The following is a 131,234-nucleotide window of genomic DNA, read 5'->3' on the forward strand; positions in this document are numbered from 1 at the left end:
CATCCTTCCATCTCCCCCTTCATCCTTCCATCTGCCCCTCAATCCTTCCATCTCTCCATCTCCCCCTCAATCCTTCCATCTCTCCATCTCCCCTTCCATCCTTCCATCTCTCTCCCATTTTCAATTAAATTCAAATCAGCTCCATTAGTATGACTAGACACCGTCTCCAACGCTGCCAAAACAGACGTGTAGGATGCTGGTGTTTCCATGCTGACGAGGTTCATGATAATACCCAATGACTGATCGTGACTCATAGAACAGAGGATAACGATTAGCAGATATTAGTGTCTGTCACTCCCTGGCGCTCTCTTTCTCTCTCTCTCACCCTCTGCTTAAGTATGCCTTGAATTATAAAATAAATCACAGACGGTGTCACCAGCAAGCACCCCCACAACATAACACCTCCTCCGCCATGCTTCACGGTGGGAACCACACATCCGTTCACCTCCTCCGCCATGCTTCACGGTGGGAACCACACATCCGTTCACCTCCTCCGCCATGCTTCACGGTGGGAACCACACATCCGTTCACCTCCTCCGCCATGCTTCACGGTGGGAACCACACATCCATTCACCTCCTCCGCCATGTTTCACGGTGGGAACCACACATCCGTTCACCTCCTAGGCCATGCTTCACGGTGGGAACCACACATCCGTTCACCTCCTCCGCCATGCTTCACGGTGGGAACCACACATCTGTTCACCTCCTCCGCCATGCTTCACGGTGGGAACCACACATCCGTTCACCTCCTCCGCCATGCTTCACGGTGGGAACCACACATCCGTTCACCTCCTCCGCCATGCTTCACGGTGGGAACCACACATCCGTTCACCTCCTCCGCCATGCTTCACGGTGGGAACCACACATCCGTTCACCTCCTCCGCCATGCTTCACGGTGGGAACCACACATCCGTTCACCTCCTAGGCCATGCTTCACGGTGGGAACCACACATCCGTTCACCTCCTCCGCCATGCTTCACGGTGGGAACCACACATCCCTTCACCTCCTCCGCCATGCTTCACGGTGGGAACCACACATCCGTTCACCTCCTCCGCCATGCTTCACGGTGGGAACCACACATCCCTTCACCTCCTCCGCCATGCTTCACGGTGGGAACCACACATCCGTTCACCTCCTCTGCGTCTCACGAAGACATGACGGTTGGAACCAAAAATCTCAAATTTGGACTCATCAGACCAAAGGACAGATTTCCACCGGTCTAATGTCCATTGCTTGTGTTTCTTGGCCCAAGTAAGTCTCTTCTTATTGATGTCCTTTAGTAGTGGTTTCTTTGCATCAATTCGACCATGAAGGCCTGATTCACGCAGTCTCCTCTGAACAGTTGATATTGAGATGTGTCTGTTACTTGAACTCTGTGAAGCATTTATTTGGGCTGCGATTTCTGAGGCTGGTGACTCTAATGAACTTATCCTCTGCAGCAGAGGTAACTCTGGGTCTTCCTTTCCTGTGGCAGTCCTCATGAGAGACAGTTTCATCATATCGCTGGATGGTCTTTGCGACTGCACTTTTCGAACATGGTAGCGACTGCTACCATGTTGTTGTCATGTTGTGTTGTCATGTTGTGTTGCTACCATGTTGTTGTCATGTTGTGTTGTCATGTTGTGTTGCTACCATGTTGTTGTCATGTTGTGTTGCTACCATGTTGTGTTGTCATGTTGTGTTGCTACCATGTTGTTGTCATGTTGTGTTGCTACCATGTTGTTGTCATGTTGTGTTGCTACCATGTTGTCATGTTGTTATGCTACCATGTTGTTGTCATGTTGTGTTGTCATGTTGTGTTGCTACCATGTTGTGTTGTCATGTTGTGTTGCTACCATGTTGTTGTCATGTTGTGTTGCTACCATGTTGTCATGTTGTGTTGCTACCATGTTGTTGTCATGTTGTGTTGCTACCATGTTGTGTTGTCATGTTGTGTTGCTACCATGTTGTTGTCATGTTGTGTTGCTACCATGTTGTCATGTTGTTATGCTACCATGTTGTTGTCATGTTGTGTTGTCATGTTGTGTTGCTACCATGTTGTGTTGTCATGTTGTGTTGCTACCATGCCGTGTTGTGTTGCTACCATGTTGTTGTCATGTTGTGTTGCTACCATGTTGTTGTCATGTTGTGTTGCTACCATGCTGTGTTGTCATGTTGTGTTGCTACCATGTTGTTGTCATGTTGTGTTGCTACCATGTTGTTGTCATGTTGTGTTGCTACCATGCTGTGTTGTCATGTGTTGCTACCATGCTGTTGTCATGTTGTGTTGCTGCCATGTTGTTGTCATGTTGTGTTGCTACCATGTTGTTGTCATGTTGTGTTGCTACCATGCTGTGTTGTCATGTTGTGTTGCTACCATGTTGTTGTCATGTTGTGTTGCTACCATGCTGTGTTGTCATGTGTTGCTACCATGCTGTTGTCATGTTGTGTTGCTGCCATGTTGTTGTCATGTTGTGTTGCTACCATGCTGTGTTGTCATGTGTTCCTGCCATATATTGTTGTCTCAGGTCTCTTTATGTAGTGTTGTGTCTCTCTTGTCGTGATGTGTGTTTTGTAACCTATATTTTTAAACCCAGCCCCCGTCCCTGCAGGAGGCCTTCTGATAGGCCGTTATTGTAAATAAGAATTTGTTCTTAACGGACCTGCCTAGTTAAATAAAAGGTTATATATATATATATATATAGTACATAATAATCTATCTGTAGATATGCTTTGGGACGATCCAAATAAAGTGAAACTGAAGTTGAGCTTCGTTGACAGTCTACAGACTATCTACCTCACATTCAACTATGTATCAACTGATGAACACTTTAGTTTCCCCTCTGTAGATATGCTTTGGGACGATCCGTATAAAGACTGTTTAATTAAGTTAATATGCAGTAATCACTCAACACATCCAACATGTGTAACTGTTGTTGGGATGAATGAAATGGCCTTTTTTAGGACACAGGAGCAGATGGATAAATAAGTCAAGAGGGAAACAAAATTTAAACTTGTCTTTCCTGTTGGTGATGAAGAAACACAGCAGAGGCATAGTTTTAAAGTCAATATTTTAATGAACCTCTTAGAGTCGATTGATACCATACCAACGAGTTATGGTAGTAGGTGCCAGGCGCACCGGTTTGAGTGTGTCAAGAACTGCAACGTTGCCGGGTTTTCCCACATTCAACAGTTTCCCCGTGTGTATCAAGAATGGTCCACCACCCAAAGGACATCCAGCCAACTTGACACAACTGTGGGAAGCATTGGAGTCAAAATGGGCCAACATCCCTGTGGAATCTAGACACAAATTACATTTAGAGTTGTGAATATTACTCATCAGTTCATCTAACAGATCAGTCAGGAAGAGCCACGCTCAGACTTGGGACGGTCCAACCTCTACTGTGAGGGGTCAGAGACATCTCAGACTTGGGACGGTCCAACCTCTACTGTGGGGGGTCAGAGACATCTCAGACTTGGGACGGTCCAACCTCTACTGTGAGGGGTCAGAGACATCTCAGACTTGGGACGGTCCAACCTCTACTGTAAGGGGTCAGAGACATCTCAGACTTGGGACGGTCCAACCTCTACTGTGGGGGGTCAGAGACATCTCAGACTTGGGACGGTCCAACCTCTACTGTGAGGGGTCAGAGACATCTCAGACTTGGGACGGTCCAACCTCTACTGTGGGGGGTCAGAGACATCTCAGACTTGGGACGGTCCAACCTCTACTGTGAGGGGTCAGAGACATCTCAGACTTGGGACGGTCCAACCTCTACTGTGAGGGGTCAGAGACATCTCAGACTTGGGACGGTCCAACCTCTACTGTGGGGGGTCAGAGACATCTCAGACTTGGGACGGTCCAACCTCTACTGTGAGGGGTCAGAGACATCTCAGACTTGGGACGGTCCAACCTCTACTGTGAGGGGTCAGAGACACGTTCAGACTTGGGACGGTCCAACCTCTACTGTAAGGGGTCAGAGACATCTCAGACTTGGGACGGTCCAACCTCTACTGTGAGGGGTCAGAGACATCTCAGACTTGGGACGGTCCAACCTCTACTGTGGGGGGTCAGAGACATCTCAGACTTGGGACGGTCCAACCTCTACTGTGAAGGGTCAGAGACATCTCAGACTGCCATGCATATTGAATGGTTTCAAAAGTCTCATAATAATTGTTTACACGATATAATGACCATTATAAAGAAACACCTGGGTCTCTAAGTACATATATTAAATATATACGATATGTAATCAATTATTTATAACACCTATTATTATCTAACATAAAGTTACTTATTTGTCCTTTTCTTTACAATTATTTACAAGTCATTTCGCATTAGTCAGTGATAACCCAGTACTCATCTTAACATTTACCTGTCATTTCCCATTGTCAGTGATAAGGCAGAACTCTATACAGAATGGTCCAGGGACTATAGAGACAGTTCTGTTAGAAGAGACAGAATGGTCCAGGGACTATAGAGACAGAATGGTCCAGGGGCTATAGAGACAGAATGGTCCAGGGGCTGTAGAGACAGAATGGTCCAGGGACTATAGAGACAGAATGGTCCAGGGACTATAGAGACAGAATGGTCCAGGGACTATAGAGACAGAATGGTCCAGGGACTATAGAGACAGAATGGTCCAGGGACTATAGAGACAGAATGGTCCAGGGACTATAGAGACAGAATGGTCCAGGGGCTATAGAGACAGAATGGTCCAGGGACTATAGAGACAGAATGGTCCAGGGACTATAGAGACAGAATGGTCCACTATAGAGACAGAATGGTCCAGGGGCTATAGAGACAGAATGGTCCAGGGACTATAGAGACAGAATGGTCCAGGGGATATAGAGACAGAATGGTCCAGGGACTATAGAGACAGAATGGTCCGGGGACTATAGAGACAGAATGGTCCGGGGGCTATAGAGACAGAATGGTCCGGGGGCTATAGAGACAGAATGGTCCAGGGGCTATAGAGACAGAATGGTCCAGGGACTATAGAGACAGAATGGTCCAGGGACTATAGAGACAGAATGGTCCAGGGACTATAGAGACAGAATGGTCCAGGGACTATAGAGACAGAATGGTCCAGGGACTATAGAGACAGAATGGTCCAGGGACTATAGAGACAGAATGGTCCAGGGACTATAGAGACAGAATGGTCCAGGGGCTATAGAGACAGAATGGTACAGGGACTATAAAGACAGAATGGTCCAGGGACTATAGAGACAGAATGGTCCAGGGACTATAGAGACAGAATGGTCCAGGGACTATAGAGACAGAATGGTCCAGGGGCTATAGAGACAGAATGGTCCAGGGGCTATAGAGACAGAATGGTCCAGGGACTATAGAGACAGAATGGTCCAGGGACTATAGAGACAGAATGGTCCAGGGACTATAGAGACAGAATGGTCCAGGGGCTATAGAGACAGAATGGTCCAGGGACTATAGAGACAGAATGGTCCAGGGACTATAGAGACAGAATGGTCCAGGGACTATAGAGACAGAATGGTCCAGGGACTATAGAGGCAGAATGGTCCAGGGGCTATAGAGACAGAATGGTCCAGGGACTATAGAGACAGAATGGTCCAGGGACTATAGAGACAGAATGGTCCAGGGACTATAGAGGCAGAATGGACCAGGGGCTATAGAGACAGAATGGTCCAGGGACTATAGAGACAGAATGGTCCAGGGACTATAGAGACAGAATGGTCCAGGGACTATAGAGACAGAATGGTCCAGGGACTATAGAGACAGAATGGTCCAGGGACTATAGAGACAGAATGGTTCAGGGACTATAGAGACAGAATGGTCCGGGGGCTATAGAGACAGAATGGTCCAGGGGCTATAGAGACAGAATGGTCCAGGGACTATAGAGACAGAATGGTCCAGGGACTATAGAGACAGAATGGTCCAGGGGCTATAGAGACAGAATGGTCCAGGGGCTCTAGAGACAGAATGGTCCAGGGACTATAGAGACAGAATGGTCCAGGGACTATAGAGACAGAATGGTCCAGGGACTATAGAGACAGAATGGTCCAGGGGCTCTAGAGACAGAATGGACCAGGGACTATAGAGACAGAATGGTCCAGGGACTATAGAGACAGAATGGTCCACTATACAGACAGAATGGTCCAGGGACTATAGAGACAGAATGGTTCGGGGACTATAGAGACAGAATGGTCCGGGGGCTATAGAGACAGAATGGTCCAGGGACTATAGAGACAGAATGGTCCAGGGACTATAGAGACAGAATGGTTCAGGGACTATAGAGACAGAATGGTCCGGGGGCTATAGAGACAGAATGGTCCAGGGGCTATAGAGACAGAATGGTCCAGGGACTATAGAGACAGAATGGTCCAGGGACTATAGAGACAGAATGGTCCAGGGGCTCTAGAGACAGAATGGTCCAGGGGCTCTAGAGACAGAATGGTCCAGGGACTATAGAGACAGAATGGTCCAGGGACTATAGAGACAGAATGGTCCAGGGACTATAGAGACAGAATGGTCCAGGGACTATAGAGACAGAATGGTCCACTATACAGACAGAATGGTCCAGGGACTATAGAGACAGAATGGTTCAGGGACTATAGAGACAGAATGGTACGGGGGCTATAGAGACAGAATGGTCCAGGGGCTATAGAGACAGAATGGTCCAGGGACTATAGAGACAGAATGGTCCAGGGACTATAGAGACAGAATGGTCCAGGGGCTCTAGAGACAGAATGGTCCAGGGGCTCTAGAGACAGAATGGTCCAGGGACTATAGAGACAGAATGGTCCAGGGACTATAGAGACAGAATGGTCCAGGGGCTCTAGAGACAGAATGGTCCAGGGACTATAGAGACAGAATGGTCCAGGGGCTATAGAGACAGAATGGTCCAGGGGCTATAGAGACAGAATGGTCCAGCGGCTATAGAGACAGAATGGTCCAGGGACTATAGAGACAGAATGGTCCAGGGACTATAGAGACAGAATGGTCCAGGGACAATAGAGACAGAATGGTCCAGGGACAATAGAGACAGAATGGTTCAGGGAGTCCAGGGACTATAGAGACAGAATGGTCCAGGGACAATAGAGACAGAATGGTCCAGGGACTATAGAGACAGAATGGTCCAGGGACTATAGAGACAGAATGGTCCAGGGACTATAGAGACAGAATGGTCCAGGGACTATAGAGACAGAATGGTCCAGGGGCTCTAGAGACAGAATGGTCCAGGGGCTGTAGAGACAGAATGGTCCAGGGACTATAGAGACAGAATGGTCCAGGGACTATAGAGACAGAATGGTCCAGGGACTATAGAGACAGAATGGTCCAGGGACTATAGAGACAGAATGGTCCAGGGACTATAGAGACAGAATGGTCCAGGGACTATAGAGACAGAATGGTCCAGGGGCTATAGAGACGGTTCTTCTGTTTTTTGTGAATATTACCAGAGATGGTTTTCCTATTTTTAGGTTTAACACCGGAGTCTAAACCCTATGTATTATACACACACACACACACGTCCCAACCCTCCCTCGTTCTCAGCAGCTCTGTCCAGGGAATCCCGGTCTGCTGATTGCTGCATTTAAAGAGATTGAATAAGAGGGGAGAGAGAGAGAGACAAAGAGCGAGGAAGAGAGAGAGAAAGAGAGAAAGAGAGAGCGAGGAAGAGAGAGAGAGAGCAGAGAGAGAGAGCAGAGCGAGAGAGCAGAGAGAAGAGCGAGGGCAGAGAGAGCGAGCAGAGAGCAGGCTGAGAGAGCAGAGAGAGAGAGAGCAGAAAGCAGGCTGAGAATGCAAAGAGAGAGTGAGAGAGAGAGCAGAGAGGGCAGAGAAGAGAGAGCAGAGGGAGAGAGATCAGAGAACAGAGAGAGAGCAGAGAGCAGGCTGAGAGAGCAGAGCGAGGGAGCAGAGAGAAGAGCGAGGGCTGAGAAAGCAGAGAGAGAGAGCAGAGAGAGAGAGCGAGCAGAAAGCAAAGAGAGAGTGAGAGAGCAGAGAGAGCAGAGAGAGAGAAAGCAGAGAGCAGAGGTCAGAGAGCGAGCAGAGAAAAGAGAGCAGAGAGAATAGAGGGAGAGATAGATCAGAGAACAGAGAGAGAGCAGAGAGAAAGCAGAGCAAGAAGAGTAGAGAAAGAGAGAGAGCAGAGAACATAGAGAGAGCAGAGTGAGAGAGAAGAGAGGGAGAGAGAGAGAGCAGAGAGAGACAGCAGAGAGAGCTGAGCGAGCAGAGCACAGAGAGAGCATAGAGAGAGAGAGCAGAGAGAGAGCAGAGAGTAGGCTGAGAGAGCAAAGAGAGCGAGAGGGCAGAGACCAGAGAAAGAGCAGAGAGCAGGCTGAGAAAGCAAAGAGAGTGAGAAAGCAGAGAGAGAGAGAGCAGAGAAGGCAGAGAGAGCAGAGAGAGAGAAAGCAGAGAGCAGAGGTCAGAGAGCGAGCAGAGAAAAGAGAGCAGAGAGAGAGATAGATCAGAGAACAGAGAGAGCAGAGAGAGAAAGCAGAGCAAGAAGAGTAGAGAAAGAGAGAGAGCAGAGAACATAGAGAGCAGAGTGAGAGAGAAGAGAGGGAGAGAGAGCAGGGTGAGAGAGAGAGCAGAGAGAGACAGCAGAGAGAGCTGAGAGCAGAGCACAGAGAGAGCATAGAGAGAGAGAGCAGAGAGTAGGCTGAGAGAGCAAAGAGAGAGAGAGGGCAGAGTGAGAGAGAGAGCAGAGACCAGAGATAGAGCAGAGAGCAGGCTGAGAAAGCAAAGAGAGTGAGAGAGCATAGAGTGAGAGCAGAGAGAGAGCAGAGAAAAGAGAGAGCAGAAGAGCAGAGGGAGAGAGAGAGCAGAGAGAGAGAGCAGGTTGAGAGAGCAGAGAGGGAGAGAGCAGGCGGAGAGAGAGAGCATAGAGAGAGAGCAGGCTGAGAAAGCAAAGATAGAGCAGAGAGAAGAGAGGGCAGAGAGAACAGAGCAGAAAGAGCAGAGGGAGAGAGAGCAGAGAACAGAGAGAAGAGAGAGCAGAGAGAGAGAAAAGAGAGGGCAGAGAGAGCAGAGCGAGAGCAGAGAGAGCAGAGAGAGACAGCAGAGAGAGAGAGCAGAGAGAGAGCAGAGAGAGAGAGAACAGAGAAGGCAGAGAGAGAGAGAGCAGAGAGAGAACAGAGAGTGCTGAGAGAGAAGAGAGAGCAGAGAGAGCGAGAGCAGAGAGAGCAGAGACTGAGATAGCAGAGAGAGATAGCAGGGAGAGCAGAGCAGAGAGAACAGAGACAGAGAGCAGAGAGAAAGAGCAGAGAGAGAGCAGAAGCCAGAGAGAGCTGAGCACAGAGAGAGCATAGAGAGAGAGCAGAGAGAGAGAGAGGGGAGAGAGCAGAGACAGAGAGAGGGGAGAGGGCAGAGAGAGAGAGAGCAGAGAAGGCAGAGAGAGAGCAGAGAGAGAGCAGAGAAGGCAGAGAACAGAGAGCAGAGGGAGAGAGAGAGCAGAGAACAGAGAGCAGAGCGAGAGAGCAGGCTGAGAAAGCAAAGAGAGAGTGAGAGAGCATAGAGTGAGAGCAGAGAAAAGAGAGAGCAGAGAGAGCAGGCTGAGAGCAGGCTGAGAGAGCAGAGGGAGAGGGAGCAGGCTGAGAGAGCAGGCTGAGAAAGCAAAGAGAGAGCAGAGAGAAGAGAGGGCAGAGAGAACAGAGCAGAAAGAGCAGAGGGAGAGAGAGCAGAGAAGAGAGAGAAAAGAGAGAGAGAGAAAAGAGAGGGCAGAGAGAGAAGAGCGAGAGCAGAGAGAGCAGAGGATAGAGAGAGCAGAGAGACAGAAGAGAGAGAGAGCAGAGTGAGAGAGAACAGAGAAGGCAGAGAGAGAGCAGAGAGAGAGAGCAGAGAGAGATAGCAGGGAGAGCAGAGCAGAGAGAGCAGAGAACAGAGACAGAGAGCAGAGAGAAAGAGCACAGAGAGAGCAGAAGGCAGAGAGAGCTGAGCGAGCTAAGCACAGAGAGAGCATAGAGAGAGAGCAGAGAGAGAGAGAGAGAGGGGAGAGGGCAGAGTGAGAGAGCAGAGAAGGCAGAGAGAGAGCAGAGAGAGAACAGAGAAGGCAGAGAAGAGGGCAGAGAGAGCAGAGGGAGAGAGAGAGCAGAGAACAGAGAGCAGAGAGAAGAGAGAGGGCAGAGAGAGCAGAGAAAAGAGAGAGCAGAGAGAACAGAGCAGAAAGAACAGAGGGAGAGAGAGCAGAGAACAGAGAGAAGAGAAAGCAGAGAGAGAGAAAGGAGAGAGCAGAGAGAAAGAGCAGAGGACAGAGAGAGCAGAGATAGACAGCAGAGAGGGCAGAGAGACAGCAGAGAGTGAGAGAGAATAGAGAGGGCAGAGAGAGAGAGAGCAGAGAGAGAACAAAGAGTGCTGAGAGAGAAGAGAGAGTAGAGTGAGAGAGAACAGAGAGTGCTGAGAGAGAAGAGAGCAGAGAGAGAGCGAGAGCAAGTAGAGAGAGCAGAGCATAGAGAGCATAGAGAAAAGTGAGAGCAGAGAGAGAGAGCAGAGAGAGATAGCAGGGAGAGAGAGACAGAGAGCAGATAGAAAAAGCAGAGAGAGAGCAGAGGGCAGAGGGAGAGTAGAGAGAGCAGAGAGAGAACAGAGAGGGCAGAGAGAGAGAGCAGAGAGAGTGCTGAGAGAGCAATAGAGAGCAGAGAGCGCAGACTGAGAAAGCAAAGAGAGAGTGAGAGAGCAGAGAAAAGAGAGAACAGCAGAGCAGACAGAGAGCAGGCTGAGAGAGAAGAGAGAGCGAGAGAGAGCAGGGAGGGAGAGAGCAGAGAGTGAGAGATAGAGCAGAGAGAGGGCAGAGAGAAGAGAGATCAATAGAGAGCAGAGAGCAGGCTGAGAAATAAAAGAGAGTGAGAGAGCAGAGAGAAGAGAGAGAGAGCAGAGGGAGAGAACTCTGTTGCTATAGTAACCCTGCATCACAACACTCTGTTGTACAATTTGTTTAATTCAATTCCACATATTTAATTGTTTTGTATTTCATTTCATATTAGTTTCATGTTTCAACCAGTCGCAGGTTAACGTCAACCTGACAGAGGAAACGTAACATCAATAACCAAACTGTTTTCACAATTAACATGCTTTTCTTGTTTCAAGTCTGTTTTATTATGAAAAGTACAATATATCCTTGTATACTTGTACAACTATGGAGCGTATGTCCATATATAATTATACAATTTGTTATTCAACATAAAAGACAACAAATGATCACATTGGTATTTTAACAGTGTTATTGTCACAATTATTGGAAGACACGCATGTGTGTGTGTGTGTGTGTGTGTGTGTGTCCAGTGTGTGTGTGTATCTGTCCAGTGTGTGTGTGTGTGTCCAGTAAGTGTGTGTGTGTGTGTGTCCAGTGTGTGTGTATCTGTCCAGTGTGTGTCCAGTGTGTCTGTGTGTGTGTCCAGTGTGAGTGTGTGTGTCCAGTGTGTGTGTGTGTCCAGTGTGTGTGTGTGTGTGTCCAGTGTGTGTGTATCTGTCCAGTGTGAGTGTGTGTGTGTGTGTGTCCAGTGTGTGTCCAGTGTGTCTGTCCAGTGTGAGTGTGTGTGTGTGTCCAGTGTGTCTGTCCAGTGTGTGTGTCCAGTGTGAGTGTGTGTGTGTGTCCAGTGTGAGTGTGTGTGTGTGTCCAGTGTGTCTGTCCAGTGTGTGTGTCCAGTGTGTGTCCAGTGTGAGTGTGTGTGTGTGTCCAGTGTGTCTGTCCAGTGTGTGTGTCCAGTGTGTGTCCAGTGTGAGCGTGTGTGTCCAGTGAGTGTGAGTGTGTGTCCAGTGTGTGTGTGTGTGTCCCCAGTGTGTGTGTGTGTGTGTCCAGTGTGTGTGTGTGTGTGTGTATGTGTGTGTTTCCAGTGTGTGTGTGTGTGTCCAGTGAGTGTGTGTGTGTCCAGTGTTTCCAGTGTGTGTGTGTGTCCAGTGTGTGTGTGTGTGTGTCCAGTGTGTGTGTATCTGTCCAGTGTGTGTGTTCAGTGTGAGTGTGTGTGTGTGCCCAGTGTGTGTGTGTGCCCAGTGTGTGTGTGTGTGTGTGTGTGTGTCCAGTGTGAGTGTGTGTCCAGTGTGAGTGTGTGTCCAGTGTGTGTGTATCTGTCCAATGAGTGTGTGTGTGTGTCCAGTGTTTGTGTGTGTGTGTGTCCAGTGTGTGTGTGTATGTGTCCAGTGTGTGTGTGTATGTGTCCAGTGTGTGTGTGTATGTGTCCAGTGTGTGTGTGTATGTGTCCAGTGAGTGTGTGTGTGTGTCCAGGGGAGTGTGTGTGTGTGTCCAGTGTGAGTGTGTGTGTGTGTCCAGTGAGTGTGAGTGTGTTTCCAGTGTGTGTGTGTGTGTCCAGTGTGTGTGTGTCCAGTGTGTGTGTGTGTGTGTGTGTCCAGTGTGTGTGTGTCCAGTGTGTGTGTGTGTGTGTGTGTCCAGTGTGTGTGTGTGTATGTGTGTGTTTCCAGTGTGTGTGTGTGTGTGTCCAGTGTTTCCAGTGTGTGTGTGTGTGTGTGTCCAGTGTGTGTGTGTGTGTGTGTGTGTGTGTCCAGTGTGTGTGTGTGTGTCCAGTGTGTGTGTGTGTGTGTATCTGTCCAGTGTGTGTGTGTGTGTGTGTGTGTGTGTGTGTGTGTCCAGTGTGTGTGTGTGTGTGTCCAGTGTGTGTGTATCTGTCCAGTGTGTGTGTATCTGTCCAGTGAGTGTGTGTGTGTGTCCAGTGTGTGTGTGTCCAGTGTGTGTGTGTGTCCAGTGTGTGTGTCTGTCCAGTGAGTGTGTGTCTGTCCAGTGAGTGTGTGTCTGTCCAGTGAGTGTGTGTGTCTGTCCAGTGAGTGTGTGTGTGTGTCCAGTGAGTGTGTGTGTGTGTGTGTCCAGTGTGTGTGTGTGTGTGTCCAGTGTGTGTGTGTCCAGTGTGTGTGTGTCTGTGTGTGTGTGTGTCTGTCCAGTGAGTGTGTGTGTGTGTCCAGTGATTGTGTGTGTGTGTGTCCAGTGTGTGTGTGTCTGTCCAGTGAGTGTGTGTGTGTCCAGTGAGTGTGTGTGTGTGTCCAGTGAGTGTGTGTGTGTGTCCAGTGTGTGTGTGTGTCCAGTGTGTGTGTGTGTGTGTGTGTGTGTGTGTGTGTGTGTCCAGTGTGTGTCCAGTGTGTGTACGTGTGTCCAGTGTGTGTGTGTATCTGTCCAGTGTGTGTGTGTGTGTGTGTGTGTGTTCAGTGTGAGTGTGTGTGTCCAGTGTGTGTGTGTGTGTCCAGTGTGTGTGTGTGTGCCCAGTGTGTGTGTGTGTGTCCAGTGTGTGTACGTGTGTGTGTGTCCAGTGTGTGTGTATCTGTCCAGTGAGTGTGTGTGTGTGTCCAGTGAGTGTGTGTGTGTGTCCAGTGTGTGTGTCTGTCCAGTGTGAGTGTGTGTGTGTCCAGTGTGTGTGAGTGTGTGTGTGTGTGTGTGTGTGTGTGTGTGTCCAGTGTGTGTACGTGTGTCCAGTGTGTGTGTGTATCTGTCCAGTGTGTGTGTGTGTGTGTGTGTGTGTGTGTGTTCAGTGTGAGTGTGTGTGTCCAGTGTGTGTGTGTGTGCCCAGTGTGTGTGTGTGTGTGTGTGTGTGTGTGTGTGTGTGTGTGTGTGTGTGTCCAGTGTGTGTACGTGTGTGTGTGTCCAGTGTGTGTGTATCTGTCCAGTGAGTGTGTGTGTGTGTCCAGTGTTTGTGTGTGTGTGTGTGTCCAGTGTGTGTGTGTGTGTGTGTGTGTGTGTGTGTGTGTGTGTGTGTGTGTGTGTGTCCAGTGTGAGTGTGTGTGTGTGTGTGTGTGTGTGTCCAGTGTGTGTGTGTGCCCAGTGTGTGTGTGTCCAGTGTGTGTGTGTGTGTCCAGTGTGAGTGTGTGTGTCCAGTGTGTGTGTGTGTGTGTGTGTGTGTGTGTCCAGTGTGTGTGTGTGTGTCCAGCGTGAGTGTGTGTGTGTCCAGCATGAGTGTGTGTGTGTGTGTGTCCAGTGTGTGTGTGTGTGTGTCCAGTGTGAGTGTGTGTGTGTGTGTGTGTGTGTGTGTGTCCAGCGTGAGTGTGTGTCCAGTGTGAGTGTGTGTGTGTGTCCAGTGTGTGTGTGTGTCCAGTGTGTGTGTGTGTGTGTCTGTCCAGTGTGAGTGTGTGTGTCCAGTGTGTGTGTGTGTCCAGTGTGTGTGTCTGTCCAGTGAGTGTGTGTGTGTGTCCAGTGATTGTGTGTGTGTGTGTGTCCAGTGTGTGTGTGTCTGTCCAGTGAGTGTGTGTGTGTCCAGTGAGTGTGTGTGTGTGTCCAGTGAGTGTGTGTGTGTGTCCAGTGAGTGTGTGTGTGTGTCCAGTGATTGTGTGTGTGTGTGTGTCCAGTGAGTGTGTGTGTGTCCAGTGAGTGTGTGTGTGTGTCCAGTGTGTGTGTGTGTGTGTGTCCAGTGTGTGTGTGTGTGTGTCCAGTGTGTGTGTGTGTGTGTGTGTGTGTGTGTGTGTCCAGTGTGTGTCCAGTGTGTGTGTGTCAGGTTATTATTTCAGGGACACTGAGTCACCATCATCCCAAACCCAAAACCCTGGATAGAGGGGCTCAGTGAATGTGGAGGTGAATGTGATCAGGTGGGTCAGTGTGTCAGAGGAGGCTCTATAGAAGGACAGAGTGCCGGCTGGCCAGTCCAGATACACTCCTACTCTGTGGGAGCCGGAGGAGGGAACGTCTATGGTAGTGGAATTCTTATTGTGACAGGCAGAGTAACTGTTGTCAGAGCAGAACAGACTCCAGGACTTGTCATTGTATCCAAGACAACAGTCATCACCCCTTCCTCTCCTGTTGATTCCTTTATATGTCACTCCTATATCAGCCCTTCTCCCACTCCACTCTGCCTCCCAGTAACAGCGCCCAGTCAGACCCTCTCTACACAGCACCTGTCTACGTTCCTCAAATCTCTCTGGGTGATCAGGATACGGCTGCTTCTCTGTCCTACATGTCACCTTTCTGTTCTCCTCAGACAGAGAGAGGTGTCTGTTTACTGTGTTTAGGTCCAGTGTGAGATCACAGACATCTGATGGATGAAACCAGACACAATATTAGAAATCATCATCATTCACATTAGAATGTTAACTCACTTTTCACTAATTCATTTAATGTAGATGTTTCTAGGTATCAAAAGGAGAAGTTAAGGTAACTTGAGACTTGTTGAATGATCATATGTTATACTGTATGGTAATATAAAACACACTTATTCCCATTAATTACACACACACACACACACACACACACACACACACACACACATTGTCAAAGCAACTCTTTGTAAACGTTGTTGTCCCTGATTTCTGCTTCTGTAGAACTACAGCTGATATGTAATATGACCAAGTAAGTAATGATGGTGGTCTTTGACTTTAACTTAACTTGAATTAAGACTTATTCTTAGTCATATTCTTCCCAGCAGTCAACACTCACATTTTCTAAGTCCAGGTTTCATTCTGTTCTCTCCACCATGTTCCACACTGTAGCGGTAAGCAGAAGAACAGACAGTCATTGAGGGATACACCTGAACTCACACACACACACACACACACACACACACACACACACACACACACACACACACACACACACACAGTCAGCATATAACTTTGTCCAGGTGGTGATCAGAATGTTTGTCTTAACCAGCCTGATAAGTCAAACATGTCTGATATGAACATTGACATAAACCCTCTACATACTTGAGTTTCTCCAGTCTGCAGTGTGGATCCTCCAGTCCAGCAGAGAGCAGTCTGACTCCTGAGTCTCCTGGGTGATTGTAGCTCAGGTCCAGCTCTCTCAGGTGTGAGGGGTTTGACCTCAGAGCTGAGACCAGAGAAGCACAGCCTTCCTCTGTGACTAGACAGCCTGACAGCCTGCAAAGAGTCAAATCATATTAAAACCACACTGATATTCTTTGGTGGTGAAAATAGTGGCAGTATATTTTTTCAACATATTCAGATACATCAGTGTCCTGAAACCTGCCATATCTATTCATATATTAATGTTTCATTATTAGAAATGACAAATTATCAAAGTGTTGCTTGAAGAGAGAAAAATGTACAAATATTATAGTAGACTGACCAGACCAGTTTAAAAAGCAGAATCAGTCAAAAGACAGACAGTGAGGTATCAGATTTAGATTGTATTGAGTATACAGTCCACACCATATCTATAATGACAGTGAGGTATCAGATTTAGATTGTATTGAGTAAACAGTCCACACCATATCTATAATGACAGTGAGGTATCAGATTTAGATTGTATTGAGTAAACAGTCCACACCATATCTATAATGACAGTGAGGTATCAGATTTAGATTGTATTGAGTAAACAGTCCACACCATATCTATTTTGACAGTGAAGCTAACATTTTAAACGTGGCTCTATACTCCAATAGTTTGGATTTCAGATCAAATGTTTCATATGAGGTGACAGTATATGATGTCACCTTTTATTTGAGGGTATTTTAATACATATCTGTTTCACCATTTAGAAATAAAAGCACTTTATGTATCTAGTCCCCCTATTTGAAGAAGTCATTAGTATTCTGACAAATTAACTTATAATGTATCAAAATAATCAAAGGTTTAGTAGAGGCTACAACAAAACATGCTAACCTCTCACCATTACCAATAACAGAGGATACAACAAAACATACTAACCTCTCACCATTACCAATAACAGAGGCTACAACAAAACATGGTAACCTCTCACCATTACCAATAACAGAGGCTACAACAAAACATGCTAACCTCTCACCATTACCAATAACAGAGGCTACAACAAAACATACTAACCTCTCACCATTACCAATAACAGAGGCTACAACAAAACATGCTAACCTCTCACCATTACCAATAACAGAGGCTACAACAAAACATACTAACCTCTCACCATTACCAATAACAGAGGCTACAACAAAACATGCTAACCTCTCACCATTACCAACAACAGAGGCTAAAACAAAACATGCTAACCTCTCACCGTTACCAATAACAGAGGCTACAACAAAACATGCTAACCTCTCACCATTACCAATAACAGAGGCTACAACAAAACATGCTAACCTCTCACCATTACCAATAACAGAGACTACAACAAAACATGCTAACCTCTCACCATTACCAATAACAGACGATACAACAAAACATGCTAACCTCTCACCATTACCAATAACAGAGGCTACAACAAAACATGCTAACCTCTCACCATTACCAATAACAGAGGCTACAACAAAACATGCTAACCTCTCAACATTACCAATAACAGAGGCTACAACAAAACATGCTAACCTCTCACCATTACCAACAACAGAGGCTACAACAAAACATGCTAACCTCTCACCATTACCAATAACAGAGGCTAAAACAAAACATGCTAACCTCTCACCATTACCAATAACAGAGGCTACAACAAAACATGCTAACCTCTCACCATTACCAATAACAGAGACTACAACAAAACATGCTAACCTCTCACCATTACCAATAACAGAGGCTACAACAAAACATGCTAACCTATCACCATTACCAATAACAGAGGCTACAACAAAACATGCTAACCTCTCACCATTACCAATAACAGAGGCTACAACAAAACATGCTAACCTCTCACCATTACCAACAACAACAGAGGCTAAAACAAAACATGCTAACCTCTCACCATTACCAATAACAGAGGCTACAACAAAACATGCTAACCTCTCACCATTACCAATAACAGAGGCTACAACAAAACATGCTAACCTCTCACCATTACCAATAACAGAGACTACAACAAAACATACTAACCTCTCACCATTACCAACAACAGAGGCTACAACAAAACATGCTAACCTCTCACCATTACCAACAACAACAGAGGCTAAAACAAAACATGCTAACCTCTCACCATTACCAATAACAGAGGCTACAACAAAACATGCTAACCTCTCACCATTACCAATAACATAGGCTGCAACAAAACATGCTAACCTCTCACCATTACCAATAACAGAGGCTACAACAAAACATGCTAACCTCTCACCATTACCAATAACAGAGGCTACAACAAAACATGCTAACCTCTCACCATTACCAATAACAGAGGCTACAACAAAACATGCTAACCTCTCACCATTACCAATAACAGAGACTACAACAAAACATGCTAACCTCTCACCGTTACCAATAACAGAGGCTACAACAAAACATGCTAACCTCTCACCATTACCAATAACAGAGGCTACAACAAAACATGCTAACCTCTCACCATTACCAATAACAGAGGCTAAAACAAAACATGCTAACCTCTCACCATTACCAATAACAGAGGCTACAACAAAACATGCTAACCTCTCACCATTACCAATAACAGAGGCTAAAACAAAACATGCTAACCTCTCACCATTACCAATAACAGAGGCTACAACAAAACATGCTAACCTCTCACCATTACCAATAACAGAGGCTACAACAAAACATGCTAACCTCTCACCATTACCAATAACAGAGGCTACAACAAAACATACTAACCTCTCACCATTACCAATAACAGAGGCTACAACAAAACATGCTAACCTCTCACCATTACCAATAACAGGGGATACAGAGATTAGCATTTATACTGATATTTGTGCCTCTATAACTTTGTTATTCATCATTATTCACTATTCATATCTAAACTGTAAAATATATGTATGAATCCTCTCAAATAAAAGGTGACATTCTGTACTGTCACCTAATATGAAACATTATATCTCAAATCCAAAATGCTGGAGCATAACACCAAATTTAAAACTGTAAGCTTCACTGTCTTTGTGTGTCTGGTAAACACATGTGGATCTGGTGAACAGTTATCACTTGTTGACCAACTACAGGAATACTGACCTCAGTGTCTCCAGTTTACAGTGGGGATTCCCCAGTCCAGCAGAGAGCAGCTTCACTCCTGAATCCTTCAGGTCATTGTTACTCAGGTCCAGCTCTCTCAGGTGTGAGGGGTTTGACCTCAGAGCTGAGAGCAGAGAAGCACAGCCTTCCTCTCTGACTCCACAGCCTGACAGCCTGACAAAGAGATCATCATGACTTCACAAACACACTGTTAATTTAACACCAGTAGTGTAAAAGGACAATGGCAGATGCATTTGGTTTATTCTCTCAAACAACATATAGATTCGTCTTCCGTCTCCTCGAACTGTATGGTCATAATGTTATACTAATGTGAACATCAATACATTTATTCAATACGTTTTTCAACATAAAATTATATACGGATTATGTACATCATTGTCTCTAAACTGGATAATGCTTCCTGGTGATTAGTTCTTATATGTCATTTTATTTACTCACAGAGCAGCTCTGGAGGCTTTGACCACTGGCAGCAGCCTCAGAAGACCTTCCTCTGATCTGGAGTATTTCTTCAGGTCAAACACATCCAGCTCCTTTTCTGAAGTCAGCAACACAAAGACCAGAGCTGACCACTGTGTAGGTGACAGGTTGGGTTCTGAGAGACTTCCTGATCTCAGGTATCTTTGGATCTCCTCCACTAGAGAATGGTCATTCAGTTCATTCAGACAGTGGAACAGATTGATGATCCTCTCTGGAGAGGGATTCTCCCTGATCTTCTCCTTGATGTACTTGACTGTTTCTTCATGGGTCTTTGAGCTGCTTCTTGTCTTTGTCATTAGACCTCGTAAGTGCTTCTGATTGGACTCCAGTGAGAGGCCCAGAAGGAAGCGGAGGAAAAGGTCCAGGTTTCCCATCTCACTTTGTAAGGCTTTATCCACAGCACTCTTGTAGAACGTAACTTTAGGCTTGTCTCTGAACAGCGCAGATAAGTTCCTGAATGTTGATTGCGGTTCGGCCATTAGATTCTTATTGTTGTTGATGAATGAGAGGAACACATATACAGCAGCCAGAAACTCCTGAATGCTCAGATGAACAAAGCAGTACACCTTGTCCTGGTACAGCCCACATTCCTCTTTAAAGAGCTGTGTGCACAATCCTGAGTACACTGAGGCTTCACTGACATCAATGCCAGCCTCTTTCAGGTCTTCTTCATAGAAAATCAGATTGCCCTTCACAAGCTGTTGAAAAGCCAGTTTTCCCAGTGACAGAATGCTCTCTTTATTCCAGTGTGGACCTGTCTCTTCTTTCCCAAGATACTTTTCATTCTTCTGTTTGGTATGAAACACCACAAGGTGTGTGTACATCTCAGTCAGAGTCTTGGGCATCTCTTCTCTCTTATGTTTCAACATGTGTTCAAGGACTGTTGCAGAAATCCAACAGAAGACTGGAATGTGGCACATGATGTGGAGGCTCCTTGATGTCTTTATGTGTGAGATGATTCTGCTGGCCAGGTCCTCATCACTGAATCTCTTCCTGAAGTACTCCTCCTTCTGTGGGTCATTGAACCCTCGTACTTCTGTCACCTGGTCAACACATCCTGAAGGGATCTTATTGGCTGCTGCAGGTCGGGTAGTTATCCAGAGGAGTGCAGAGGGAAGCAGATTTCCCTTGATGAGATTTGTCAGCAGAACATCCACTGAGGTTGACTCTGTGACGTCACAACAGATCTTGTTATTCCGGAAGTCTAGGGGCAGTCGGCACTCATCCAGACCATCAAAGATGAACAGAACTTTGTACTTGTCGTAGTTGGAGATTCTTGATTGTTTGGTTTCCATTGAGAAGTGATTGAGGAGTTCAATGAAAGTGTGTTTGTCCTCTTTCATCAAATTCAGCTCCCGAAAAGGGAATGAAAATACAAATTGGACATCCTGATTTGCTTTTCCTTCAGCCCAGTCCAGAATGAACTTCTGCACAGAGACTGTTTTTCCAATGCCAGCGACTCCCTTTGTCAGCACAGTTCTGATACGTTTGTCTTGTCCAGTTAAGGGTTTGAATATGTCGTTACATTTGACTGCAGTCTCTGGTCTTGCTTGTTTCCTGGATGTTGTCTCAATCTGTCTCAGCTCATGTTCATTATTGACCTCTCCTGTTCCACCCTCTGTGATGTAGAGCTCTGTGTAGATCTTATTGAGAAGTGTTGGGTTTCCTTGTTTAGCGATCCCCTCAAATACACATTGAAACTTCTTCTTTAGATTAGATTTGAGTTCACGTTGGCAAATCACAGCAAGCTCATCTGAATGAAGAAATAACACAGATGATATTAATATTACATCTGTTTTAATGCCTACAGTATTGTAGGACTGTTATAAAGTTTTAAATTATAATAATACATTCTCTTAACTGACAGAATAAATGTTTTCATAATACATTACAGACTGGTGTGACTGATTATATTATTATTGGTATTATTGATGGTATTATTAATGTTGTCTCTCTCTCTAAATTAATCACCACAACACATCCCTGCTGCTACTTGATGAGGTCACTAGGTGTTGTGTTAAGGCTGCTACAATATCATTGAGTTACACAGCTACTTTAGCTGTACTTTAGCTACAGCTTTTAAATTTTATAAAACAGCATTCAACATGAGGCAGACAGCTCTTACATTTCTCCAGTGTGTCTATGTTTATAGGACGATCCATAGACTGGTCACTCTTCATGGACACACAGCTGGGTACAGGGGAGGCTGGTCTCTCCTGCTTGATTGGACTTCAACACAACAGAGACAAACATTACATCTCTCATCTACTCTGAGCTCAGATGGGGAAACATCAGAAGAGTTTCATTCCAAAAAGCTATATATCCATTTTCAGAAATGTTGGTAAATTATCTCATGTTGTTTAAAGAAGGTATGTTTATGTTAATTTATGTTTATGTTTTTGCTAAATGAGGAGATGGCACGTGGGTACCTGCTTCTATAAACCAATGAGGAGATGGCACGTGGGTACCTGCTTCTATAAACCAATGAGGAGATGGCACGTGGGTACCTGCTTCTATAAACCAATGAGGAGATGGCACGTGGGTACCTGCTTCTATAAACCAATGAGGAGATGGCACGTGGGTACCTGCTTCTATAAACCAATGAGGAGATGGCACGTGGGTACCCGCTTCTATAAACCAATGAGGAGATGCAGCGCGAATCGCGTCACAAATAGAACTGACTTCTAGACGCTCGTGAGCAGTATGTCATTTTTAATAACGAAATTCATTCATTTACGCGAGCGTTGTAGTCAGCCTGTCAGCCCCGCTAAAAGGCTGGTGTCGTTACTCTGCCTTCTCCGGGGGCATGTTGAGGTAAATTTACTAACCGGGAGGGTTGAATGATGTAATTTATTGGTGGGCTGGAAGACGCACTCTTGTCTTTTCTATTCCGAGGTTGTTTACTCGCAATATCAGATATTAAGATGTTTTTTATAATGAATGTATACTGAGGTTGAGGCTCTGACTAGTGATTATTTACCCGGTGTTCAATACCTGCTATTGAGGCGCCCTGAAAATAATATTCAAAAGATCGGTCCTTGGACACAGAGGGGTTAAACACTAAAGTTACCGTTCATCTATGAAGAGAGGAGAACCGGACAGAGGTAGCCAGAATCCGTCAACGAGAGAATAATGTATTGTTAGCTAAGTTAACTAGGATGCTGCTGGTATAGTAGCTAGCTAGCTTACCGAGCTGTACCGACTAGCTTGGCTAGCTAGCTGGTCGTTCTGTACCTCGTCTCGATGAAAATGACGAATCCGGTGAACCACAAAATGAAACAAGAATAGAGAGTGAAAAGGATCTGGCTACACTCATACTGTCCCTGACCGTAAAGAAAAAAGCAAATTGAACACTGAACTTCGGTGTCTCAACACTGTAGTGAACTCTGTCGTTATTCCCCAAGATCACCTCAGACAACTCTCAGAGTAACCGGACAATATGCCTTGCGCCACACCGAACGGGGACGTGGACAGTTCTGTACGGGGACGCGGACAGTTCTGTACGGGGACGCGGACAGTTCTGTACGGGGACGCGGACAGTTCTGTACGTGGACGCGGACAGTTCTGTACGGGGACGAGGACAGTTCCAGAACGCGGACATGAGCAGTGCAACACAATCAACTAAACCCAGTCTTTACAGCGGGTTACATTAGTAATATTCATTTTTTATTATTATGTTAAACAAACATTCTATGTTTTTTTATAACAATGTTTTGAGATCTGGGCCCATATCGCCAAAGTGTCTCAGAGTAGAAAATTGTTCGTATAAGTGCTGAGAATAAAGACATTTTACACTTATGGGTATACATTAAAGCTATGCATGAAGTCTCTAGTCCCACCTAGTCGGCAGATATTTAGGACACCTCGTGAGCTGTCCTAAGTAGTTAAGAGTTAACAGCAGGTGTCTTGATAATACTATAGAATAATGCAGTGAGTCAGTGGTTCCTGCGCCACATGTAATTGCTTTGTAGTAGTTAAAAATAATGTTTTATATTTATATATGATCAATCCATAAATAACATTGACCTACATGCAACAGTATGTCTAGTGCTTTTGGCAGTGATTTATGTATAATAATTATGTATAACAAGTGATACCATGTATAACTGCATAGCATTTTGTCTTCATTTTGGCAGATTAACTCATGTTTATTTCTGAAGAGAAACTCAAGTTGGAGTTGGAGCTGTGTCCGAAAGGTGGCTGGTTCGAATCCCTGGCCGGCGCTGGAAAAAACAGGTGGACTTGATCTGACCACTGGAGGGCTGCTGGGTTCACATCATCTAAACATTAACCTTTTGTTGATCAGAACTCTCGAGGTTCTTCTTCACTGAACCAAAACATATATTTAACTTTTAGTGATTCCATATTTTAAGGAAGTGATAGAAGCCTTTTTGGTTCTATAAGGAACCTTATTTTCTAAGAGTGTTTAATAAACACGTTTTTCTTTTGATTATTTAATTATCTACATCATGTTATTTCAAGTTCTCCCTTTGGAGCGCAACATCACATTGTTAAAAAACAATCCTAAATTGGGCGTGGCTATAAATTGGGCAATTGAAGGCATCTAGGGTGTAATATGTGTCTGATGAATATGAACATTGTTGCAACGTTGTAGGCAACATTATTGGCGAGGGACTTGATGCTACTATGCCAAAGCTATTTAGAGTTGTTAAACGGGTGTGAAGAGTGTGTTGATGTAACGGTAATATTGTCAAAATTCTGCTGGTAACAACGATCAGAATTGGTTAAAAAAATATGCATTCCATTATATTAGTTAATAATTAAGAGTAGGCAAAGTGGTCGTGTCGTGTGAAAATTCTATCAAATGTCTTCCATTGCAACGAGTACAGTCAGGGTGCCGTGGAACCCTGCAGTACCTCCACAGACCCCGGATTGAGAACCCCTGCAGTACCTCCACAGACCCCGGATTGAGAACCCCTGCAGTACCTCCACAGACCCCGGATTGAGAACCCCTGCAGTACCTCCACAGACCCCGGATTGAGAACCCCTGCAGTACCTCCACAGACCCCGGATTGAGAACCCCTGCAGTACCTCCACAGACCCCGGATTGAGAACCCCTGATTTAACAGATGCTCTTACCCAGAGTGATTTACAGTAAGTGCATTCATCTTAAGATAGCTATTTATTTTGGAAATAAACTTAATCAAATCTTCATAAAATTGTCATCTTACCTCTTAGCTTTGGTGTCATGTTCCCCAGAGAGACTCATTTTAGAGGCAGGGCCCCCCTCCTCTCTCTCCCCAGAGAGACTCATTTTAGAGGCAGGGCCCCCCTCCTCTCTCTCCCCAGAGAGACTCATTTTAGAGCACTGTCCCCTAAACAGAGATCCAGCATGTTGGTTGTGGTTAACACAGTGACAACTAATTATTGATTTCCAATTGTTCTCATTTATTCATTATCTCTTTGAGAAATAAAACATTTACTAACAGACATAGAAACAGTCAGGTGATTTAATGCATCACATGAACATGTAGTTGTGACATTTCATCTCCATGGTAACTGTCAATAATAATAATAAGTCACTGTTTGTTAAGGTAGTTATAGACAGTACAACAACAACAATAATAATAATAAGTCACTGTTTGTTAAGGTAGTTCTAGACAGTACAACAACAACAACAATAATAATAATAATAATAATAATAATAAGTCACTGTTTGTTAAGGTAGTTATAGACAGTACAGCAACAATAATAATAATAATAATAAGTCACTGTTTGTTAAGGTAGTTATAGACAGTACAGCAACAATAATAATAATAATAATAAGTCACTGTTTGTTAAGGTAGTTATAGACAGTACAACAACAATAATAATAATAATAAGTCCCTGTTTGTTAAGGTAGTTATAGACAGTACAGCAACAATAATAATAATAATAATAATAAGTCACTGTTTGTTAAGGTAGTTATAGACAGTACAACAACAATAATAATAATAATGAGTCACTGTTTGTTAAGGTAGTTATAGACAGTACAGCAACAATAATAATAATAATAATAATAAGTCACTGTTTGTTAAGGTAGTTATAGACAGTACAGCAACAATAATAATAATAATAATAATAATAATAATAATAAGTCACTGTTTGTTAAGGTAGTTCTAGACAGCACAGCAACAACAATAATAATAATAAGTCACTGTTTGTTAAGGTAGTTATAGACAGTACAGCAACAATAATAATAATAATAATAAGTCACTGTTTGTTAAGGTAGTTATAGACAGTACAGCAACAATAATAATAATAATAATAAGTCACTGTTTGTTAAGGTAGTTATAGACAGTACAGCAACAACAATAATAATAATAAGTCACTGTTAAGGTAGTTATAGACAGTACAGCAACAATAATAATAATAATAATAAGTCACTGTTTGTTAAGGTAGTTATAGACAGTACAGCAACAACAATAATAATAATAAGTCACTGTTAAGGTAGTTATAGACAGTACAGCAACACAAGGCCATGTCTCATACTTATGTGTATAAATTCGAGCATATATACATATCATAAATGACCAATTTATATTATGTAAAGTAGCCTAGGTTATAATGTATAGTAGTGGGTTGTTAGTGATATGTAGATGTTATATTATGTAAAGTAGACTAGGTTATAATGTATAACAGCAGTTTGTTAGTGATATGCAGATCAAGGTCTCTACCTCGGCTATAGCCTACATATCATAGATGACCAGCCTAAACCTGTTCAGGTCAGTTCACATAATGTTATAGTCCTACCAGTAGCAGGACAGAGAATGTACTGTATATAACCTACATATCATAGATGACCAGTCTAAACCTGTTCAGGTCAGTTCACATAACGTTATAGTCCTACCAGTAGCAGGACAGAGAATGTACTGTATATAACCTACATATCATCGATGACCAGTCTAAACCTGTTCAGATCAGTTCACATAATGTTATAGTCCTACCAGTAGCAGGACAGAGAATGTAGCCAAGGCCATCAGGTCGGTCAGCATGTATCATTACAGGGCTCTCCAACCCTGTTCCTGGAGCTCTACCCTCCGGTAGGGTTTCACTCCAACCCTGTTCCTGGAGCTCTACCCTCCGGTAGGGTTTCACTCCAACCCTGTTCCTGGAGCTCTACCCTCCGGTAGGGTTTCACTCCAACCCTGTTCCTGGGGCGCTACCCTCCGGTAGGGTTTCACTCCAACCCTGTTCCTGGAGCTCTACCCTCCGGTAGGGTTTCACTCCAACCCTGTTCCTGGGGCGCTACCCTCCGGTAGGGTTTCACTCCAACCCTGTTCCTGGAGCTCTACCCACCGGTAGGGTTTCACTCCAACCCTGTTCCTGGAGCGTTACCCTCCAGTAGGGTTTCACTCCAACCCTGTTCCTGGAGCTCTACCCTCCGGTAGGGTTTCACTCCAACCCTGTTCCTGGAGCGTTACCCTCCGGTAGGGTTTCACTCCAACCCTGTTCCTGGAGCTCTACCCTCCGGTAGGGTTTCACTCCAACCCTGTTCCTGGAGCGCTACCCTCCGGTAGGGTTTCACTCCAACCCTGTTCCTGGAGCTCTACCCTCCGGTAGGGTTTCACTCCAACCCTGTTCCTGGAGCTCTACCCTCCGGTAGGGTTTCACTCCAACCCCAGTTGTAACTAACCTGATTTATGTTATAAACCGACTAATTATTTTAATCAGGTGCGCAAGTTTTGAATAGTAAGGAAAACATACAGGGTTGTATCTCTCCAGGAAATGGATCAGAGAGCCCTGTTTTAGAAGATGAATCAAATCCACCCTACAACTTTTTCTTTTACTATTCAGCTTCAGCTAACCGTCCTAAAATGTTATTAGAAATTGGTATATTTTTTGTAACAGTAACGTTACCATTTACCTGGTCATTAAATATAATTTATTTAGAATTGATCAGAATTATTTCTTTGTGTATTCTCAAATTGAAAGTGCTCCCTCGCACTCCCCAGCACTACACACATGATGATCAGTGATCATAGATCAAACCTACTCTGGACTATTAAATGTCTGAAGACGAACTAACTTTATAATAGTTTGTATGTAGCCTCTAGACTTACCAGAGTCTGCTCGTCTTTCCTTCAAATCAATACTTTTACCCCACAGACTGCAGAGGAACAGATTGATGGTCCCCCACCAGCAGTCTCTTCCAGACTGCACTCCACAGACTGCAGTGTAACAGATTGAGGGTCCCCCACCAGCAGTCTCTTCCAGACTGCACTCCACAGACTGCAGAGGAACAGATTGATGGTCCCCCACCAGCAGTCTCTTCCAGACTGCACTCCACAGACTGCAGAGTAACAGATTGATGGTCCCCCACCAGCAGTCTCTTTCAGACTGCACTCCACAGACTGCAGAGTAACAGATTGATGGTCCTCCACCAGCAGTCTCTTCCAGACTGCACTCCACAGACTGCAGAGGAACAGATTGATGGTCCCCCACCAGCAGTCTCTTCCAGACTGCACTCCACAGACTGCAGAGGAACAGATTGATGGTCCCCCACCAGCAGTCTCATCCAGACTGTACTCCACAGACTGCAGAGGAACAGATTGATGGTCCCCCACCAGCAGTCTCTTCCAGACTGCACTCCACAGACTGCAGAGGAACAGATTGATGGTCCCCCACCAGCAGTCTCTTCCAGACTGCACTCCACAGACTGCAGAGTAACAGATTGATGGTCCCCCACCAGCAGTCTCTTCCAGACTGCACTCCACAGACTGCAGAGGAACAGATTGATGGTCCCCCACCAGCATTCTCTTCCAGACTGCACTCCACAGACTGCAGAGGAACAGATTGATGGTCCCCCACCAGCAGTCTCTTCCAGACTGTACTCCACAGACTGCAGAGGAACAGATTGATGGTCCCCCACCAGCAGTCTCTTCCAGACTGCACTCCACAGACTGCAGAGGAACAGATTGATGGTCCCCCACCAGCAGTCTCTTCCAGACTGTACTCCACAGACTGCAGAGTAACAGATTAAGGACCAATCTGGAGGGAACATTCAGTCTGCTGTTAGAACGGAGGTTCCTCTGTGGCCTGAAAATATGTGGCCTGAAAATATGCAGGTTATATACAGTTGAAGTCGGAAGTTTACATGCACCTAGGTTGGAGTCATTAAAACTAATTTTTCAACCACTCCACAAATTTCTTGTTAACAAACTATAGTTTTGGCATGTCGGTTAGGACATCTACTTTGTGCATGACACAAGTAATTTTTCCAACAATTGTTTAAAGACAGATTATTTCACTTATATCTCACTGTATCACGATACCAGTGCGTCAGAAGTGTACATACACTAAGTTGACTGTGCCTTTAAACAGCTTGGAAAATTCCAGAAAATGATGTCATGGCTTTAGAAGCTTCTGATAGGTTAATTGACATCATTTGAGTCAATTGGAGGTGTACCTGTGGATGTATTTCAAGGCCTACCTTCAAACTCAGTGTCTCTTTGCTTGACATCATCGAAAATCAAAAGAAATCAGCCAAGTATCTATATCCACAGTAAACCGAGTCCTATATCAAAATAACCTGAAAAGCTGCTCAGCAAGGAAGAAGCCACTGCTCCAAAACCGCCATAAAAAAGCCAGACTACGGTTTGTAACTGCACATGGAAACAAATATCGTACTTTTTGGAGAAATGTCCTCTGGTCTGATGAAACAAAAATAGAACTGTTTGGCCATAATGACCATTGTTAAGTTTGGAAAAAGGGGAGGCTTGCAAGCCGAAGAACACCATCCCAACCATGAAGCACGGGGGTGGCAGCTTGATGTTGTGGGGGTGTTTTACTGCAGGAGAGACTGGTGCACTTCACAAAACAGATGGCATCATGAGGATGGAAATTATGTGGATATATTGAAGCAACATCTCAAGACATCCGTCAGGAAGTTAAAGCTTGGTCGCAAATGGGTCTTCCAAATGGACAATGACCCCAAGCATACTTCCAAAGTTGTGGCAAAATGGCTTAAGGACAAACAAAGTCAAGGTATTGGAGTGGCCATCACAAAGCCCTGACCTCAATCCTATTGAACATTTGTGGGCAGAACTGAAAAAGCATGTACGAGCAAGGAGTGCTACAAACCTGACTCAGTTACACCAGCTCTGACAGGAGGAATGGGCCAAAATTCTCCCAACTTATTGTGGGAAGCTTGTGGAAGGCTACCCAAAACGTTTGACCCAATTTAAACAATTTATAGGCAATGCTAACAATACTAATTGAGTGTATGTAAACTTCTGACCCACTGGGAATGTGATGAAAGAAATAAAATCTTAAATAAATAAGAAGCCATGAATTACAGGCAACATTCGCACTGAGCTAAAGGGTAGAGCTGCCTCTTTCAAGCAGTGGGACTCTAACCCGGATCCTTATAAGAAATCCCTCTATGCCCTCCGACGAACCATCAAACGGGCAAAGCCTCAATACAGGACTAAAATTGAATCGTACTACACTGGATCTGACGATAGTCGGATGTGGCAGCGCTTGCAAACTATTACAGACTACAAAGGGAAGCACAGCCGAGAGCTGCCCAGTGACACGAACCTACCAGACAAGCTAAATTACTTCTATGCTCGCTTCGAGGCAAGTAACACTGAAACATGCATGAGAGCATCAGCTGTTCCGGACGACTGTGTGATCACGCTCTCCGCAGCCGATGTTAGTAAGACCTTTATTGGGATAAGTGTCCACAGAAACATGTCAAACTTTTTTATAATCAATCCTCAGGTTGTTTTTAAAATATATAATCGATAATATATCAACCGCAAATGTCTTTCACAGTGGAAGAGGGAAAAGCAATACCTATCCAAATTCTGTTGCGCGAGCAAAACTCATGTGACCACTTGACACGATGTTATCGTTCTGGCTAATTTTTCAAAATAAAAGCCTGAAACTATGTCTGAAGACTGTTGACACCTTGAGGAAGCGATAGGAAAAGGAATCTGGTTCATATCCCTTTAAATCCAGCAAAGGGAGGCTATGGAACATGGAGTTTTCAAAATAGAAGCCACTTCCTGTTTTCATTTTCCTCAGGGTTTCGCCTGCAATATCAGTTCTGTTATACTCACAGACAATATTTTGACAGTTTTGGAAACTTTAGAGTGTTTTCTATCCAATACTAATAATAATATGCATATATTAGCTACTGAGACTGAGGAGCTGGCCGTTTACAATGGGCACCTTTTCATTCAAGCTACTCAATACTGCCCCTGCAACCATAAAAAGTTAAACAGGTCAACATTCACAAGGCTGCAAGGCCAGACGGATTACCATGACGTGTACTCCGAGCATGCGCTGACCAACTGGCAAGTGTCTTCACTGACATTTTCAACCTGTCCTTGACTGAGTCTGTAATACCAACATGTTTCAAGCAGACCACCATAGTCCCTGTGCCCAAGAACACTAAGGTAACCTGCCTAAATGACTAACGACCCGTAGCACTCACGTCTGTAGCCATGAAGTGCTTTGAAAGGCTGGTCATGGGTCACATCAACACCATTATCCCAGAAACCCTAGACCCATAATTTGCATACCGCCCCAACAGATCCACAGATGATGCAATCTCTACTGCACTCAACAAAGCCCTATCCCACCTGGACAAAAGGAACACCTATGTGAGAATGCTATTCATTGACTACAGCTCAGCGTTCAAACCATAGTGCCCTCAAAGCTCATCACTAAGCTCAGGACCCTGTGCCTAAACACCTCCCTCTGCAACTGGATCCTGGACATCCTAACGGGCCGCCCCCAGGTGGTAAGGGTAGGCAACAACACATCCGCCATGCTGATTCTCAACACGGGGGCCCCTCAGGGGTGCGTGCTCAGTCCCGTCCTGTACTCCCTGTTCTGTATATATCTGGCCCTTCTTTGGACACTGTGCTAACTAACCTCCAAATGAGATTCAATGCCATACAACACTCCTTCCGTGGCCTCCAACTGCTAGTAAAATGAAATGCATTCTCTTCAACGGATCGCTGCTCGCACCCGCCCGCCCGACTAACATCACTACTCTGGACGGTTCTGACTTAGAATATGTGGACAACTACAAATATCTAGCTGTCTGGCTAGACTGTAAACTCTCCTTCCAGACACACATTAAGCATCTTCAATCCAAAGTTAAATCTAGAATTGGCTTCCCATTTCACAACAAAGCCTTCTTCACTCCTGCTTCCAAACATACCCTCGTAAAACTGACTATCCTACCGATCCTTGACGGCGATGTCATTTACAAAATAGCCTCCAACACTCTACTCAGCAAATTTGAGGCAGTCTATCACAGTGCCATCCGTTTTGTCACCAAAGACCCATATACTACCCACCACCGCGACCCGTGTGCTCTCATTCGCTGGTCCTCGCTACATATTCGTTGCCAAACCCACTGGCTCCAGGTCATCTATAAGTCTTTGCTAGGTAAAGCTTCGCCTTATCTCAGCTCACTGGTCACCATAGCAACTCCCACTCGTAGCACGTGCTCCAGCAGGTATATTTCACTGGTCATCCCCAAAGCCAATTCCTCCTTTGGTCGCCTTTGTAGGAGTTATTGTGACATATAAAAGACAGATATCACACTATTGAGCAAGGAGGAGAAGGAGAAGGGAACACGTGAGTGCATTTGCCATTCTGGTAAATACAGGAAACCAAAGATGAACAGATGGCCAAAGTCATACGTGCTTTAAAGTGCATGTATGGAAAGAGCAGGACACCATTATGAAGATAAAATAGAGAGGAAAGGCCATAAGTGCTTAGGGTAAAGGCCATAAGTGCTTAGGGTAAGATAGACATATATTATTTTAGGAGACAAGAGGGTCCTGCCCCCATTATAATCTAATCAAGAGCGGATACAGGCGTTATTGGGCGTAGACAAGCAGGAAGCCTGAAATGAAGGATAATGGTGGCAGATGACCTCGGAGAAGTAATTTAATTAATGTATGTAATGATCTCATGTGTGTGTATTTGTGTATAAAGAGAGAGCCAGTGCTCTGGGAAGGTGTGTGATCCGCGGATCGTACCGGCTTGTGATACATTGTATTAAAAGTCTATTTGAATTTACAAGTTCTTGTGTTATGTTTTGAACCGATTTTCCACGACACTTTTCCTTCCAATTCTCTGCTGCCAATGACTGGAACGAACTGCAAAAATCACTGAAGTTGGAGACTTATATCTCCCTTACTAACTTTAATCATCAGCTGTCAGAGCAGCTTACCAATCACTGCAGCTGTACACAGCCCATCTGTAAATAGCCCAATCAACCAACTACCTACCTCATCCCCAGATTTGTTTTTGTTTTTCTGCTCTTCTGCGTACCAATATTTTTTACTTGCACATCCTCATCTGCACATATATCACTACAGTGTAAATTGCTAAATTGTAATTACTTCACCACTATTGGCCTATGTATTGCCTTACCTTCTTACTTCATTTGCACACTGTATACAGATTTTTCTATTGTGTTATTGACTGTACGTTTGTTTATGTGTAACTCTGTGTTGTTGTTTTTGTTGCACTGCTTCGCTTTATCTTGGCCAGGTCGCAGTTGTAAATGAGAACTTGTTCTCAAATGGCCTACCTGGTTAAATAAAGGTGAAATATATATATATATATATTTTAATTCACTCATGACTGCATGGCCTGGTATGACTCCAACACCATCATCAAGTTTGCTGATGACACAACAGTGGTAGGCCTGATCACCGACAACAATGAGACAGCCTATAGGGAGGAGGTCAGAGACCTGGCCTTGTGGTGCCAGGAGATGTTTGTGGACTATAGGAAAAGGTGGACTGAGCACAACCTCATTCTCATCGACGGGGCTGTAGTGGAGCAGGTTGAGAGCTTCAAGTTCCTTGGTGTCCACATCACCAACAAACTAACATGGTCCAAGCACACCAAGACAGCTGTGAAGAGGGCACGACAAAACATATTCCCCCTCAGGAGACTGAAAAGATTTGGCATGGGTCCTCAGATCCTCACAAGGTTCTACAGCTGCACCATCGAGAGCATCCTGACTGGTTGCATTACTGCTCAGCCTCCAACCTCAAGGCACTACAGAGGGTATACTATATACTAGGCGATGTCAGAGGAAGGCCCTAAAAATTGTCAAAGAATCCAGCCACCATAGTCATAGACTGTTCTCTCTGGTACCGCACGGCAAGCGGTATCGGAGCGCCAAATCTAGGTCCAAAAGACTTCTTAACAGCTTCTACCCCAAAGCCATAAGACTCCTGAACAGGTAATCAAAGGGCTACCCAGACCCCTGTTTTACTCTGCTGCTACTCTCTGTTTATTATCTATGCATAGCCACTTTAACTCTACCTACATGTACATATTACCTCAATTACCTCGACTAACCAGTGCCCGAACCCATTGACTCTGTACCGGTACCCCCTGTATATAGTCTCCACATTGACTCTGTACCGGTACCCCCTGTATATAGCCTCCACATTGACTCTGTACCGGTACCCCCTGTATATAGTCTCCACATTGACTCTGTACCGGTACCCCCTGTATATAGTCTCCACATTGACTCTGTACCGGTACCCCCTGTATATAGCCTCCACATTGACTCTGTACCGGTACCCCCTGTATATAGTCTCCACATTGACTCTGTACCGGTACCCCCTGTATATAGTCTCCACATTGACTCTGTACCGGTACCCCCTGTATATAGTCTCCACATTGACTCTGTACCGGTACCCCCTGTATATAGTCTCCACATTGACTCTGTACCGGTACCCCCTGTATATAGTCTCCACATTGACTCTGTACCGGTACCCCCTGTATATAGTCTCCACATTGACTCTGTACCGGTACCCCCTGTATATAGTCTCCACATTGACTCTGTACCGGTACCCCCTGTATATAGTCTCCACATTGACTCTGTACCAGTACACCCTGTATATAGTCTCCACATTGACTCTGTACCAGTACACCCTGTATATAGTCTCCACATTGACTCTGTACCGGTACCCCCTGTATATAGTCTCCACATTGACTCTGTACCAGTACACCCTGTATATAGTCTCCACATTGACTCTGTACCGGTACCCCCTGTATATAGTCTCCACATTGACTCTGTACCAGTACACCCTGTATATAGTCTCCACATTGACTCTGTACCGGTACCCCCTGTATATAGTCTCCACATTGACTCTGTACCGGTACACCCTGTATATAGTCTCCACATTGACTCTTTACCGGTACCCCCTGTATATAGTCTCCACATTGACTCTGTACCGGTACCCCCTGTATATAGTCTCCACATTGACTCTGTACCGGTACCCCCTGTATATAGTCTCCACATTGACTCTGTACCGGTACCCCCTGTATATAGTCTCCACATTGACTCTGTACCGGTACCCCCTGTATATAGTCTCCACATTGACTCTGTACCGGTACCCCCTGTATATAGCCTCCACATTGACTCTGTACCGGTACCCCCTGTATATAGCCTCCACATTGACTCTGTACCGGTACCCCCTGTATATAGTCTCCACATTGACTCTGTACCGGTACCCCCTGTATATAGTCTCCACATTGACTCAGTACCGGTACCCCCTGTATATAGCCTCCACATTGACTCTGTAACAGTACCCCCTGTATATAGCCTCCACATTGACTCTGTACCGGTACCCGCCTGTATATAGTCTCCACATTGACTCTGTACCGGTACCCCCTGTATATAGCCTCCACATTGACTCTGTACCGGTACCCCCTGTATATAGTCTCCACATTGACTCTGTACCGGTACCCCCTGTATATAGTCTCCACATTGACTCTGTACCGGTACCCCCTGTATATAGTCTCCACATTGACTCTGTACCGGTACCCCCTGTATATAGTCTCCACATTGACTCTGTACCGGTACCCCCTGTATATAGTCTCCACATTGACTCTGTACCGGTACCCCCTGTATATAGTCTCCACATTGACTCTGTACCGGTACACCCTGTATATAGTCTCCACATTGACTCTGTACCGGTACCCCCTGTATATAGTCTCCACATTGACTCTGTACCGGTACACCCTGTATATAGTCTCCACATTGACTCTGTACCGGTACCCCCTGTATATAGTCTCCACATTGACTCTGTACCGGTACCCCCTGTATATAGTCTCCACATTGACTCTGTACCGGTACCCCCTGTATATAGTCTCCACATTGACTCTGTACCGGTACCCCCTGTATATAGTCTCCACATTGACTCTGTACCGGTACCCCCTGTATATAGTCTCCACATTGACTCTGTACCGGTACCCCCTGTATATAGTCTCCACATTGACTCTGTACCGGTACCCCCTGTATATAGCCTCCACATTGACTCTGTACCGGTACCCCCTGTATATAGCCTCCACATTGACTCTGTACCGGTACCCCCTGTATATAGTCTCCACATTGACTCTGTACCGGTACCCCCTGTATATAGTCTCCACATTGACTCAGTACCGGTACCCCCTGTATATAGCCTCCACATTGACTCTGTAACAGTACCCCCTGTATATAGCCTCCACATTGACTCTGTACCGGTACCCGCCTGTATATAGTCTCCACATTGACTCTGTACCGGTACCCCCTGTATATAGCCTCCACATTGACTCTGTAACAGTACCCCCTGTATATAGTCTCGCTATTGTTATTTTACTGCTGCTGTTGAATAATGTTACTTTTATTTTCTATTTTTTACTTATCTGTTTTTTACTCAAAACTTTTTTTTACTTCTTAGAGCATTGCTGGTTAAGGGCAATGTAAGTAAGGCTTTCCCTGTAAGGGTTTACACCTGTTGTATTTGGCGCATGTGACAAATAAAATTCGATTTGATTCGATTTTTTAACTGTACATGTGATATTTTGCCACGGACACGTTTGATTTCTCGATCGGAAGTGGTATTATTTCAAATGCAGAATAGATATTTATTTAGTATTTACAGATGCTCAAAAGGAGCCATTTGAAATGCATTCTGACTGTGCTTGTCCTTCAGCTTGATATGCCTGGTTTGAGGCTCACTACCGAGTTTGGAACTCAATAGTTACAACCGAGGACAGACGCTCTTCAGCCCTCAGCAGCCCCATTCTGTGAGCTTGTGTGGCCTACCACTCTGCGCCTGAGCCGTTGTTTCTCCTAGATGTTTCAACTTCACAATAACAGCATTTACAGTTGACTGGGGAATCTCTAGCAGGGCAGAAATGTGATGAACTGACTTTGTGGAAAGGTGGCATCCTATGACTGTGGCACGTTTAAAGTCACTGAGATTTTCAGTAAGGCCATTCTACTGCTAATGTTTTCTTATGGAGGGAGACTGCATGGCTGTGTGCTCGATTTTATACACCTGTCAGCAACAGGTGTGGCTGAAATAGCCAAATCCACACATTTAAAGGGGTGTCCACATACTTTAGTTTTTTAAATTTAGTTTACTTAAAAAAAAATTTTTTTAAGTAACCTTTATTTAACTAGGCAAGTCAGTTAATTAAGAACAAATTATTTATTACAATGACGGTCTACCGGGGAACAGTGGGTTAACTGCCTTGTTCAGGGGCAGAACGACAGATGTTTACCTTGTCAGATCCGGTTACTGGTCCAACGCTCTAACCACTAGGCTACCTGCCGCTCCAAAAGTGTAATATAGTGTTATGTGCACATACATTTTTACTAACTAGACCCATATCATGTCAACGTTGGTTTACTAAACTCATGCGCAGAAACACACCATCGGGTCTAACGGTCGTCTCACGCCGAACTGCGCATGTGCAGTCCGTTAAAGGCACTCCTTCGAAATCAAGTATTTTTGACTCAAATAATAACGTCTCAGTTTGTCACTTTCACGAAGTTGGAGTAATAAGATGTTCAAATACTTAAAACATTGGCTCGAATCTAGGTTTTGCCTTTATATTTCGAGAAAATGTACGACTAAGGAATCATTTTTCACTTATGACTTCTCAAACACCAAATCCCGACATCGTTCTACTTACTAGAGTCTGCTTCCCAGCGGTCCCGGTAGACTCGGGATGTTGCGTCTGGGTTTAGGAATTCTGGTTATGTAATTTCCTCATGAAGTTGAAAGTACTTTTGTAGGCGATTGCACTTACAAAATGGTTGTTGAAACTGTGGCGCACATTTCTCGGCAACATTAGAAGTCGGGTAAAAGTATTGGTTTGAAGGAAAGACGAGCAGACTCTGGTAAGTCTAGAGGCTACATACAAACTATTATAAAGTTAGTTCGTCATCAGACATTTAATAGTCCAGAGTAGGTTTGATCTATGATCACTGATCATCATGTGTGTAGTGCTGGGGAGCGCGAGGGAGCACTTTCAATTTGAGAATACACGAAGAAATAATTCTGATCAATTCTAAATAAATTATATTTAATGACCAGGTAAATGGTAACGTTACTGTTACAAAAAATATACCAATATAGTCCTACCAGTAGCAGGACAGGGTAGAGCTCCAGGAACAGGGTTGGAGTGAAACCCTACCGGAGGGTAGCGCTCCAGGAACAGGGTTGGAGTGAAACCCTACCGGAGGGTAACGCTCCAGGAACAGGGTTGGAGTGAAACCCTACCGGAGGGTAGAGCTCCAGGAACAGGGTTGGAGTGAAACCCTACCGGAGGGTAGAGCTCCAGGAACAGGGTTGGAGTGAAACCCTACCGGAGGGTAGAGCTCCAGGAACAGGGTTGGAGTGAAACCCTACCGGAGGGTAGAGCTCCAGGAACAGGGTTGGAGTGAAACCCTACCGGAGGGTAGAGCTCCAGGAACAGGGTTGGAGTGAAACCCTACCGGAGGGCAGAGCTCCAGGAACAGGGTTGGAGTGAAACCCTACCGGAGGGTAGCGCTCCAGGAACAGGGTTGGAGAGCCCTGTAATGATAGGCTATTCAATAGACTACATCTGTCAGTATGTATGTCCGTACAAACTTTGATTGAAGACATTTTGACGTCATTTACATATTGTTTTGTGCTCCCTCACCTAAAAAAAATACACCACTGCTTATCATGCTGACCGACCTGATGGCCTTGGCTACATTCTCTGTCCTGCTACTGGTAGGACTATAACATTATGTGAACTGACCTGAACAGGTTTAGACTGGTCATCTATGATATGTAGGTTATATACAGTACATTCTCTGTCCTGCTACTGGTAGGACTATAACATTATGTGAACTGACCTGAACAGGTTTAGGCTGGTCATCTATGATATGTAGGTTATAGCTGAGGTATAGACCTTGATCTGCATATCACTAACAAACTGCTATTATACATTATAACCTAGCCTACTTTACATAATATAACATCTACATATCACTAACAAACCACTATTATACATTATAACCTAGTCTAATTTACATAATATAACATCTACATATCACTAACAACCCACTATTATACATTATAACCGAGTCTACTTTACATAATATAACATCTACATATCACTAACAAACTGCTATTATACATTATAACCTAGTCTACTTTACATAATATAACATCTACATATCACTAACAACCCACTACTTTACATTATAAACTAGTCTACTTTACATAATATAACATCTACATATCACTAACATTCCACTACTATACATTATAACCTAGTCTACTTTACATAATATAACATCTACATATCACTAACAACCCACTACTATACATTATAACCTAGTCTACTTTACATAATATAACATATCACTAACAACCCACTACTATACATTATAACCTAGTCTACTTTACATAATATAACATCTACATATCACTAACAACCCACTACTATACATTATAACCTAGTCTACTTTACATAATATAACATCTACATATCACTAACAACCCACTACTATACATTATAACCTAGTCTACTTTACATAATATAACATCTACATATCACTAACAACCCTCTATTATACATTATAACCTAGTCTACATTACATAATATAACATATCTTACTTGATGCAAATAACCTTTCTGAATGGATCAATGATTTCCCCCTCAGATCAGTCATGTCCGTTTTAGCCCTTCTGTCTACATTCTCAGATACGTTTAGAAAATAACAGATTGAAAGACAATAAATATCCTACTTTTAATGAATACAAATAAGTGTGAGACATGGCCTTGTGTTGCTGTACTGTCTATAACTACCTTAACAAACAGTGACTTATTATTATTATTATTATTGTTGCTGTACTGTCTATAACTACCTTAACAAACAGTGACTTATTATTCTTATTGACAGTTACCATGGAGATGAAATGTCACAACTACATGTTCATGTGATGCATTAAATCACCTGACTGTTTCTATGTCTGTTAGTAAATGTTTTATTTCTCAAAGAGATAATGAATTCATGAGAACAATTGACAATCAATTATTAGTTGTCACTGTGTTAACCACAACCAACATGCTGGATCTCTGTTTAGGGGTCAGTGCTCTAAAATGAGTCTCTCTGGGGAGAGAGAGGAGGGGGGCCCTGCCTCTAAAATGCATCTCTCTGGGGGACATGACACCAAAGCTAAGAGGTAAGATGACAATTTTATGAAGAATTTATTAGGTTCATTTCCAAAATCAATAGCTATCTTAAGATGAATGCACTTACTGTAAATCTCTCTGGATAAGAGAATCTGCTAAATCAGGGGTTCTCAATCCGGGGTCTGTGGAGGTACTGCAGGGGTTCCCAATCCGGGGTCTGTGGAGGTACTGTAGGGGTTCTCAATCCGGGCTCTGCGGAGGTACTGCAGGGATTCTCAATCCGGGGTCTGTGGAGGTACTGCAGGGGTTCTCAATCAGGGGTCTGTGGAGGTACTGCAGGGGTTCTCAATCCGGGGTCTGTGGAGGTACTGCAGGGGTTCTCAATCAGGGGTCTGTGGAGGTACTGCAGGGGTTCCACGGCACCCTGACTGTACTCGTTGCAATGTAAGACATTTGATAGAATTTTCACGACACGACCACTTTGCCTACTCTTAATTACTGCCTAATATAATGGAATTTATATTGTTTTAACCAATTCTGATCGTTGTTACAAGCAGAATTTTGACAATATTACCGTTATATCAACACACTCTTCACACCCGTTTAACAACTCTAAATATCTTTGACATAGTAGACATCAAGTCCCTTCCCAATAATGTTGCCTGCAACGTTGCAACAATGTTCATTTTCATGGAACACATATTACTCCCTAGATGCCTTCAATTGCCCAATTTATAGCCATGCCCAATTTAGGATTATTATTTAACAATGTGATGTTGCTCTCCAAAGGGACAACTTGAAATAACATGATGTAGATAATTAAATAATCAAAAGAAAAACTTGTTTATTATACACTCTTAGAAAAGAAGATTCCTTATAGAACCAAAAAGGCTTCTATCACTTCCTTAATATATGGAACCACTAAAAGTTATATATATTTTTGGGTTCAGTGAAGAAGAACCTCTCGAGTTCTGATCAACGAAAGGTTCATGTTTTGAGGATGTGAACCCAGCAGCCCTCCAGTGGTCAGATCAAGTCCACCTGTTTGTTTTTTTTCCCATCGCCCGGCCCGGGATTCAAACCAGCCACCTTTCGGCCACAGGTCCAACTCCTTAGCCGCTGGATGAAAACCTGAGTTAATCTTCAGAAATAAACATGAGTTAATCTGCCTAAATGAAGACAAAGTGCTATGCAGACATACATGGTATCACTTGTTATACATAATTATTACACATAAATCATTGCCAAAAGCACAAGACATACTGTTGCATGTAGGTCTATATTAATAATAATAATGGATTGATCATATAGAAATATAAAACATTATTTTAACTACTACAAAGCAATTACATGTGGCTCAGGAACCACTGACTCACTGCATTATTCTATAGTATTATCAAGACACCTGCTGTTAACTCTTAACTACTTAGGACAGCTCACGAAGTGTCCTAAATATCTGCCGATTAGGTGGGACTAGAGACTTCATGCATAGCTTTAATTTATACCCATAAGTGTAAAATGTCTTTATTCTCAGCACTTATACGACCAATTTTCTACTCTGAGACACTTTGATATGGGCCCAGATCTCAAAACATTGTTATAAAAAAACTTTGAATGTTTGTTTAACATAATAATAAAAAATGAATATTACTAATGTAACCCACTGTAAAGACTGGGTTTAGTTGATTGTGTTGCACTGCTCATGTCCGCGTCCTGGAACTGTCCGCGTCCCCGTACAGAACTGTCCGCGTCCCCGTACGGTGTGGCGCCAAGGATATTGTCTGGTTACGCGCGGAGTGGGCTGAGGTGATCTTGGGGAATAACGACGGAGTTCACTACAGTGTTGAGACACCGAAGTTTATTGATCAATTAGCTTTTCTTCTTTACGGTCAGGGACAGTATGAGTGTAGCCAGATCCTTTTCACTCTCTATCCTTGTTTCAATTTGTGGTTCACCGGATTCATCACTTTCACCGAGACGAGGTACAGAACTACTTCCGGCGCCCGCTTATGCAGTATTTTGTTTTTTTATGTGTTATTCCTTACATTGGTACCCCAGGTAATCTTAGGTTTCATTACATACAGTCGGGAGGAACTACTGAATATAAGAGCAACGTCAACTCACTATCATTACGACCAGGAATATGACTCTCCCGAAGCGGATCCTGTGTTTTGCCTTCCACCCAGTACAATGGATCTGATCCCAGCCGGCGACCCTAAACAACGACTCCGTAAACGAGGCAAACGAAGCGGTCTCCTGGTCAGGCTTCGGAGACGGGCACATCGCGCTCCACTCCCTAGCTTACTACTCGCCAATGTCCAGTCTCTTGACAATAAGGTTGATGAAATCCGAGCAAGGGTAACATTCCAGAGAGACATCAGAGATTGTAACGTTCTTTGCTTCACGGAAACATGGCTCACTCGAGAGACGCTAACGGAGTCGGTGCAGCCAGCTGGTTTCTTCACGCATCGCGCCGACAGAAACAAACATCTTTCTGGTAAGAAGAGGGGCGGGGGTATGCCTTATGATTAACGAGACGTGGTGTGATCATAACAACATACAGGAACTCAAGTCATTCTGTTCACCTGATCTAGAATTCCTCACAATCAAATGTCGACCGCATTATCTACCAAGGGAATTCTCTTCGATTATAATCACAGCCGTATATATTCCCCCCCAAGCAGACACATCGACGGCCCTGAACGAACTTCATCTGACTCTTTGTAAACTGGAAACCACACACCCTGAGGCTGCATTCATCGTAGCTGGGGATTTTAACAAGGCTAATCTGAAAACAAAACTCCCTAAATTCTATCAGCATATCGATTGTGCTACCAGGGCTGGTAAAACCTTGGATCATTGTTATACTAACTTCCGCGACGCATATAAGGCCCTCCCCCGCCCTCCTTTCGGATAAGCTGACCACGACTCCATTTTGTTGCTTCCAGCCTACAAACAGAAACTAAAACAACAAGCTCCCTCGCTCAGGTCTGTTCAACGCTGGTCCGACCAATCTGATTCCACGCTTCAAGACTGCTTCGATCACGTGGATTGGGATATGTTCCGTCCAACAACAACATTGACGAATACGCTGATTCGGTGAGCGAGTTCATTAGAAAGTGCATTGACGATGTCGTACCCACAGCAACGATTAAAACATTCCCAAACCAGAAACCGTGGATTGATGGCAGCATTCGCGTGAAACTGAAAGCGCGAACCACTGCTTTTAACCAGGGCAAGGTGACCGGAAACATGACCGAATACAAACAGTGTAGCTATTCCCTCCGCAAGGCAATCAAACAAGCTAAGTCCCAGTATAGAGACAAAGTAGAGTCGCAATTCAACAGCTCAGACACAAGAGGTATGTGGCAGGGTCTACAGTCAATCACTGATTACAAAAAGAAAACCAGCCCCGTCGCGGACCAGGATGTCTTGCTTCCAGACAGACTAAATTACTTTTTTGCTCGCTTTGAGGACAATACAGTGCCACTGACACGGCCCGCTACCAAAACCTGCGGGCTCTCCTTCACTGCAGCTGAGGTGAGTAAAACATTTAAACGTGTTAACCCTCGCAAGCCTGCAGGCCCAGACGGCATTCCCAGCCGCGTCCTCAGAGCATGCGCAGACCAGCTGGCTGGTGTGTTTAAGGACATATTCAATCAATCCTTATCCCAGTCTGCTGTTCCCACATGCTTCAAGAGGGCCACCATTGTTCCTGTTCCCAAGAAAGCTAAGATAACTGAGCTAAACGACTACCGCCCCGTAGCATTCACTTCCGTCATCATGAAGTGCTTTGAGAGACTAGTCAAGGACCATATCACCTCCACCCTACCTGACACCCTAACCCACTCCAATTTGCTTACCGACCCAATAGGTCCACAGACGACGCAATCGCAACCACACTGCACACTGCCCTAACCCATCTGGACAAGAGGAATACCTATGTGAGAATGCTGTTCATCGACTACAGCTCAGCATTTAACACCATAGTACCCTCCAAACTCGTCATCAAGCTCGAGACCCTGGGTCTCGACCCCGCTCTGTGCAACTGGGTCCTGGACTTCCTGACGGGCCGCCCCCAGGTGGTGAGGGTAGGTAGCAACATCTCCACCCCGCTGATCCTCAACACTGGGGCCCCACAAGGGTGCGTTCTGAGCCCTCTCCTGTACTCCCTGTTCACCCACGACTGCGTGGCCATGCACGCCTCCAACTCAATCATCAAGTTTGCGGACGACACTACAGTGGTAGGCTTGATTACCAACAACGACGAGACGGCCTACAGGGAGGAGGTGAGGGCCCTCGGAGTGTGGTGTCAGGAAAATAACCTCACACTCAACGTCAACAAAACAAAGGAGATGATTGTGGACTTCAGGAAACAGCAGAGGGAGCACCCCCCTATCCACATCGACGGGACAGTAGTGGAGAAGGTGGAAAGTTTTAAGTTCCTCGGTGTACACATCACGGACAAACTGAATTGGTCCACCCACACAGACAGCGTTGTGAAGAAGGCGCAGCAGTGCCTCTTCAACCTCAGGAGGCTGAAGAAATTCGGCTTGTCACCAAAAGCACTCACAAACTTCTACAGATGCACAATCGAGAGCATCCTGTCGGGCTGCATCACCGCCTGGTACGGCAACTGCTCCGCCCACAACCGTAAGGCTCTCCAGAGGGTAGTGAGGTCTGCACAACGCATCACCGGGGGCAAACTACCTGCCCTCCAGGACACCTACACCACCCGATGTCACAGGAAGGCCATAAAGATCATCAAGGACAACAACCACCCGAGTCACTGCCTGTTCACCTCGCTATCATCCAGAAGGCGAGGTCAGTACAGGTGCATCAAAGCGGGGACCGAGAGACTGAAAAACAGCTTCTATCTCAAGGCCATCAGACTGTTAAACAGCCACCACTAACATTTAGTGGCCGCTGCCAACATACTGACTCAACTCCAGCCACTTTAATAATGGGAATTGATGGAAATTATGTAAAAATGTATCACTGGCCACTTTAAACAATGCCACTTAATATAATGTTTACATATCCTACATTACTCATCTCATATGTATATGTATATACTGTACTCTATATCATCTACTGCATCTTGCCATCTTTATGTAATACATGTATCACTAGCCACTTTAAACTATGCCACTTTATGTTTACATACCCTACATTACTCATCTCATATGTATATGTATAGACTGTACACTATACCATCTACTGCATCTTGCCTATGCCGTTCTGTACCATCACTCATTCATATATCTTTATGTACATATTCTTTATCCCTTTACATTTGTGTGTATAAGGTAGTAGTTGTGGAATTGTTAGGTTAGATAACTTTTTTTTTTTCTTTGGGGGTGGATCAGCTTAATATTGCGGAAAGAATGTTGCTTCCAATGTAATTGTCTGCATCATTTCCAATCCCCCATATTTTTTGGGGTAAATATATATATCCATTCACGTATGCATACATATACACATATATACATACACATACCTACATAGACATACATACTTTTTTTAAAGAGTATACCTTTATTATTATTCCCCGCAAACCCTACCACCGATCCCCCAATTGGAGTAAACTGATAAACATTTCTGTTTTTACCTTCAATTTATACATCTTATACACATTTTACAGACACAGTCTACTTTATAATAGTTCTCTCTTGTTTGTTCTTAGTCCTTCCTCTATTTCTGTTGTCCATCCAGTTTGATTTCCACTTGTAACTGTGCTATTTCACAATAGCTCCGCACCTATACACATTTCACAGATCCCGTATGCCCTACATTGTTTATCTTGTTATTAGTCCCACCCTTCAGCTCCACAGATTACTTGTTGGTTATTACTGCATTGTCGGAACTAGAAGCACAAGCATTTCGCTACACTCGCATTAACATCTGCTAACCATGTGTATGTGACAAATAAATTTGATTTGATTTGATTTTTGAACGATCAGCTAGCTAGCCAAGCTAGTCGGTACAGCTAGGTAAGCTAGCTAGCTACTATACCAGCAGCATCCTAGTTAACTTAGCTAACAATACATCATCCTCTCGTTGACGGATGCTGGCTACCTCTGTCCAGTTCTCCTCTCTTCACTAGATGGACGGTAACTTTAGTGTTTAACCCCTCTGTGTCCAAGGACCAAACTTTTGAATATTATTTTCGGGGTGCCTCAAATAGACTGGACACATTACGTTTTTAATAACGTATTTTTCTGATGAAAACTAGTTAACCTCTAATTCCTCCCAAACCCGGATTCGGGAGCACCCCCATCAGTAAAAAAGCTGACTAGCATAGCCTAGCATAGCGTCACAAGTAAATACTAGCATCTAAATATCATTAAATCACAAGTCCAAGACACCAGATGAAAGATACACATCTTGTGAATCCAGCCATCATTTCTGATTTTTAAAATGTTTTACAGGGAAGACACAATATGTAAATCTATTAGCTAACCACGTTAGCAAAAGACACCACTTTTTTTACTCCACCAGTTTTTTACTCCATCAGTAGCTATCACAAATTCGACCAAATAAAGATATAAATAGCCACTAACCAAGGAACAACTTCATCAGATGACAGTCTGATAACATATTTATTGTATAGCATATGTTTTGTTAGAAAAATGTGCATATTTCAGGTATAAATCATAGTTTACCATTGCAGCCACCATCACAACTCTCACCAAAGCGACTAGAATAACTACAGAGAGCAACGTGTATTACCTAATTACTCATCATAGAAAACTTTTCTTAAAAATACACAGCGTACAGCAATTGAAAGACACAGATCTTGTGAATCCAGACAATATTTCAGATTTTCTAAGTGTTTTACAGCGAAAACACAATATAGCGTTATATTAGCTTACCACAAAGCAAACATCACAACAGCATTGATTCAAGCCAAACATAGCGATAACGTATAAACCACCAAAAGATATACATTTTTTCACTAACCTTCTCAGAATTCTTCAGATGACAGTCCTATAACATCATATTACACAATGCATATAGAGTTTGTTCGAAAATGTGCATATTTAGCGGCACAAATCGTGGTTATACAATGTGATTAGTGGCCAAAACTTCAAGTAATCTGTCCGGCGCCATCTTGGAGAGGCACCTATTCTAATCGAAAACTATTCATAAACTTGACTAAAAAATACAGGTTGGACAGCAAATGAAAGATAAATTAGTTCTTAATGCAATCGCTGTGTTCGATTTTTAAAATTAACGTTACTGCGCAATACAGCGTGCGCTAAAGCGAGACCGCACCATAATTCATGGCGGAATTATTATTTGACATTTGTCAACATAAGTACGAATTAACAGCATAAAGACTGCTTACTATTAGCTGAGCTTCCATCAGAATCTTGGGCAAGGTGTCCTTTCTCCAGAACAATCATCTTTGGGTTGAAAGATGTCCTCTTGTCCTGTCGAAATAGCCGCTAACGTTAGCCACCCACTGGAGAGGTGTCCAACTCGTGAAAGCGCATCACAAAGAAATCCAGGAAAATCGCAATAAACTGCTATAAACTGCTATAAGTCGGTTTAAATTAACTACCTTATGATGTCTTTAACACCTATAACGAATAAAAACATGACCGGAGATATAGAACTACTAAAACGAAAGCGTTTGCAGGACGCCATTGTGATGTCTTCTTGCGCCAGGCGCACCGTTGAAAAGGACGGTACTTCCGTTCCACGGTCTTATATAGGGCCCCAGATTGCGCAATCCACTCCATTCAAATTCTCCCCGCTTACTGACATCTAGAGGAAGACGTATGCAGTGCATGTAGCCCGATGGCTTACATGGGGACTTATAAACTGGCCTCAGAACAGGGACCTCGATTTCTGAAATCTCACTCCCTGACAGGAAATGTGCTGCAGAATGAGTTCTGTTTCACTCAGAGAAATAATTCAAATGGTTTTAGAAACTAGAGAGTGTTTTCTATCCAATAGTAATAATAATATGCATATTGTACGAGCAAGAATTGAGTACGAGGCAGTTTAATTTGGGAACTCATTTTTACAAAGTCGAAATGGCGCCCCCATAGGCTCAAGAGGTTAATTGCATCTGCCATGGAGCCCAGTTTCATAATATTACCAGTGAATGTACTGAGAAAATACGTTTTTCTCGACCAGAGGTGACTGAATTAATGTTCAGGCTTATTGATAATCGTTATAGTAATGAGGTATAATTTCAAAACATGAGCATAAAAACAGGTGATTAAAAACATGAATCATAATTATATTACTTCACAATAATCTGTTAAATGCTTTTTCAGTCCTTCCTCTTGCGTTAGCAGTGTGGAAAGGGACAGAAAGAAGCACACAGGAGTTTTCCTGGGAGGGGAGTGGTGGTGTATCCAAGGAAATAAACTAAACCAATCTTCTGAAATGTCATTTGTGGTCTTATGCTGCCATCTATTGGAATTATGTAGCAACTGCAGTAGTACTGAATAATGTGTAATTCCTTACTAAAGTAGTAATTACTCAGAATTGCAAAATATAACAGTAGTACTGTCATTGAACAACAACATGCCCAACAACATGCCCTACCTGTCCCAGACCTGCTGTTTCCAACTCTTAATGATCGGCTATGAAAAGCCAACTGACATTTATTCCTGATTATTATTTGACCATGCTTGTCACTTATGAACATTTTGAACATCTTGGCCATGTTCTGTTATAATCTCCACCCGGCACAGCCAGAAGAGGACTGGCCACCCCTCATAGCCTGGTTCCTCTCTAGGTTTCTTCCTAGGTTTTGGCCTTTCTAGGGAGTTTTTCCTAGCCACCGTATTTCTACACCTGCATTGTTTGGGGTTTTAGGCTGGGTTTCTGTACAGCACTTCGAGATATTAGCTGATGTACGAAGGGCTATATAAAATAAACTTGATTTGATTTGATTTGATTTTGATGATTAGATAGTGAAAATACACACCGATTCCTGTAAACAAAGCTAATTTACGAACATTTCTGAAAAGTGATACATAGCATTTTGGAATGAAACTCTTCTTATGTTTCCCCATCTGAGCTCAGAGTAGATGAGAGATATAATGTTTGTCTCTGTTGTGTTGAAGCCCAATCAAGCAGGAGAGACCAGCCTCCCCTGTACCCAGCTGTGTGTCCATGAAGAGTGACAAGTCTATGGATCATTCTATAATGTTTAGAGAGGGAGACTTTTCTACTGAACAAAGGTAAGAAGAACTCATGGGTCATGGTCAGTGAGTTAAACAACACTGTCTCTAGTCATTTCTCCTCTCCCATTTTCCCATTTATTTTTGTTGTTTTCATAATCCATAGGCTAATCCTTTTGTACATTTTCATAGTCCTTAAACAATATTAAACAAACACAACATTCCCTCCGTGTGTTTGTTTGTGTGTGTGTGTGTGTGTGTGTGTGTGTGTGTGTGTGTGTGTGTGTGTGTGTGTGTGTGTGTGTGTGTGTGTGTGTGTGTGTGTGTGTGTGTGTGTGTGTGTGTGTGTGTGTGTGTGTACTCCCTGGATGAAGAGATGTAATCTCATGTTTTGTCCACAGAAACCAACAGGAGAGATCAGAGTCAGAGATTCTCAGTGGTCAGTCTTCCCAGAGTCATCAAACAGACCTGGCCTCCATATTCAGTGTATGTGGTCCTGTTATATTCATTTGTTTTTGTTTACCTCAAGTGAAGTTGATCTGTCAATCATTCATTCATGTGTTAATGAGAAAGCATTTTGTCTCTTGCTTAACTTATTTACTTTATTTATTTCAGTTGCTTGAAGAGAATATTATGACATTTGTGAAGAATGAGCTGAAGATGATCAAGAGGATTCTTAGTCCAGAACTCCCAGAAGGCTTTGAGAGTCAGAAGCAGGATAAGGAAGTGGTGGGTGCTGAAGATGAGAAGCAGGAGAGCAGTGCCAGAGAGGGGGCTCTGAAGATCACACTGCACGTCCTGAGGAAAATGAACCAGAAGGACCTTGCTGACACACTGGAGAAATGTAAGATCTGTCTGCCTCATGTTGAATGCTGTTTTATAACATTTAAAAGCTGTAGCTAAAGTACAGCTAAAGTAGTTGTGTAACTCAATGATATTGTAGCAGCCTTAACACAACACCTAGTGACCTCATCAAGTAGCAGCAGGGATGTGTTGTGGTGATTAATTTAGAGAGAGAGAGAGAACATTAATAATACCATCAATAATACCAATAATAATATAATCAGTCACACCAGTCTGTAATGCATTATGAAAACATTTACACATTTATACAGTCAGTTAAGAGAATAAATTATTATAATGTAAAATTTTATAACAGTCCTACAATACTGTAGTCATTAAAACAGACGTAATATTAATATCCTCTGTTATTTCTAGATTCAGATGAGCTTGCTGTGATTTGCCAACGTGAACTCAAATCTAATCTAAAGAAGAAGTTTCAATGTGTATTTGAGGGGATCGCTAAACAAGGAAACCCAACACTTCTCAATAAGATCTACACAGAGCTCTACATCACAGAGGGTGGAACAGGAGAGGTCAATAATGAACATGAGCTGAGACAGATTGAGACAACAACCAGGAAACAAGCAAGACCAGAGACTGCAATCAAATGTAACGACATCTTCAAACCCTTAACTGGACAAGACAAACCTATCAGAACTGTGCTGACAAAGGGAGTCGCTGGCATTGGAAAAACAGTCTCTGTCCAGAAGTTCATTCTGGACTGGGCTGAAGGAAAAGCAAATCAGGATGTCCAATTTGTATTTTCATTCCCTTTCCGGGAGCTGAATTTGATGAAAGGTGAAAATCTCCCCTTGATTGAACTTCTCAATCACTTCTCAATGGAAACCAAACAATCAGGAATCTCCAACTACGACAAGTACAAAGTTCTGTTCATCTTTGATGGTCTGGATGAGTGCCGACTGCCCCTAGACTTCCAGAAGAACAAGATCTGTTGGGACGTCACAGAATCAACCTCAGTGGATGTTCTGCTGACAAATCTCATCAAGGGAAATCTGCTTCCCTCTGCTCTCCTCTGGATAACTACCCGACCTGCAGCAGCCAATAAGATCCCTTCAGTGTGTGTTGACCAGGTGACAGAGGTACGAGGGTTCAATGACCCACAGAAGGAGGAGTACTTCAGGAAGAGATTCAGTGATGAGGACATGGCCAGCAGAATCATCTCACACATAAAGACATCAAGGAGCCTCCACATCATGTGCCACATTCCAGTCTTCTGTTGGATTTCTGCAACAGTCCTTGAACCCATGCTGAAACATAAGAGAGAAGAGATGCCCAAGACTCTGACTGAGATGTACACACACCTTGTGGAGTTTCATACCAAACAGAAGAATGAAAAGTATCTTGGGAAAGAAGAGACAGGTCCACACTGGAATAAGGAGATAATTTGGTCACTGGGAAAACTGGCTTTTCAACAGCTTGTGAAGGGCAATCTGATTTTCTATGAAGAAGACCTGAAAGAGGCTGGCATTGATGTCAATGAAGCCTCCGTGTACTCAGGATTGTGCACTCAGCTCTTTAAAGAGGAATGTGTGCTGTACCAGGACAAGGTGTACTGCTTTGTTCATCTGAGCATTCAGGAGTTTCTGGCTGCTGTATATGTGTTCCTCTCCTTCATCAACAACAATGAGAATCTAATGGACAAACTGCAAACAAAAGACAAGTCTGAAGTTGCTTTCTACAAGAGTGCTGTGGATAAAGCCTTACAAAGTGAGACGGGAAACCTGGACCTTTTCCTCCGCTTCCTTCTGGGCCTCTCAGTGAAGTCCAATCAGAAGCACTTACAAGGTCTACTGACAAAGACAAGAAGCAGCTCACAGAGCCATGAAGAAACAGTCAAGTACATCAAGGAGAAGATCAGGGAGAATACCTCTCCAGAGAGGTGCATCAATCTGTTCCACTGTCTGAATGAACTGAATGACCATTCTCTAGTGGAGGAGATCCAAAGCTTCCTGAGCTCAGGAAGTCTCTCTAGAGCCAACCTGTCACCTGCACAGTGGTCAGCTTTGGTCTTTGTGTTGCTGACTTCAGAAAAGGAGCTGGATGTGTTTGACCTGAAGAAATACTCCAGATCAGAGGAAGGACTTCTGAGGCTGCTGCCAGTGGTCAAAGCCTCCAGAGCTGCTCTGTGAGTAAATAAAATGACATATAAGAACTAATCATCAGGAAGAAATATTCAGTTTAGAGTTAAATATATATTATTGAAAAGATTATTGAATAAGTGTATTGGTGTTCACATTTGTATAACATTATAGCCATACAATTTTAGGAGATGGAATAAGAATCTATATGCTGTTTGAGAGAATAAACCAAATGCATCTGCCATTGTCCTTCTACACTACTGGTGTTAAATTAACAGTGTGTTTGTGAAGTCATGATGATCTCTTTGTCAGGCTGTCAGGCTGTGGAGTCACAGAGGAAGGCTGTGCTTCTCTGGTCTCAGCTCTGAGGTCAAACCCCTCACATCTGAGAGAGCTGGACCTGAGTAACAATGACCTGAAGGATTCAGGAGTGAAGCTGCTCTCTGCTGGACTGGGGAATCCCCACTGTAAACTGGAGACTCTGAGGTCAGTATTCCTGTAGTTGGTCAACAAGTGATAACTGTTCTAGCTACATAACTCAAAACACAACCAAATCAAGCTTGATATAGTCATTGTGTGCAAGGAATATCAGACCAAATACTAAACTTTTGACTACTTTAATTCCATATAAGTGAATTGGTCAGAATACTTATGACTTCTTCAACTGGGGGACTAGATACATAAAGTGCTTTCATTTCTAAACGGTGAATCCGATTGTGACTCATTTCAAGAAACTAGGCATATGGGTCACTACTTCACAGGAGAGCTGTTTGAAAGTAAACTTTTTTTAAATAAAAATGCATTTTTTGGATGAAATGTGAACTTTCACGTCCCTTAATAACAGAATTGTATGCCATCTATAAATACGAATACACATTTTAAATTACGAGCCTAGTTGGTTAAGCCACGGAAAAACACAGGAACCTTCCCGCTAGCCATGATTGGCTGAGATAATGCCTGGGCTGGACATGCCCAGAGATGAGTTCGGATTGGTCTGCAATTCTTCTGTCTATGACATGAGCTGGTCGGTAATCTTTTCTAACTAGCTTTAAAAAAAAGTTATCATGTACTAGAACTGCAAAAGTGTTGCTCTCTATTTTCTGGAGGACCGAGTTTTGAAATCAGTGGAATGCCCGGCGGAATTAGTATGATAGCTAAGGACATAGAGAAAATTCTACCATTTGATTGCAAATATGCAGAGGGGGTCGAAAAGAGAACACACAGAAGGCTTTTGTATAATACACCTGTCTCCGGATTACATCTTCAAACTAAGGGCAACCATAGCATCCGTGACAGAGAGGGAGAAGCGTCCATCCATGTAAACGGGTAAGATAGTCTAGCTAGCTGTCACACCCTTGACCTGTCTTTGTACTTGTCTCTACACCCCTTCCAGGTGTAGCCCATCTCTATTCTGTATTTATACCTGTGTTTTCTGTTTCTCTGTTGCCAGTTAATCTTGTCTCGTCATGTCTACCAGCATTTTTCCTGCTTTTCTCTAGTCCCTGTTTTCCCGGTTTTGACCATTATGCCTGCCCTGACCCTGAGCTTGCCTGCCATTCTGTACCTTGTGACACTGCCCTGGATTTCCTACCACTGCCTGCCCTGACCCTGAGCCTACCTGCCGTTCTGTATCTTGTGACACTGCCCTGGATTAAAGACCTCTGCCTTCTCTTGACCTGTCATTTGCCTGACGCCTGTTTTTGCAATAAACTTTTGCTACTTTGAACTATATGCATCTGGTTCTTCTCCTGAGCCGTGATACTAAATACATTTTCAGATATGACATGTTTCTAATTTTGTCTAATATCAAACAAGCTGCATCAACCATAACCTGAAAGTACAGCTGTCACGCTGCTTAACACATTATAGTGTTCAACAACCATATTAACTTCTTGTTAATATGGGGGCGCTGTTTTCACTTTGTAAAAATTCGTTCCCAAATTAAACTGCCTCATACTCAATTCTTGCTCGTACAATATGCATATTATTATTACTAGTGGATAGAAAACACTCTCTAGTTTCTAAAACCGTTTGAATTATATCTGTGAGTAAAACAGAACTCAAGTTGGAGCAAACTTCCTGTCAGGAAGTGAGAAATCTGAAATCGGGCACTCTGTTCCAGGGTCAGTTAATTAATTTGCATGTCTTCTATTGGTCGACATGCACTGCATACGATTTCCCTTAGATGTCAGTAAGCAGTGAGAATTGGAATGGTGTTGCTAGGTAGATCTGAGGCCATATAAAGGCTCTTGGAACGGGGGGTGCACTCTTTTCAACGTTCGCCATGACGCGAGACAGACCTCAGGATGGCATTCTGAAAAGCTCTCGTTATAGGCCTTAGATATATCCGGCTCTGATTTTATTCGATATAGGTGTTAAAAACATCATAATGTAGTTATTTTAAACCGAGTTATATCAGTTTATATGAGTATATTGCGATTTTCAGAATTTTCTTTGTGCTGCGTTATGAAAAGTTGGACACGTCTGCGCCACATAGCTAATGTTTGCTGCTAATTACACGGTTGAAGACGACATTCTACAGCCGAGCAACGATTATTATGGACAAAGGACAACTTGCCCAAGATTCTGAAGGAAGCTCATCAAATAGTAAGAACTATTTATGATGTTAATTCGTATTTCTGTTGAAAAATGTAAAATTATTATTCCGCCATTAATTTCGGCACGGTCTCGCTTTAACGCCCGCTGTATGTCGTAGTAACGTTAATTTTAAAAATCTAACACAGCGGTTGCATTAACCTGTTGAGGACAGAGGGCGCTGTTTTCACTTTGGGGGAAAATCGTGCCCAATTTAAACGGCCACATACTCGATTCTTGCTCGTACAATATGCATATTATTATTACTATTGGATAGAAAACACTCTCTAGTTTCTAAAACCGTTTGAATTATATCTGTGAGTAAAACAGAACTCATTTTGCAGCAAACTTCCTGACAGGAAGTGGAAAATCTGAAATCGATGCTCTGTTCTAGGGCCTGCCTATAAATGGCCTTCATATATATCAGTATACATGCACTTCATACGTCTTCCACTAGATGTCGACAGGCAGTGAGAGAAGAAATGGAGTGTATAACTTGATCTGAGGTCGAATAAAAGCTCTTGGCATGACGTGTCACCAGTTTCCTGTTTTCTGGAGCGCGCGAGAAGGGCCCTGGTATTGCCTTCTGAAAAGCTGTCGTTATAGACGACTAATATCTCCTGCTTTGATTTTATTTGATAAATGTGACAATATCATCGTAAAGTATGTTTTTTCAATATAGTTTTATTAGATTATTGAAATTTATTCGGGACGTTAGGCGTGTTGCGTTGTGTGCCTTTGTTCAGGAAGGAGAGCTTCGCGCTACTTTGCTAGCTTTCCGTGCTAATTGACTGGAGAAGAGGACATTCTAAAACCAAACAACGATTGTTCTGGACAAAGGACCCCTTGTACAACATTCTGATGGAAGATCATCAAAAGTAGGACCCATTTTATGATGCTATTTCATATATCTGTCGAACATGTGAAATAGTAGTTTGCGCCCAGATTTTGGGCACTCTCTCGCTATAACTAAGCTGGATGTCGTAATGAAGTTATTTTTAGAATTCTAACACGGCGATTGCATTAAGAACTAGTGTATCTATCATTTCCTATACAACATGTATTTTTTAGTCATGTTTATGAATAGTTATTTGGTCAGAATATGTGTGTCAGAAAAAGTGTCAGAAAAATATCCGGACGTTGTGGGAAAAAAAGATGCTACGTTAGCACAATGTATAACCACTGATTTCAGCTCTAAATATGCACATTTTCGAACAAAACATAAGTGTATGTATAACCTGATGTTATAGGACTGTCATCTGATGAAGGTCTATGAAGGTTAGTGAAAATTAATATCTTTTGCTGGTTTATTCGCTATCGCTAACGTGCCTATTGCTATCGCTAACGTGCCTTGATGAATGAATGCGGTAGTGTGGTAGGCTATTGTAGTAAGCTAATATAATGCTATATTGTGTTTTCGCTGTAAAACACTTAAAAAATTGGAAATATTGTCTGGATTCACAAGATGTTTGTCTTTAATTTGCTGTACACCATCGATTTTTCAGAAATGTTTTATGATGAGTATTTAGGTATTTGACGTTGGTGTCTGTAATTACTCTGGCTGCTTCGGTGCTATTTCTGACGGTAGCTGTGATGGTAGCTGCAATGTAAAACTGATTTATACCTCAAATATGCAAATTTTTTGAACAAAACATAGATTTATTGTATAACATGTTATAAGACTGTCATCTGATGAAGTTGTTTCTTGGTTAGTTTGGTTGGTTCTTGATTAGTTAGGTTGGCTTTGTGCATGCTACCTGTGCTGTGAAAAATGTCTGTCCTTTTTTGTATTTGGTGGTGAGCTAACATAAATATATGTGGTGTTTTCGCTGTAAAACATTTTATAAATCGGACATGTTGACTGGATTCACAAGATGTGTATCTTTCATTTGCTGTATTGGACTTGTTAATGTGTGAAAGTTAAATATTTCTCAAAAATATTTTTTGAATTTCGCGCTCTGCTTTTCAGTGGAATGTGGGAGGAGTTCCGCTAGCGGAACCCCGGTGCCAGACAGGTTAAGAACTAATGTATCTTTAATTTGCTGTCCAACCTGTATTTTTTAGTCAAGTTTATGATTAGTTATTGATTAGATTAGGTGCCTCTCCAAGATGGCGCCGGACAGATTGTTTGAAGTTTGGCTACTATTCACATTGTATAACCACGATTTATGCCGCTAAATATGCACATTTTCGAACAAACCCTATATGTATTGTGTAATATGATGTTACAGGACTGTCATCTGATGAAGTTTATGAAGGTTAGTCAAAAATTATATATCTTTTGCTGGTTTGTTACGATCGCTAACCTTTGCTGCTGGTAAATGGCTTGTGCTTCTAGCTATTGTGGTAAGCTAATATAATGCTATATTGTGTTTTCGCTGTAAAACACTTTAAAAATCGGAAATATTGGCTGGATTCACAAGATGTTTGTCTTTCATTTGCTGTACACCATATATTTTTCAGAAATATTTTATGATGAGTATTTAGGTATTTGACGTTGGTCTCTGTAATTATTCTGGCTGCTTCGGGGCTATTTCAGATTGCAGCTGCAATGTAAAACTGTGATTTATACCTGAAATATGTACATTTTTCTAACAAACATATGCTATACAATAAATCTGTTATAAGACTGTCATCTGATGAAGTTGTTTCTTGGTTAGTGACTATTTATATCTTTATTTGGTCGAATTTGTGATAGCTACCTATGCAGTAAAAAAATTGTGAGAAAAAAAAAGTTGGGTCTTTTGCTATCGTGGTTAGCTAATATTGTGTTTTCCCTGTAAAACATTTTAAAAATCGGAAATGATGGCTGGATTCACAAGATGTTTATCTTTCATTTGGTGGCTTGGACTTGTGATTTCATGAACATTTTATTATATGATATCCCTGTCGCTTTAGGCTATGCTAGTCAGCTTTTTTGATGGGGGGATCCTGGATCCGGGGTTGTGACTCGTTAGAGGTTAACAGACTATTTTTATAAATATTGTTTTGTTGTTGCATTTAGCTAATGACAATGCTGTTATGGAGGTAATTACTTTGGTTTGTGAGGTCAGAGTTCAGCATGTGGGAAAGTTGTTTTCATTTTAAGTTAAATCGTACTGGTAGGTAGGTAGCTAAATTTAGCTGGCTGGCTCGCTAGCTAACATTACGTATATGATCTGTGTATTAATATTATTCGTATATCAGAGCCATTTGCATTGCTAGTTATAGCCTAATGTTAGCTAGCCAACATTGAACCTGGTTGGCTAGCTATCTGCAGATTCATCAGGGTAGTAACGTTATGAGTTGGGATTATGGTTCATTGTTTAGCTAGCTAGCTACATGTCTAAACAAAAGACTCCACTATGCAAGTAACCATTTCAACTAAATGTTTATGATGTCACTGCGACAACTGTCGATAGACGTAGCTGGTAAATGTGTTTTGGCTATCTGCTCTGACTTCAGTGCTCACTCGTCTGAGTGTGCCAGAGCACAGAATAACTGACAAATTTACGAACGCTCAACACCCGTTGAAAATGGCCGGTGTCAGTAAACGTTGGCAAAAAAACATAATTAAATTGTTGCCAGCAGCACAGTTAGTCACCAAAGCTCTGGATAACATGAAAACAGCCCAATCAGCTTGGACCAACCCTACTCCTCGGCCAAAGCATCCAGTGTGTGCTCTGAACGTTCTGAGAGCGAAACACTCTGAATTTACGAACACAATCTGACAATTCTCTGAGTTTACGAACACAATCTGACAATTCTCTGAGTTTACGAACACAATCTGACAATTCTCTGAGTTTACGAACACAATCTGACAATTCTCTGAGTTTACAAACACAATCTGACAATTCTCTGAGTTTACGAACACAATCTGACAATTCTCTGAGTTTACGAACACAATCTGACAATTCTCTGAGTTTACGAACACAATCTGACAATTCTCTGAGTTTACGAACACAATCTGACAATTCTCTGAGTTTACGAACGCCCAAAGCACACTCTGAGAGCACTCTGGTACTCCAGATTAAATGTTTGAACACACCTGTAGTATAAACCAGCCTTTAGTCTTGACATCTTTGGTTGTTTTGTACATGGCCTCACATGTGAATCCTTAAAGAGATGGGTGGAAACGATGCTGAATGGGTGTAGACAGAGAAGAGCTCTCCAGTAGGTACCAAAACATTCAACGGCCATTTTCTCAAAAGTAAGGTTACATGTTTATCAACTTTCAAAGCAGAACATTTTCCCTTTGTTCCTCGACTGTAGTGTGATATGCCATTTTCTAGCTCTGAGTCTCTACTTTTATCCAATGTAAAAAAACATTGCTACATAAGACCCGAATTGAGGTGGTCGGTCACAAATATCCTCAAATAAAAGGTGACATTATGTACTGTCACCTCATATGAAACATTTGATCTGAAATCCAAAATGCTGGAGTATAGAGCCACATTTAAGATGTTAGCTTCACTGTCAAAATAGATATGATGTGGACTGTATACTCAATACAATCTAAATCTGATACCTCACTGTCTGTCTTTTGACTGATACTGCTTTTTAAACTGGTCTGGTCAGTCTACTCAAATATTTGTACTATACATTTTTTAATAATGATACATCCATTTATGAATTATTATGGCAGGTTTCAGGACACTGATATATTTGACAATTTTGAAAAAATATAATGCTAGTCCATTTTCACCACCAAAGAATAGCAGTGTGATTTTAATATGATTTGACACTTTGCAGTCTGTCAGGCTGTGGAGTCACAGAGGAAGGCTGTGCTTCTCTGGTCTCAGCTCTGAGGTCAAACCCTTCACACCTGAGAGAGCTGGACCTGAGCTACAATCACCCAGGAGACTCAGGAGTCAGACTGCTCTCTGCTGGACTGGAGGATCCACACTGCAGACTGGAGAAACTCAAGTATGTAGAGAGTTTATGTCAATGTTCATATCAGCCATGTTTGAGTTATCAGAATAGTTCAGACAAACATTATTACAGCCACTTGGACTAAGGTGTGTGTGTGTGTGTGTGTGTGTGTGTGTACAGTGTGTGTGTGTGTGTGTGTGTGTGTGTGTGTGTGTGTGTGTGTGTGTGTGTGTGTGTGTGTGTGTGTGAGAGTTCAGGTGTATCCCTCAATGACTGTCTGTTCTTTCTGCTTACCGCTACAGTGTGGAACATGGTGGAGAGTACACAATGAAACCTGGGCTTATAAAATGTGAGTGTTGACTGCTGTGAAGAATATGACTAAGAATAAGTCTTAATTAAGTCTTAATTAAGTAATTAAAGTTAAGTCAAAGTCAAAGACCACCATCATTACTTACTTGGTCATATTAAATATCAGCTGTAGTTTTACAGAAGCAGAAATCAGGGACACCAAAGTTTACAAAGAGTTGATTGGACAATGTGTGTGTCTGTGTATGTGTGTGTTGCGTTCGTGTTACGTTAGAAGTGTGTGTGTGTGTGTGTGTAATTGGAATAAGTGTGTTTTATATTACCATACAGTACAACATATGATCATTCAACAAATCTCAAGTTACCTTAACTTCTCCTTTTGATACCTAGAAACATCTACATTAAATTAATTAGTGAAAAGTGAGTTCATTCTAATGTGAATGATGATGATTTCTAATATTGTGTCTGGTTTCATCCATCAGATGTCTGTGATCTCACACTGGACCCAAACACAGTAAACAGATTCCTCTCTCTGTCTGAGGAGAACAGAAAGGTGACACGTAGGACAGAGGAGCAGCCGTATCCTGATCACCGAGAGAGATTTGAGGACAGGGAACAGGTGCTGTGTAGAGAGGGTCTGACTGGGCGTTGTTACTGGGAGGTAGAGTGGAATGGGAGTGGGGCTGATATAGCAGTGACATATAAAGGAATCAGCAGGAGAGGAGGGGGTAATGACTGTGTGATTGGATTAAATGACAAGTCCTGGAGTCTGTTCTCCTCTGACAACAGTTACAGAGCCAGGCACAATTATAATACCACTACCATAGACGTCCCCTCCTCCAGCTCCCACAGAGTAGGAGTGTATCTGGACTGGCCAGCCGGCACTCTGTCCTTCTATAGAGCCTCCTCTGACACACTGACCCACCTGTACACATTCCACACCACGTTCACTGAGCCCCTCTATCCAGGATTTTGGCTTTACTATGACTCCTCAGTGTCTCTGAGTCATGTGGTCCCTGTATCAAACACAACATGATGTTTCACTCTAATCAATGCTGTTTTCTATGTTTCTATATAATCAATGCTGTTTTCTATGTTTTTATATAATCAATGCTGTTTTCTATGTTTCTATATAATCAATGCTGTTTTCTATGTTTCTATATAATCAATGCTGTTTTCTATGTTTCTATATAATCAATGCTGTTTTCTATGTTTCTATATAATCAATGCTGTTTTCTATGTTTCTATATAATCAATGCTGTTTTCTATGTTTCTATATAATCAATGCTGTTTTCTATGTTTCTATATAATCAATGGTGTTTTCTATGCACCATGCTGTCATTATAATATCCACTATTCTGTCAGTTTAATATCCACTATTCTGTCAATATAATATCCACTATTCTGTCATTATAATATATACTATTCTGTCATTATAATATCCACTATTCTGTCATTATAATATCCACTATTCTGTCATTATAATATCCACTATTCTGTCATTATAATATATACTATTCTGTCATTATAATATCCACTATTCTGTCATTATAATATCCACTATTCTGTCATTATAATATCCACTATTCTGTCATTATAATATCCACTATTTTGTCATTATAATATTCACTATTCTTTCATTATAATATCCACTATTCTGTCATTATAATATCCACTACATTATAATATCCACTATTCTGTCATTATAATATCCCCTATTCTGTCATTATAATATCCACTATTCTGTCATTATAATATATACTATTCTGTCATTATAATATCCACTATTCTGTCATTATAATATCTACTATTCTGTCATTATAATATCCACTATTCTGTCATTATAATATATACTATTCTGTCATTATAATATCCACTATTCTGTCATTATAATATCTACTATTCTGTCATTATAATATCCACTATTCTATCATTATAATATCCCCTATTATGTCATTATAATATCCACTATTCTGTCATTATAATATCCACTATTCTGTCATTATAATATATACTATTCTGTCATTATAATATATACTATTCTGTCATTATAATATCCACTATTCTGTCATTATAATATATACTATTCTGTCATTATAATATCCACTATTCTGTCATTATAATATCCACTATTCTGTCATTATAATATATACTATTGTGTCATTATAATATCCACTATTCTGTCATTATAATATCCACTACATTATAATATCCACTATTCTGTCATTAAAATTTTCACTATTCTATCATTATAATATCCACTATTCTGTCATTATAATATCCACTATTCTGTCATTATAATATCCACTGCATTATAATATCCACTATCTGTCATTATAATATCCACTATTCTGTCATTATAATATCTACTATTCTGTCATTATAATATCCACTATTCTATCATTATAATATCCCCTATTCTGTCATTATAATATCTACTATTCTGTCATTATAATATCCACTATTCTGTCATTATAATATCTACTATTCTGTCATTATAATATCCACTATTCTGTCATTATAATATCCACTACATTATAATATCCACTATTCTGTCATTATAATTTTCACTATTCTATCATTATAATATCCACTATTCTGTCATTATAATATCCACTATTCTGTCATTATAATATCCACTACATTATAATATCCACTATTCTGTCATTATAATATCCACTACATCATAATATCCACTATTCTGTCATTATAATATCCACTATTTTGTCATTATAATATTCACTATTCTGTCATTATAATATCCACTATTCTGTCATTATAATATCCACTACATTATAATATCCACTATTCTGTCATTATAATATCCACTATTCTGTCATTATAATATTCACTATTCTATCATTATAATATCCACTATTCTGTCATTATAATATTCACTATTCTGTCATTATAATATCCACTATTCTGTCATTATAATATCCACTACATTATAATATCCACTATTCTGTCATTATAATATCCACTATTCTGTCATTATAATATTCACTATTCTGTCATTATAATATCCACTATTCTGTTATTATAATATCCACTACATTATAATATCCACTATTCTGTCATTATTATATCCACTATTTTGTCATTATAATATCCACTATTCTGTCATTATAATATCCTCTATTCTGTCTTTATAAAATCAACTATTCTGTCATTATAATATCTACTATTCTGTCATTATAATATCCTCTATTCTGTCTTTATAAAATCAACTATTCTGTCATTATAATATCTACTATTCTGTCATTATAATATCCACTATTCTTTCATTATAATATCCACTATTCTGTCATTATAATATCTACTACATTATAATATCCAGTATTCTGTCATTATAATATCCACTATTTTGTCATTATAATATCCAGTATTCTGTCATTATAATATCCACTATTCTGTCATTACAATATCCACTATTCTGTCATTATAATATCCACTATTCTGTCATTATAATATCCACTATTCTGTCATTATAATATCCACTACATTATAATATCCAGTATTCTGTCATTATAATATCATAATCATAATATAATGTTGCCCTTTGTTTTGGGTTGGTCAGTGTTTTCCGCCCTGTGTTTCGGGTTGGTCAGTGTTTTCGGCCTTGTGTTTTGGGCTGGTCAGTGTTTTCCGCCCTGTGTTTTGGGTTGGTCAGTGTTTTCCGCCCTGTGTTTTGGGTTAGTCAGTGTTTTCCGCCCTGTGTTTTGGGTTAGTCAGTGTTTTCCGCCCTGTGTTTTGGGTTGGTCAGTGTTTTCCGCCCTGTGTTTTGGGTTGGTCAGTGTTTTCCGCCCTGTGTTTTGGGTTGGTCAGTGTTTTCCGCCCTGTGTTTTGGGTTGGTCAGTGTTTTCCGCCCTGTGTTTGGGTAGGACCATTTTTTGTGCCGGAATAAATATAAATTTTTTCCTTGAACCTCTGCTCTCTGCACCTGATTCCTACCTTCCACTCCTAGTCAACCGTGACAATAATATCCACTATTCTGCCATTATAATATCCACTACATTATAATATCCACTATTCTGCCATTATAATATCCACTACATTATAATATCCACTATTCTGTCATTATAATATCCACTATTCTGCCATTATATTATCCACTATTCTGTCATTATAATATCCACTATTCTGTCATTATAATATCCACTATTCTGTCATTATAAAATCCACTATTCTGTCATTATAATATCCACTATTTTGCCATTAAAATATCCACCGTTCTGTCCAGATAACAGGAGATAACCAATGTCAATATAATATCCACCGTTCTGTCCAGATAACAGGAGATAACCAATGTCAATATAATATCCACCGTTCTGTCCAGATAACAGGAGATAACCAATGTCAATATAATATCCACCGTTCTGTCCAGATAACAGGAGATAACCAATGTCATTATAATATCCACCCTTCTGTCCAGATAACAGGAGATAACCAATGTCATTATAATATCCACCCTTCTGTCCAGATAACAGGAGATAACCAATGTCATTATAATATCCACCCTTCTGTCCAGATAACAGGAGATAACCAATGTCATTATAATATCCACCCTTCTGTCCAGATAACAGGAGATAACCAATGTCAATATAATATCCACCGTTCTGTCCAGATAACAGGAGATAACCAATGTCAATATAATATCCACCCTTCTGTCCAGATAACAGGAGATAACCAATGTCAATATAATATCCACCCTTCTGTCCAGATAACAGGAGATAACTATTGGACTGGTTGAATCCAACTAGAAACTTCTGGCATCTTTGATTGTTTTTCCCAGTTTATAACCTCACAAACAAATGACAAACTATTGTAAGTCAGAAAGTTGTTCAGGTTCATTCCCAGTTATGTCTACTCCAGGGAGAGAGAGTTGTCCACGTTCAGACCCAGTAATGTCTACTCCAGGGAGAGAGAGTTGTCCACGTTCAGACCCAGTAATGTCTACTCCAGGGAGAGAGAGTTGTCCACGTTCAGACCCAGTAATGTCTACTCCAGGGAGAGAGAGAGTTGTCCACGTTCAGACCCAGTAATGTCTACTCCAGGGAGAAAGTTGTCCACGTTCAGACCCAGTAATGTCTACTACATGTACTGTATCAGTTATGTCTACTCCAGGGAGAGAGAGAGTTGTCCACGTTCAGACCCAGTGATGTCTACTCCAGGGAGAGAGAGTTGTCCACGTTCAGACCCAGTGATGTCTACTCCAGGGAGAGAGAGTTGTCCACGTTCAGACCCAGTCATGTCTACTACATTTACTGTATCAGTTATGTCTACTCCAGGGAGAGAGAGAGTTGTCCACGTTCAGACCCAGTGATGTCTACTCCAGGGAGAGAGAGTTGTCCACGTTCAGACCCAGTGATGTCTACTCCAGGGAGAGAGAGTTGTCCACGTTCAGACCCAGTAATATCTACTCCAGGGAGAGAGAGTTGTCCACGTTCAGACCCAGTGATGTCTACTCCAGGGAGAGAGAGTTGTCCACGTTCAGACCCAGTCATGTCTACTCCAGGGAGAAAGTTGTCCACGTTCAGACCCAGTAATGTCTACTACATGTACTGTATCAGTTATGTCTACTCCAGGGAGAGAGAGAGTTGTCCACGTTCAGACCCAGTGATGTCTACTCCAGGGAGAGAGAGAGTTGTCCACGTTCAGACCCAGTAATGTCTACTCCAGGGAGAGAGAGAGTTGTCCACGTTCAGACCCAGTAATGTCTACTCCAGGGAGAAAGTTGTCCACGTTCAGACCCAGTAATGTCTACTCCAGGGAGAGAGAGTTTGACTGTTTCTTTCTAAACCAAACCATTTACTGTATCAGTGAGTCCTGTAATAATTAGATTGTAACACGGTTATCACTTATCTAGATAGATACTTTACTGTATCAGTGAGTCCTGTAATAATTAGATTGTAACACGGTTATCACTTATCTAGATAGATACTTTACTGTATCAGTGAGTCCTGTAATAATTAGATTGTAACACGGTTATCACTTATCTAGATAGATACTTTACTGTATCAGTGAGTCCTGTAATAATTCGATTGTAGCCATGGTTATCACTTATCTAGATAGATACTTTACTGTATCAGTGAGTGCTGTAATAATTAGATTGTAGCCATGGTTATCACTTATCTAGATAGGTACTTTACTGTATCAGTGAGTCCTGTAACAATTAGATTGTAGACACGGTTATCACTTATCTAGATAGATACTTTACTGTATCAGTGAGTGCTGTAATAATTAGATTGTAACATGGTTATCACTTATCTAGATAGATACTTTACTGTATCAGTGAGTCCTGTAACAATTAGATTGTAGACACGGTTATCACTTATCTAGATAGATACTTTACTGTATCAGTGAGTCCTGTAACAATTAGATTGTAGACACGGTTATCACTTATCTAGATAGATACTTTACTGTATCAGTGAGTCCTGTAACAATTAGATTGTAGACACGGTTATCACTTATCTAGATAGATACTTTACTGTATCAGTGAGTCCTGTAATAATTAGATTGTAGACACGGTTATCACTTATCTAGATAGATACTTTACTGTATCAGTGAGTCCTGTAACAATTAGATTGTAGACACGGTTATCACTTATCTAGATAGATACTTTACTGTATCAGTGAGTCCTGTAATAATTAGATTGTAGACACGGTTATCACTTATCTAGATAGATACTTTACTGTATCAGTGAGTCCTGTAATAATTCGATTGTAGCCATGGTTATCACTTATCTAGATAGATACTTTACTGTATCAGTGAGTGCTGTAATAATTCGATTGTAGCCATGGTTATCACTTATCTAGATAGATACTTTACTGTATCAGTGAGTCCTGTAATAATTAGATTGTAGACACGGTTATCACTTATCTAGATAAATACTTTACTGTATCAGTGAGTCCTGTAATAATTAGATTGTAGACACGGTTATCACTTATCTAGATAAATACTTTACTGTATCAGTGAGTCCTGTAATAATTAGATTGTAGACACGGTTATCACTTATCTAGATAGATACTTTACTGTACTTTATTCAAGCTATTGGAGCAGAGGACAACAGAATGATGATTGACGTCTTCGTATGTCTGTTCACTGTCATTCATTGACTGTCTAATACATGTAGTCAAGCCAATGTGCTTATTATGACCCGTTAGAGCCCAGTTGAGAAGCCACGGTGTGTATTATGACGTTTCCTAACCCATTAGAGCCCAGTTGAGAAGCCTCGGTGTGTATTATGACGTTTCCTAACCCGTTAGAGCCCAGTTGAGAAGCCACGGTGTGTATTATGACGTTTCCTAACCCATTAGAGCCCAGTTGAGAAGCCACGGTGTGTATTATGACGTTTCCTAACTCATTAGAGCCCAGTTGAGAAGCCTCGGTGTGTATTATGACGTTTCCTAACCCGTTAGAGCCCAGTTGAGAAGCCACGGTGTGTATTATGACGTTTCCTAACCCGTTAGAGCCCAGTTGAGAAGCCACGGTGTGTATTATGATGTTTCCTAACCCGTTAGAGCCCAGTTGAGAAGCCACGGTGTGTATTATGACGTTTCTTAACCCATTAGAGCCCAGTTGAGAAGCCACGGTGTGTATTATGACGTTTCTTAACCCATTAGAGCCCAGTTGAGAAGCCACGGTGTGTATTATGACGTTTCCTAACCCGTTAGAGCCCAGTTGAGAAGCCACGGTGTGTATTATGACGTTTCTTAAATCTCCAAGCTCTCGTAGTGGGCATCTAAGTGCGTCACTATATACACAGAAGATCTCCACTAAACATAGAATCACATGGTTTCTGTGACCGCCGATAACTTCAAAACAGACTTGACTAGAAAAACATAGTTGCCAATGTTTTTGCAATTGATACAAAGATGTGACTTGACTGGGAGACCCATGAGATGACAGTGGGCTTCTGGTTTCTCTCCCTCTAAAAACAGAAATAAATAATTTTAAAAAACAAACTGGCTTTTTTTAACAAATTAATAAGAATGTCTCACCCCATGTTCAAGATTTCTCGCTCATTTTACGTTATTTGAAAACGAAAACATCTCCAAAATAGGTCAGGATGTAAATCCAGAACAATAGACTAGCCTAGAAGGAGGGTAGGGAAACAATTCTATCGTCAAATGTATTTCTTAGTTAGGTTGGCTGTATCACAAGTGCCTGTGATTGGTTGCAATTTCAGTTTAATTCACCAGAAAATACAGAACAAATAATACAACAAATATTGTGGTTAAACTCAAATATACTATTTGATAAAAAATGTTTTATAAATTTGAACTTTTACCATGTGGAAGGGGACAAGTATTATTATTGTTATTGTTAACCTGTTTTTCAGGCTGTGAATTCTGCAGACAACGTTTCTAGGATGGGCTGTTAGAAGGACAATATATATTGGTCATATTGTTCATGGCTCCCGAGTGGCACAGTGGTCTAAGGCACTGCATCACTACAGTCCCTGGTTTGAATCCAGGCTGTATCACATCCATCCGTGATTGGGAGTCCCATAGGGCGGCGGACAATTGGCCCTGCGTCATCCGGGTGAAGGGAGGTTTAGGCTGACCAGGGATGTCCTTCTCTCCCTCTAAAAACATAAATAAATATGTTGGCCTTTATAAATATTATTTTGGCCTTTATTCAGATTACAATCGCTCACTTTTGTTTTTTTGACAACGAAATAATCTCAAAAATATCGTTATATTTAGCCTACCCAATGTGGACGACTAGTTTAGCACCGTTTCGCTCTGCTCTGAGACAAGCATGGAGAAACTAAAATGTTCTTAAAAAAAAAAAAGAAATCATCTCCAAAATATTATTATATATTATCAAGTTGATGGGACAGTCATACAGCCCTGGTACCTCATTCATGGCTTTGGATCAAAATAAATAAGTACCAACATTCTTTCTGATTAGTCTTTATTAATAAAGAAATGTTTTGGTTATCCTGACCTGGACACCATGTACAGTATTATAATAGCCCATTATGGGCTGTTAGCAGGACAATATACCTTTACCAACACCTCTCTGTATTTAGATACTTTGTGGATGGGGCCTCCTGATTGGATGGGGCCTCCCGAGTGGCGCAGCAGTCTAAGACACCACATCACAGTGTAAAATGCGTTGCTACAGATGCAGGTTTGATACCTGTGCCGGCCGCCACCGGGAGACTCATATGTAATTATTGACACGTCATTGAAGAAAAATATTTTGATATACTGTAGGTCTACCGTAGACCACATGGGTCTCACTAGTTTTGAGTAATGTGCTGTTAAAAGTGGTGTAGGTCTTATTTATTTAAAGAGCATATTGAAGTTAGAAGCAATAGGATTTGAAGCATTAGCCTACCTGCTGTAGTCAACTATTTTAGCACTGTTTCACGCCGCTCTGAGACAAGTACGTGGTCTTGATAAATCTATGAGATTTTTATTTTCTTTGAATCTCTGTTTGGATTTTGGTTAGACTACAATTATATAATTAGGGTGTGGAAATGTTTTGCTCTTAGTACTGTAGCCTACTCCCAACCGTCACGTTGTACAGCGCCATATTTTCCGTTCCATCCTAACAGAAACCAAGAGGGTTATTTATTTTTCTTGGAACAAAAACAGCATAATATTAATCAAATTAATTAAGCAAAATTTCTTAAAATCAGTCCCATATACTATGTTCTTACAAAAAAAGTTTTTACATTTTCAAGTACAACCTCTATTGAAGGCTATCAAATGATTCCCAAAGACCCTCTGGTGGTCAAACTAGCACTAACTAGCATTAATGGTACCAGTGGCTGACACTTAAATAACGTGCCATAGAATTCTGCGGCACCATGCAAGCTGTGCTGCTGTACGCTGCAACTTTTAAAGGAGGAACCACTGTACGCTACATGGTCAAAAGTATGTGGACACCCCTTCATAAAGTTGGTGCTGTCTTATCAATGACATTATCTTCTAACCTTGTTAATTAAAGGAAAACAACCTTGAATCATGACTCATCATCCTTCTCTACAGGGGGAAATGACATTACCTTCTAACCTTGTTAAAGGAAAACAACCTTGAATCATGACTCATCATCCTTCTCTACAGGGGGAAATGACATTACCTTCTAACCTTGTTAAAGGAAAACAACCCTAAATCATGACTCATCATCCTTCTCTACAGGGGGAAATGACATTACCTTCTAACCTTGTTAAAGGAAAACAACCTTGAATCATGACTCATCATCCTTCTCTACAGGGGAAATGACATTACCTTCTAACCTTGTTAAAGGAAAACAACCTTGAATCATGACTCATCATCCTTCTCTACAGGGGGAAATTACATTACCTTCTAACCTTGTTAAAGGAAAACAACCTTGAATCATGACTCATCATCCTTCTCTACAGGGGGAAATGACATTACCTTCTAACCTTGTTAAAGGAAAACAACCTTGAATCATGACTCATCATCCTTCTCTACAGGGGAAATGACATTACCTTCTAACCTTGTTAAAGGAAAACAACCTTGAATCATGACTCATCATCCTTCTCTACAGGGGGAAATGACATTACCTTCTAACCTTGTTAACCTGTTTGGCGTGCAAGCCCGACGTCGGTACATTTATGACAACAGCCACTTCAAGTGCAGGGCGCGAAATTCAAAAGATATTTTTTTTAAATATTTAACTTTCACACATTAACAAGTCCAATACAGCATATGAAAGGTACACATCTCGTGAATCCAGCCAACATGTCCGATTTTTAAAATGTTTTACAGGGAAGACAAAATATGTAAATCTATTAGCTAACCACGTTAGCAAAAGACACCACTTTTATTACTCCATCAGTTTTTGACTCCATCAGTAGCTATCACAAATTCGGCCAAATAAAGATATAAATAGCCACTAACCAAGAAACAACCTCATCAGATGACAGTCTGATAACATATTTATTGTATAGCATATGTTTTTTTCAAAAAATTTGCATATTTCAGGTATAAATCATAGTTTACATTGCAGCTACATTCAGAAATTGCACCGAAAGCAGCCATAATATTTACAGACACCAACGTCAAATACCTAATTACTCATCATAAAACATTTCTGAAAAATACATAGTGTACAGCAAATGAAAGACAAGCATCTTGTGATGCCAGACAATATTTCCGATGTATTAAGTGTTTTACAGCGAAAACAAAATGTAGCATTATATTAGCTTAGCACAATAGCCAGAAACACTTGGGCGCCGGCGACTACGACAGATATATGAAATAACATCATAAATTGGGTCTTACTTTTGCTGATCTTTCATCAGAATTTTGAACAAGGTGTCCTTTGTCCAGATGAGTCAATGTTTGGATTCAGAATGGCAACTTTCTCTCTCCATTTAGCAAGCGCGCTAGCCGGGTTGCACGGATCTCTCCATGTAAACAAACGGAAGAGAACGGAACACGGCAAAACTCACGAAAGAATTTCAATAATCTGATGAAACTATATTGAAAAAACATACTTTACGATGATATGGTGACATGTATCAAATAAAATCAAAGCCGGAAATAATAGTCGCCTAAAACGTCAGCAAAACAAAAGGCAACCCCACTGTCCAAATTGCGTTCTTCAGAGTACCGGAAATGGGGTACACGTCATTCCAAGAGGATTTATTCCATCCCAGATTGAGATAATCACCTCATTTCTTCTCTCACAGCCTTCTTGACACCCAGAGGAAGGTGTATGACGTGCATGTATACTAATAGCTCGTGCCCATTTATAGGCAGGAAGAGGAAGAGAGCATCGATTTCAGACTTTGAACTTCCGGGTTAGGAAAAGTGCTGCAGAATGAGTTCTGTTTCACTCAGAGAAATAATTCAAACGGTTTTAGAAACTAGAGAGTGTTTTCTATCCAATAGTAATAATAATATGCATATTGTACGAGCAAGAATTGAGTACGAGGCCGTTTGAAATGGACACATTTTATCAGGCTACTCAATACTGCCCCTTGCAGCCATAAGAAGTTAAAGGAAAAATACCTTCAATCATGACTCATCATCCTTCTCTACAGGGGTAAATGACATTACCTTCTAACCTTGTTCAAGGAAAACAACCTTGAATCATGACACATCATCCTTCTCTACAGGGGGAAATGACATTACCTTCTAACCTTGTTAAAGGAAAACAACCTTGAATCACTACTCATCATCCTTCTCTACAGGGGAAATGACATTACCTTCTAACCTTGTTAAAGGAAAACAACCTTGAATCATGACTCATCATCCTTCTCTACAGGGGGAAATGACATTACCTTCTAACCTTGTTAAAGGAAAACAACCTTGAATCATGACTCATCATCCTTCTCTACAGGGGGAAATGACATTACCTTCTAACCTTGTTAAAGGAAAACAACCTTGAATCATGACTCATCATCCTTCTCTACAGGGGGAAATGACATTACCTTCTAACATTGTTAAAGGAAAACAACCTTGAATCATGACTCATCATCCTTCTCTACAGGGGAAATTACCTTTTCTTCTAACCTTGTTAAAGGAAAACAACCTTGAATCATGACTCATCATCCTTCTCTACAGGGGAAATGACTTTACCTTCTAACCTTGTTAAAGGAAAACAACCTTGAATCATGACTCATCATCCTTCTCTACAGGGGGAAATGACATTACCTTCTAACCTTGTTAAAGGAAAACAACCTTGAATCATGACTCATCATCCTTCTCTACAGGGGAAATGACATTACCTTCTAACCTTGTTAAAGGAAAACAACCTTGAATCATGACTCATCATCCTTCTCTACAGGGGAAATGACATTACCTTCTAACCTTGTTAAAGGAAAACAACCTTGAATCATGACTCATCATCCTTCTCTACAGGGGGAAATGGAAGCTCATCCAGAGTCAGCAGCTCATCATCCCATCGTCCTCTGAAAGGAGCAGTAAACATGACAGCTGCTGAGATCTTATTAGCCTTTACTATTAGGAGGCACAGCCTTATAATAATAATAATATAGTTAATAATAATCAGGAAAACCAAGTAGAAAATGCTGCACGCTGCAGCCCCAACTTCCAAACAGGGATTCCAACCAAGTTGCAAGCATCCACTTTGGTTTGGGGGAATTTTTCTAAGCCGCAGTGGCAATGTATTCTGCAAGATCAGTCACATTAGAAGAGTGATCTGGGAGAACAAAAATACAACATTCATCCCCAATGTTTGCACAAGTGCCCCCTTGACCTGCCAGAAGATAGTCAAGAGCCTCTCTGTTTTGCAGAGATAACTTTAGCAATTCTTTTAGTTCCCCATTCAATTGTTCCTGGGCATTTCTACTTGCATTGCCAATGTTCTCTATGTGTCTAGAGATGTCATGGATTTGGTCTAGGGCACATACAACTCCATACCCAGAGAAAAACACAGCAAAGAACCTGGAGGCAGGTGCCTGAGTGTGAGTGATGTCAGCTGGAGACCTCTTATCTCTCCTCATTCCAGGAAGTTTGTAGTCTCTAAACAGAGCCATCAGATCCCTCTGATTATTTGGAACAGTTCTCATAGCTGTCACCACAAACCCAACAGTACAAGTACCTCCCCAGTTCGAGGGCAGGCTATAGTAAGCCATCTTACCACACAGCCAATAGGTGCCATTTGGGGCTCCTCTCAGAGTTGTGCTATGTTTGTCAACCCACATTTTAAATGGTTCCTTATCTGCCTGACCATTCTCCTGTATTACTGTTAAATTGCAAGCATTTGATCCATTAAGATTCATAGTACAATTACATTTCAATTCTCCCAAATGGTGATCTCCATATCCTCTAATACACCAAGGGGCAGTCATCACCCCAGCCACTGAAATGGGCGGGATTGAGACATTACCAGGCCTCAAGTAATAGGATACATTGGGTTGATTATATACCTTAACATTGTTGGTCATAGTATAAAAAGGTATTTTTCCTGCCAATGCTATAGTAAAGTTCACCCCTATTGGGACTCCCATAAGGGGCAAGCCTGCCCCTACCTTAACCGGACCCATCCCACACACCCAACAGTCCTTTTCTTTGGAGGGCAGGTTGGCAACCATTTCTGCTCTAGATAAGAACAAATTGTCCTCATGTGTGTGAGGTTCCAGCAGGGCTGTCCTTCTACGATGACCATCTACTTCTAGGCCATTACTACAGGTCTGCATTGGTCCCTTTTGCTCAGGACTCCTTCTGTCATTAGAATCTACTTCTGGGCCACTACTAGAGGCCTGTGTTAGTCCTTTATGCTCAGGACTCCTTCTGTCATTACCATCTACTTCTGGGCCACTACTAGAGGCCTGCGTTGGTCCTTTTGGCTCAGGACTCCTTCTGTCATTACCATCTACTTCTGGGCCACTACTAGAGGCCTGCGTTGGTCCTTTTGGCTCAGGACTCCTTCTGTCATTACCATCTACTTCTGGGCCACTACTAGAGGCCTGCGTTGGTCCTTTTGGCTCAGGACTCCTTCTGTCATTACCATCTACTTCTGGGCCACTACTAGAGGCCTGCGTTGGTCCTTTTGGCTCAGGACTCCTTCTGTCTTTACCATCTACTTCTGGGCCACTACTACAGGCCTGCGTTGGTCCTTTTGGCTCAGGACTCATTCTGTCATTACCATTTGCTTCTGGGCCACTACTACAGGCCTGCGTTGGTCCTTTTGGCTCAGGACTCATTCTGTCATTACCATCTACTTCTGGGCCACTACTCGGGGCCTGCATTGACCCCTTTGGCTCCGAACTTATCTCTCCCTCTGTCAGTTTTCCCACAAGAGAACAACCTACTGTTCTTATTAGTACTCCTGTGCTAATGCAGAGGAGGGCCACACTGCACCACCGGACCTGGTGAGACCCCATCTTCTTCTGGATCAGGAACTCGTCTGCAGTGTTACAGGTGTGTCCAGCTTTCTCCCTCAGCAACCTTTACCACAGTAGGGGAGGTGGGTCCTGGTATCCCTCTCAGCAACCTTTACCACAGTGGGGGAGGTGGGTCCTGGTATCTCTCTCAGCAACCTTTACCACAGTGGGGGGGTCCAGGTATCTCTCTCAGCAAACTTTACCACAGTGGGGGGGTCAGAAGAACTTGGTACTGGCCTCTCCACGGGGGTCCTTCCAACTATTTCTCCTGAAGTCTTTCATACACCTAACAATATCATCAACTATATGAATACACATAACAATATCATCAACTATTTGAATACACATAACAATATCATCAACTATATGAATACACATAACAATATCATCAACTATATGAATACACATAACAATATCATCAACTATATGAATACACATAACAATATCATCAACTATATGAATACACATAATATCATCAACTATATGAATACACATAACAATATCATCAACTATATGAATACACATAACAATATAATCAACTATATGAATACACATAACAATATCATCAACTATATGAATACACATAACAATATCATCAACTATATTAAAACACATAACAATCATCATCTTACCTTTTATCTCTCAATAGAAACAGTCTGAATGATCATTCGGTCGTTGAAAGTTGCTTTTGTTTGCTCTGCTCATTTACATATCAGGTTCTGCCTGTTCTCTCTCCCACTCCTTCTCTCTTTACAGCTGTTACAATGTGCCTTGGCATACATTCTACAACTGTCTGGGACTCTATTGGAGGGATGTGACATCATTCTTCCACAAGAAATTCCATCATTTGGTGTTTTGTTGATGGTGGTGTTCAATTGTGTTGAGACCTGGTGACTGAGACGGCCATGGCATATTGTGAAACATCAGCAAGTTCAGCAGCCTTCATCACTGAAGATCCTGCCAAACGTGCCCCAACCATCACCAATCGTTAAGCTCTTCCCGAGCAGAATCGCAGTCTCTCCTGGCTGCAGCTCCTCTCTCCCCAGTGGTATCAACTCCTCTCTCCCCAGCGGTAGCAGCTCCTCTCTCCCCAGGGATAGCAGCTCCTCTCTCTCCCCAGGGGTAGCAGCTCCTCTCTCTCCCCAGGGGTAGCAGCTCCTCTCTCTCCCCAGGGGTAGCAGCTCCTCTCTCCCCAGGAGTAGCAGCTCCTCTTTTCCGAGGGGTATCTTCTCCTCTCTCCCCAGGGGTAGCAGCTCCTCTCTCCCCAGGGGTAGCAGCTCCTCTCTCCCCAGGGGTAGCAGCTCCTCTCTCTCCCCAGGGGTAGCAGCTCCTCTCTCCCCCCAGGGGTAGCAGCTCCTCTCTCCCCCCAGGGGTAGCAGCTCCTCTCTCCCCAGGGGTAGCAGCTCCTCTCTCTCCCCAGGGGTAGCAGCTCCTCTCTCCCCAGGGGTAGCAGCTCCTCTCTCCCCTAGGGATTTGAAGACATTGGTGGCCCATAGCCAGTAGGGGGGTCCGAGAAGGAATTTCAACAGCTAAATCCATGAATACAACACCAGTGTATTTCCAAACACCACTCAAAAACTTAAAACATAAACTCTGACCTTGCCATTGAGCCAACCTGTCTCTCTCCATCATATACAATTCTTCTGTTGCTGTCTCTATGTCTTGTCTGGTGTCTCTTTCCATCATATCCTATTATTCTGTTGTCTCCGTGGCAATACTTCGAGAATAAAGTGGCAGTATTGAGAGAATAAACTCTACATTTCATTTTTTGAATAAAGTCTGTTATATTTCTAGATGAATGTAGGGGATGTGTTAAAGTGTCTCCCTGACTACCTGTTGCTGTATCACTGTTGAAATGCCTCAGTAGATGTCCTGGTGAAACTACACTTTAGAAGTGGCTTTACTAAGGTTTGTATCAATCATTTCTAAAGTTGCCAAATAACTGATTCAAATGGTCACTTTTACACTCAACATAGACCCTTCAAATGATCACTTTTACACTCAACATAGACACTTCAAATGGGCACTTTTACACTCAAAATAGACACTTCAAATGATCACTTTTACACTCAAAATAGACACTTCAAGTGATCACTTTTACACTCAAAATAGACACTTCAAATGATCACTTTTACACTCAAAATAGACACTTCAAATGATCACTTTTACACTCAAAATAGACACTTCAAATGATCACTTTTACACTCAAAATAGACACTTCAAATGATCACTTTTACACTCAAAATAGACACTTCAAATGATCACTTTTACACTCAAAATAGACACTTCAAATGGGCACTTTTACACTCAAAATAGACACTTCAAATGATCACTTTTACACTCAAAATAGACACTTCAAGTGATCACTTTTACACTCAAAATAGACACTTCAAATGATCACTTTTACACTCAAAATAGACACTTCAAATGATCACTTTTACACTCAAAATAGACACTTCAAATGATCACTTTTACACTCAAAATAGACACTTCAAATGATCACTTTTACACTCAAAATAGACACTTCAAATGATCACTTTTACACTCAAAATAGACACTTCAAATGGGCACTTTTACACTCAAAATAGACACTTCAAATGGGCACTCGCTCTGGAATGAGAAAAATATCCTTTCTATTTTATTCAGCTAATTACAATTATATTCTTCTTTCTATAAAATCATATAATATAAAATATTGGCACATGACTTATAACCATAGGTCTGTCTTGTCTGCTAAATGAACAAGCCTACATCCTATGACATGGAGCATAGCCAGATAACATACAGTATCTAATCAGATAACATACAGTATCTAGTCAGATAACACACAGTATCTAGTCAGATAACACACAGTATCTAGTCAGATAACATACAGTATCTAGTCAGATAACACACAGTATCTAGTCAGATAACACACAGTATCTAGTCAGATAACATACAGTATCTAGTCAGATAACATACAGTATCTAGTCTGATAACATACAGTATCTAGTCAGATAACATACAGTATCTAGTCAGATAACATACAGTATCTAGTCAGATAACATACAGTATCTAGTCAGATAACATACAGTATCTAGTCAGATAACATACAGTATCTAGTCTGATAACACACAGTATCTAGTCTGATAACATACAGTATCTAGTCAGATAACACACAGTATCTAGTCAGATAACATACAGTATCTAGTCAGATAACACACAGTATCTAGTCAGATAACATACAGTATCTAGTCAGATAACATACAGTATCTAGTCAGATAACATACAGTATCTAACATACAGTATCTAGTCAGATAACATACAGTATCTAGTCAGATAACATACAGTATCTAGTCAGATAACATACAGTATCTAACATACAGTATCTAGTCAGATAACATACAGTATCTAACATACAGTATCTAGTCAGATAACATACAGTATCTAGTCAGATAACATACAGTATCTAACATACAGTATCTAGTCAGATAACATACAGTATCTAACATACAGTATCTAGTCAGATAACACACAGTATCTAGTCAGATAACATACAGTATCTAACATACAGTATCTAGTCAGATAACATACAGTATCTAGTCAGATAACATACAGTATCTAGTCAGATAACACACAGTATCTAGTCAGATAACATACAGTATCTAGTCAGATAACACACAGTATCTAGTCAGATAACACACAGTATCTAGTCAGATAACACACAGTATCTAGTCAGATAACACACAGTATCTAGTCAGATAACACACAGTATCTAGTCAGATAACACACAGTATCTAGTCAGATAACACACAGTATCTAGCCAGATAACACACAGTATCTAGTCAGATAACACACAGTATCTAGTCAGATAACACACAGTATCTAGTCAGATAACACACAGTATCTAGTCAGATAACACACAGTATCTAGTCAGATAACACACAGTATCTAGTCAGATAACACACAGTATCTAGTCAGATAACACACAGTATCTAGTCAGATAACATACAGTATCTAGTCAGATAACACACAGTATCTAGTCAGATAACACACAGTATCTAGTCAGATAACACACAGTATCTAGTCAGATAACACACAGTATCTAGTCAGATAACACACAGTATCTAGTCAGATAACACACAGTATCTAGTCAGATAACATACAGTATCTAACATACAGTATCTAGTCAGATAACATACAGTATCTAGTCAGATAACATACAGTATCTAGTCAGATAACATACAGTATCTAGTCAGATAACACACAGTATCTAGTCAGATAACATACAGTATCTAACATACAGTATCTAGTCAGATAACACACAGTATCTAGTCAGATAACATACAGTATCTAACATACAGTATCTAGTCAGATAACATACAGTATCTAACATACAGTATCTAGTCAGATAACATACAGTATCTAACATACAGTATCTAGTCAGATAACACACAGTATCTAGTCAGATAACATACAGTATCTAGTCAGATAACATACAGTATCTAACATACAGTATCTAGTCAGATAACATACAGTATCTAGTCAGATAACATACAGTATCTAGTCAGATAACATACAGTATCTAGTCAGATAACATACAGTATCTAGTCAGATAACATACAGTATCTAGTCAGATAACATACAGTATCTAACATACAGTATCTAGTCAGATAACATACAGTATCTAGTCAGATAACATACAGTATCTAGTCAGATAACATACAGTATCTAGTCAGATAACATACAGTATCTAACATACAGTATCTAGTCAGATAACATACAGTATCTAGTCAGATAACATACAGTATCTAGTCAGATAACATACAGTATCTAGTCAGATAACATACAGTATCTAGTCAGATAACATACAGTATCTAGTCAGATAACATACAGTATCTAGTCAGATAACATACAGTATCTAGTCTGATAACATACAGTATCTAGTCAGATAACATACAGTATCTAGTCAGATAACATACAGTATCTAGTCAGATAACACACAGTATCTAGTCTGATAACACACAGTATCTAGTCAGATAACATACAGTATCTAGTCAGCTAAATGAACAAGCCTACAGTCTATAGCATAGCCATATAACATACAGTATCTAGTCTGCTAAATGAACAAGCCTACAGTCTATAGCATAGCCATATAACATACAGTATCTAGTCTGCTAAATGAACAAGCCTACAGTCTATAGCATAGCCAGATAACATACCGTATCTAGTCTACTAAATGAACAAGCCTACAGTCTATAGCATAGCCAGATAACATACAGTATCTAGTCTGCTAAATGAACAAGCCTACAGTCTATAGCATAGCCAGATAACATACAGTATCTAGTCTACTAAATGAACAAGCCTACAGTCTATAGCATAGCCAGATAACATACAGTATCTAGTCTGCTAAATGAACAAGCCTACAGTCTATAGCATAGCCAGTTAACATACAGTATCTAGTCTGCTAAATGAACAAGCCTACATCCTATATCATGGAGCATAGCCAGTTCACATAAAGTAGGCGACTCATATTCTGTTCTTCTAAAAAACATTTTCTTCATATCATGTTTCTTTAGACCTGCCTAAAATAAATAATGGATTTATTGTGATGGTGAACATTCAATTCTGACTTTTTAAAATGTAGATGTTCCAAATGTGCTCATCAGCAGCTTGTAGACAGTGGAGGCCTGGAGGTGATAAACGTGTCAATGTTAACTAACGGTCATTTACCTTGAGACCAACAGTCTTTTGCATGACAATAAACGGCTGACAATAAAACATGACCCCACTGCTCTAGGTCTGTGTCTGGGTCTCCTAAATGATCATCTACCATATCATTTCCTCCTGGCTGCTGCTGTTGTCATCTGTCCTCCTTGACTCATCTGAGACATTTAGATTACATAATATTTGAGGACACATCATTTAAGGGCCTATGTGTTTTTCATGTTTTGTTCACCTACAAACGAAACACAAATCTGTTTTTCTTTTCCCCTCCCTTCCTGGCTGCCCTCCCCCTTCCCTTCTCAGTTCCAGTGTGTTTATTATATACACATGATATATACTGTGTGTACAAAACATTAGGAATACCTGTTTATTCCATGACATAGACTGACCAGGTGAATCCTGGTGAAAGCTATGATCCCTTATTGATGTCACCTAGGGCTGTGTCCGTCATGACATTTTGTCAGCCGGTAATTGTCATGCTGATAACTGACAGTCTCATGGTAATTGACCCTTAAATAACATCAACACATTAAGCATCTCCTGGATTCCACTCACAGCCTACAAGCCACTGACACAGACCTTTGTTTAACATTTTAAAAAGAAGAATAAATCCATGTAATATATTCTACACCATCACAATAACTCCATGTAATATATTCTACACCATCACAATAACTCCATGTAATATATTCTACACCATCACAATAACTCCATGTAATATATTCTACACCATCACAATAACTCCATGTAATATATTCTACACCATCACAAAAACTATATGTAAAATATTCTACACCATCACAATAACTCCATGTAATATATTCTACACCATCACAATAACTCCATGTAATATATTCTACACCATCACAATAACTCCATGTAATATATTCTACACCATCACAATAACTCCATGTAATATATTCTACACCATCACAATAACTCCATGTAATATATTCTACACCATCACAATAACTCCATGTAATATATTCTACACCATCACAATAACTCCATGTAATATATTCTACACCATCACAATAACTCCATGTAATATATTCTACACCATCACAATAACTCCATGTAATATATTCTACACCATCACAATAACTCCATGTAATATATTCTACACCATCACAATAACTCCATGTAATATATTCTACACCATCACAATAACTCCATGTAATATATTCTACACCATCACAATAACTCCATGTAATATATTCTACACCATCACAATAACTCCATGTAATATATTCTACACCATCACAATAACTCCATGTAATATATTCTACACCATCACAATAACTCCATGTAGTATATTCTACACCATCACAATAACTCCATGTAATATATTCTACACCATCACAATAACTCCATGTAATATATTCTACACCATCACAATAACTCCATGTAGTATATTCTACACCATCACAATAACTCCATGTAATATATTCTACACCATCACAATAACTCCATGTAATATATTCTACACCATCACAATAACTCCATGTAATACATTCTACACCATCACAATAACTCCATGTAATATATTCTACACCATCACAATAACTCCATGTAATATATTCTACACCATCACAATAACTCCATGTAATATATTCTACACCATCACAATAACTCCATGTAGTATATTCTACACCATCACAATAACTCCATGTAATATATTCTACACCATCACAATAACTCCATGTAATATATTCTACACCATCACAATAACTCCATGTAGTATATTCTACACCATCACAATAACTCCATGTAATATATTCTACACCATCACAATAACTCCATGTAATATATTCTACACCATCACAATAACTCCATGTAATATATTCTACACCATCACAATAACTCCATGTAATACATTCTACACCATCACAATAAAATAATTTTAGACAGGTCTAAAGAAACATGACATGAAGAAAATCTAGCCTATTTCAGAGGAAAACACTAAGAATCCAGGCTGCATCCCAACCGGCCGTGATTGGGAGTCCCATATGGCGGCGCACAATTGGCCCAGCGTCGTCCAGGTTTGGCCGGGGTAGGCCTTCATTGTAAATAAGAATGGCTTCTTAACTGACTTGCCTAGTTTTTAAGAAAGAACAAAAATTATTAGGGGTTTAATTTGGAAAGTTGAAATGTAAAAAATATTCTTACAAGAAACTTTTCATCTTTAGAGTTGCTCTGAGAACCTTTCCTAATCAATGGTTTCATATTTGAACCTTTCCTAATCAATGGTTTCATATTTTAACCTTTCTAATCATAAATGGTTCCTGGAGGAACTGGCACCCTCTTTTTTTGCATGACTACTACCACCCACATCAACATAACATTCTAGGAACGGTCTCTGAACATCTATTACCATCCACATCCACATTCCATTCCAGGACAGACTGGTAGCTACACAACAACATTCCATTCCAGGACAGACTGGTAGCTACACATCAACATACCATTCCAGGACAGACTGGTAGCTACACAACAACACTTGCTGGAAAACAACTACAGTTTCTCTAAATGTACACAACAAACTCCTGCTAAGTGGTAGTCCCTGTTCTGCATTCTTTAGGGAGAAGAACGTCAAGGAAGGTTTTTCTAGCTAGCTGGCTAATGTTAGCCTCTGGTCAAATTTGACATATTTTAGATAGCTAATGTTTTGACCACATTGGTTCCAAGCCCAAACCAGAGTTTAAACCAGCACTCGTTTTTTTATCGGCTGTATGGGGACAGGCCCCCCAGCTGCTGTAAGGGGACAGGCCCCCCACATGGTGTATGGGGACAGGCCCCCCACATGGTGTATGGGGACAGGACCCCCACACGGTGTATGGGGACAGCCCTCCCACCTGCTGTATCGGGACAGGACCCCACATGGTGTATGGGGACAGGTCCCCCACATGGTGTATGGGGACAGGCCCCCCACATGCTGTATGGGGACAGGACCCCCACATGGTGTATGGGGACAGGACCCCCACACGGTGTATGGGGACAGCCCCCCCACCTGCTGTATCGGGACAGGACCCCCACATGGTGTATGGGGAATGCCCCCCTCATGGTGTATGGGGACAGGGCCCCCACCTGCTGTATGGGGACAGGACCCCACCTGCTGTATGGGGACAGGCCCCCCACATGGTGTATGGGGAGAGGACCCCACCTGCTGTATGGGGACAAGCCCCAGACATGGTGTATGGGGACAGGAACCCACATGCTGTATGGGGAGAGGACCCCACCTGCTGTATGGGGACAGGCCCCCACCTGCTGTATGGGGACAGGCCCCCACCTGCTGTATGGGGACAGGACCCCCACCTGCTGTATGGGGACAGGACCCCCACATGGTGTAAGTGAACAGGACCTCACCTGCTGTATGGGGACAGGCTCCCACCTGTTGTATGGGGACAGGCCCCCACCTGCTGTATGGGGACAGGCCCCCACATGGTGTATGGGGAGAGGACCCCACCTGCTGTATGGGGACAGGCCCCAGACATGGTGTATGGGGACAGGACCCCACCTGCTGTATGGGGACAGGCCACCACTTGCTGTATGGGGGCAGGCCCCCACCTGCTGTATGGGGACAGGCCCCCACCTGCTGTATGGGGACAGGACACCCACCTGCTGTATGGGGACAGGACCCCCACATGGTGTAAGGGAACAGGACCTCACCTGCTGTATGGGGACAGGCTCCCACCTGTTGTATGGGGACAGGCCCCCACCTGCTGTATGGGGACAGGCCCCCACCTGTTGTATGGGGACAGGCCCCCACCTGCTGTATGGGGTCAGGACCCCCACCTGCTGTATGGGGACAGGACCCCCTACATTGTGTAAGGGAACAGGACCTCACCTGCTGTATGGGGACAGGCTCCCACCTGTTGTATGGGGACAGGCCCCCACCTGCTGTATGGGGACAGGACCCCACCTGCTGTATGGGGACAGGCCCCCCACGTGGGGTATGGGGACAGGACCCCACCTGCTGTATGGGGACAGGCCCCCCACATGGTGTATGGGGAGATGACCCCACCTGCTGTATAGGGACAGGCCCCAGACATGGTGTATTTGGGACAGGACCCCACATGCTGTATGGGGACAGGACCCCCACCTGCTGTATGGGGACAGGCCCCCACCTGCTGTATGGGGACAGGCCACCACCTGCTGTATGGGGGCAGGCCCCCACCTGCTGTATGGGGACAGGACCCCCACCTGCTGTATGGGGACAGGACCCCCACTTGGTGTAAGGGAACAGGACCTCACCTGCTGTATGGGGACAGGCTCCCACCTTTTGTATTGGGACAGGCCCCCACCTGCTGTATGGGGACAGGCCCCCACCTGCTGTATGGGGACAGGACCCCCACCTGCTGTATGGGGACAGGACCCCCACATGGTGTAAGGGAACAGGACCTCACCTGCTGTATGGGGACAGGCTCCCACCTGTTGTATGGGGACAGGCCCCCACCTGCTGTATGGGGACAGGACCCCACCTACTGTATCGGGACAGGACCCCACATGGTGTATGGGGAATGCCCCCCTCATGGTGTATGGGGACAGGGCCCCCACCTGCTGTATGGGGACAGGCCCCCCACATGGGGTATGGGGACAGGACCCCACCTGCTGTATGGGGACAGGCCCCCCACATGGTTTATGGGGAGAGGACCCCACCTGCTGTATGTGGACAGGCCCCCACCTGCTGTATGGGGACAGGACCCCCACCTGCTGTATGGGGACAAGACCCCCACATGGTGTAAGTGAACAGGACCTCACCTGCTGTATGGGGACAGGCTCCCACCTGTTGTATGGGGACAGGCCCCCACCTGCTGTATGGGGACAGGCCCCCACCTGCTGTATGGGGACAGGACCCCCACCTGCTGTATGGGGACAGGACCCCCCCATGGTGTAAGGGAACAGGACCTCACCTGCTGTATGGGGACAGGCTCCCACCTGTTGTATGGGGACAGAACCACAACAGCTGTATGGGAACAGGACCCCACCTGCTGTATCGGGGACAGGACCCCCTCATGGTGTATGGGGAATGCCCCCCTCATGGTGTATGGGGACAGGGCCCCCACCTGCTGTATGGGGACAGGACCCCACCTGTTGTATGGGGACAGGCCCCCACCTGCTGTATGGGGACAGGCCCCCACCTGCTGTATGGGGACAGGCCCCCACCTGCTGTATGGGGACAGGACCCCCACCTGCTGTATGGGGACAGGACCCCCACATGGTGTAAGGGAACAGGACCTCACCTGCTGTATGGGGACAGGCTCCCACCTGTTGTATGGGGACAGGCCCCCACCTGCTGTATGGGGACAGGACCCCACCTGCTGTATCGGGACAGGACCCGACATGGTGTATGGGGAATGCCCCCCTCATGGTGTATGGGGACAGGGCCCCCACCTGCTGTATGGGGACAGGACCCCACCTGCTGTATGGGGACAGGCCCCCCACATGGGGTATGGGGTCAGGACCCCACCTGCTGTATGGGGACAGGCCCCCCACATGGTTTATGGGGAGAGGACCCCACCTGCTGTATGGGGACAGGCCCCAGACTTGGTGTATGGGGACAGGACCCCACCTGTTGTATGGGGACAGGACCCCCACCTGCTGTATGGGGACAGGCCCCCACCTGCTGTATGGGGACAGAACACCACCTGCTGTATGGGGGCAGGCCCCCACCTGCTGTATGGGGACAGGCCCCCACCTGCTGTATGGGGACAGGACCCCCACCTGCTGTATGGGGACAGGACCCCCACATGGTGTAAGTGAACAGGACCTCACCTGCTGTATGGGGACAGGCTCCCACCTGTTGTATGGGGACAGGCCCCCACCTGCTGTATGGAGACAGGCCCCCACATGGTGTATGGGGAGAGGACCCCACCTGCTGTATGGGGACAGGCCCCAGACATGGTGTATGGGGACAGGACCCCACCTGCTGTATGGGGACAGGACCCCCACCTGCTGTATGGGGACAGGCCCCCACCTGCTGTATGGGGACAGGCCACCACTTGCTGTATGGGGGCAGGCCCCCACCTGCTGTATGGGGACAGGCCCCCACCTGCTGTATGGGGACAGGACCCCCACCTGCTGTATGGGGACAGGACCCCCACATGGTGTAAGGGAACAGGACCTCACCTGCTGTATGGGGACAGGCTCCCACCTGTTGTATGGGGACAGGCCCCCACCTGCTGTATGGGGACAGGCCCCCACCTGCTGTATGGGGACAGGCCCCCACCTGCTGTATGGGGTCAGGACCCCCACCTGCTGTATGGGGACAGGACCCCCTACATTGTGTAAGGGAACAGGACCTCACCTGCTGTATGGGGACAGGCTCCCACCTGTTGTATGGGGACAGGCCCCACCTGCTGTATGGGGACAGGACCCCACCTGCTGTATGGGGACAGGCCCCCCCACGTGGGGTATGGGGACAGGCCCCCCACATGGTGTATGGGGAGAGGACCCCACCTGCTGTATAGGGACAGGCCCCAGACATGGTGTATTTGGGACAGGACTCCACATGCTGTATGGGGACAGGACCCCCACCTGCTGTATGGGGACAGGCCCCCACCTGCTGTATGGGGACAGGCCACCACCTGCTGTATGGGGGCAGGCCCCCACCTGCTGTATGGGGACAGGACCCCCACCTGCTGTATGGGGACAGGACCCCCACTTGGTGTAAGGGAACAGGACCTCACCTGCTGTATGGGGACAGGCTCCCACCTGTTGAATTGGGACAGGCCCCCACCTGCTGTATGGGGACAGGCCCCCACCTGCTGTATGGGGACAGGACCCCACCTGCTGTATCGGGACAGGACCCGACATGGTGTATGGGGAATGCCCCCCTCATGGTGTATGGGGACAGGGCCCCCACCTGCTGTATGGGGACAGGCCCCCCACATGGGGTATGGGGACAGGACCCCACCTGCTGTATGGGGACAGGCCCCCCACATGGTTTATGGGGAGAGGACCCCACCTGCTGTATGGGGGCAGGCCCCCACCTGCTGTATGGGGACAGGCCCCCACCTGCTGTATGAGGACAGGACCCCCACCTGCTGTATGGGGACAGGACCCCCACATGGTGTAAGTGAACAGGACCTCACCTGCTGTATGGGGACAGGGCCCCCACCTGCTGTATGGGGACAGGACCCCACCTGCTGTAAGGGGACAGGCCCCCCACATGGGGTATGGGGACAGGACCCCACCTGCTGTATGGGGACAGGCCCCAGACATGGTGTATGGGGACAGGACCCCACCTGCTGTATCGGGACAGGACCCCCACCTGCTGTATGGGGACAGGCCCCCACCTGCTGTATGGGGACAGGCCACCACTTGCTGTATGGGGGCAGGCCCCCACCTGCTGTATGGGGACAGGCCCCCACCTGCTGTATGGGGACAGGACCCCCACCTGCTGTATGGGGACAGGACCCCACATGGTGTAAGGGAACAGGACCTCACCTGCTGTATGGGGACAGGCTCCCACCTGTTGTATGGGGACAGGCCCCCACCTGCTGTATGGGGACAGGCCCCCACCTGTTGTATGGGGACAGGACCCCACCTGCTGTATGGGGTCAGGACCCCCACCTGCTGTATGGGGACAGGACCCCCTACATTGTGTAAGGGAACAGGACCTCACCTGCTGTATGGGGACAGGCTCCCACCTGTTGTATGGGGACAGGCCCCCACCTGCTGTATGGGGACAGGACCCCACCTGCTGTATGGGGACAGGCCCCCCACGTGGGGTATGGGGACAGGACCCCACCTGCTGTATGGGGACAGGCCCCCCACATGGTGTATGGGGAGAGGACCCCACCTGCTGTATAGGGACAGGCCCCAGACATGGTGTATTTGGGACAGGACCCCACATGCTGTATGGGGACAGGACCCCCACCTGCTGTATGGGGACAGGCCCCCACCTGCTGTATGGGGACAGGCCACCACCTGCTGTATGGGGGCAGGCCCCCACCTGCTGTATGGGGACAGGACCCCCACTTGGTGTAAGGTAACAGGACCTCACCTGCTGTATGGGGACAGGCTCCCACCTGTTGTATTGGGACAGGCCCCCACCTGCTGTATGGGGACAGGACCCCCACCTGCTGTATGGGGACAGGACCCCCACCTGCTGTATGGGGACAGGACCCCCACATGGTGTAAGGGAACAGGACCTCACCTGCTGTATGGGGACAGGCTCCCACCTGTTGTATGGGGACAGGCCCCCACCTGCTGTATGGGGACAGGACCCCACCTACTGTATCGGGACAGGACCCCACATGGTGTATGGGGAATGCCCCCCTCATGGTGTATGGGGACAGGGCCCCCACCTGCTGTATGGGGACAGGCCCCCCACATGGGGTATGGGGACAGGACCCCACCTGCTGTATGGGGACAGGCCCCCCACATGGTTTATGGGGAGAGGACCCCACCTGCTGTATGGGGACAGGCCCCCACCTGCTGTATGGGGACAGGACCCCCACCTGCTGTATGGGGACAAGACCCCCACATGGTGTAAGTGAACAGGACCTCACCTGCTGTATGGGGACAGGCTCCCACCTGTTGTATGGGGACAGGCCCCCACCTGCTGTATGGGGACAGGCCCCCACCTGCTGTATGGGGACAGGACCCCCACCTGCTGTATGGGGACAGGACCCCCACATGGTGTAAGGGAACAGGACCTCACCTGCTGTATGGGGACAGGACCCCCTCATGGTGTATGGGGAATGCCCCCCTCATGGTGTATGGGGACAGGGCCCCCACCTGCTGTATGGGGACAGGACCCCACCTGTTGTATGGGGACAGGCCCCCACCTGCTGTATGGGGACAGGCCCCCACCTGCTGTATGGGGACAGGCCCCCACCTGCTGTATGGGGACAGGACCCCCACCTGCTGTATGGGGACAGGACCCCCACATGGTGTAAGGGAACAGGACCTCACCTGCTGTATAAGGACAGGCTCCCACCTGTTGTATGGGGACAGGACCCCACCTGCTGTATCGGGACAGGACCCGACATGGTGTATGGGGAATGCCCCCCTCATGGTGTATGGGGACAGGGCCCCCACCTGCTGTATGGGGACAGGCCCCCCACATGGTGTATGGGGACAGGGCCCCCACCTGCTGTATCGGGACAGGACCCTCTCATGGTGTATGGGGAATGCCCCCCTCATGGTGTATGGGGACAGGGCCCCCACCTGCTGTATGGGGACAGGCCCCCACCTGCTGTAAGGGAACAGGACCTCACCTGCTGTATGGGGACAGGCTCCCACCTGTTGTATGGGGACAGGCCCCCACCTGCTGTATGGGGACAGGACCCCACCTGCTGTATCGGGACAGGACCCGACATGGTGTATGGGGAATGCCCCCCTCATGGTGTATGGGGACAGGGCCCCCACCTGCTGTATGGGGACAGGACCCCACCTGCTGTATGGGGACAGGCCCCCCACATGGGGTATGGGGACAGGACCCCACCTGCTGTATGGGGACAGGCCCCCCACATGGTTTATGGGGAGAGGACCCCACCTGCTGTATGGGGACAGGCCCCAGACTTGGTGTATGGGGACAGGACCCCACCTGCTGTATGGGGACAGGGCCCCCACCTGCTGTATGGGGACAGGCCCCCACCTGCTGTATGGGGACAGGCCACCACCTGCTGTATGGGGGCAGGCCCCCACCTGCTGTATGGGGACAGGCCCCCACCTGCTGTATGGGGACAGGACCCCCACCTGCTGTATGGGGACAGGACCCCCACATGGTGTAAGTGAACAGGACCTCACCTGCTGTATGGGGACAGGCTCCCACCTGTTGTATGTGGACAGGCCCCCACCTGCTGTATGGGGACAGGCCCCCACCTGCTGTATGGGGACAGGACCCCCACCTGCTGTATGGGGACAGGACCCCCACATGGTGTAAGGGAACAGGACCTCAGCTTCTGTATGGGGACAGGCTCCCACCTGTTGTATGGGGACAGGCCCACACCTGCTGTATGGGGACAGGACCCCACCTGCTGTGTCGGGACAGGACCCCCACATGGTGTATGGGGAATGCCCCCCTCATGGTGTATGGGGACAGGGCCCCCACCTGCTGTATCGGGACAGGACCCCCTCATGGTGTATGGGGACAGGCCCCCCTCATGGTGTATGGGGACAGGCCCCCACCTGCTGTATGGGGACAGGCCCCCACCTGCTGTATGGGGTCAGGACCCCCACCTGCTGTATGGGGACAGGACCCCCTACATTGTGTAAGGGAACAGGACCTCACCTGCTGTATGGGGACAGGCTCCCACCTGTTGTATGGGGACAGGCCCCACCTGCTGTATGGGGACAGGACCCCACCTGCTGTATGGGGACAGGCCCCCCACGTGGGGTATGGGGACAGGACCCCACCTGCTGTATGGGGACAGGCCCCCCACATGGTGTATGGGGAGAGGACCCCACCTGATGTATAGGGACAGGCCCCAGACATGGTGTATTTGGGACAGGACTCCACATGCTGTATGGGGACAGGACCCCCACCTGCTGTATGGGGACAGGCCCCCACCTGCTGTATGGGGACAGGCCACCACCTGCTGTATGGGGGCAGGCCCCCACCTGCTGTATGGGGACAGGACCCCCACCTGCTGTATGGGGACAGGACCCCCACTTGGTGTAAGGGAACAGGACCTCACCTGCTGTATGGGGACAGGCTCCCACCTGTTGTATTGGGACAGGCCCCCACCTGCTGTATGGGGACAGGCCCCCACCTGCTGTATGGGGACAGGACCCCCACCTGCTGTATGGGGACAGGACCTCCACATGGTGTAAGGGAACAGGACCTCACCTGCTGTATGGGGACAGGCTCCCACCTGTTGTATGGGGACAGGCCCCCACCTGCTGTATGGGGACAGAACCCAACCTACTGTATCGGGACAGGACCCCACATGGTGTATGGGGAATGCCCCCCTCATGGTGTATGGGGACAGGGCCCCCACCTGCTGTATGGGGACAGGCCCCCCACATGGGGTATGGGGACAGGACCCCACCTGCTGTATGGGGACAGGCCCCCCACATGGTTTATGGGGAGAGGACCCCACCTGCTGTATGGGGGCAGGCCCCCACCTGCTGTATGGGGACAGGCCCCCACCTGCTGTATGAGGACAGGACCCCCACCTGCTGTATGGGGACAGGACCCCCACATGGTGTAAGTGAACAGGACCTCACCTGCTGTATGGGGACAGGGCCCCCACCTGCTGTATGGGGACAGGACCCCACCTGCTGTAAGGGGACAGGCCCCCCACATGGGGTATGGGGACAGGACCCCACCTGCTGTATGGGGACAGGCCCCAGACATGGTGTATGGGGACAGGACCCCACCTGCTGTATCGGGACAGGACCCCCACCTGCTGTATGGGGACAGGCCCCCACCTGCTGTATGGGGACAGGCCACCACTTGCTGTATGGGGGCAGGCCCCCACCTGCTGTATGGGGACAGGCCCCCACCTGCTGTATGGGGACAGGACCCCCACCTGCTGTATGGGGACACGACCCCACATGGTGTAAGGGAACAGGACCTCACCTGCTGTATGGGGACAGGCTCCCACCTGTTGTATGGGGACAGGCCCCCACCTGCTGTATGGGGACAGGCCCCCACCTGTTGTATGGGGACAGGCCCCCACCTGCTGTATGGGGTCAGGACCCCTACCTGCTGTATGGGGACAGGACCCCCTACATTGTGTAAGGGAACAGGACCTCAGCTTCTGTATGGGGACAGGCTCCCACCTGTTGTATGGGGACAGGCCCACACCTGCTGTATGGGGACAGGACCCCACCTGCTGTGTCGGGACAGGACCCCCACATGGTGTATGGGGAATGCCCCCCTCATGGTGTATGGGGACAGGGCCCCCACCTGCTGTATCGGGACAGGACCCTCTCATGGTGTATGGGGAATGCCCCCCTCATGCTGTATGGGGACAGGGCCCCCACCTGCTGTATGGGGACAGGCCCCCACCTGCTGTATGGGGACAGGCCCCCACCTGCTGTATGGGGACAGGACCCCCACCTGCTGTATGGGGACAGGACCCCCACATGGTGTAAGGGAACAGGACCTCACCTGCTGTATGGGGACAGGCTCCCACCTGTTGTATGGGGACAGGCCCCAACCTGCTGTATGGGGACAGGACCCCACCTGCTGTATCGGGACAGGACCCGACATGGTTTATGGGGAATGCCCCCCTCATGGTGTATGGGGACAGGGCCCCCACCTGCTGTATGGGGACAGGACCCCACCTGCTGTATGGGGACAGGCCCCCCACATGGGGTATGGGGACAGGACCCCACCTGCTGTATGGGGACAGGCCCCCCACATGGTTTATGGGGAGAGGACCCCACCTGCTGTATGGGGACAGGCCCCAGACTTGGTGTATGGGGACAGGACCCCACCTGCTGTATGGGGACAGGACCCCCACCTGCTGTATGGGGACAGGCCCCCACCTGCTGTATGGGGACAGGCCACCACCTGCTGTATGGGGGCAGGCCCCCACCTGCTGTATGGGGACAGGCCCCCACCTGCTGTATGGGGACAGGACCCCCACCTGCTGTATGGGGACAGGACCCCCACATGGTGTAAGTGAACAGGACCTCACCTGCTGTATGGGGACAGGCTCCCACCTGTTGTATGTGGACAGGGTGTATGGGGAATGCCCCCCTCATGGTGTATGGGGACAGGGCCCCCACCTGCTGTATGGGGACAGGACCCCACCTGCTGTATGGGGACAGGCCCCCCACATGGGGTATGGGGACAGGACCCCACCTGCTGTATGGGGACAGGCCCCCCACATGGTTTATGGGGAGAGGACCCCACCTGCTGTATGGGGACAGGCCCCAGACTTGGTGTATGGGGACAGGACCCCACCTGCTGTATGGGGACAGGACCCCCACCTGCTGTATGGGGACAGGCCCCCACCTGCTGTATGGGGACAGGCCACCACCTGCTGTATGGGGGCAGGCCCCCACCTGCTGTATGGGGACAGGCCCCCACCTGCTGTATGGGGACAGGACCCCCACCTGCTGTATGGGGACAGGACCCCCACATGGTGTAAGTGAACAGGACCTCACCTGCTGTATGGGGACAGGCTCCCACCTGTTGTATGTGGACAGGCCCCCACCTGCTGTATGGGGACAGGCCCCCACCTGCTGTATGGGGACAGGACCCCCACCTGCTGTATGGGGACAGGACCCCCACATGGTGTAAGGGAACAGGACCTCAGCTTCTGTATGGGGACAGGCTCCCACCTGTTGTATGGGGACAGGCCCACACCTGCTGTATGGGGACAGGACCCCACCTGCTGTGTCGGGACAGGACCCCCACATGGTGTATGGGGAATGCCCCCCTCATGGTGTATGGGGACAGAAACCCACCTGCTGTATGGGGACAGGCCCCCACCTGCTGTATGGGGTCAGGACCCCCACCTGCTGTATGGGGACAGGACCCCCTACATTGTGTAAGGGAACAGGACCTCACCTGCTGTATGGGGACAGGCTCCCACCTGTTGTATGGGGACAGGCCCCACCTGCTGTATGGGGACAGGACCCCACCTGCTGTATGGGGACAGGCCCCCCACGTGGGGTATGGGGACAGGACCCCACCTGCTGTATGGGGACAGGCCCCCCACATGGTGTATGGGGAGAGGACCCCACCTGCTGTATAGGGACAGGCCCCAGACATGGTGTATTTGGGACAGGACTCCACATGCTGTATGGGGACAGGACCCCCACCTGCTGTATGGGGACAGGCCCCCACCTGCTGTATGGGGACAGGCCACCACCTGCTGTATGGGGGCAGGCCCCCACCTGCTGTATGGGGACAGGACCCCCACCTGCTGTATGGGGACAGGACCCCCACTTGGTGTAAGGGAACAGGACCTCACCTGCTGTATGGGGACAGGCTCCCACCTGTTGTATTGGGACAGGCCCCCACCTGCTGTATGGGGACAGGCCCCCACCTGCTGTATGGGGACAGGACCCCCACCTGCTGTATGGGGACAGGACCTCCACATGGTGTAAGGGAACAGGACCTCACCTGCTGTATGGGGACAGGCTCCCACCTGTTGTATGGGGACAGGCCCCCACCTGCTGTATGGGGACAGAACCCAACCTACTGTATCGGGACAGGACCCCACATGGTGTATGGGGAATGCCCCCCTCATGGTGTATGGGGACAGGGCCCCCACCTGCTGTATGGGGACAGGCCCCCCACATGGGGTATGGGGACAGGACCCCACCTGCTGTATGGGGACAGGCCCCCCACATGGTTTATGGGGAGAGGACCCCACCTGCTGTATGGGGGCAGGCCCCCACCTGCTGTATGGGGACAGGCCCCCACCTGCTGTATGAGGACAGGACCCCCACCTGCTGTATGGGGACAGGACCCCCACATGGTGTAAGTGAACAGGACCTCACCTGCTGTATGGGGACAGGGCCCCCACCTGCTGTATGGGGACAGGACCCCACCTGCTGTAAGGGGACAGGCCCCCCACATGGGGTATGGGGACAGGACCCCACCTGCTGTATGGGGACAGGCCCCAGACATGGTGTATGGGGACAGGACCCCACCTGCTGTATCGGGACAGGACCCCCACCTGCTGTATGGGGACAGGCCCCCACCTGCTGTATGGGGACAGGCCACCACTTGCTGTATGGGGGCAGGCCCCCACCTGCTGTATGGGGACAGGCCCCCACCTGCTGTATGGGGACAGGACCCCCACCTGCTGTATGGGGACAGGACCCCACATGGTGTAAGGGAACAGGACCTCACCTGCTGTATGGGGACAGGCTCCCACCTGTTGTATGGGGACAGGCCCCCACCTGCTGTATGGGGACAGGCCCCCACCTGTTGTATGGGGACAGGCCCCCACCTGCTGTATGGGGTCAGGACCCCCACCTGCTGTATGGGGACAGGACCCCCTACATTGTGTAAGGGAACAGGACCTCACCTGCTGTATGGGGACAGGCTCCCACCTGTTGTATGGGGACAGGCCCCCACCTGCTGTATGGGGACAGGACCCCACCTGCTGTATGGGGACAGGCCCCCCACGTGGGGTATGGGGACAGGACCCCACCTGCTGTATGGGGACAGGCCCCCCACATGGTGTATGGGGAGAGGACCCCACCTGCTGTATAGGGACAGGCCCCAGACATGGTGTATTTGGGACAGGACCCCACATGCTGTATGGGGACAGGACCCCCACCTGCTGTATGGGGACAGGACCCCCACCTGCTGTATGGGGACAGGACCCCCACCTGCTGTATGGGGACAGGACCCCCACATGGTGTAAGGGAACAGGACCTCACCTGCTGTATGGGGACAGGCTCCCACCTGTTGTATGGGGACAGGCCCCCACCTGCTGTATGGGGACAGGACCCCACCTACTGTATCGGGACAGGACCCCACATGGTGTATGGGGAATGCCCCCCTCATGGTGTATGGGGACAGGGCCCCCACCTGCTGTATGGGGACAGGCCCCCCACATGGGGTATGGGGACAGGACCCCACCTGCTGTATGGGGACAGGCCCCCCACATGGTTTATGGGGAGAGGACCCCACCTGCTGTATGGGGACAGGCCCCCACCTGCTGTATGGGGACAGGACCCCCACCTGCTGTATGGGGACAAGACCCCCACATGGTGTAAGTGAACAGGACCTCACCTGCTGTATGGGGACAGGCTCCCACCTGTTGTATGGGGACAGGCCCCCACCTGCTGTATGGGGACAGGCCCCCACCTGCTGTATGGGGACAGGACCCCCACCTGCTGTATGGGGACAGGACCCCCACATGGTGTAAGGGAACAGGACCTCACCTGCTGTATGGGGACAGGACCCCCTCATGGTGTATGGGGAATGCCCCCCTCATGGTGTATGGGGACAGGGCCCCCACCTGCTGTATGGGGACAGGACCCCACCTGTTGTATGGGGACAGGCCCCCACCTGCTGTATGGGGACAGGCCCCCACCTGCTGTATGGGGACAGGCCCCCACCTGCTGTATGGGGACAGGACCCCCACCTGCTGTATGGGGACAGGACCCCCACATGGTGTAAGGGAACAGGACCTCACCTGCTGTATAAGGAAAGGCTCCCACCTGTTGTATGGGGACAGGACCCCACCTGCTGTATCGGGACAGGACCCGACATGGTGTATGGGGAATGCCCCCCTCATGGTGTATGGGGACAGGGCCCCCACCTGCTGTATGGGGACAGGCCCCCCACATGGGGTATGGGGACAGGACCCCACCTGCTGTATGGGGACAGGCCCCCCACATGGTTTATGGGGAGAGGACCCCACCTGCTGTATGGGGACAGGCCCCAGACTTGGTGTATGGGGACAGGACCCCACCTGCTGTATGGGGACAGGACCCCCACCTGCTGTATGGGGACAGGCCCCCACCTGCTGTATGGGGACAGGCCACCACCTGCTGTATGGGGGCAGGCCCCCACCTGCTGTATGGGGACAGGCCCCCACCTGCTGTATGGGGACAGGACCCCCACCTGCTGTATGGGGACAGGACCCCCACATGGTGTAAGTGAACAGGACCTCACCTGCTGTATGGGGACAGGCTCCCACCTGTTGTATGGGGACAGGCCCCCACCTGCTGTATGGGGACAGGCCCCCACCTGCTGTATGGGGACAGGCCCCCACCTGCTGTATGGGGACAGGACCCCCACCTGCTGTATGGGGACAGGACCCCCACATGGTGTAAGGGAACAGGACCTCACCTGCTGTATGGGGACAGGCTCCCACCTGTTGTATGGGGACAGGCCCCCACCTGCTGTATGGGGACAGGACCCCACCTGCTGTATCGGGACAGGACCCGACATGGTGTATGGGGAATGCCCCCCTCATGGTGTATGGGGACAGGGCCCCCACCTGCTGTATGGGGACAGGACCCCACCTGCTGTATGGGGACAGGCCCCCCACATGGGGTATCGGGACAGGACCCCACCTGCTGTATGGGGACAGGCCCCCCACATGGTTTATGGGGAGAGGACCCCACCTGCTGTATGGGGACAGGCCCCAGACTTGGTGTATGGGGACAGGACCCCACCTGCTGTATGGGGACAGGACCCCCACCTGCTGTATGGGGACAGGCCCCCACCTGCTGTATGGGGACAGGCCACCACCTGCTGTATGGGGGCAGGCCCCCACCTGCTGTATGGGGACAGGCCCCCACCTGCTGTATGGGGACAGGACCCCCACCTGCTGTATGGGGACAGGACCCCCACATGGTGTAAGTGAACAGGACCTCACCTGCTGTATGGGGACAGGCTCCCACCTGTTGTATGTGGACAGGCCCCCACCTGCTGTATGGGGACAGGCCCCCACCTGCTGTATGGGGACAGGACCCCCACCTGCTGTATGGGGACAGGACCCCCACATGGTGTAAGGGAACAGGACCTCAGCTTCTGTATGGGGACAGGCTCCCACCTGTTGTATGGGGACAGGCCCACACCTGCTGTATGGGGACAGGACCCCACCTGCTGTGTCGGGACAGGACCCCCACATGGTGTATGGGGAATGCCCCCCTCATGGTGTATGGGGACAGGGCCCCCACCTGCTGTATCGGGACAGGACCCCCTCATGGTGTATGGGGAATGCCCCCCTCATGGTGTATGGGGACAGGGCCCCCACCTGCTGTATGGGGACAGGCCCCCACCTGCTGTATGGGGACAGGACCCCCACCTGCTGTATGGGGACAGGACCCCCACATGGTGTAAGGGAACAGGACCTCACCTGCTGTATGGGGACAGGCTCCCACCTGTTGTATGGGGACAGGCCCCCACCTGCTGTATGGGGACAGGACCCCACCTGCTGTATCGGGACAGGACCCGACATGGTGTATGGGGAATGCCCCCCTCATGGTGTATGGGGACAGGGCCCCCACCTGCTGTATGGGGACAGGACCCCACCTGCTGTATGGGGACAGGCCCCCCACATGGGGTATGGGGACAGGACCCCACCTGCTGTATGGGGACAGGCCCCCCACATGGTTTATGGGGAGAGGACCCCACCTGCTGTATCGGGACAGGCTCCCACCTGTTGTACCCTATTCATATACCCTGGGGGCTACGTAGCTTCTGATCTGTCATATTTCTCTCATGTCTTTATATTCATATACCCTGGGGGCTATGTAGCTTCTGATCTGTCATGTTTGTCTCAGGTCTTTATATTCATATACCCTGGGGGCTATGTAGCTTCTGATCTGTCATGTTTCTCTCATGTCTTTATATTCATATACCCTGGGGGCTACGTAGCTTCTGATCTGTCATGTTTGTCTCATGTCTTTATATTCATATACCCTGGGGGCTATGTAGCTTCTGATCTGTCATGTTTCTCTCATGTCTTTATATTCATATACCCTGGGGGCTACGTAGCTTCTGATCTGTCATGTTTGTCTCATGTCTTTATATTCATATACCCTGGGGGCTATGTAGCTTCTTATCAGTCATGTTTGTCTCATGTCTTTATATTCATATACCCTGGGGGCTATGTAGCTTCTGATCTGTCATGTTTCTCTCATGTCTTTATATTCATATACCCTGGGGGCTACGTAGCTTCTGATCTGTCATGTTTGTCTCATGTCTTTATATTCATATACCCTGGGGGCTACGTAGCTTCTGATCTGTCATGTTTGTCTCATGTCTTTATATTCATATACCCTGGGGGCTCCGTAGCTTCTGATCTGTCATGTTTGTCTCATGTCTTTATATTCATATACCCTGGGGGCTATGTAGCTTCTGATCTGTCATGTTTGTCTCATGTCTTTATATTCATATACCCTGGGGGCTACGTAGCTTCTGATCTGTCATGTTTGTCTCATGTCTTTATATTCATATACCCTGGGGGCTCCGTAGCTTCTGATCTGTCATGTTTGTCTCATGTCTCTTTATATTCATATACCCTGGGGGCTACGTAGCTTCTGATCTGTCATGTTGAGAGTTGTGCTGTTATGCAGACACTTGATTTTGTCTTTCCAGTGTTTTTGCCCTGGTCGTGTCAGTATAGTTGCCCTGGTTGTGTCAGTATAGTTGCCCTGGTTGTGTCAGTATAGTTGCCCTGGTCGTGTCAGTATAGTTGCCCTGGTCGTGTCAGTATAGTTGCCCTGGTCGTGTCAGTATACAGTAACTTTAAAGAGCAACTGCACCTAAAAATACAACTTCTCATTTAGAAAACAGCGTATGTGGCATTGATACGAGCCAGTATTGATATGGCTCAGTACATCACTGGGGCCAAGCTTCCTGCCATCCAAGATTTCTATACTAGGCGGTGTCAGAAGAAACAAAAAATGATTAATCAATTTAATACCATCACAATAAATCCATTATATATTTTAGGCAGATCTAAATAAACATATATTACAGAAGAACATAATATGAGTTGGCCTACTAAATGTTATCTGGCTATGCTCCATGTCACAGGATGTAGGCTTGTTCATTTAGTAGACTAGATACTGTATGTTATCTGGCTATGATATAGACTGTAGGCTTGTTCATTTAGCTTACTAGATACTGTATGTCATATACTCCATGTCATAGGAGGTAGGCTTGTTCATTTAGTAGACTAGATATTGTATGTTATCTGGCTATGATATAGACTGTAGGCTTGTTCATTTAGCTTACTAGATACTGTATGTTATCTGGCTATGATATAGACTGTAGGCTTGTTCATTTAGTAGACTAGATACTGTATGTTATTTGGCTCCATGTCATAGGATGTAGGCTTGTTCATTTAGCTGACTAGATACTGTATGTCATCTAGCTATGCTATAGGATGTAGGCTGTAGGCTTGTTCATTTAGCAGACTAGATACTGTATGTTATTTGGCTCCATGTCATAGGAGGTAGGCTTGTTCATTTAGCAGACTAGATACTGTATGTTATCTGGCTATGATATAGACTGTAGGCTTGTTCATTTAGCAGACTAGATACTGTATGTCATCTAGTTATGCTATAGACTGTAGGCTTGTTCATTTAGTAGACTAGATACTGTATGTTATCTGGCTATGATATAGACTGTAGGCTTGTTCATTTAGTAGACTAGATACTGTATGTTATCTGGCTATGATATAGACTGTAGGCTTGTTCATTTAGCAGACTAGATACTGTATGTTATCTGGCTATGATATAGACTGTAGGCTTGTTCATTTAGTAGACTAGATACTGTATGTTATCTGGCTATGATATAGACTGTAGGCTTGTTCATTTAGCAGACTAGATACTGTATGTTATCTGGCTATGATATAGACTGTAGGCTTGTTCATTTAGTAGACTAGATACTGTATGTTATCTGGCTATGATATAGACTGTAGGCTTGTTCATTTAGTAGACTAGATACTGTATGTTAACTGGCTATGCTATAGACTGTAGGCTTGTTCATTTAGTGGACTAGATACTGTATGTTATCTGGCTATGCTATAGACTGTAGGCTTGTTCATTTAGTAGACTAGATACTGTATGTCATCTAGCTATGCTATAGGATGTAGGCTGTAGGCTTGTTCATTTAGTAGACTAGATACTGTATGTTATCTGGCTATGATATAGACTGTAGGCTTGTTCATTTAGTAGACTAGATACTGTATGTTATCTGGCTCCATGTCATAGGATGGAGGCTTGTTCATTTAGCTGACTAGATACTGTATGTTATCTGACTAGATACTGTATGTTATCTGGCTATGATATAGACTGTAGGCTTGTTCATTTAGCAGACTAGATACTGTATGTTATCTGGCTATGCTATAGACTGTAGGCTTGTTCATTTAGCAGACTAGATACTGTATGTTATCTGGCTATGCTATAGACTGTAGGCTTGTTCATTTAGCAGACTAGATACTGTATGTTATCTGGCTATGCTATAGTCTGTAGGCTGTAGGCTTGTTCATTTAGTGGACTAGATATTGTATGTTATCTGGCTATGCTATAGACTGTAGGCTTGTTCATTTAGCAGACTAGATACTGTATGTTATCTGGCTATGCTATAGACTGTAGGCTTGTTCATTTAGCAGACTAGATACTGTATGTTATCTGGCTATGCTATAGACTGTAGGCTTGTTCATTTAGTAGACTAGATACTGTGTGTTATCTGGCTATGCTATAGTCCGTAGGCTGTAGGCTTGTTCATTTAGTGGACTAGATACTGTATGTCATCTGGCTATGCTATAGTCCGTAGGCTGTAGGCTTGTTCATTTAGTGGACTAGATACTGTATGTCATCTGGCTATGCTATAGTCCGTAGGCTGTAGGCTTGTTCATTTAGTAGACTAGATACTGTATGTCATCTGGCTATGCTCCATGTCATAGGATGTAGGCTTGTTCATTTAGCTGACTAGATATGCCTATGCATATAAGTCATGTGCCATTATTTTATATAATATGATTTTATAGTAAGAAGAATATAACTGAATTCAGCTGAATAAAATAGAAAGGATATTTTTCTAATTTTCTCATATGAATGTGCATATGAAGTGTCTATGTTGACCATTCAAGTGTTAATTTGAAACAGTTATTTGGGAACTTTAGTTGTGAATGATACAAACCTTAGTAAAGCCAATTCTAAAGTGTAGTTTCACCAGGACATCTACTGAGGCATTTCAACAGTGGCACAGCAACAGGTAGTCAGGGAGACATGTACTTAAACACATCCCCTCATTCATCTAGAAATATAACAGACTTTATTCTAAAAATTAAATGTAGAGTTTATTCTCTCAATACTGCCACTTTATTCTCAAAGTATTGCCACGGAGACAACAGAATAATAGAATATGATGGAAAGAGACACCAGACATAGACATAGAGACAACAACAGAAGAATTGTATATGACGGAGAGAGACAGATTGGCTCATTGGGCAGGTCAGAGTTTATGTTTTAAGTTTTTGAGTGGTTTTTGGAAATACACTGGTGTTATATTCATGGGTTTAACTGTTGAAATTCCTTCCCGGACCCCCTACTGGCTATGGGCCACCAATGACTTCAAATCCTAGGGGAGAAAAATGAGCTGCTACCCCTGGGGAGAGAGGAGCTGCTACCCCTGGGGAGAGAGGAGCTGCTACCCCTGGGGAGAGAGAGGAGCTGCTACCCCTGGGGAGAGAGGAGCTGCTACCCCTGGGGAGAGAGGAGCTGATACCCCTGGGGAGAGAGAGGAGCTGCTACCCCTGGGGAGAGAGGAGCTGATACCCCTGGGGAGAGAGAGGAGCTGCTACCCCTGGGGAGAGAGAGGAGCTGCTACCCCTGGGGTGAGAGGAGCTGCTACCCCTGGAGAGAGAGGAGCTGCTACCCCTGGGGAGAGAGGAGCTGCAACCAGGAGAGACTGCGATTCTGCTCGGGAAGAGTTTAACGGTTGGTGATTGTTGGGGCACGTTTGACAGGATCTTCAGTGATGAAGACTGCTGAACTTGCTGATGCTTCACAATATGCCATGGCCGTCTCAGTCACCAGGTCTCAACACAATAGAACACAACCATCAACAAAACACCAAATGATGGAATTTCTTGTGGAAGAATGATGTCACATCCCTCCAATGGAGTTCCAGACAGTTGTAGAATGTATGCCAAGGCACATTGTAAGAGCTGTAAAGAGAGAGGGAGTGGGAGAGAGAACAGGTAGAACCTGATATGTAAATGAGCAGAGCAAACAAAAGTATCTTTCGACGACCGAATGATCATTCCAGTCTCTGTTTCTATTGAGAGATAAAAGGTAAGACGATGATTGTTATGTGTATTCATATAGTTGATGATATTGTTATGTGTATTCATATAGTTGATGATATTGTTATGTGTATTCATATAGTTGATGATATTGTTATGTGTATTCATATAGTTGATGATATTGTTATGTGTATTCATATTGTTGATGATATTGTTATGTGTATTAATATAGTTGATGATATTGTTATGTGTATTCATATAGTTGATGATATTGTTATGTGTATTCATATAGTTGATGATATTGTTATGTGTATTCATATAGTTGATGATATTGTTATGTGTATTGATATACAGTAGTTGATGATATTGTTATGTGTATTCATATAGTTGATGATATTGTTATGTGTATTCATATAGTTGATGATATTGTTATGTGTATTCATATAGTTGATGATATTGTTATGTGTATTCATATAGTTGATGATATTGTTATGTGTATTGATATACAGTAGTTGATGATATTGTTATGTGTATTCATATAGTTGATGATATTGTTATGTGTATTAATATAGTTGATGGTATTGTTATGTGTATTCATATAGTTGATGATATTGTTATGTGTATTGATATACAGTAGTTGATGATATTGTTATGTGTATTCATATAGTTGATGATATTGTTATGTGTATTCATATAGTTGATGATATTGTTATGTGTATTCATATAGTTGATGATATTGTTATGTGTATTCATATAGTTGATGATATTGTTATGTGTATTCATATAGTTGATGATATTGTTATGTGTATTCATATAGTTGATGATATTGTTATGTGTATTCATATAGTTGATGATATGTGTATTCATATAGTGAATTATATTTTTGATGGACAGTGTTATAATAGTCCTTAAATGTTTGATATAAATTAAATGTGCTGGTTGAATTTGTTCTGTTCCCATCTGTCTGCCCCAGGGTGATCGCTCCAACACACTAATGGTTATTTGGATGTCCCCAAAGGAGAACCCTTTGTAGAACCCTTTTGGGTACTAGGTAGAACCCTTTTGGGTTCCATGAAGAACCCTTTCCACAGAGGGTTCTACATGGAAGCCTGAAGGGTTCTACCTGGAACCCCAAATAATCTCCTATGGGGACAGCCGGAGGACCCGTTTGGAACCCTTTATTCTAAGAGTGTACTGTATCATAGGTCTATAGACTTGTCTTCTCAAAACAGGCTTAAAACACAACAAGCAACAAACAAACATTTTCTCTTTCTAATCTACTGTTAATGCTTTTCACTCAGTAAGGTATTTTGTGTGAAATAGAGACAAATAAATATGGTGGAAAGACAAACAACAAATTACACTTCCTCAAAACAGCTTGTGTGTATTCATTAGTGCCCCCTGTAGCAAAACATTTGGCAACAGAAACCATTAGGTAGTGTTGTACAACATTTGGAGTAAACTGTTTATGCAACATTTTAAAACTGTAGGCTGTGAATTAAATTAATGAATACAGCCCGTGTAGTGGCCTAGGGCTCGGCTGTTTATGCCTCCCTGATGCTGAACCCTGAACGTAGCCTGAGGGGTATTTTTTTATTATTTAACTAAGCAAGTCAGTTAACCTGCCTGGGAACGGGTTTCCGCTAGCGGAAAGTGAAATTGCAGTGCGCCAAATTCAAACAACAGAAACCTCATAAATCTAATTTCTCAAACATACAAGTATTAGACACCATTTTAAAGATAACATTCTCGTTAATCCAGCCACAGTGTCTGATTTCAAAAAGGCTTTACAGCGAAAGCTCCACAAACGATTATGTTAGGTCACCACCAAATCACAGAAAAACACAGCCATTTTTCTGCAAAAAAAGTCACAAAAAGCAAAAATAGAGATCAATTAATCACTAACCTTTGATGATCTTCATCAGATGACACTCATAGGACTTCATGTTACACAATACATGTATGTTTGTTCGATAAAGTGCATATTTATCTAAAGAAATCTCATTTTACATTGACGTGTTATGTTCAGTAGTTCCAAAACATGTGGTGATTTTGCAGAGAGCCACATAATTTACAGAAATACTAATTATAAAAATTGATAATAGATACAACTATTATACATGTAACTTTAGATAAACTTCTCCTTAATGCAACCGCTGTGTCAGATTTCAAAAAAACTTTACGGAAAAAGCATACCATGCAGTAATCTGAGTACCGCGCTCAGAGCCCAAATCAGCCAAAGAAATATCCGCCATATTGTGGAGTCAACAGAAGTCAGAAAAATTATTATAAATATTCACTTACCTTTGATGATCTTCATCAGAATGCACTCTCAGGAATCCCAGTTCCGCAATAAATGTTTGATTTGTTCGATAAAGTTCATAATTTATGTCCATATACCTCCTTTTGTTAGGGCATTTGGTAAACAATTTCAAATGCATGTGCAAGTCCAGCGGAAAGGTCGGACGAAAATTCCAAAAAGTTATATTACTAGTCGTAGAAACATATTAAACGAAGTATAGAATCAATCTTTAGGATGTTTTTAACATACATCTTCAATAATGTCCCACCGGAGAATTCCTTTGTCTGTAGAAAAGCAATGGAACTCGAGGTCGCTCTCACATGACCGTGCATCACGAGCCCATGGCTCTCTGCCAGACACCTGACTCATTCGGGCCCCCTTCACAGTAGAAGCCTGAAACAACATTCTAAAGACTGTTGACATCTAGTGGAAGCCTTAGGAACATGACCAAACGTGCAACATGACCAATTTCCCACTTTATCTTCAATAGGGAATGAGTTGAAAAACGACCAACCTCAGATTTCCCACTTCCTGGTTGGATTTTTTCTCATGTTTTTGCCTGCCATATGAGTTCTGTTATACTCATAGACATAATTCAAACAGTTTTAGAAACTTCAGAGTGTTTTCTATCCAATACTACTAATAATATGTATATATTAGCATCTGGGACTAAATAGCAGGCAGTTTACTCTGGGCACGCTTTTCATCCAAAAGTGAAAATGCTGCCCCCTATCCCAATTAAGTTTTAAAGAACAAATTCTATTTTCAATGACAGCTTAGGAACAGTGGGGGCAGAACAACAGATTTGTACCTTGTCAGCTCAGAGATCTTCCGGTTACTTCTCCAACGCTCTAACCACTAGGCTACCTGCCACCCCAATGCAAGATAGATATACTGTTTTTCTAAAGTTAGCCAGATTCAGTTAGCTTCACATTCCAGCTCAGGCCTCATCCATCAGAATATACAGAGCACTAGTCATCAGGAAGGTGCTCTCTCAGCAGAACGGAAAATATCTCAATGACTTGACATGTTCTGGTTGTGAATTCAGGCTACAAGGTGAGAATCTTCCCAGGGATTATTGTAAAGTGGGTAGATAAATTAAATGTATGGTGTAATGTTAGTATAGTGAAGTAAAACACTCCTAACAGTAGATAAATTAAATGTATGGTGTAATGTTAGTATAGTGAAGTGAAACACTCCTAACAGTAGATAAATTAAATGTATGGTGTAATGTTAGTATAGTGAAGTGAAACACTCCTAACAGTAGATTAATTAAATGTATGGTGTAATGTTAGTATAGTGAAGTAAAACACTCCTAACAGTAGATAAATTAAATGTATGGTGTAATGTTAGTATAGTGAAGTAAAACACTCCTAACAGTCTACTTCTACTGAGACAGGTTGGTGTCAGTTTAATCAAACAACATGGAGCTGACTGGACGTGGTCAAGTCAAATTCAATACATCAATATTCAGATATTATAGTTCTACATTTAACATTTCATATGATAATGTAATTGTATCATAGTTCCTCTATAGTGTAGTGATCCTCTACATTTCATATGATAATGTAATTGTATCATAGTTCCACTATAGTGTAGTGGTCCTCTACATTTCATATGATAATGTAATTGTACCATAGTTCCTCTATAGTGTAGTGATCCTCTACATTTCATATGATAATGTAATTGTATCATAGTTCCTCTATCATGTAGTGATCCTCTACATTTCATATGATAATGTAATTGTACCATAGTTCCACTATAGTGTAGTGATCCTCTACATTTCATATGATAATGTAATTGTATCATATTTCCTCTATCATGTAGTGATCCTCTACATTTCATATGATAATGTAATTGTACCATAGTTCCACTATAGTGTAGTGATCCTCTACATTTCATATGATAATGTAATTGTATCATAGTTCCTCTATAGTGTAGTGATCCTCTACATTTCATATGATAATGTAATTATATCATAGTTCCACTATAGTGTAGTGATCCTCTCTATATGAGCCACATCACAATTCCAACCAAGTATCCCAATTGGTGCCAATTGGCGCAATGCGTAGCTTGTTGGCCTTTTACAGGTGCGACCTGGGTTCACTTCCCCGCTGTTTGCTACAATATTAATATCATAGACTACCTGATGAACAAAGAGACACAATAATATGAGTGAAAGGATTTTAGGATAATATCAGTAAGTGTTGATTTACAGTTGTCTTCTGGGTTCAGCCTTGTAGCTGCCTTTATCAATTAGGTGAAATGTAACTAATGACATCACAATGACATGTCCTCAGAGTTGTGAGATAACAGTCCCTGTTTAAATCACCATGACAACCATTTCATTATTTCTCCAGAGCAGCAAGGGAATCTAGAGACTCAACCTTTGTAGAATCACAATCACCTTTATTCACCAAGTACATTTACACATACAGATAGATGTAGGATCTTCATTTGAGTCAGTTTACTACAGCAGGAAAATATTCCTGCAGCAACAGGAAATGTGAATTATTATGTGAATTATAATTAATGGACATTTTTGTCGGGGTTGCTACATTTTTCGTAAGGAAAACTCAAGTCTGAAATTTCTAAGTGGACTTTACAAACTTCAGAAACCTTTTTAAACCTCAAATACACTAAAAGTTTTACATTTCCTGCATTGCTGGAAAGTTCTTCTGCAGTGTGGGGTGATCAAATTAAGATCCTACATCTGTACACATAATTGTACATGGGGATATGTATGGGGGTCTATAACATCCAATCACAGAGGTTTACAGCAGCTGACAATTGCAACGTTGATAATAACTCAAACTGCCTTATTCAGATAAAGACATTATCTCTATACAGATGTAGGATCTAAATTTGATCAACCTGTTGCAGAAATACTTAACTTGTAGTGTATTTGAGTGTAATTAAGCTTTAAAAAAGTTTTCTGAAGATGATCAATTCCACTTTTCCATTTAAAAATTGTTCATTAATTATAATCCACATAATAATTCAAATGTCCTGTTTCTGCAGGATTATTTTCCTGCTGTAGCAAACTGGCTCAAATTAAGATCCAACATCTGCAGCAATATACCTCTCTCTAATGTATATGGCTCTATCAGGATATATACCTCTCTCTAATGTATATGGCTATATCAGGATATATATACCTCTCTCTAATGTATATGGCTATATCAGGATATATATACCTCTCTCTAATGTATATGGCTCTATCAGGATATATATACCTCTCTCTAATGTATATGGCTCTATCAGGATATATATACCTCTCTCTAATGTATATGACTCTATCAGGATATATATACCTCTCTCTAATGTATATGGCTCTATCAGGATATATATACCTCTCTCTAATGTACATGGCTCTATCAGGATTCACTTTTGACCATTTGACATCTTTTATTTACTGTTGTTTAGGCTGGTTGAATGAGTTGTCTATGAAAGCTACTTCATCTGCAAGAAAACAGGTGGCTGCACCAGTGACTGTAAGTTATGTGATTTCCTCATATGAAATTAAAAGTATATTTGTAGCCCACGCAGTTACAAAATGGCTGTTGAAACTGTGGCACATACTTCTCTGTAACATTAAATAGATGTGTTGGTATGTAGGAAAGACGGGCAGACTCTCGTACTGTAGGTCTAGGCTACCTACAAACTATTATAAGGTTAGGTCGACGTCAGACATTCAATAGTCAGAGTAGGTTGGAGCTATAATCACTTATCATGCTGACAAGCCTGATGGTCTCTGTGAACTGATCTGAACAGGTTTAGGCTGGTCATCTATGATATGTAGGTTATATACAGTACATTCTCTGTCCTGCTACTGGTAGGACTATAACATTATGTGAACTGACCTGAACAGGTTTAGACTGGTCATCTATGATATGTAGGCTATAGCCGAGGTATAGACCTTGATCTGCATATCACTAACAAACTGCTATTATACATTATAACCTAGTCTACTTTACATAATATAACATCTACATATCACTAACAACCCTCTACTATACATTATAACCTAGTCTACTTTACATAATATAAACTCTCTTACCTGTTGCAAATAAACTTTCTGAATGGATCAATGATTTCCCCCTCAGATCAATCATGTCCATTTTAGCCCTTCTGTCTACATTCTCAGATACATTTAGAAAATAACAGATTGAAAGACAATAAATAGCCTACTTTTAATTCACACAAATAATTGTGAGACATGGCCTTGTGTTGCTGTACTGTCTAGAACTACCTTAACAAACAGTGACTTATTATTATTATTATTATTATTGTTGCTGTACTGTCTAGAACTACCTTAACAAACAGTGACTTATTATTATTATTGTTATTATTATTGTTGTTGTTGCTGTACTGTCTATAACTACCTTAACAAACAGTGACTTATTATTATTATTATTATTGTTGCTGTACTGTCTATAACTACCTTAACAAACAGTGACTTATTATTATTATTGTTATTATTGTTGCTGTACTGTCTATAACTACCTTAACAAACAGTGACTTATTATTATTATTATTATTGTTGCTGTACTGTCTATAACTACCTTAACAAACAGTGACTTATTATTATTATTATTATTATTATTGTTGTTGTTGCTGTACTGTCTATAACTACCTTAACAAACAGTGACTTATTATTATTATTATTATTGTTGCTGTACTGTCTATAACTACCTTAACAAATAGTGACTTATTATTATTATTGTTGCTGTACTGTCTATAACTACCTTAACAAACAGTGACTTATTATTATTATTATTATTATTATTGTTGTTGTACTGTCTATAACTACCTTAACAAACTATAGTACAGCAGTTGTTGCTGTACTGTCTATAACTACCTTAACAAACAGTGACTTATTATTATTATTATTATTATTATTGTTGCTGTACTGTCTATAACTACCTTAACAAACAGTGACTTATTATTATTATTGACAGTTACCATGGAGATGTCATTTCACAGCTACATATTCATGTGATTGCATTAAATCATCTGATCGTTTCTATGTCTGTTAGTAAATGTTTTATAGGAGATAATTAATAAATGATAACAATTGACATTAAAGAATTACTGTGTTAACCACAAGCGACATGCTGGATCTCTGTTTAGGGGTCAGTGCTCTAAAATGAGTCTCTCTGGGGAGAGAGAGGAGGGACCTGCCTCTAAAATGAGTCTCTCTGGGGGACATGACACCAAAGCTAAGAGGTGAGATGACAATTTTTGAAATAATTATTAACAGTTTATTTCCAAAATGCATCACATTTAGTTTTTTCATCAGAAATGGTTGCTTATGGTTACCTTCAATATTACTGTTCTCAGATTATCAGTTAATAGATTTTAGATGGGTATATCTTTATTAAATTATTATTACTATTATTACTGTCCTTCAATATTACTGTTCTCAGATTATCAGTTAATAGATTTTAGATGGGTATATCTTTATTAAATTATTATTACTATTATTACTGTCCTTCAATATTACTGTTCTCAGATGATCAGTTAATAGATTTTAGATGGGTATATCTTTATTACATTATTATTACTATTATTACTGTCCTTCAATATTACTGTTCTCAGATTATCAGTTAATAGATTTTAGATGGGTATATCTTTATTAAATTATTATTACTATTATTACTGTCCTTCAATATTACTGTTCTCAGATTATCAGTTAATAGATTTTAGATGGGTATATCTTTATTACATTATTATTACTATTATTACTGTCCTTCAATATTACTGTTCTCAGATTATCAGTTAATAGATTTTAGATGGGTATATCTTTATTACATTATTATTACTATTATTACTGTCCTTCAATATTACTGTTCTCAGATTATCAGTTAATAGATTTTAGATGGGTATATCTTTATTACATTATTATTACTATTATTACTGTCCTCTTTTTCAAATGTGGCCGATTTAAACAGCCACAATACATTTTTGAAATAAGATGATTTACTTTTTTACGACATCTTGTTTCTAAATGGCTGCTGGGTAATTTGATATCCATCTAAATCTTCATTCATAGGCATCGAATTGAGCGAATGCTGCGCAGGTTCACTGAGTTACAAACCAAATGGACAGGTCTAGCTCATTGATTTGTAGATCTGACGCAGTTCCTACCTCAGATTATAATGTGTTACGTAGAAGGTCTAGCTCATTGAAACTATTTTCGTAATAATAATATGTTAGTAAATACAATTATAGTACTAAATAGCATTTTGATTATTTTGTTAATCAAAACCTGTCTAAGCATTTAGCTTTTATTGTTTTGTTATTTTATGATATTTATTATTGCAGGGCAGAACACTTGATCAACAAGATACACTAGTTTTATTTTTCAAATGTGGTTTGAACTGTGTGACCAAGTAACCGCTATGTGAAAATCCAGCAATTGGCTTGGGATAGATGGGGCAGGTTTGAGATCTAAGGAATTAACAAGAAAAAAACAGTTCTCAGCTGCATCACCAATGTCTGTACGTGAAATAATTTCTAAATATTTCCAATAGATGGCAGCATAAGACCACGAAGCATCAGTTATAGGCTACAAGCAGAAATATGATTGACATAAAATAGCATACAACCACAGACTATATGTCCCATGATTTTCTAAAATGGTCACTCATTACTTTAGTCAGCTATATATCTTGTATTAGGGCTGTGTTGCTTTCAGGAGAGAAAGAAATAGTGATTATAGCAGGCATTGAACCCTGGGTAAATAATCACTAGTCAGAACCTCATCCTTAGTATGCATGCATAATAAAAAATAAAAATAATGTTAATATCTGATATTGCAAATAAACAGCCTCGGAATTGTAAAGACAAGAGTGCGTCTTAAAGCCCACCAATAAATTACATCATGCAACCCTCCCGGTTAGTAAATTTACCTCAACATGCCCCTCGCTTGCTCGAGAAGGCAGAGTGAAGAATGATAGAGAAAGAAGGCAGAGCGGGTCGATGCTGGTTGATGAATTTGACAATGAATGTACTATGAAAATACGTTTTTCACGACCAGAGGTGACTGAATTAATGTTCAGGCTTATTGATAATCGTTATGTTAATGAAGTATAATTTCAAAACATGAGCATAAAAACAGGTAATAATAAACATGAATAATCATTATATTCATTCACAGTAATCTGTTAAATGCTTTTTCAGTGCTTCCTCTTGCATTAGCAGTGTGGAAAGGGACAGAAAGAAGCACACAGGAGTTTTCCTGTGAGGGGGAGTGGTGGTGTATCCAGGGAGAAAACTAAACTAATCTTCTGAAATGTCATTCGTGGTCTTATGCTGCCATCTATTGGAATTATTTAGCAACTGCAGTAGTACTGAATAATGTGTAATTCCTTACTAAAGTAGTAATTACTCAGAATTGCAAAACATAACATTTTCTAGTTCATTTTTCCACTTACAACCATAAAATAACCATTTATAGCATAACAAACAATGAAACTGACATCAACCAAAAACACCATACATGTAGTTAATTATATAAAAATAAATATATTTTTTTAGATGGGTGACTTTATTTAGCAACTGCAGTAGTACTGAATAATGTGTAATTCCTTAGTAAAGTAGTAATTACTCAGAATTGCAAAATATACAATCTTCTAGTTCATTTTATCACTTACAACCATAAAATAACCATTTATAGCATAACAAACAATTAAACTGACATACACCAAAAACACCACACATTTAGTTTATTTAGTTAATTACCAAATTGAGCCGGTCGGTCACATTTGAGAGCGAGACAGATATATAGCATTTTGCAACAAAAAACATTTGACTCTCTGAAATGAAACCAAAAAGTGATAGAATATAAACAAATACATGTCTGTCATTGAACAACCCCATGCCATGATTAGATAGTGAAAAAACACAATTTATTTGATAATTTCTGTAAGCAATAAAATCGAATTCACCAACTTTTCTGAAAATTGATACATAGCGTTTTAGAATGAAACTCTTCTTATGTTTCCCCATCTGAGCTCAGAGTAGATGAGAGATGTAATGTTTGTCTCTGTTGTGTTGAAGCCCAATCAAGCAGGAGAGACCAGCCTCCCCTGTACCTAGCTGTGTGTCCATGAAGAGTGACTGGTCTATGAATCATCCTACACAGTTTAGAGAGGGAGACTTTTCTACTGAACAAAGGTAAGAAGAATTCATGGGTCATGGTCAGTGAGTTAAACAACACTGTCTCTAGTCATTTCTACTCTCCCATTTTCCCATTTCTTTTCGTTGTTTTCATAATCCATAGGCTAATCCTGTTGTCCATTTTCATAGTCCTAAAACAATATTAAACAAAAACAACATTCCCTCCCTGTGTGTGTGTGTGTGTGTGTGTGTGTGTGTGTGTGTGTGTGTGTGTGTGTGTGTGTGTGTGTGTGTGTGTGTGTGTGTGTGTGTGTGTGTGTGTGTGTGTGTGTGTGCTCCCTGGATGAGGAGATGTAATCTCTATCCTAATGGTCACTTTTACCCCTACCTACATGTACACTACCGTTCAAAAGTTTGGAGTCACCTAGAAATGTCCCTGTTTTTGAAAGAAAAGCCATTTTTTTAGTCCATTAAAATAACATCAAATTGATCAGAAATACAGTGTAGACATTATTCATGTTGTAAATTACTATTGTAGCTGGAAACGGCAGATTTTTTATGGACTACCTGCATAGAGTTCCTCTCTCCAGTGTCTCTGTTATTTTTCCAATCTTAATCTTTTATTTTTATTGGCCAGTCTGAGATATGTCTTTTTCTTTGCAACTCTGCCCAGAAGGCCAGCACCCCGGAGTCGCCTCTTCACTGTTGATGTTGAGACAGGTGTTTTGCGGGTGCTATTTAATGAAGCTGCTAGTTGAGGACTTGTGAGGAGTCTGTGTCAGCATTTGGCCCGGATTGTTCCGGTTTTGGTCACTAGATGCCCCCATTGTGCTTTTTTGACCCTTTGTTTTCCCTTGTTTCCTAGAGAATCCAACAGGAGTAACAAATGTTCACAGCATGGCTGGGGCTGGGTGCTAACATGCAAACACAGAGCAAAGAACTGAGGAAAACTAAGGGTTTAAATACATTCAAGGGAAACGAGGCACAGGTGCAAATAATAACTGGAAACAAGGGAAAACAAAAGGGTCAAAAAAGCACAATGGGGGCATCTAGTGGCCAAAACCGGAACAATCCTGGCCAAATCCTGACAGAATCCCCCCCCTAGGAATGGCTCCTGACGTTCCTACCAGCCTTCTCAGGGTGGAGGCCCCTGAACTGACGAATGAGGTCAGGGTCAAGTATGTCTTTGGCAGAAACCCAGGAGCGCTCTTTGGGACCGTAGCCTTCCCAGTCCACCAGATACTGCCAGGACGGCTGCACCCGACGGGAATCCAGTATCTGATGGACGGTATAAGCCGACTGGCCTCCGATGACACGGGGCGGAGGTCTGCCTGCCGGGATAAGGGGAGAAAAAACAACAGGTTTTAATAAGGAAATGTGAAACGTGGGATTAATCTTAAGGGATCTGGGTAAGTGCAGGCGATAAGTAACGGGATTCACTCTCCTGGCAACCTTAAAGGGACCGATGTATTTCTGGGACAGCTTGCGAGACTCCACCCGTAGCGGTAAGTTCTTTGTGGAGAGCCAGACTCTCTGGCCGGGGCGCAGGGTAGGCCCGGGACGGCGACGTCTGTTGGCTTGTCGTTGGTACCGCTGTGAGGAACGCAGTAGATTAAGACGGGTCTTCCTCCACGTAAGCCGACAGCGTCTGATGAACTTCAAGGCTGAAGGCACTCTAACTTCTGCCTCCTGGTCCGGGAACAATGGAGGGGCATAGCCAAACTGACACTCGTGCGGGGACATACCAGTGGAGGAGGAGCGCAAGGTGTTGTGCGCGTACTCGGCTCAAACAATGAAGGACGACCATGTGCACGGGTTGTTGGAGACCATACATCTGAGGGTGGTTTCCAGCTCTTGATTCATCCTCTCGGTTTGGCCGTTGGACTCCGGGTGGTACCCTGAAGATAGACTGGCAGTGGCCCCTATGAGTTGGCAGAAGGCCTTCCAAAACCTTGAGGCGAACTGGGGACCTCTGTCGGAAACCATATCTTGAGGAATGCCGAAGACTCGGAACACATGGTTAATTGCCAACTCAGCCGTTTCCTTGGCAGAAGGTAACTTAGTCAAGGGGACGAACCTGGCCGCCTTAGAAAACCTGTCAATGATGACTAGGATAGTAGTATTACCATGGGACGGAGGAAGGCCAGTAATAAAGTCCAACGAGATATGGGACCAGGGTCGGTGGGGAATAGATAAAGGGTGAAGGAGTCCTTGAGGGCGGAGGTGAGAAGATTTGCCCTGGCAGCACACGGGACAGGCCTTGACGAAAGTGGCAACGTCTTCTTTTATTGTGGGCCACCAGAACTTTCGCTGGATGAACTCCAAGGTGCGACCTACGCCCGGGTGACAGGTGAGGCGAGAGTAGTGCCCCCACAGAAGGACCTGGGTCCTCGCTGCCTTGGGGACAAACAACCGCTTGGCAGGACCTCCTTTAGGACCTGGTTCGATTGCTTGAGCTCGTCTCACGGTATCCTCAACTTGCCACGAGATCGGGGCCACAATCTTAGCGGCAGGAAGGACAGGCATGTCAGTATCTTTTTGAATGGCAGGAGCGTAGACTCAGTACAAGGCTTCTGGTTTGAGATTCTTCGACCCGGGTCTATAGGTGAGGATAAACTGGAATCGATTGAAGAAAAGAGACCATCGAGCTTGTCTGGAGTTCAACCGCTTCGCCTGCTGGATATACTCCAGATTTTTGTGGTCCGTAAGCACTTGTAATGGTTGAGAAGCCCCCTCGAGCCAGTGTCTCCATTCCTTCAATGCCATCTTAACCGCTAGGAGTTCACGATCCCCCACATCGTAGTTCCTCTCGGCCGGGGTAAGCCGGTGTGAGAAGGCACAAGGGTGGATCTTCTTGTCTTCACCCCTCTGAGACAGGACAGCTCCAACACCAACCTCTGATGCGCCTACCTCCACCACAAAAGGTTCCTCCGCCGTCGGTAGTGTCAGGATGGGAGCAGAGAGGATGCGCTGCTTGAGTCCTTGGAAGGCCGTCTCAGCTTCTTTTCCCCACAGAAACCTTGCGTTGCCACCCTTGGTTAAAGCTGAAAGAGGGGCTGCCACCAAGCTGAAGTTCTTGATGAATTTGCGGTAAAAGTTTGTGAAGCCCAGGAAACGCTATACTTCCTTAACGGACTTGGGGGTGGGCCAATCCGTTACCGCCCCTACCTTCCTGGAGTCCATTTGGACTCGACCGGGTTCCACTACAAATCCCAGGAATTGTACTCGGGTGGAATGGAATTCACATTTTTCTGGCTTAACGTACAAATGGCTGTCTAGGGGGCGTTTGAGTACTTGTCTGACATGCTTAGTGTGTTCTTGAAGGGAGCTCGAAAAGATGAGGATGTCATCCAAGTAAACGAACACGAAGATGTTAAGCATATCCTTAAGCACATCGTTTATGAGCGCTTGGAACACAGCCAGGGCATTGGTCAGGCCGAAGGGCATCACCAAGTATTCGTAGTGACCAGTAGGCGTGTTGAAAGCGGTCTTCCACTCGTCACCGGGTCTGACCCGCACAAGATGGTATGCGTTCCGCAGGTCAAGCTTAGTGAAGACAACTGCTTCCTGGAGCAGCTCGTTCGGGAGGATGTAGGGAAAAGATCCTAACCCTGGGGGGGCAGGTGCCCGGAAACAGGTCGATGGGGCAATCGTAAGGTCTAGGGGGTGGTAGCATGGTGGCCCTCTGTTTGCTAAATACCGGTTTGAGGTCATGGTAACACTCGGGAACTCGGGACAGGTCGATAGATTCTAGAGACTCGGGAGGAGAACTCGGGGAACTCGGGAAGATACAAGTGGCTTGGCACGTAGGACCCCACTGCTTGATAGTGCACACAGACCAGTCGATGTGAGGGTTATGGCTGTGAAGCCAGGGGTAGCCAAGGACGAGAGGGAACTCTGAACAGGGGATCAGATGAAAGGTCATCACTTCCTGGTTTTGGGAAACTGAAAGTCGCAAGGGGGTAGTGACACGAGTGACAAGTCCAGATCCCAGAAGGCTTTTATTCAACGTGGTAACCCTCATGGGATCCCTTAGAGGTTCAGAGGGAACGCCATTCTCCTTCGCCCAGATACCATCCATGAAGTTTCCTGCGGCTCCAGAGTCTACCAAGGCTTGAAGGGGAAGCTCGTGGTTGTCCCAGGAAAGGGTGACTGGAATGAGCAGACGGGAGTTGGATGGATGGGAGGAGGTTATGTTTCCTGTTACAGTCCTCCCAGGCCTGCACGGGACAGTGCGTTTCCCTGGAGCCCGGGACAGGTGGAGCGGAAATGGCCCGGTTTGCCGCAATATAGACAGCATCGCTCCCTTATCCGGCGGTCTCTCTCAGCCTGGGAGATGCGTCCAACCTGCATGGGTCCCGGTGGAGCCAGCGAGGATAAAGGTGGAGACTCGGAGCTGGGGCCGATAGGAGCTAGGGTGAGAGGTCTACGGTTGAGTTCTCTCTCTCTCAGACGCTGGTCTATGCGTGAGGCCAACTTGATCAGGGACTCGAGGTTGTCCGGTGGTTCCCGAGTGGCCAGTTCATCTTGGATGGTGTCGGAAAGACCCTTCAAAAAGCACACTGTGAGCGCCTCGTCGTTCCAGCCACTCGCTGCTGCCACCGTGCGGAACTGGATGGCATAGTCCGTCAGGCTGCGCCGACCTTGGCGGAGAGTCAGGAGCTGTTTGGCTGAGTCAGGGCCGCTGGTAGGACCTTGAAACACTCGCTTGAATTCTTCAGCAAAGGCAGAGTAGCTGGCACAGCAGGGACTTTGGGCGTCCCACACAGCAGTAGCCCAGGCTAGGGCTTTTTCCGACAGCAGGGTGATGATATATGCGATCTTGGACCGGTCGGTGGGAAACGACGAGGGTTGCAGCTCGAAGGAGAGAGAACATTGGGTGAAAAACCCTTTACAAGCACTCGGATCACCAGAGAACCGTTGGGGAGGCGGCAGACGAGGTTCAGCCAGGGGGTTAACTGCCACGGGTACTTGAATATGAGGTACTGGGGCGGGAGCGGTTGCCGGGGGAAGTCGATCAGAAATCTGTTTTATGGAAGTCATCATCTCCAACAGAAGTTGAGAATGTCCAGCCAGTAAGGCCTCTTGCTGAACCAGAGCAGCTTCGTGACGTTGTACAGTCCCCTCGTGGTGGGACAGCATGGGAAAAAAGTCCTGGGTACTGGCTGCCTCTGGGTTCATTTTAATGGCTCAGTGTTTCTGTCAGGACCCGGTGAGAGAAACAGTCACTAATAGTCGGCAGAACCCAGAAGATGAGGCAGACTCAGCAGTACTAGAGATGGTGGTTTAATAAAAGGACAAGATCTTCAGGCAAAGAATATAAATCCACCACGTCCAAAATTAAAGCCAAGAGGCACAAAATGGATATCCTCCAAAATACAAAGAAACTCCACAAAGTGGTAAAAACAGCAGGGAAAAACAAACCTCAAAAGACTACTCAAAAATACACAAGCACTAAACCAGATAACCTCTGGAAAATCCAATAAGATAAATATATGTTCACAACAAGGCTGGGGCTGGGTGCTAACATACAAACACTGAGCAAAGAACTGAGGAACACACAGGGTTTAAATACTAACAAGGGAACGACACACAGGTGCAAACAATAATTAGAGCAAGGAAAAAACAAAAGGTACAAAAAAGGTGCAATGGGGACATCTAGTGACCAAAACCTGAACAGTCCTGGCCAAAACCTGACAGTCTGAGTATACAGTATACGTGTGGCTCAGTTGGTAGAGCATGGCGCTTGCAACGCCAGGGTTGTGGGTTCATTCCCCACGGGGGGACCAGGATGAATATGTATGAACTTTCCAATTTGTATGTCGCTCTGGATAAGAGCGTCTGCTAAATGACTTAAATGTAAATATATATAGAACCCTTTATAGGAGGTTAGGAAGTGTCTGAGTATACAGTATATATAGAATATATACAGAACCCTTTATAGGAGGTTAGGAAGTGTCTGAGTATACAGTATATATATAATATATATAGAACCTTTACAGGGCTCTTTGGTCAGAACTCTAGAGGTTCTTCTTCACTGAATTGATCTTCATTATATCCAAACACACTGGTGGTCAGGGAGACATCTCTTCATTATATCCAAACACACTGGTGGTCAGGGAGACATCTCTTCATTATATCCAAACACACTGGTGGTCAGGGAGGCATCTCTTCATTATATCAAACACACTGGTGGTCAGGGAGACATCTCTTCATTATATCCACACTGGTGGTCAGGGAGACATCTCTTCATTATATCCAAACACACTGGTGGTCAGGGAGACATCTCTTCATTATATCCATACATACTGGTGGTCAGGGAGACATCTCTTCATTATATCCACACTGGTGGTCAGGGAGACATCTCTTCATTATATCCACACTGGTGGTCAGGGAGACATCTCTTCATTATATCCAAACACACTGGTGGTCAGGGAGGCATCTCTTCATTATATCCACACTGGTGGTCAGGGAGACATCTCTTCATTATATCCAAACACACTGGTGGTCAGGGAGACATCTCTTCATTATATCCAAACACACTGGTGGTCAGGGAGACATCTCTTCATTATATCCACACTGGTGGTCAGGGAGACATCTCTTCATTATATCCACACTGGTGGTCAGGGAGACATCTCTTCATTATATCCACACTGGTGGTCAGGGAGACATCTCTTCATTATATCCACACTGGTGGTCAGGGAGACATCTCTTCATTATATCCAAACACACTGGTGGTCAGGGAGACATCTCTTCATTATATCCAAACACACTGGTGGTCAGGGAGACATCTCTTCATTATATCCAAACACACTGGTGATCAGGGAGACATCTCTTCATTGTATCAAACACACTGGTGGTCAGGGAGACATCTCTTCATTATATCAAACACACTGGTGGTCAGGGAGACATCTCTTCATTATATCCAAACACACTGGTGGTCAGGGAGACATCTCTTCATTATATCCACACTGGTGGTCAGGGAGGCATCTCTTTGTTTGAATGATGGTCCATGTCAACTCTGGATGACTTTTTTACAATACAATACAATACAATACAATACAATACATTACAATATAATACATAACAATACAACTTTGTCCATTAGTTACAACAAACAATAAAAATGTCTCTTCTGCTCTGTTCTTAACGCAGTAAAGTGCAGAGTTGTCTGAGGTGATCTTGGAGAATAACGACGGAGTTCGCTAATGTGTTGAGACGCCGAACTTTATTGTTCTATTTGCTTTTTTCTTTACGGTCAGGGACAGTATGAGTGTAGCCAGATACTTTTCACTCTCTATCCTTGTTTCATTTTGTGGTTCACTGGATTCGTCATCATCCTCAAGACGATGGACAGACGAACGACCTGCTAGCTAGCCAAGCTAGTCGGTACAGCTAGGTCAGCTAGCTAGCTACTCTACCAGCAGCATCCTAGTTACCATAGCTACCACTACATCATCAATGGCTGTCTGCATTTCTTGTGGACCGATGGAGCTCCCCGGTTGTTTCTTCCACCTGTTAAATCCGTGGAGGGCTTCTCCCTCTCTCGTTGATGGATACTGGCTACCTCTGTCCGGTTCTCCTCTCCTCACTAGATGGACTGCCACTTTAGTGTTTAACCCCTCTGTGTCCAAGGACCAAACTTTTTAATATTATTTTTAGGGGGGCCTCAATTACGCTGGACACATTCCATTTTTAATCTTAATTAAAATTAAAATTAATTTAACCTTCTGAACATTCTATTCCCAGCTCATTGTTCTGCGTCACAATGTCAGCTTCACTACTTCACTAAGGGTTCTATATATATTGCAGGCTTACCTCAGATAACTTATCATTAACAGGGTTACAGCTACTTTGTGAGTGATATCACTGTTCACCTGGGTATATGTAGTGGTGACCCACAATCCTCAACGTTAAACATTTTCTTGTCATGGTTAACCATTTTTGTTTTCAGAAAAAGGTATTCAGCCTAAACAAAACACATTTCCCTGTCCTCTTTTTCAAGATGTAGCCAATTTAAACAGCCAGAAGACATTGTTTAATTATCAAATAACACTTTTTTTGACTACTTGTTGTTTCTAAATGGCTGCTGGGTAATTTGACATGCATCGAAATCTTAATTTGAAGGCATCGAATTGAGTGAATGCTGTGCAGGTTCACTGAGTTGCAAACCAAATGGACAGGTCTAGCTCATTGATTTGTAGATCTGACACAGTTGCTACCTCAGATTATGAGTCTAGCAAGTGTCGTGAATGAGTTATGTAGTACCCACAGAAGGCCACAGGGAGGGGCTAGAGAGCCATAAAGAAAATACTGTTTTTTTGCCTTAAAACCCCTAAACCAAACAATCAATCAAATGTATTTATTAAGCCCTTTTTACATCAGCAGATGTCACAAAGTCCTATACAGCAACTCTAACCCTTTGTATAACCTATTTGATACTTAACCCCTAACCCTAGGTATAACCTATTTTTCCATAACCCCTAACCTTAATTCTAGGGTAGGGTAGCCTAGAAAACGTTTAGAAACTATTTTAGTAATAATATTATGTTAGTAAATACTATTTTATATATATAAAAAAAAGGTAATTTCACCTTTATTTAACCAGGTAAGCTACTAGAGAACAAATTCTCATTTACGTATAACTGCGACCTGGCCAAGATAAAGCAAATCAGTGCGACACAAACAACAACACAGAGTTAGACATGGAATAAACAAGTGTACAGTCAATAACACAATAGGAGAAAAATAAAGTCTATATACAGTGTGTGCAAATGGCGTGAGGAGGTAGGCAATAAATAGGCCATAGTAGCGAAGTAATTACAATTTAAGGAAATTAACACTGGGGCAATAGATGAGCAGATGGTGATGTGCTAGTAGAAATACTGGTGTGCAAAAGAGCAGAAAAGTAAATAAAAACAATATGGGGATGAGATAGGTGGATTGAGTGGGCTATTTACAGATGAGCTATGTACAGCTGCAGTGATCGGTTACCTGCTCAGATAGCTGATGTTTAAAGTTAGTGAGGGAAATATAAGTCTCCAGCTTCAGCGATTTTTGCAATTCGTTCCAGTCTTTGGCAGCAGAGAACTGTAAGGAAAGGCGGCCAAATGAGGTGTTGGCTTTGGGGATGACCAGTGAGGTATACCTGCTGGAGCGCGTGCTACAGGTGGAGGTTTACCTAGCATGGACTTATAGATGACCTGGAGCCAGTGGGTCTGGCAACGAATATGTAGCGAGGGCCAGCCGACTAGAGCATACAGGTCGCAGTGGTGGGTGGTATAAGGGGCTTTGGTGACAAAACGGATGGCACTGTGATAAACTGCATCCAGTTTGCTGAGTAGAGTATTGGAAGCTATTTTGTAAATGACATCGCCGAAGTCGAGGATCGGTAGGATGGTCAGTTTTACTGGGGTATGTTTGGCGACGTGAGTGAAGGAAGCTTTGTTGCGAAATAGGAAGCCGATTCTAGATTTAATATTGGAGATGTTTAATATGGGTCTGGAAGGAGAGTTCACAGTCTAGCCAGACACCTAGGTATTTGTAGTTGTCCACATCTTCTAAGTCAGAACCGTCCAGAGTAGTGATGCTAGTCGGGTGGGTGGGTGCGGGCAGTTGGAGGCCACGGAAGGAGTGTTGTATGGCATTGAAGCTCGTTTGGAGGTTAGATAGCACAGTGTCCAAGGAATGGCCAGATGTATACAGAATGGTGTCGTCTGCGTAGAGGTGGATCAGGGAATCACCCGCAGCAAGAGCAACATCGTTGATATATACAGAGAAAAGAGTTGGCCCAATAATTGAACCCTGTGGTACCTCCATAGAGACTGCCAGAGGTACTAAATATAATTTTGATCATTTTGTTAATCAAAACCTGTCTACTTTTTGTTTTGTTATTTTATTATGTTTATTATGTCAATGCAGAACACTTGATAAACAAGACACATTAGTTTTATTTTTCAAATGTGGTTTGAACTGGGTGACCTGGTAATCTCTATGTGAAAGTCCAGCATTTGGCGTGGGATAGGTGGGGCAGGTTTGAGATCTAAGGAATTAACAAGAAAATACACTTTATTTCTCAGCTGCCTCAACAATGTCTGTACGTGAATTAATAACTTTTAATTGCTAAATATTTCCAATAGATGGAAGCATAAGACCATGAATCATCAGTTATCGGCTACAAGCAGCAAAATGATTGACATAAAATAGCATGCAACCACAGACTATATGTTCCATGATTTTCTAAAATGGTCACTCATTACTTTAGTTAGCTATATATCTCGTATTAGGACATTACTTTAGTTAGCTGTAGGGCTGTGTTGCTTTTGGGAGAGCAACATTTTTTTGGACCATAGCAGGTATTGAACACCGGGTAAATAATCACTAGTCAGAACCTCAACCTCAGTATACATTCATTATAAAAAACATCTTAATATCTGATATTGCGAGTAAACAACCTCGGAATAGAAAAGACAAGAGTGCGTCTTCCAGCCCACCAATAAATTACGTAATTCAACTCTCCCGGTTAGTAAATTTACCTCAACATGCCCCTGGAGAAGGCAGAGTAACGACACCAGCCTTTTAGCGGGGCTGACAGGCTGACTACAAGTAGTCAAATGAAAACTCTACAGTAAACAAAACAAAAACAAAACAAAACATTTTCTCAAAAGTGAGTTTATCAACGTTCAAAGCAGAATTACTTTCCCGTTGTTCCTCAACTGTAGTGTATGATATACCATTTTATACCTCTGAGTCTCTACTTTTATCCAATGTAAAAAACACAATTTCAAATTTTGCTACATAAGACCGAATCGAGCCGGTCTGTCACATTTGACTGTATAAAACCTAGCAGTACTACTGATTTCTCTGAGAGTGAGGCAGATATATATTATTAATGTGTAAAACCTAGCAGTACTACTGATTTCTCTGAGAGTGAGGCAGATATATATTATCACTGTGTAAAACCTAGCAGTACTACTAATTTCTCTGAGAGTGAGGCAGATATATATTTTTACTGTATAAAACCTAGCAGTACTACTGATTTCTCTGAGAGTGAGGCAGATATATATTATTACTGTATAAAACCTAGCAGTACCACTGATTTCTCTGAGAGTGAGGCAGATATATAGCATTTTGCAAAAAAACATGAATATTTGTCCTTCTGAAATGAAACCATCAAGTGATAGATTTTAAACAAATACATGTCTGACATTGAACAACCCCATGCCATGATTAGATAGTGAAAAAACACACCAATCTCTTTAAACATTTAACAAAACAATAAAATCTAATTTACAAATGTTTCAGAAAATGGATATATAGCGTTTCGGAATGAAACTCTTCTTATGTTTCCCCATCTGAGCTCAGAGTAGATGAGAGATGTAATGTTTGTCTCTGTTGTATTGAAGTCCAATCAAGAGGAAGAGACCAGCCTCCCCTGTACCCAGCTGTGTGTCTATGAAGAGTGACAGGTCTATGGAGCAACCTCTAAACTTTAGAGAGGGAGACTTTTCTACTGAACAAAGGTAAGAAGAACTCATGGGTCATGGTGAGTGAGTTAAACAACACTGTCTCAAGTCATTTCTCAAGTTATTCCTTAAAACTTCTTAAGGCTATGGGGTGTTATTCAGAAGTTTGGATGACTGAGGTGTCAAAAGTAAACTGCCTGTTACTCAGGCCCAGAAGCTAGAAGGACTTTATTGAACAAATTGACCATTCATTGTGTTCCTGGGACCCTTGTGATTGCGATCAGAGGAAGATCTTCAAAGGTAAGTGATTCATTTGATCACTATTTGGGATTTTGTGGCGCCTGTGCTTGTTTGGATAATATGCTGTTGGCCTCAGATAATCGAATGCTGTGCTTTCGCCGTAAAGACTTTTTGAAATCCAACGATACAGTTAGATTGCCAAGATTCTAAGCTAAAGAATCATGTATGAAACTTGTATTATTATGAATGTTTAATATTATCCTAAGAGGTTTTTAACCCCTAACCCTAAGTATAACCTATTTTAGCCTTAACCCATAACCCTAATTCTAGGGTAGGGTGGCCTAAAAAACGTTAAGAAACGATTTTAGTAATAATATTATGTTAGTAAATACAATTTTAATTGTATTCTATTATTTCTATAATTTTTTTATTTCACTTTTATTTCATTTTTTAAAATATAAAATGTTCTAGTTCTTTTTACCACGTACAACCATAAAATAACCATTTATAGCAAACAATGAAGCTGACATAACCCAAAAACACCAAACACCAGTTAATTGTATTAAAAACTATTTATATAGATAGATGGGTGACAATTATCTGCCAAAGTAACAGCCCTGTAGAGAAATGAGAGCTCTCCAGTAGGTACCAAAACATTCAAAGGCCATTTTCTCAAAAGTGAGGTTACAAGTTTATCAACGTTCAAAGCAGAATGACTTTCCCATTGTTCCTCTACTGTAGTGTATAATATACCATTTTCCAGCTCTGACTGAAACTCTTCTTATGTTTCCCCATCAGAGCTCAGAGTAGATGAGAGATGTAATGTTTGTCTCTGTTGTGTTGAAGACCAATCAAGCAGGAGAGACCAGCCTCCCCTGTACCCAGCTGTGTGTCCATGAAGAGTGACAAGTCTATGATTCTACCTATAAACTTTAGAGAGGGAGACTTTTCTACTGAACAAAGGTAAGAAGAACTCATGGGTCATGGTCAGTGAGTTAAACAACACTGTCTCTAGTCATTTCTCCTCTCTTCCATTTTCCCATTACTTTTTGTTGTTTACATAACCCATAGGCTAATCCTTTTTTCCATTTTCATAGTCCTAAAACAATATTAAACAAACACAACATTCCCTCCCTGTGTGTGTGTGTGCCCTCTCCATTTTCAGTGGTGCTGATATGCACGTAATGAAGAAAATGAACCAGAAGAAGCTTGCTGACACACTGGAGAAAAGTACGAGCTGTCTGCCTCATGTTGAATGCTGTTTTATAACATTTAAAAGCTGTAGCTAAAGTACAGCTAAAGTAGCTGTGTAACTCAATGATATTGTAGCAGCCTTAACACAACACCTAGTGACCTCATCAAGTAGCAGCAGGGATGTGTTGTGTTGATTAATTTAGAGAGAGAGACAACATTAATAATACCATCAATAATACCAATAATAATATAATCAGTCACACCAGTCTGTAATGCATTATGAAAACATTTACACATTTATACAGTCAGATAAGATAATAAATTATTCAAATTAAAAACTTTATAACAGTCCTACAATACTGTAGACATTAAAACAGACGTAATATTAATATCCTCTGTGTTATTTCTAGATTCAGATGAGCTTGCTGTGATTTGCCAACGTGAACTCAAATCTAATCTAAAGAAGAAGTTTCAATGTGTATTTGAGGGGATCGCTAAACAAGGAAACCCAACACTTCTCAATAAGATCTACACAGAGCTCTACATCACAGAGGGTGGAACAGGAGAGGTCAATAATGAACATGAGCTGAGACAGATTGAGACAACAACCAGGAAACAAGCAAGACCAGAGACTGCAATCAAATGTAACGACATCTTCAAACCCTTAACTGGACAAGACAAACCTATCAGAACTGTGCTGACAAAGGGAGTCGCTGGCATTGGAAAAACAGTCTCTGTGCAGAAGTTCATTCTGGACTGGGCTGAAGGAAAAGCAAATCAGGATGTCCAATTTGTATTTTCATTCCCTTTTCGGGAGCTGAATTTGATGAAAGAGGACAAACACACTTTGATTGAGCTTCTCAATCACTTCTCAATGGAAACCAAACAATCAAGAATCTCCAACTACAACAAGTACAAAGTTCTGTTCATCTTTGATGGTCTGGATGAGTGCCGACTGCCCCTAGACTTCCAGAAGAACAAGATCTGTTGGGACGTCACAGAGTCAACCTCAGTGGATGTTCTGCTGACAAATCTCATCAAGGGAAATCTGCTTCCCTCTGCTCTCCTTTGGATAACTACCCGACCTGCAGCAGCCAATAAGATCCCTTCAGGGTGTGTTGACCAGGTGACAGAGGTACGAGGGTTCAATGACCCACAGAAGGAGGAGTACTTCAGGAAGAGATTCAGTGATGAGGACCTGGCCAGCAGAATCATCTCACACATAAAGACATCAAGGAGCCTCCACATCATGTGCCACATTCCAGTCTTCTGTTGGATTTCTGCAACAGTCCTTGAACACATGTTGAAACATAAGAGAGAAGAGATGCCCAAGACTCTGACTGAGATGTACACACACCTTGTGGTGTTTCATACCAAACAGAAGAATGAAAAGTATCTTGGGAAAGAAGAGACAGGTCCACACTGGAATAAAGAGAGCATTCTGTCACTGGGAAAACTGGCTTTTCAACAGCTTGTGAAGGGCAATCTGATTTTCTATGAAGAAGACCTGAAGGAGGCTGGCATTGATGTCAATGAAGCCTCAGTGTACTCAGGATTGTGCACACAGCTCTTTAAAGAGGAATGTGGGCTGTACCAGGACAAGGTGTACTGCTTTGTGCATCTGAGCATTCAGGAGTTTCTGGCTGCTGTATATGTGTTCCTCTCATTCATCAACAATAATGAGAATCTATTGGACAAACTGCAAACAAAGTCCAGTATCTTTTCTTTGCTGTTTAGAGACAAGTCTGCAGTTACTTTCTACAAGAGTGCTGTGGATAAAGCCTTACAAAGTGAGACAGGAAACCTGGACCTTTTCCTCCGCTTCCTTCTGGGCCTCTCACTGGAGTCCAATCAGAAGCACTTACGAGGCCTACTGACAAAGACAAGAAGCAGCTCACAGAGCCATGAAGAAACAGTGAAGTACATCAAGGAGAAGATCGGGGAGAATCTCTCTCCAGAGAGGAGCATCAATCTGTTCCACTGTCTGAATGAACTGAATGACCATTCTCTAGTGGAGGAGATCCAAAGCTACCTGAGATCAGGAAGTCTCTCAGAAGACAAACTGTCACCTGCACAGTGGTCAGCTCTGGTCTTTGTGTTGCTGACTTCAGAAAAGGAGCTGGATGTGTTTGACCTGAAGAAATACTCCAGATCAGAGGAAGGTCTTCTGAGGCTGCTTCCAGTGGTCAAAGCCTCCAGAGCTGCTCTGTGAGTAAATACAATTACATATAAGAACTAATCATCAGGAAGAAATATTCAGTTGAGAAAAATATGTATTATAATATGTATATAATATTACATTGAAAAACATATTGAATAAATGCATTGATTTTCACATTAGTATAACATTACGACCATACAATTCTAGGAGATGGAAGATGAATCTATATGTTGTTTGGGAGAATAAACCAAATGCATCTGCCATTGTCCTTCTACACTACTGGTGTTAAATTAACAGTGTGTTTGAAGTCATGATGATCTCTTTGTCAGGCTGTCAGGCTGTGGAGTCACAGAGGAAGGCTGTGCTTTTCTGGTCTCAGCTCTGACGTCAAACCCCTCACACCTGAGAGAGCTGGACCTGAGTAACAATGACCTGAAGGATTCAGGAGTGAAGCTGCTCTCTGCTGGACTGGGGAATCCCCACTGTAAACTGGAGACTCTGAGGTCAGTATTCCTGTAGTTGGTCAACAAGTGATAACTGTTCACCAGATCCACATGTGTTTACCAGACACACATAGTTCACACCATATGTGTTTGGACAGTGAAGCTTACAGTTTTACATTTGGTGTTATGCTCCAGCATTTTGGATTTGAGATAGAATGTTTCATATTAGGTGACAGTACAGAATGTCACCTTTTATTTGAGGTTAATGGTGAGAGGTTAGTATGTTTTGTTGTGGCCTCTGTTATTGGTAATGGTGAGAGGTTAGCATGTTTTGTTGTAGCCTCTGTTATTGGTAATGGTGAGAGGTTATCATGTTTTGTTGTATCCTCTGTTATTGGTAATGGTGAGAGGTTAGCATGTTTTGTTGTAGCCTCTGTTATTGGTAATGGTGAGAGGTTAGCATGTTTTGTTGTAGCCTCTGTTATTGGTAATGGTGAGAGGTTAGCATGTTTTGTTGTAGCCAAATGCTGGAGTATAGAGCCACATTTAAAATGTTAGGTTCACTGTCAAAATAGATATGGTGTGGACTGTATACTCAATACAATCTAAATCTGATACCTCACTGTCTGTCTTTTGACTGATACTGCTTTTTATACTGGTCTGGTCAGTCTACTCAAATATTCATACTATACATTTATTTCTCTACAATTAATAGTTTGATCATTGGTAATAATTATACATTCATTAATTTACAAATTGATATTGCAGGTTTCAGGACACTGATGTATCTGAATATGTTGAAAAAATATACTGCCACTATTTTCACCACCAAATAATATCAGTGTGATTTTAGTATGATTTGACTCTTTGCAGGCTGTCAGACTGTCTAGTCACAGAGGAAGGCTGTGCTTCTCTGGTCTCAGCTCTGACGTCAAACCCCTCACACCTGAGAGAGCTGGATCTGAGTAACAATGACCTGAAGGATTCAGGAGTGAAGCTGCTCTCTGCTGTACTGGGGAATCCCCACTGTAAACTGGAGACTCTGAGGTCAGTATTCCTGTAGTTGGTCAACAAGTGATAACTGTTCACCAGATCCACATGTGTTTACCAGACACACATAGTCCACAACATATGTGTTTGGACAGTGAAGCTTACAGTTTTAAATGTGGCTCTATTCTCCAGCATTTAGGATTTGAGATATAATGTTTCATATTAGGTGACAGGACAGAATGTCACCTTTTATTTGAGAGTATTCATACATATATATTTTACTGTTTAGAAATGAAAGCACTTCATATATGTAGTTCTCCCATTTTTCCTCTCTACAAGTAATATTATGATATTTTATAATAATGACACATTCATTAATTTATGAACAGATATGGTAGGTTTCAGGACACTGATGTTTTTGAATATGCTGAATGCCACTATTGTCACCACCAAAGATTATCAGTGTGATTTTAATATGATTTGACTCTTTGCAGGCTGTCAGGCTGTCTAGTCACAGAGGAAGGCTGTGCTTCTCTGGTCTCAGCTCTGAGGTCAAACCCCTCACACCTCAGAGAGCTGGACCTGAGCTACAATCACCCAGGAGACTCAGGAGTCAGACTGCTCTCTACTGGACTGGAGGATCCACACTGCAGACTGGAGAAACTCAAGTGTGTAGAGGGTTTATGTCGATGTTCATATCAGACATGTTTGACTTATCAGGCTAGTTGAGACAAACATTCTTACCAACAGTTGAACAAAGTTGTGTGTTTGTGTGTGTGTGTGTGTGTGTGTGTGTGTGTGTGTGTGTGTTTGTGTGCGTGTGTGTGTGTGAGTTCAGGTGTATCACTCAATGACTGTCTGTTCTTCTGCTTACCGCTACAGTGTGGAACATGGTGGAGAGAACAGAATGAAACCTGGGCTTAGAAAATGTGAGTGTTGACTGCTGTGAAGAATATGACTAAGAATAAGTCTTAATTCAAGTTAAGTCAAAGTCAATAACCACCATCATTACTTACTTGGTCATATTAAATATCAGCTGTAGTTCTACAGAAGCAGAAATCAGGGACACCAACGTTTACAAAGAGTTGCTTTGACAATGTGTGTGTGTGTGTGTGTGTGTGTGTGTGTGTGTGTAATTAATGTGAATAAGTGTGTTTTATATTACCATACAGTATAACATATGATCATTCAACAAGTCTCAAGTTACCTTAACTTCTCCTTTTGATACCTAGAAACATCTACATTAAATTAATTAGTGAGAAGTGAGTTAACATTCTAATGTGAATGATGATGATTTCTAATATTGTGTCTGGTTTCATCCATCAGATGTCTGTGATCTCACACTGGACCTAAACACAGTAAACAGACACCTCTCTCTGTCTGAGGAGAACAGAAAGGTGACATGTAGGAGAGAGAAGCAGCCGTATCCTGATCACCCAGAGAGATTTGAGGGCTGGGGACAGGTGCTGTGTAGAGAGGGTCTGACTGGGCGCTGTTACTGGGAAGTAGAGTGGAGTGGAAGAGGGGCTGATATAGGAGTGACATATAAAGGAATCAGCAGGAGAGGAATGGTTAATGACTGTTGTCTTGGA

The 131,234-nt window shown here is 43.7% G+C and overlaps 3 protein-coding genes and 1 long non-coding RNA gene across 4 annotated transcripts in view; 3 read left to right on the forward strand and 1 right to left on the reverse strand.

Annotated features, from left to right (window-relative positions):
• Window positions 1-14,345: 14,345 nt before the first annotated feature.
• Window positions 14,346-24,461, reverse strand: LOC129843415 (NLR family CARD domain-containing protein 3-like). Its single transcript, XM_055912123.1, has 6 exons — window positions 24,443-24,461; window positions 19,212-21,054; window positions 18,753-18,926; window positions 15,585-15,758; window positions 15,319-15,365; window positions 14,346-14,917 (listed from the first exon to the last, which is right to left on the reverse strand). The coding sequence occupies exons 1-6, from the start codon at window positions 24,459-24,461 to the stop codon at window positions 14,388-14,390; spliced, it is 2,787 nt and encodes a 928-aa protein (XP_055768098.1). The 3' UTR covers window positions 14,346-14,387.
• Window positions 24,462-36,919: 12,458 nt separating this feature from the next.
• LOC129843410 (NACHT, LRR and PYD domains-containing protein 3-like) lies at window positions 36,920-60,712 on the forward strand. Its single transcript, XM_055912119.1, has 10 exons — window positions 36,920-37,419; window positions 39,641-39,739; window positions 48,779-48,895; window positions 49,237-49,321; window positions 49,451-49,679; window positions 50,054-51,824; window positions 52,090-52,263; window positions 59,104-59,277; window positions 59,526-59,572; window positions 60,012-60,712. The coding sequence occupies exons 2-10, from the start codon at window positions 39,657-39,659 to the stop codon at window positions 60,563-60,565; spliced, it is 3,234 nt and encodes a 1,077-aa protein (XP_055768094.1). The 5' UTR covers window positions 36,920-37,419; window positions 39,641-39,656; the 3' UTR covers window positions 60,566-60,712.
• A 45,294-nt stretch (window positions 60,713-106,006) lies between these two features.
• On the forward strand, window positions 106,007-125,876 carry LOC129843414 (uncharacterized). The gene is made up of 3 exons (XR_008757833.1): window positions 106,007-106,081; window positions 110,159-110,254; window positions 125,701-125,876. It is a non-coding gene; the product is annotated as an uncharacterized LOC129843414 (long non-coding RNA).
• Window positions 125,877-126,023: 147 nt separating this feature from the next.
• Window positions 126,024-131,234, forward strand: part of LOC129843417 (NLR family CARD domain-containing protein 3-like) — a 10,104-nt gene continuing 4,893 nt past the window's right edge. Inside the window, exons 1-7 of the mRNA XM_055912125.1 lie at window positions 126,024-126,084; window positions 126,459-128,256; window positions 128,539-128,712; window positions 129,526-129,699; window positions 130,137-130,310; window positions 130,525-130,571; window positions 130,969-131,223. Of these exons, the coding sequence (XP_055768100.1) occupies window positions 126,030-126,084; window positions 126,459-128,256; window positions 128,539-128,712; window positions 129,526-129,699; window positions 130,137-130,310; window positions 130,525-130,571; window positions 130,969-131,223 (2,677 nt within the window). The 5' untranslated portion in view covers window positions 126,024-126,029. The remainder of the gene's footprint in view (window positions 126,085-126,458; window positions 128,257-128,538; window positions 128,713-129,525; window positions 129,700-130,136; window positions 130,311-130,524; window positions 130,572-130,968; window positions 131,224-131,234) is intronic.

Source organism: Salvelinus fontinalis, unplaced genomic scaffold (assembly GCF_029448725.1).
Source record: "Salvelinus fontinalis isolate EN_2023a unplaced genomic scaffold, ASM2944872v1 scaffold_0132, whole genome shotgun sequence".
Lineage (NCBI taxonomy): Eukaryota > Metazoa > Chordata > Actinopteri > Salmoniformes > Salmonidae > Salvelinus > Salvelinus fontinalis.

Bases quoted from the DNA above. Each gene is read 5' to 3' on its own strand.
- LOC129843415 (XM_055912123.1), bottom strand. The intron at 15,759-18,752 runs GTCAGTATTCCT...GACTCTTTGCAG, and splicing joins TGTAAACTGGAGACACTGAG to GCTGTCAGGCTGTCTAGTCA. The intron at 15,366-15,584 runs GTATGTAGAGGG...TTACCGCTACAG, and splicing joins TGCAGACTGGAGAAACTCAA to TGTGGAACATGGTGGAGAGA.
- LOC129843410 (XM_055912119.1), top strand. From the start codon at position 39,657: ATGAGTCTCTCTGGGGAGAGAGAGGAGGGGGGCCCTGCCTCTAAAATG. The intron at 39,740-48,778 runs GTAAGATGACAA...GTTGTGTTGAAG, and splicing joins CATGACACCAAAGCTAAGAG to CCCAATCAAGCAGGAGAGAC. The intron at 59,573-60,011 runs GTGAGTGTTGAC...TTCATCCATCAG, and splicing joins GAAACCTGGGCTTATAAAAT to ATGTCTGTGATCTCACACTG.